General features: G+C 37.3%; 14 protein-coding genes, 1 non-coding gene and 1 pseudogene across 34 annotated transcripts; 6 read left to right on the top strand and 10 right to left on the bottom strand.

Moving 5' to 3' along the window:
* Positions 1–1040: 1040 nt before the first annotated feature.
* On the bottom strand, positions 1041–7761 carry LOC117627096 (DEAD-box ATP-dependent RNA helicase 42). 5 transcript variants are annotated; one of them, XR_004585717.1, is made up of 4 exons: positions 7569–7761; positions 3542–7027; positions 2656–2796; positions 1041–2275 (listed from the first exon to the last, which is right to left on the bottom strand). XR_004585717.1 is itself a non-coding variant. In XM_034359008.1 (3 exons), the coding sequence occupies exon 2, from the start codon at positions 7015–7017 to the stop codon at positions 3544–3546; it is 3474 nt and encodes a 1157-aa protein (XP_034214899.1). In that variant the 5' UTR covers positions 7018–7027; positions 7569–7761; the 3' UTR covers positions 1041–2275; positions 3542–3543. The 5 variants fall into 5 exon arrangements, 2 of the variants coding, with proteins under 2 accessions (XP_034214899.1, XP_034214898.1); XR_004585716.1 differs by having other exon boundaries at positions 2742–2796; XR_004585718.1 differs by lacking the exons at positions 3542–7027; positions 7569–7761 and adding an exon at positions 2960–3078 and having other exon boundaries at positions 2742–2796.
* A 21865-nt stretch (positions 7762–29626) lies between these two features.
* LOC117628807 (cyclin-dependent kinase B2-2-like) lies at positions 29627–31707 on the bottom strand. Of its 2 annotated transcripts, none has more exons than XM_034361331.1 (8): positions 31402–31707; positions 31066–31207; positions 30915–30976; positions 30683–30794; positions 30489–30582; positions 30323–30392; positions 30081–30219; positions 29627–29990 (listed from the first exon to the last, which is right to left on the bottom strand). In XM_034361331.1, the coding sequence occupies exons 1-8, from the start codon at positions 31635–31637 to the stop codon at positions 29898–29900; spliced, it is 948 nt and encodes a 315-aa protein (XP_034217222.1). In that variant the 5' UTR covers positions 31638–31707; the 3' UTR covers positions 29627–29897. The 2 variants fall into 2 exon arrangements, with proteins under 2 accessions (XP_034217222.1, XP_034217223.1); XM_034361332.1 differs by lacking the exon at positions 31402–31707 and adding an exon at positions 31293–31374 and having other exon boundaries at positions 31066–31256.
* Positions 31708–32360: 653 nt separating this feature from the next.
* Positions 32361–35496, bottom strand: LOC117627663 (protein FAR1-RELATED SEQUENCE 5-like). Its single transcript, XM_034359842.1, has 2 exons — positions 33320–35496; positions 32361–32868 (listed from the first exon to the last, which is right to left on the bottom strand). The coding sequence occupies exons 1-2, from the start codon at positions 35444–35446 to the stop codon at positions 32704–32706; spliced, it is 2292 nt and encodes a 763-aa protein (XP_034215733.1). The 5' UTR covers positions 35447–35496; the 3' UTR covers positions 32361–32703.
* Positions 35497–35516: 20 nt separating this feature from the next.
* Positions 35517–69001, bottom strand: LOC117627664 (pyrophosphate--fructose 6-phosphate 1-phosphotransferase subunit alpha). Of its 7 annotated transcripts, none has more exons than XR_004585819.1 (22): positions 68982–69001; positions 50239–50365; positions 49416–49588; positions 48951–49063; positions 48692–48766; positions 48487–48600; positions 48332–48399; positions 48085–48168; positions 47640–47693; positions 47376–47456; positions 47178–47271; positions 47026–47099; positions 46710–46820; positions 46583–46627; positions 46445–46501; positions 46093–46197; positions 45891–46007; positions 45650–45753; positions 45391–45556; positions 43023–43256; positions 42148–42895; positions 41840–42079 (listed from the first exon to the last, which is right to left on the bottom strand). XR_004585819.1 is itself a non-coding variant. In XM_034359844.1 (20 exons), exons 2-20 carry the CDS (start codon positions 50326–50328, stop codon positions 35545–35547), a joined length of 1905 nt encoding a protein of 634 aa, XP_034215735.1. In that variant the 5' UTR covers positions 50329–50365; positions 68984–69001; the 3' UTR covers positions 35519–35544. The 7 variants fall into 7 exon arrangements, 4 of the variants coding, with proteins under 4 accessions (XP_034215737.1, XP_034215735.1, XP_034215734.1 ...); XR_004585821.1 differs by lacking the exon at positions 43023–43256 and having other exon boundaries at positions 42148–42834; positions 42865–42895; XR_004585820.1 differs by lacking the exon at positions 43023–43256.
* On the top strand, positions 58616–61263 carry LOC117627665. 4 transcript variants are annotated; one of them, XM_034359850.1, is made up of 3 exons: positions 58624–58769; positions 59817–59925; positions 60487–61263. In XM_034359850.1, exon 3 carries the CDS (start codon positions 60504–60506, stop codon positions 61074–61076), a length of 573 nt encoding a protein of 190 aa, XP_034215741.1. In that variant the 5' UTR covers positions 58624–58769; positions 59817–59925; positions 60487–60503; the 3' UTR covers positions 61077–61263. The 4 variants fall into 4 exon arrangements, with proteins under 4 accessions (XP_034215739.1, XP_034215741.1, XP_034215740.1 ...); XM_034359849.1 differs by lacking the exon at positions 59817–59925 and adding an exon at positions 59457–59541; XM_034359848.1 differs by lacking the exon at positions 59817–59925 and having other exon boundaries at positions 58616–58746.
* Positions 61531–63367, bottom strand: LOC117627667 (NHP2-like protein 1). The gene is made up of 5 exons (XM_034359851.1): positions 63215–63367; positions 62986–63106; positions 62783–62886; positions 61922–62053; positions 61531–61847 (listed from the first exon to the last, which is right to left on the bottom strand). Exons 1-5 carry the CDS (start codon positions 63215–63217, stop codon positions 61821–61823), a joined length of 387 nt encoding a protein of 128 aa, XP_034215742.1. The 5' UTR covers positions 63218–63367; the 3' UTR covers positions 61531–61820.
* LOC117627489 lies at positions 64660–65411 on the bottom strand. Its single transcript, XM_034359605.1, has 2 exons — positions 65067–65411; positions 64660–64980 (listed from the first exon to the last, which is right to left on the bottom strand). Exons 1-2 carry the CDS (start codon positions 65409–65411, stop codon positions 64660–64662), a joined length of 666 nt encoding a protein of 221 aa, XP_034215496.1.
* On the top strand, positions 66071–66152 carry TRNAS-AGA. The gene has a single exon. It is a non-coding gene; the product is annotated as a tRNA-Ser (tRNA).
* Positions 69002–71928: 2927 nt separating the features above from the next.
* LOC117627465 lies at positions 71929–74683 on the bottom strand (annotated as a pseudogene). Its single transcript, XR_004585773.1, has one exon. The product of XR_004585773.1 is annotated as a pentatricopeptide repeat-containing protein At4g32430, mitochondrial-like (transcript).
* Positions 74684–75156: 473 nt separating this feature from the next.
* On the bottom strand, positions 75157–76932 carry LOC117627466 (bZIP transcription factor 60). Its single transcript, XM_034359585.1, has 2 exons — positions 76251–76932; positions 75157–75936 (listed from the first exon to the last, which is right to left on the bottom strand). The coding sequence occupies exons 1-2, from the start codon at positions 76712–76714 to the stop codon at positions 75396–75398; spliced, it is 1005 nt and encodes a 334-aa protein (XP_034215476.1). The 5' UTR covers positions 76715–76932; the 3' UTR covers positions 75157–75395.
* Positions 76933–81626: 4694 nt separating this feature from the next.
* On the bottom strand, positions 81627–85394 carry LOC117627902 (mitotic spindle checkpoint protein BUBR1). Of its 2 annotated transcripts, none has more exons than XM_034360207.1 (12): positions 85103–85394; positions 84632–84868; positions 84481–84540; positions 84148–84292; positions 83857–84014; positions 83695–83776; positions 83539–83605; positions 83418–83472; positions 82534–82714; positions 82356–82441; positions 82033–82122; positions 81627–81937 (listed from the first exon to the last, which is right to left on the bottom strand). In XM_034360207.1, exons 2-12 carry the CDS (start codon positions 84844–84846, stop codon positions 81874–81876), a joined length of 1203 nt encoding a protein of 400 aa, XP_034216098.1. In that variant the 5' UTR covers positions 84847–84868; positions 85103–85394; the 3' UTR covers positions 81627–81873. The 2 variants fall into 2 exon arrangements, with proteins under 2 accessions (XP_034216098.1, XP_034216099.1); XM_034360208.1 differs by having other exon boundaries at positions 82033–82110.
* A 13376-nt stretch (positions 85395–98770) lies between these two features.
* Positions 98771–99514, top strand: LOC117627732 (calvin cycle protein CP12-3, chloroplastic). Its single transcript, XM_034359958.1, has one exon. The coding sequence runs from the start codon at positions 98854–98856 to the stop codon at positions 99274–99276; it is 423 nt and encodes a 140-aa protein (XP_034215849.1). The 5' UTR covers positions 98771–98853; the 3' UTR covers positions 99277–99514.
* A 290-nt stretch (positions 99515–99804) lies between these two features.
* LOC117627731 (chlorophyll a-b binding protein 7, chloroplastic) lies at positions 99805–103866 on the top strand. Its single transcript, XM_034359957.1, has 6 exons — positions 99805–100294; positions 100384–100550; positions 101138–101284; positions 101686–101818; positions 102708–102800; positions 103433–103866. The coding sequence occupies exons 1-6, from the start codon at positions 100154–100156 to the stop codon at positions 103733–103735; spliced, it is 984 nt and encodes a 327-aa protein (XP_034215848.1). The 5' UTR covers positions 99805–100153; the 3' UTR covers positions 103736–103866.
* An 8768-nt stretch (positions 103867–112634) lies between these two features.
* On the top strand, positions 112635–118357 carry LOC117627283 (calponin homology domain-containing protein DDB_G0272472). 4 transcript variants are annotated; one of them, XM_034359286.1, is made up of 9 exons: positions 112635–112958; positions 113118–114896; positions 115143–115579; positions 115672–115830; positions 115953–116132; positions 116391–116585; positions 116866–116964; positions 117077–117661; positions 117802–118357. In XM_034359286.1, the coding sequence occupies exons 2-9, from the start codon at positions 113162–113164 to the stop codon at positions 118159–118161; spliced, it is 3750 nt and encodes a 1249-aa protein (XP_034215177.1). In that variant the 5' UTR covers positions 112635–112958; positions 113118–113161; the 3' UTR covers positions 118162–118357. The 4 variants fall into 4 exon arrangements, with proteins under 4 accessions (XP_034215177.1, XP_034215175.1, XP_034215174.1 ...); XM_034359284.1 differs by having other exon boundaries at positions 113118–115084; positions 115331–115579; XM_034359283.1 differs by having other exon boundaries at positions 113172–115579.
* A 5363-nt stretch (positions 118358–123720) lies between these two features.
* Positions 123721–130208, top strand: LOC117627116 (squamosa promoter-binding-like protein 14). Its single transcript, XM_034359041.1, has 11 exons — positions 123721–124391; positions 124702–125310; positions 125569–125762; positions 125862–126700; positions 126829–126903; positions 127019–127126; positions 127211–127328; positions 127720–127855; positions 127938–128082; positions 128189–128782; positions 128973–130208. The coding sequence occupies exons 2-11, from the start codon at positions 124736–124738 to the stop codon at positions 129399–129401; spliced, it is 3213 nt and encodes a 1070-aa protein (XP_034214932.1). The 5' UTR covers positions 123721–124391; positions 124702–124735; the 3' UTR covers positions 129402–130208.
* Positions 130209–133306: 3098 nt separating this feature from the next.
* On the bottom strand, positions 133307–134760 carry LOC117628528 (diacylglycerol kinase theta). Its single transcript, XM_034361005.1, has 2 exons — positions 134320–134760; positions 133307–133982 (listed from the first exon to the last, which is right to left on the bottom strand). Exons 1-2 carry the CDS (start codon positions 134687–134689, stop codon positions 133483–133485), a joined length of 870 nt encoding a protein of 289 aa, XP_034216896.1. The 5' UTR covers positions 134690–134760; the 3' UTR covers positions 133307–133482.
* Between the last annotated feature and the right edge of the window lie 5897 nt (positions 134761–140657).

The following is a 140657-nucleotide window of genomic DNA, read 5'->3' as shown; positions in this document are numbered from 1 at the left end:
AGCATGCATCGTCATATCAAAGAGAAACTTCTTCACATCAACCTTGAGCCCTATCCCCTATGCTTCAGTATTCTCCTCCGCATAAAACCTGGATTTTATAACTCTCAAAGCTTTTCTTAGTGAGGAGTAGAGATTGAACGAGTTGAGAGAGAAGAAGCATGAGACCACCATCCCTCATTAGTGGAGGCGAGAAAAAAGAAGGAAAATAAATAGTAAAATAAAATGAAAGAAAGGATGGGGGAATTTGAAGAAAGCGAATGGAAGAGAAAAGGAGAAAAACTCTCCTTCATTTATGGCCACCAATTAGTTAGGAATGTTGACTATAAAACAATTTGCCTTCTTTCAGTTTGAATGTATCCCTTAGAAAACCAAAAAGCTTAGAGAGTTTTCAAAGATAAGAAAACCTCATTTGTGTGACAGAAAATCCTCTTGAGAGAAAAATCAAGAGAGAGTTTAGCCACCAGTGTTTGGTGAGATTATTATTGCATTCCCATTATTTTCGTAGTGGAAAATATTGAGTGTTATTTTTGCCCATTATTTACACAAAGGTGGAAAAGTCAGATCTTGGGACTACCAAATTTACTAGCTCTTTTATTTTTCGCCATCTTTACTAACAAAAGTGCCACATATGATTTGACATCTTTCTTGGAGTGACATAAATAGATTATCATAGTTTTTTTTTTGTTATTATTTATTTTAAGAATAAGCGATAGTTATTATTCATGAACAAATAAAAGTACAAAGTAACCATGTACCAAATATGTATACATATTCTGTAATGACCAAACACAATAACATGTTGAATTGATGTGGAGAGAATCAAGTTCAAGCTAAAAAATGTCTAAAATCTATGATTCAGCAACAAGAAGCACATAAAAAAGACATAATTCTAAACATATTATCTTATATTACCTCTCTTGTATCAAAAAATACAATTCTGTTTAAATATTCATTGGAAAAAATTACTACTTAATAATGTAGTTTAATTGAGTAAGAAGCACTTAAAAGATAAAATTATAGAGGAAAAAGGAAACTCTGACTTGTCAACTTTTAAGATTGGGTGCAATAGCAATCCGGTGTAATAACAATTGAGTTTAAGAAATGAAATTAAAAGGACCGAAAAACAATATTTCACGGCCCCGCCAAACAGTAAAGTGATTAAAAGAAGAGACGCACTATATTCGCTTTCTAGTCTAATTTGTCCGTTTCATGAGCGAGAAAGGAGAGAACTACAAGACAAAAAAGGAAGACGAAGAAAATCACAAAACGTCCTCTTGCACCTCCAGGCTCCACCCATTCCTCGCTCAGTCATCCGCCGTCCGCATTTTTTTATTACCATTCATTTGTCCCATTAGCTATTTTTATATCAGCTAAGCAATCCAGATCCAACAACTCAGAAACAAAGATTCGGTACGAGAGAAACCAATGATTCTTCAAACACTAACAAAAACCAGCAAAGTTTGGATCAAATTTGAGAGGAAGGGAGTGAGTATTTATCGAAGACCATTGTAGACTTGCAGTACATGATGCAAACTTCTAAGTATTAGAGAGAAGAGGAACCAATGAGAGGTTAGTTGGATTGGCCTATGTTTTTTATGCGCTCCCAAGCGGTCTTAGGTTCGAATTTTCCCCCTTCCTTTTCTCAGTCGGCCAAAAACAATGAGAGAAGATGAAGAGAAATCCCCATTACGCAACCATATACATCTTTTCCTTTGGGTGGTGAATGGCCACGAAATTCATTAGAGCTCGAGCTAGAGAAAGTAATGGTTGACAGAGTAGGGCATAAATTTCTTATGGCCGTCTGTGAGAAAAGAAAAGGACAGGTGAGACTAAAGAGGAAGGTGAAACAACACATGACAAGAATAACAACAGAATAATTTCATTTAAGACAGATTATCAGACAAAAAGCTCTGGGTTACGAGCCGAGTGAGGCCACATACAATTCCGGTAGTATCTTAACCATTTCAGACATTAGTACGCATGGTAATCACAATTGCTAAAACCAACCACTCGGGATACGAAAAGAAAAAACCATGTAAAATCACCCTACTGTTTCTGCTACCGTATGAAGCAAGCGAGCGCCAATTTCTTCTAGGCCTTTTCTAAACCTAACCACCTGTCCCGTCATCATCAAACCCAGCAGCTGATAGGGTAGGGACCACTCTCCACACCGATATCTGCTTACCAGTGGTGGACTCAATTGAAAGCATTCATGTCAAGTATTTGATGGATGAGGTGGTCATTTCCTTTAACCTTTCTTCTTTGATAGCTCAAGCTGAAACAAACAAACAACACATCAGCAAAGCTTCACTGTTGCTCATCTACTTCCTAAATTAAGATCTCCAATAGAAAGGCGGCCAATTAAACTACTAAAAACAAACAAAACCAATATTTTTAATAGAAAGCAAAAGCACAGCCTCAACTTTAGATCATTAAAGCATTCCCATAAACTACAATGAACACAGAAATCAAAAAGGTAAAGAACAAAGTCAAAAGCAGCCTCCACAACAAAGGTGTAGCAACCCCATACAGCAACAAAGCAGAGGGCACAGGACTGGTGATCTCTGCGAGGAGCTCAGTCACCCGTTATAGCAAACAATGCCCCAAAAGCTAATCCATTTTGAGACCAGCTGATTGAACGGAAGTAAAGGTCACCTTTTAACAGTACAGAAAGGATGCAGAACAAGAAATAATGGACCTCCTACTAAAAGCCTCTCTTCAGATGTAATCCAGTGCTCTACCTTAAGGAAGTATGTATATGTAGCTGCATTGGCTCCAGAAATTTCAAGACAATACCTGGAAACAATCACCAAAAAGGAAACTAGAGCAATCAAATACATAAATAGTAATCACAAATCTCACCACTCATGGAACACAAACAAAACAGAAAATGGACCAGAAGATTCTAAGCACATCCGTTCAAAATGAAGAACAGTAACATGAGGAGAAAGTGTCGCACCACGGTCGCATCTCTTGGACAGCTTTGTAATGGGCAGAGACAATATTGAACATGCGAGCATATGCATATAACATCCCTCGCACCATGGAAACGATAAACAAAAAAAAAGAAAAGAAAATCAAAAGCTCCAATCTCTGGAAAGTAAACTTTTCTTAATATCTCAAATCTCAACTCTATAATGAATTACATAGACTGGGTATTTATAATAATCTAACCCTAGAGTGAAAAGAAAAATTAAACTTATTCTAGGAAAGAAATCCTAATCCAAATAAAATAGGAAATTTAGAAATCCTACTGAAATTTGGAAAAACTAAAAATCCTAATGAAATCTGGAAAACTTAGAGAACCTAGGAACTAACAAATAAATTAGGAAACTAATTAATAGTTCCCTCTTCCATCTCTTTCGTTTGTAAACCCTAATGGGTTTGACAAAGATGTCCTCATCAAATCAGTTAACCAGAACCATTCAATATGGAATTCATTAGGGGACTGAGAAACAATTGACCAGGAACTGAGAAGCAAATTAAGTTCAGCATAAGCCGATAACAGTATGCCTAAAGTAAGTTGGAGTTAAGATCTCACACTTATAGAACTTGATATCTGCCTTGCTGTGCTCCACCAGGAAGTGATAATGCCTGATTTGAGATATCTTCCAAAACACGTTTTAATTCTGCTTTGGCTCTCTTGACAGACTGTTCAGTAGGGCCCTCAATAAACAAGTAGAGTTTGCGATCTCCCGGTCCTGCAACCTTCCCTGGTGGGAAATACTGACCCCTCGTAGTAATGGCAGCTCCAGTCCACTCTGATATAGGTCCCAAAGTTTCCTTGTGGGTAACCTTCCATCGAGCATTCTGTGGAAAATCATTTATCTCCAACTCTGCTTCATAGTGTTCAGGCATTGCATCAGCTTGGATCTTTGCCAGATTATGCTGCAAGTTCATTGCAGCTGCAATTGCTGCAGCCCGAGCTGCCCCATCATTGCCAACAACAGGCAAACCAGTCCCAGCCACAGCTGCTGCTGTTCCTGGTAATGTTAGCCCAAGGACACCTGGAAGAGAAACAGGCAGTCCACTGTTGGGAAGCAGTTGGGCAGCAGGCACAGGGGTCTGAATTGAAGCTGTACTACCTTTAGAGGCGGCAGCAATGGCTGCTATCTGAGCAAGGGCAGCCTGCTGTGAAATGTCACCCCCTGCCTTTCGGATACCTTCATCTTCATCTTCTGAATCTGACTTGTCATCCTCAAAACCATATTCTTTGGCTTGTGCTTTCTTTGCTGCTCTCCTCACTTCATCTTCCTCTTCATTAAATTTAAAACCACTTCCTCCGTAACCAGTTCCATGGGCTTGCTCGAGTCCCTGATTTACTTTTGCGGTGAAACTATCCGCAAGAGATTTCAGGTCATCTGGAACAACTTGCTCAGAGAGTTCCAATGCTTTGACAAGATCTGGAGCATATCTAGCATCTTCCTCAGAGACAAACGTTATAGCACAGCCTTTCCGACCAGCTCGCCCTGTACGGCCAACACGGTGAACATAGTCTTCATAGTGATTTGGACTATCAAAGTTGATCACCAGTTCAAGCTCCTTGACATCTAACCCTCTCGCAGCAACACTAGTTGCAATCAACAAATTACAAACATTGCTTTTAAAATCAGTTATGGTGGACTCACGATCTGTTTGATCTTTGCCCCCGTGAAGTGAGAGACAAGGATATCCATGCCTAAGCAGATCCCTAAATAAAGCATCACATTTATTCTGTGACTCGACAAATATCAAAATTTTTCCTTTCTCATACCACTCCCCAAGTAACTCTAACAATCTCAAGAACCTTTCATTTTCCAGCCTCACTTCAACCAATTGTGCTATGTCCTTATTCACAACACTCCTACCACCAACTTGTATTTCCACAGGTTTGTTCAAGACTTTGCGTGCCAAGACTTCAACCTGGCGAGGGAAGGTGGCAGAAAACAATACAGTTTGACGATCTGGCCGAATATTTTGAACAATTCGAGTGATTTGAGGTTCAAAACCCATGTCAAACATTCGATCAGCTTCATCCACTACCAAATACGTTACTCTACGCAGATTTGTTATTCTCCCTCCACTTGTACAAAGTATGTCAATCATCCTACCGGGTGTACAGACAACAATTTCAGCTCCCCTCTTCAATTCACTAATTTGTTGGGCAACACCAGAACCTCCATACACAGGCACACACCTGAGACCCAGTACCTTGGTAAACTTTTTAATATCACTGTGAATCTGCTGAACAAGCTCCCTAGTTGGTGCCATTATAAGCCCAATAGGTCCATCTCCTGCTACCACAGGGGGCTGGTCCTTGATATGCCTCAGCATTGGCAGCACGAATGCAACAGTTTTGCCTGACCCAGTTTTTGCGATGCCAATACAATCTCGACCACTCATGATTACAGGCACTGCCTGAGCCTGAATTGGCATTGGCTTTTCATAGTTTAGCTTCTTTATTGTTTCCAAGATTTTACTTGTAAGCCCAGTTTGGTGCCATGTCTTGATCGGCTTTGGCACATCCTTACCATGTATCTTCAATTCCAATTCTTTCCGATATGCACCCACCTGTTCTGGAGTCATTCTAGAGATCTCCTTCACCTCAATATAGAAATTTTTGCGGAATGGATCATAATCTATCTTAGAGTGATCAACTACAGAGAGCTTCTCAGCTTTTGTCTTTTTCACCCTTTTTATGAACTCATCATCACCTTCATCTTCTAAGGGGTCATCATCATTCTCAAGGTCCCCATAATCCGAGTCAGAATCCTCCCCAGGAATTATTCTGCCCATAGATTTATTTGAACCTCTCCTTGGCTGTTCACCATTACTTAGATCATCCTTTTTATCCTTGTTCTTCTCATCAACAATTGATGGTTCCACAGCATTGTTCAGCTTCTCAACTTCAGGCAACACCATAGAATTCATAAAAGCATCTAATGGATCAACTTCTTCATCACCAACAGCATCATCAGCCCCATTCTGCAAAGTAGGTGCATCTGTTTCATTCTCAGAATCTACCACCATAGCATCTCCGCCAGCTTCTCTGTCAGTAAGATTGTCTTCTCCATCAACATCCATATCCCTCTCTGATTTCCCTAATGAGGGTACTTCTTCATCATCAGATTCTCCTTCAAGAGTCCAGGCCTTGCCGGACTTAGGTTCATCAACATCCCCTTCCCCACGTTTCTCTCTCTCAGATTCTTCCTTCTTCCTTTTTAACTCTTGCCACTCCTGAACTCTCCTTCTCCGCTTTTCCATTTCCTCATCCAATTTCCGCTGTTCATCCTCTAACTCCTCCTCACGAGTTGGCTGCTTCTCTTTCTTAACTGAATCATCTTCATCACTCTTCTTTCTTGGGCTCCCATCTCCATCATCCCTATGTCTGTTTGACCTGCTGCTACTCCTTTCCCTCTCTTTCTCCTTGTACTCATTTTCATCTTTCCTATGCCGCTTCCTACCACGCTCCCTAACATCATCATCAGTATCATCAGTATCAATGTCCCTGCGCCTCTCCCTCTCCCGTATCCTCCTCTCTCGATCTCTGTCCTTTTCCCTCTCCCTCTCTCGCTCCCTCTTTTCCCTCTCTCTATCTTCTCCCTCTCTTTCTCGTTCCCTTCTCTCCCTCTCTCTTTCTCGTTCCTTTTCTTTTTCTTTTTCTCTTTCTTTCTCTCTATCTCTTTCTTTTTCTCTTTCTCTTTCTCTTTCCCTCTCCCTCTCCTTTTCCTTCTCTCTAGCCCTCTCTCTCTCCTTCTCCTTCTCTTTATCTATTTCTCTCTTCCTGTCTCTCGTTCTCTCTCTTTCATCATCCCGGCTTCGTGTCCTATCAGTGTCCCTGTCTCGATGCTTCTCTCTATCATACCTATCCTCAGAATCAGAACTCTTTTCTCTCTCAGAGCGCCGACTATCACGATCTCTCTTATCTTTATCTTTATCCCTGTGTCTCTCTCCATTCCTCTGTTTTTCACGTTGCCGATCTCGATGACTCCTCTTGGATTCCCCCTCCTTCCTGGATTTATGCTTGCCCTCTTCCATTTCTTTCTTCCTATGCCACTCATAAACACAAAAATCAGTTCGCATTCCAAGTATGGACAAGAAAACACAAACAGAAAACCCTAACACCACTCTACTTGCATAATCCAACATGAATTCTAATTCCTTCCAATGTCTTCTCAAATTAAAGCAACTAAAATTACCAAAGCTTGAATTTACATTTACATTAACATTAACAATAACAGAACAAAGCGAGCACACAAGAACACGTAAATTATAAATCAAAGGAAACAGACAGCTTTATCCCAAGAAGAACAAACAGAACAATATATGTACAGTGAAACTAAGGTGGTCTTTTTTTATCTTAAATCTTAATAGACCTTTATTGAACTTAAATCTTGATAGACCGATTTAATACATATCTTTCTTTGGTTTTTAAATCTTAAAACAAGGGTTAAGTTTGTCTGATCATAGTTGCCTAATTCGCTCACACCCCTACGAATTTCGATCTGGATCGAGCGTACCCAATCGCGGTACGGTATCGATCTGGAACGAAAGATTTAACGACTCAGTTCCAGAGGAGAGAACAGTACCTGATAGACGACGTCGCTGCTACACCACAGTACCTGACCGCCGACAGCAGACGAGCAATCGAGGGCACATGAGGGAGAGTGCTATAGCTGATTAGCTCACGTTTGATTCTTGGTCTCTTGATCTCTTGGCATAAGGGTAGGGAAGATCTTGGGTTCGGCGAGGATTTTTTTGGACGAATAGATTCGAAGAGGTGGGATGGGTGATAGGGCTGGGTGATAAATGGATAGGCGTAAGAGCAGTTCCAGCGGACAGCCCAGCCCACCTGGTCTCCCGAAATCAGCTCCAGCACGGGCAGGGCAAGGCCCAAGGCAAGATAGGCGCTGACGTCAGCAAAGAAAACAAAATTTAAAAAAAATCTGAAATATTACTAAAAAATTTTATACATACCTAGCAAATTTTTTTTTTCTTAATCTCATATATGTAAATAAAATTAATCTCATGTGAATAGTAATTGTCTTTGAGTTGTCATGGCAATGAGTGGAAAAACACACAAAATTGCTATGGCATATTCTATTCAAGTGAACAGTAACTGCCCTTACTTGCTCTTGGGTGAAAGTGCTCTAAGAGGGAACGTATTAGAGGTTGGGTGGGTGGGTGTGTCAATATAATAAAAGTACTGCTTCTAGTTTCAAGAATTCAATCATGTTCTCCTGGATCCTGTGGTCCAAGGAAGTTGTGGTTACCTACCATTGGATATAATCTAAGGGTTGAGAAAAAACTTGTTTAAATATCAATATGTCATCTTTTATTTTACTTTTACTGTAATAAAATACTATTTTAGTTATTAATTTTATTTTTTTTATAAAGAAGAGTTTAAAATCAGAGATGAACAACATGAACAAAAAACTCATCCGCATCTAAGATAGTCGTCTCCGACGCTAGTCATCTTATGCCTAGTGAGAAAACATGAACCTTTCATGAAAATACAATATAATTGCAAAAACCTGAGTTTGGGTTCATCAACTTTAAAAAAAAAAAAAAAAAACCCAAAATTTGTTTGTAAAAAATTGAAGTTTTCCCAAACTTTGTTCATGAATCATTCAAATCTAACATTTATAAATATAAAATTGATCACAAAAGTAGAGAATAACAGGAAAGTGACTTGGTTGTGGGTCCTTGAAATTCAATCACGTTAAAGTGTGAAGGGATGGCTTGATGGCTCTGGATTTGGCTCAATAAATTTTCTTTTGTTTCTGAAAAAATTGAATATTTGAATCTAAATCAAGAGATGAAATAGATAACCAATCAGCTGGTGAATTACCTAGTGCCTCAATGGCAGGGGTTCGAAACCCATCGGAAGCATTTTGTGGCCAGGGGCAAGCCGAACCCCAAGAGGGGATTAATCCCATCCTTCGGGTGTAGGGACACATCGTGGTATTTACTATTAAAAAAAATAGATAACCAATAAGAATTAGAGTGAATCTTAAACAGCACGTGTTCTTGATTTTCGTCAGCAACGCCGGAGTTGAAGGTAGTTGTGAATGACAATGGAGGAAGAACATGTTCTTAGTTTTCTGAGAGAGTGTGTGTTTTGGTTGGAGTGATTTTTTCTATTTTTAAGTTTTTGCTTTTGTTTAAGTTAAATTAATATTTTGTACACTAAAAGTAATAAAAATAATGACATATTGATATTTAAATCTGTTTTTTCCTCAACCCTTAGATTTTTGTCAACCACTTATTCGTAAAATAAATAAGTTCATAATTAAAATTTGCACGCAGAAACATAAATTAAAATTTATTGTTGAAACTTCAAACCAAACAAAATGGAAATTGAAATACTTGAAATTAAAAATAGCAACTTTAGCTAACTAGTCATTTCCGTTCGCTTTTGCACTAGTCTTTATGCTTGAGCTCCTTCTAAGAGAAAAGTGACTTGACATAAAGGACGGTGAGGATGGTGCTTGGTTGTGAACACCTGCATAATCGCCCTTCAACCCTTTCAATCTCATTTCATCCAATTTCTTAGCAGAGTCATCTAAAAAAGAGGATTCTTGATCAATATCTCATTTGTTGAAACGTCCATCTTTGTAGCTCTCACTAAAATGTGATTGGGGGCTAATATTGCAATGGAATTGATCAAGTATAGCAAAATTTAGCTAGTTTCTCTTAACATTATGAATGTAAGAATATGTGCTCCGAATTCTTTCCACCAACGAACTTGATATTGGTTGAGCCAACACCTTTATCATTTGTAAAATATATATTATTTAAGATAAAAATAATAATAATGAAAAAATATTGAAATTAAAATTTATACATTTTTAGAGACCTTTACTACTTCTGAAGTTTCTACACCATATGTTGACCACATATCAATGAGATCCATAACCACAACATCTATTTGAGCCTTTAGTGAACCATAAAAACCTTTTCTTTGATGGAAGCGAGCGAATTGTTCTCGTAGCAAACGAGCCTCAGCTTTAGTTCCTGATATCCTATAAAAGGCTTTTACAACATTTTTCATCACTTATATGTCTTCATTAGGGATTTTTCTAGCCACACCCCTGGTGCTATTCGACTTAAATAAACTCTGTCATAAAACCTCGGTGTTAAGGCAAATGCAAGACAATGCATGGGAATGTTCATCTTTTCCCACCTACGAAGCACAATTTCTTCAACCTCATAAAAATGTTAGGCATACATTCCACTTGGCATAATATCTTTTATTTCGCCAAGCATATTATCCATCCTTTCATAATTTTCACCCATCTTGGCAATCACCATTAGCAAAATTTACCACCAGATAAATTAGCTTTGTGAAATCTAATAATACCTCAATATATTCCCAAAAATTATCATCTTGCATAGTATTTTGAACTAGAGTAGCTAAATTCCTTTGGACTTCATCTAAATTTTTCAACAAATCTTTCCATGCTCTTTGAATAACAGTAGTTTGTAGTGTTTCTCTACAATCAACTAGTCTCTTTAACAAGATATAATGTGACGCAAATATTGTTTTAGCTACTTTCAATAACTCCAAATGTGACACACTCTTAAAAATTGCCAAACCATGTGTGTGGTTTATAAAAAAATTTGACAATTGACTTTCCAGATTTATAAATATTTGTAATGTAATAACCCAAAACAAAATATCTAAAAAGAAATAAAATATCTAAAAAGTAGGATTAATATCTTCTAGCAAAAAGACGATTTTGCCCTCGCATATTTTAATAGGGGAATATTTGACTTTTTGATCGGAAAAGAATTTGGCAATTCAGCTTACGCCGTTCCGTAGAGCACGGTGAAACGAGTCCGTAGACATGGAGTAGACCCGAATCGGAGTTGTAACGAAGAAAATACGATCAAAATACCGCGAATGGCAAAATGGTAATTTAGTCAAAAAGTCAGATTTTTATCTCTTCTCTCTCCTCTCCCCCGTCAGTTTCTCTCTCCTCTCCTCTCTCTCCTCCCGCGCGCGATCTCCCCCGACCTCCGCTTGCTTTCGAAGTCGTCCCGGCCGCCACACTTGGAGCCGATCTCAGTCGTTGGTACCAAACGAACCACCACTCGACCGCCGTCATTTCTTGACCAGCCGCGGCCCTTGCCGTGGCCGGACCTCGCCGAAAAACGCCATTTCTACCGGATTTTCAGTTCAAACTTCCAGCTCGTTTTTCTCCTTCAATTCCCCACCAAATCGATCGAGTAAGGTATGGTTTCTCAGCTATTTTTCGTGTTCTAGCTGATGGATGTATGAGTTTCGATCAATTTTAGCTCTAAAACGACCAATTTTCGACTTCAAAATTTGGCCAAAACTTCGGCCACCATGATCTACTGTTTCTGGTCACTTTTTGGGGTATGTCCAAGAATAAAAGTGACTCCAAATGGGGTGTGTTACCTAGGATAGGAGTTTGGAGTCTTGGTTCCGAGATTTTTCGACCACCCGAAATCGCTTAGGACACCCAAATCTGCCCGCGCGTGAGGCAGCGCGTGGGCGAGGGTGGTGAAGTAATTCTGTGCGGTTTTGTGATCCTCGTGTCTTCACGAGCGCGTAGGATTTCGATTCGGAGTCCGTTTGAGTCCCGAACGGATTTTCCATATCGCGCGATCCTTGGGTGCAGTGTCGTCTAATCGTCGGATCGCACTGAATTTTGGATATGTCGTACTACATGATTCCAGGATCGTGTAGGATTCGACGGATTGCGAATCGGAGTCCCAGATACTCCGAAATCCCGAACCCTGGAGCTAGGGTTTGGATTTTAAGCGATAACGCGATTTTGGCCAATCCGACCGTCCGTTTTGGAACAAATTCGCGGGACATGGTTGCTTCTCTGTGAGGAACCTTCATAGAAGCCCAGATTGGCCATCGGAGACCGTGGACCCACGGGGTCCCGGATCGGCCAGTCTGGTGGTTTATCGCTTAGTTAAGCATCGGGTCTTCCAAAACTGATCTAAGTGTCTGAAAGGCTAAGTTTTTTATAAATAAGTTTTTATATAGATGATTATATAAATGAGTTTACATAAATGGTTTTGTATTGATTTTATATAAATAAGTTTTTATATAAGCGAATTTCATTATTTGATATTGAATAAGTATTCTTGCAAGTCTTGAGCATGTTTTATACTGTTAAATACTTTGAGTTACATATATTATTGAGGTTATATTAGCAGCAGACCTTGAGCTTTATACAACAAAATAGCAGCAGCATTGAGACTACAGTTAATTTATCAGATTTCAGAGAATTATCAGATTTTCTAGTTAGACCACCATGTACCCATTTATTTATGGTGATTACCCACAGTCGGACCGATGTCTACGGACATCTAGTCTGATTTCAGTTTACGTCAGTGCACTTGACTTCGCCTCACGAGTTTCGGGGACGCTCGGACCGTGAGTGCCAGGATTTGCGGCTCGGCAGACTTGGTGTCCCGAGACTTGCCAGGATTTGCGGCTCGGCTGACTCTGTGTCCCCGAGACCTGCCAGGATTGCGGATCAGGCTGACTGCGGTCCCCTGTATCTTGCCAGAGCGGCTCGAGTCGGCTTGGTGTCATCGGGACCTGCCGGCGGATCAGGCTGACCATAGTCCCCTGATTTAGCCAGTTTGCGGCTCGGGTAGACTGCGTGACGCCCGAGACCTGCCAGGGGAATTGACGGATATGACAGGGGTACAATTAGGTGGTAGTTTCAAAGGATTTTAAGCTCTTTTATTCAGTTATGATTTTCAGCTATTTCAAACCAGTTTCTTGATAAGCTCTTTATATAATTGCTCAGTTTTACGAATCTATATACATACGATTAAATATATATATATATTCAGATGAAAACCTTATACTAAACACAGGTGAACTTTAGCTTTACTTATCAAGTTATTTTTACTATGGGGGTTATTATGATTTTAAACTGTTTTCAAGAATCTTATGTTTGGTCCACTCACATTTTCAACCTGTTTTCCGCCCCCAGGGCGTAAAAGTGCGCAGGATCCACCACCGGGCCATTCATTACTTCCGCGCCACCAAGTAAGGTAGAGTTTTGTGGAAAAATTCTTGGAACTCTATGAACTTTAGAAAATGCTCTGATATCTAGTTTTAGTGAAAAACTGAAGCTGGTAAATACTTGGTTATTCTATTCTGGCAATTGGTGTAGTTTTATTTGATTGTTTGACAGGTGGAAAAATTTGGGTTTGGTCAAAATACAAGGGAGATTCTGCCGAATTTTGGCAGAAGTCTAAGGGAAATTTTAAACAGCTTTTGAAATGAGAAGGGTAAAAAGGTCATTTGTGCCCGACATTCGCCAGGTGTCGGACACGCACAGGACTTGGCTCGAATTCCAAAGAGGAAATTGGGTCGGGTCCTGTCATGTAAGCCACTCAAAATTTGGTGCAAAATCTTTTAAAATGACATTTAAGATATGAAAAACACATGGAGACTAAAAAATATGCTCTTATACCTTTCCAATCTCTCTCCTAGCTGAAACACAATTACTTGCATTGTCAGTTATTAATTGGAGAACATTATAGGGCTCCAGTTCTTCAATTACTTCAAGTAAGAGGCTTTCGATCTCTTTACCAGTCTTTTCAATCTCTAACATATCATGTGTCACGTCCCAAATTTTCGACAACAAATAACCCTTGAATTATTACAAACAAAAAGATCCAGGACGTGAAGCTCGGAAACTTCAACAAATGTAGTAGGAATTTTGTTTTCTTTTTCCTTATTACAGTACAACTCGTTCCGAACCCACAATGTAAATACATACTCAACTCTTTTGAGTCAAATATTATATCACACCAATTATATAATAAATTGAAACTTCAACTTATTACATAATCTACTCCTCAAAGTTTATTACACCACCAAAACAACTTTATAAATTGCGCACACATTATTTAACCTCGTATGATTTTTCAGAATATTAATAACAACAAAATCCAAAATTTGAGGCTATTACATTATACCCTCCTTAAAAGAATTTCGTCCTGAAATTCAACCGCACTCGGCATCAACAAATATCCAAAATTCACCCAGAATTAGCTTCAACAAGTATGATGATACTTCCTCTTTGATTCCAATTTCAGTTTTAAATCTAGTCAAAACTCACAATTATAATCATCTACTTTTAATGTTATAATCATCACCAACCAAACATCAACCAACATTCTTATGGCAAACAATTCCACAAAACATATTTCATTTCATTTCCAAACAAGTACAACCAACAATATTTGAAAATAAAAAAACAACTTAAAAGTGCAATCCTTTAAAAGTACACCACTAAAAAAACAACTCTCACAACACTCAACTTAAATATTTTTGTCTCATTTCAAGAGATTAATACTCAATAGAGTTTCAACTCCCTTTGCTTTATCATCTACTTCGGAAAGATTTCGAACTTTCAGCCTTCACCTCAAACATTATTGGCCTTGAACTCTGCAAGTCAGCAGTCACCTCCATAGGTCTTGAACTCTAGCCTTCTGCCATAGGTTCGACAATAGTTACACCACGGGCTTTCTTTCTTGGTGGGTCCCCAAACAGTTTTCTGAAAAATACCCATTTAGCACCTTCATCCACTTTGTCTTGGACCTCTCAGACCCTCTTATTTGTAACTTCTACCTCGTCCAACTTTTGCCTCATTTCTCTAGGGTACATGTCTACCATCCTTGATAGCTCATTGTTATCCTTCAGCAGCCTACGAGTCATTGCAGCATGCAAAAAATGGTCACCTTTCTTCTTATCCTTCAAGTGCTTGATTACAGAGTGACACTCATCCAACACAGCCTTCAACCTAAGGACTTCCTCAGCATTCCTTTCACGCTCTATGCTTAACTCATCTTATAGTTTTGAGTCTTCAGAGTAGCATGATCATGCTTATTCTTCAATTCATTATGATCCTTGATCAACGTGTGACACTCTCGAAGCGCAATCCTCAGATTCCTTGATTGAAGTGTCAATTCTTACACTTCTTGGTTTTTTGCCAACAGTCATTGCCCCAAGTTCGCAACAAATGTAGCACATTACACGCTTAGAGCCATAGCGTCGTCTCCCGTAATAGACTCATTGTAACACCACGTCTAAGAAAAATGAGTGTTCAATTAATTATTTATTATGGAATTACAATTTTGCCCTTAGGTGAAGGGGCACTTTAGTCACTTTTTGTTCAGGAATGATTTTGGGGAATTGAGTGGCACCGTTGTGTAGAGCTCGATGATATGAGCTCGTAGACATGCGACACGCCCAAATCTAAGTTGTAACGAATGAGGAAAGGTCTAGAAACGAAAATGACATAATGAAAAATTTTAAATTGTTACTGTAGCAAACAATACCAGTTGTTACAGTAATTGGGCCTCTCCTATTTCTTCTCCTTCTTCCCCGTGACTTCCTCTCTTCCTCTATACATTCGCAATAGTCACTGTAGCAAACATTGACTGTTCGACTTCCCGGCCACCCATCGACATCGACGTGCAACAGTTGACCGCGCCACCATTATGAAAGATGTTCCTCGCGTCCTCCTCTACCTATTCTACGGATTAATCGACATCAACCATCAAGGATTTCTCTGATTTTAATGAAAGATAGCTTCGGCAGCTTCCTCTTTTTTCGAACGATTTTTGGGTGTGCTCCGGGGATTTCAATGGCCAAATCCTTCGAGCGAGGTATGAAAATCCATCCCCTCATCATGATCTACCTGTTTATATAGTTAGTTTGGGTCAGTTTTGGAGATTGATTTAAATACCCATAATGGGCCGACGATTTTGGCCCTATTTCACCCATTTTCGGCCACTTTTTGGCCCGGGTTCGGGACAAAAAGTTGCTCTTCTTGTTAGTCTAAACGCGTTGGTATAGGTATTGGCAGCGGTTTGGACATTTTCTATTGCTGAAAAATCTCTCAAGGCCCCCACCGCTGCCGATGGCAGGTGGTGGCTCGTGGGCCACTTGGTGGCGATTCATAGAGTTCCAAAATACTCTTCATGTCGTCCTGAGCATTACAGTATGCTAGGATTAGCAATTGGATACCGTCTGACTATCAAACGATTATTATGCCTATTAGGCGATATCTGGGTTCGATAGGTTCGGACCTTTCGATCGGTCCTATTTTCTAATATGTCATTCCTCGTATCTCTAGGATCGTTTAGGAACTAGTTGATCGAGAATCAGAGTACCGGATACTTTGAGTCAATGATTTTAGGGTCAAGTAATAAGTCGACATCTGATTGTGCGATCGTGAGTGATCCGACCGCTCGATCAAGATCAAACTCTTGAGACGTGTTACGTAGACTTTGTTGGACTTATAGAAACGTTCGAACAGGTAATTGGAGATTGTGGGCGGGCCCTTTTGGTCAAGTTTCGCCATCGTGGTCAAACCGACCGTTGGATCGTGATGCAACTTCTAGGATGGGTTTAACTCATGGTTATGGACCCTACGAGCCTAGTTGATATAACAAATAAACGTTGTGGGCCCTACGAGCCTAGTTGATTTAGATAGTGGGTTTTGTCGGCTCGGTTGAGGCCATTTAGTAGTTGTAATTGTAATTGGAGGTTTGTTTTAAAATGGTATTATACTGTGAGAAATTTAGTAAATGTTTATGAATTACTATAATCGCTTTTACTATCCAAGCATGTTATATTATGTTTAATTGTGTGGAGTTGGGAATGACTTGGTTAACCGAGTTTTGGCATGAATATGGAATTAATTAAATGCCTAATTATATGTCTATATTTAAATATATGCTCGGTGGCTTGAAATCAATGAAAGAGATACTAGTTTTCTCAATAGTATGTGGTACATATTTGAATGTAGTTTGAGAACAGTTTTGAAAGATTATGCATGATCAAATCCAAGTTAAGGAATGTTGGGATTGATCTCGTTTTAAAAAATGGATTTTTGGGTTATCTATTTAAGAATTGATTGTTAGAAAGTTGAGAAAGGGTTTGGAAAATGGATTTGTGATAGTGGATTTATCGGAAAAAAAGGAATTTTATGGTAAATTTCGGAAAATGATTTTCAAACCCACCGCAAGCGTACCCCCTCCCCCCCCAACCCAGTTGCCTTCGAAATAGTCTAGTCATTTATGACAATACCCCACGACTCTCGAGGACGCCTGAATCGTGTGGTGCGAGGATTTGCGTTCTCATGTTGATTATATCTTCTTGAGTTCTATGAGGGGATTTGACAAATATGCGTTTCGGGCTGATCACTCGATTCTACAAGGATATGCGTTCTTGGGATGACTACATGTCCCTCGAGTTCTGCGAGGATATGCGTTCTCGGGCTAACTACATGTCCCTCGAGTTCTGCAAGGATATGCGTTCTCGAGCTGACCATGTGTCCCCGAGTTCTGCGATGATGTAACATATATGGTACTTTGAATTGACGGATTTTGATGGGGGGTACGCCTAGGTGGAGAGTATTTGAGTTTTGAGATATTTTAAACTAAAAATGATGATTTTATCTTAGTACTTATTGGTGAAAGCTTGAATACATTTTTTCAGATTTATGAGACAAGGATTGAGAGTTTTATAAGTTTTAAAGATTTATACTATTCACAACTATTTTCTTATGTGATGAGTTTGTTTTTACATATGAAAGGTTGAAGCATGTTTTATTCAAATCGTTGATATTGATATTAAGGGTTCACGTGGCCAATGCAATTTTAATAATTTTCTCGTTTTCCTACTTATCTTTAATGAGCTATTATGCATACGTATTTGTATCTGCACAAAAATGATGAGTGGAAGATTGTTCTGAAATCAAAATCTTTTGCTTAAGTTTCAGCGGATTGATTAGAGTTTGAAGCTTTTGGTTTTAGGAAAATGTGAAGGAATATTTAATTCATGTGCTTACATATAGGGTGAGCCTTATTTTCTTGTATATAGAACTAAGTGTGGCTTGATCCTTCAGTAACGATACATAGGCAAACCCTAAAGCAGTTTTTTGACTAGGGCAAGAAGGGTATTTTGGACGTTTGTGCCCTACACCTGCCAGGTGTTGGACACACACAGAGTTTGACACGTATTCCACAGTGAAATTTGGGTCAGGTCCTGTTACTCATCCTTCTTTCCCAATGTCCTCAGATCTCTTGGAGTTAGCAAACATCTTCCCACTCCAACAACTACATTATTATCCCGCATCACAGAATCCATGTTTATGACCAAACCTCTTGAAGAAACAATATTGGGATGCCACACCGTTGCATCCACCTTGTATTTGCTCACTTCCTTATTGAGAAATAGCAAGGTTCAAATCCAAATCAAGTCTAGAAGAAGGAGCCATTTATGTGTTCTGTTTATATGAAAATGGTAGAAAGAATAGCTTGAGTATGAGACTTGTATACTCAACTATTACACTTCTCATATTGATGAAATGTGCCCTACCAATGACATCTTAAATATGTACAACAAATCCAATCATCAATTTTCCAATCGCGAACCTTTCAATTCGAAAACCTTTCTCGAGTTCCACACTTTCTCGAGCTTCATTAATTTCTAATCAATTTAACTTTCCTTCCAATCAAGAAAAATTGTTGTGAACGGGTATGTCACACATATCAGGACCAACAAGAAAATTAAAAGCTATCTCTTCTAATTATTGTACACCACGTACAACTAGCACAACTTGTTGGCATAACTACAACACAATTAATCTTATCCATTAATATCCAACATCTTATGGATACTGTTCCTTAGTATCACAAACCAACATTCATTTCCAATTATTCATCCTGAAGGACAATCAACCTCCAAAATACTTACTAACTTAGCCACTTTGGCTCTTTTCCTTTCTCCTTCAACCTCAATCAGCACAAAGTTAAACTTAACTACTTTCTGAGTTTACTGAATCAAGAAATTGCAATTGCCTTCACTAGATGATGCACAAGTATAACATCTCACTCCTTACTAAGGTATGTTAACTTTTTTTATTCCGTTTCATATTCATCTCCTTTTAAAAGAACACATACTTCAAACTCTCAAGATGTCAAAAAGAATTCAAACTTCTAACCAACTCTATGATGCCTCCAAGTTTCAGACAAAGAAAACTGCAACTAGCTCCAATCATGAGTGGAATCTTTTCACACATGAACCTTCAATCTTTCTGAAGCATAAGCCTTAATGCATCAACATACATTCCAAATCTTGATGGGAATCATCACCACCATCAATCCACATACACTTGAGGAATGGTCATCAGCAAAATAGCAACTAAACTCGTCTTCAAAATACTGTAAGTTTTCTCTCAGTCTTCAAACACCATTACAAGATCCACACACACACTAGTGCAATGAATCAATTATTATAGATGCATTACCTTTTAACACACCTATAACATCCAACCATAACATTCAAGTAGTGGTTAATAGTATGAAATGACACTTCTACTCCATAACCATCAATCCAAACCTTGAGTTATCTCAACTCAATAGCCAAATCAATAACCAACTTAACTACCCTCCTTAGGGGTAAAACCATATCACTTTCAATACTTTGAATTTCCAAATTCGGTACAACCCTTAGTATACCTCAACCATATGGTAAAACTATACCACTATTCCAGCCTCGGTCTCTATATCTGATTAGGTCCACTTCCTCACAGAAGACAAGACAAACAACAACAATCAGAGGACCCATTCATTTGAATCAAGGCTTTCACTAACCCATCAACATCTAGTCCAGAGAATCCATTACTCTGCAACCTTGAACTTTTTCTGAGCCAACTCCCAAATCAACTGAACAAATCAAAAGCTCAATCCAAAACGACCAAGCATCTTCCTCAGAGTCAACAAAAGAATATCAGAGCGTTTCTTTGCTTTGCAACAACTATCTGAGCTCACCATAAACTCAGTTAACAACCCTCAGAGTTGACCATAAGATTCGTCACTTCGTCAGAGCAGACCATACAACAAATAACCCTTGAGTTATTACAAACAAACCTATCATGGATGTGAAGTTCGGAACCTTCAACAAATGCACCATGAATTTTTTTTCTTTTCCTTAATATAATACAACCCATTCCGAACCCACAATATAAATACATACTTAACTCTTCTTAGTCAAATATTACATCACACAAATTATATAATAAATTGAAACTTCAACCTATTACATAATCTGCTCCTCAGAGTTTATTATACACATCGGAAATCTTCATACCAAAACAACTTCATAAATTTCCCACACATTTAATTAACCTTGTATGATTTTTCAGAATATTAATAACAACAAAATCTCAAATTGAGGTTATTACATCATGGGCATACAAAAAGATAACACATCTGCTATTGGTAGTAATAACATTGATCAGTGGCTTATGTTTCACATTTGTCCACCCGTCTATTACAATGGGCACTCCATGACCATACCATATATCTTTTATTGGAGCTAATTCTCTTTCAACATTATTTTTTGTTGCATCCAACAATGAAGTTCTAATTTTTTCACATGAAAGAGCCTTATACCCCTTGGGACCGTTGTTAATGGCTGTACCATCTCATGAAATTAAGGGTTCCTTAGTACATTGAATGATATGGAATTAGTGCATAGTCCCTTCATAACTCTGATATCCACCATGTCTCTATCCATAGTTTTTAACGCATCTTGGATTGGTCCCATCATTGATGAAGTTTGTTGCCACATCAACATAGAAGTTTTGAGGGAAGAAGAACCAATACCTTAAAAATTAATAAGCGATTAAAAAAAAAATATAATTAAAAATATATATCATGACAAAGGAAATAGTTCGACAAAACAAAATAATAACAAAGGAAAAAAAATCACTATTTTTAATATTTTTCTAGTGATTGATTAAGCTAGTACATATTTATAAGAGTGACCCTCAATCATATGGTACATGTATTATAATTAAAATATACATTTGTAGAATGATTGTAGGATAATTCATCTAATCATTGTCAATCGATCTGACAGTCCAAACCTATCAAACCTTATTAACACATAATAGGGTAACCATAACAATTTTGTACATTCTGAGATTCGGGCCTCCGATTCCCGACTCATAAGTTCTTATACGACCATAGAGTCCAAGGAACGATATTCTAAAACGAGACCCATCCGACAGTCCGATCATAATAATCGAAAAAATCACATAATAGGCAAAATTTCAGTTCACCGATCAAATAGTGGAATTTGGTGCATTCGAGCATACCGTTGTGCTCGGGACAACATGTGGGTCATTTTTTGACAAAAATGGGTCACATACACCTTGGTCATGCTCCGCCGACAGCGTATTGGTATCTTGAATAATTTTCTAGAAACAAAAAATCAGAAAAACACTTGCGATACCTATGTCAATGGATCAAGCACATCTAGGGGAGTATTTTTAGCTCTTGGACCCTGGCCAAAAATGTGGTTGGAAATAGAAAAATCACCGCCAATTTTGGGATTTTAATTCGAACTCTCAAACTACAAAATTAAGCTAAACCACCTATACCAACAAAAAGAGCATGTGGAGGGGACGAAAAAACCATACCTTACTAGATGGAAATGCGAGAATCCCTCAAAAACAACCAAGAATTGCCGAAGCTATATTTCCTAAAATCAGAGAAATCCTTGGTAGTTGGCGCTGATTAACCATTGGGCTAGGTAGGGAAGGAAGAGAGGAGCAACTTTCATGAAGGTTGTACTAGCAACTGAGGTCGAACGGCACCGAAAAAGCCACTTAAGATGGTGGAGTTACTGTTCATGCAGAAAATAAGCAGGAAGAAGAAGTTGAGGGGAAAGAGAAAGAAAGAAGAAAAGGAAAGAAGAAAAATAAAAAGGGCTGGCCCATACTATAGCGAAACTGTAGTGCGTTGGAAACAATGTTTAAAATTTCCAGTACGTCCTTTTAATTTTCAGATCTTTTCTCAATCGTTACAAATTGAACATGTCGTCTGTCTACAAACTCGTATCAATGAGCTCTACATAATGGTGCCACTCAATTCCCCAAATTCCTTTCCAAACAAAAAATGACTAAAGTACCCTACACTAGAGGACAAAAATGTCAAATTTATAAAAAGTAATTAAATAAATAATTATTTGGTACAGGGTGTTACAACAACACTTACTACATATGCAATATCATGTCTAGTATGAGACAAATAAATCAAATGACCAACCAACCTTTGATATCATCCCTTATCAGTTGAAACTTGATCTGGATCTTCTTCCAAACTATGCTTTTGTTCTATACGAGTACCAATCAGTTCACACCCAAGCATACATGTTTCCTTTAGCAAATCAAGAATATATTTTTTTGTGACAAGAAAATTTGTTGTTCAGAACGAGTTACTTCACTGCCCAAAAAATATTTCAATCCACGAAGATCCTTCATATCAAAATCAGAAGCTAAATAGCCTTTTAGTTTTCCAATTTCATCAAGATCATCACAAGTCACGATCATATCATCGATATAAATAATGAGAGTTGTTAACTTACCATTATGCATTTTCAGAAATAAAGTATTATCAACATTGCTCTACTCATAACCATACTTTTTCTTGGCAAGATAGAATCGACCAAACCAAGCTCTCGGAGATTGCTTCAATCCATACATCGCCTTATTCAATTTACACACAACAGGAGCATCATTAGGACCACTATAACTTGGCGGCAATTACATGTAGACTTCCTCCTATAAGTCTCCATGAAAATTAGGCATGTTTCATATCATATTGCTGCAATGGCCATTCAAAGTTTTGTAGCTAGAGATAATAAAACCCGAATAGTATTGATCTTAGTCACTGATGCAAATGTCTCATGATAATCAATACCATAAGTCTGGGTAAAACCTGGGGCCACAAGTCTAGCTTTATACTTGTCAATAGAACCATATGGTTTATGTTTAATGGTATAAACCCATTTGCAACCACCTGGTTTCTTCCCTTCTGGCAATTGCACCAATTCTCATGTCTGATTGTTCTCAAGAGCTTGCATCTTTTTAGTCATAGCACTAGCCCATTTTGAATCAAATAACGCATCCTGCACTTTACTAGGAATAGCCACCATAGACATTTAATTTACAAATGCCTGACAAGCTTCAGATAATCTGTGAGTAGACGTATAATGAACAATAGGATACTTCATTTTTGTCGCAGGCTGTGGTGAATATCTATCTAGTGGCTTTTCACGATTACTCCTTGGTGGTAACTGATACACTCTACTCCCAACAATGTCATAATTATTGCTAATATTAATCAAATACTCTATACTTACCTAAAAAATGTCAGCATGAGGAGAATTGGGACCAGGTACTAGAGAGGTAGTTAACAGAGGGGCGACGCTGATTGGTTCAGTTGCAGGTGCGACACTAACCAGTTCTGTATAGGCCAGTTATGTGCTAGCTAACAAGTCACGCATTACTAGCCAATTAACCTCAATGTTATCCTGAAATATCTCTATCCGCTTCAACTATTCAACACTACTCTCCCCCAGAAGAGAAGAATGGGATACTAGGTGACCAAAATACACATCATGCTCAGAAAACGTAACATCTATAGTAACATAAAAATGCCAAGTAGGCGGATGAAAGCATCGATAACCCTTCTAATGAGGATGATCATCAATAAAAACACACTTCACAATACAAGGATCCAATTTCGTGCATTGGTGTTTTTGCAAGTGCACAAAAGCAATAAACCTAAAAACACGAGGTAGGAGAATGAGATGAGAAAGGATAGAAACATAAGCCTCCAATTTATCCAAGGATGTCTTAAAATGTAGGAGACGATTACAAAGATAAACTGCATATGTGATCGCCTCTTCCCAGGACCATGGTGGCATGTGAGCACCAATAAGACTAGCACGAGTAATTTCAAGAATTTGTCTATTGTTCCATTCAACCATACCCTTTTGTTGAGATGTGTAAGGGCAAGTAGTCTTATGAAGAATTCCATTTTCCTAAAAATAACTTTGTAAGACCTAATTCACATATTCAGCCCCATTATCAGAATGAATCACCTTTAAAGTAGCAGAAACCTGAATTTTAATCATCTTGTGAAAAATCCAAAAGCACTCAAAAACATCACTCTTACTTTTCATCAAATACAACCATTTCATGCGATTGCAATCATGCACAAAAATAAGAAACCAATAGAAACCAGAAGTAGTAGTAACTGGAGCAGGACTAAAGACAATAGAATATACCAAATCAAAAAGGCACAAATCTTTTATTAGAACTAATAGGATAAGTTGCACGGTAACTTTTTGCCAAAATGCATGTGGCACACTTAAAATCTGAAGGTTATAACCAGAAAATAAAGAAGGAAACTGATGCTCTAAATAGCCATATGAAACATGACCCAAATGAAGATGCCATAACCACAATTGATCCTCAAAGCATGATTTGAACCATTGACAGATAGAGATTGTCTGCACACACATCATCTACATAGTACAAAAAATAGGATGAATTAATACTAAACAATTTAATTATTTTTTTATTTGCGAAATATATAACAAATTATTAGATAGCGCAGGAACCAATAAAGTATGTTACAATGACAGAGAGAGATTTAAATCAACACTTACATCACTAGTAACTGAAGAAGGCACACCATTAGCATTAGCAACAGTAGAACAAGTAGGAGAACGATGATGGTGAAAGAGAGACGCATCAAAGGTCATATGATCAGTAGCTCCATAATCAAGAATCCAACCATGATCCTTTTTAGAATAAGTAGCAAGGAGAGCTATGCCAATATTACCTAATTGTTGGAGAAGGGAAGTATCTACCACTGAATGAGAAAGGGTGACGAACACCATGGGAGATGCGGCGAAAGCAAGAGGTGCCAGTTCAGCAGTACAAACAGCAGCTTTGCCTCTTTTCTAGCTGGTGCTGTTGTCACAACCCTCACTAGCCCTTCTCTCTTTATAGCTATCCCACCACTCGAGAAATCTGTTCTTCTGAAAACACTTCTCCACAAGATGGCAAGTACTGCCACAATAAGTACACTTCCCATCACTAGAACCATGAGATGGGTGTTAAGTCAATGACTAATTCCCATGTTTCCTGATAGCCATAGCCTTGCTGGAAGTAGTGTCCAGATTAAGCATGGTAAGTCGGCATTGCTCCTCACGCTCATAATGGCAAATGTTGTGGTCGGGTTAGCGAATGATTCTATACGAAGAATTTCTCCTTGAATAGGATCATAAATATCATCAAGACCAGTTAGAAACAGATAGACATGTTCCTTATCAATCTCCGTCTAGCAAACCTTAATCACGTCAGCATGGGTAAAAGTAATTGTCTTGCAGTGATCAAGCTCCTTCCAGATAGCTTTCAAATCAGAAAAATAGGAGGCAACGAGTCTCCCTGCCTGATTAGTCTCCATAGCTTTGCAAGACAAATCATAGCTAATTGATCTATCAGCACCTTCATAACATGCCTGCGATGCGGCCTCCCAAAAATTTTTGGCAGTGGGAAGATGAATAAACAAATTCATCACACTCGGTTCCATGGCACCGATAAGCTAACCTTTCACAATAGCATTCTCCATCACCCACTTGTCATAGGTGGCCACATCATGAGTGGGTTCTAGAATAGTACCAGTAAGATATCTCATCTTCCCTCGTCCCACCAAGCCAATAATACATTTTTCATATGTCAATCACCTACCAAGCTCACATGAACCCAAGTCAAGTGGTTTACACGGCTTGCAAGAGGAGTTGTGGTGTGGAAGGTTACCGAGGTCCACAAGGCCCATGGAAGCTCTTGGATAATGAAGACTTTGAGCTAGCTACTTGGGAGCACCAAAGTCCAAGCCCATTACTTAGGGTTCTCCAATGTGGGTGAGCAAATGATATATTCTTCAAGCACTCCCTATTACCTGCTGGAAACAAGCCAATTCCAACACTTTCTTTTACCCATAGGAAATAGTCGTTTTCCAATGCCTAACTTTACGTGTTGGAAATAATAATGTCCCAATGCTCCCCTTTACCCATTAGAAATAGGATGGTTCCAACACTTCCTTTTACCTATTGGAAACCAAATAGCGCCTTCACCTTCTATAAATTGGTAGGCATTACAGCAAGCCTTTCAGCAACCAAGAGAACCCACTTCTCTGAGTGGCTGCAAGCAACCCAACAACCATTAGAGCACCTTCCTTTAGTTACGGCAAACATTCCAGCAGCTATCATAGTTATTCCTCAGCCATCAACCTTCATCCGTTAGCTGCTGCAAGCATCCCAGAGACCATCGACCCATTCTTTTGGCTATTGCAAGCATCCCAGCAACCATCACAACCATTTCTCTTACTTCCTTAGCCTTGAAATCCTTCATCTTTCCTATAAATCCTCAACAAGCATAACTCCAAGCTATTCACACCATAGCCTTCAAGTCTCAAGCTTTTCCTTCCATTCTCCTTCTCTGGAAACTCTAAAATCGCCATAGCCATAGCTTCAAACAATAAATTCTCAACACCCAAAATCAAGCACTCCCACACTCCAAGCTCTCATGCCAAGCTAATATAATCTTAGTTTGACATCAACAAATCATCTTCACCCATTTTCAGAGCTGTCAAGAACATCAACACAAAACACATAGCTGCTGGAAGAACAACAGAATACTCCCCTAGGACTTGCTTCTCCTTCGGGATGTTTTGGGCCTAGTTCTGGCTAATTCAGAAAAAGGGGCAACGAAGGCCTAATTCACCACTCTATGGCAGTCCAAGAATGAACAAGTTCGGACAAGCCTTCCGACGGAAAAAGACCCCAATAAGTACAATAAGGAAAGAAAAAAAAACAATCTCGGTAAAAACAATATTCCTATAATTACAAATCAATTAAAATAAAAGAAATAGATTCCCGCCAACCTAAAAGGACATATTTCTATGGATACGTCTATTTGTTTGGGAAATTTTTCAAAGGGTTACATAGGCTGTATTTTGGTTTGTATGGATTAAAGATCCCTAGAGATCTTCTTTGTGATTTTTTTACAAATAATTTAAAATAAAAAACCTTTAGATCAAATTTAAATAAATAATACATAAAATCCTATACAAAGCTAAGTACAATCTCCTTGGCCATAATTTCTTTAAATCTTGTTTGACCTTTCAGAGAAAGATAAAATGGCAACATTTTTTTTTTAAATACAAATAAATATTCTATTTTAATCTAATATAAACTACGAGGTGAGGTTTCAAAATCAGGTACAGAGTAGGGATCACATTCGCTTTAGGCAACTTAGCTAAGCCCATGAATGCCCTCCCACTTAACATGCTAGAGCTTCTTGTGGCTTCCATTAATTTGCTACTAAATTTCTTAACATGCTTCTTTGAAGTACTTGCAAATAAATAAAACATAAAAAAAATATACATAATAGTAACTCCGATGCACTACTTAAAAAATTGAGATTTACAGCACAAATTCTAGGCTCTAGATGTACACTTATTACTTATTTGGTACAAATTTAATTGTTGTGGCTGCCTCTTTAAATTCAATTCAACAATTTGCTTAAAGAAAACAGTTAAAAGATTAAACCAAACATCAAAATCAAATAAACTTTACATTACACCTAAATAGATCTCGAAAATTTTATGTGGAACTTAGAGCATCTACAATGGAAGTGTAAAGTTGACAAAAACTACTTATGCCGAAACTTTTTCTTGGAGTCAAATTGTGAATTTCGAGGACATAGAATGAAAGTGTATGTTGCAAAGAGTTGTAGCATTTTTCATTAAATTTTCAGAGTTAAAATGAATTTTTGGTGAATTTGTGTATGGAGATCTCCAAGTTCGGATTGAGTCCGTAACCGAATGCAAGATTAGATTGGCCAGGTCCAATTTTACAAAACATGGTCAACATATGGTTTTTATATTTTGCCTCAAGGGATGAATGAGTGTGTGATTAGTGCATAATTGTATTTCATTTTGTACCCTTCTAGCTTATGATTTGGTTATGTTTTGAGTTAAACTTCTGCTTTTAACCTCTTTTGTGTTTTTCATTCAGTTAATTGAACTTTAGGTATCAATGGTGGCTTTACAGAGACATATTCAATGTCTTAGCTTCACTCTCCAATTGGCCTTGTACAAAAATTCCACCCAAAAGTCGTATTTCCATTGTAAACTGATTGAGTGCTCCAGTCAGTCTTCATATTGCACGTTTTTATATCTTTTTCTCTCCAAAGCCACCATTGATACCTAAAGTTCAATGAACTGAATGAAAAACGCAAAAGATGTTAAAAGCACAAGTTCAACTAAAAAACATAACCGAATCATAAGCTAGAAGGGTACAAAATGAAATACAATTATGTACTGATCAGTGTGTTCATTGTAGAATACTTACATAAAATGTTTGTATCTATTGTTTACTCAGCATCAACTAAAATATTGATCTTAGACTGCACCTGTGGTTTCTCATACCTATTTTTCAGTTTTGACTAAGTTCACATCGTTCTTTTAGGTTTGAGAGGGTGAGGAGGGATGCATAAATCTCTAGTTGTTGGCATCTTAATTGTTCGTTATATTGCCCCTGCCTTCTTATAGGCCATTGCACGGACACGGATACGCGACATAGGGACACGGGGAAACAATAAATCTCACAAAACTAGGACAAGTGGACACGGCAATTAAAAAATAATAATTTATAATAATACTTATATATATTTGGGGAATGCTAGCAACCTTCTTCTTTAGACCTTCTCCTTTTTTTGCTTGACATGTGTCATTCTCCTTATACTTAAAACAATGTCATTAATATATTATACAAGCTAACATTTGCTTTTCAAGCTAACTTGTCAAGCAAAAAAGGGAGAAAGTCCAAAGGAGAAGGTTAAAAAGAAGGTTGCTAGCATTTCTCTATATTTTTTAAAAACATGATATTGATGTTCATACTCAAATTTCACAGTACTATATAGTGAAATTCAAGCTTTCACGGACACGGATACGCGACATAGGGACACGGGGAAACAATAAATCTCACAAAACTAGGACAAGTGGACACGGCAATTAAAAAATAATAATTTATAATAATACTTATATATATTTGGGGAATGCTAGCAACCTTCTTCTTTAGACCTTCTCCTTTTTTTGCTTGACATGTGTCATTCTCCTTATACTTAAAACAATGTCATTAATATATTATACAAGCTAACATTTGCTTTTCAAGCTAACTTGTCAAGCAAAAAAGGGAGAAAGTCCAAAGGAGAAGGTTAAAAAGAAGGTTGCTAGCATTTCTCTATATTTTTTAAAAACATGATATTGATGTTCATACTCAAATTTCACAGTACTATATAGTGAAATTCAAGCTTTCTAAGTGTTTCAAATGTAGTTTATTAATTTTATTAATGAGTTGACCCATATCCGGAAAGTCTTGATCATGTATGGGGAGTGTCTTAACCGTGGACACGGATGTCTGCAAAGGAGTGTCCGACACTCTGACACTTGGGCTTAGTGGAGTGTCCATGCAACATAGCTCACATGCATCTTGGTTGTTTAAGGGGCACTAAAATTTGGCTTGGTGCACTCTGATCCAATGAATCTGTTTATTCTTCTGCTTCAGATTGCACTGCCACCTGCGATGACATTAGGTATGCCCTTCATAACATGGCAACTCAGTTATCATTTGTGGACTTACGTTTGGTCCTTCATGTGGCTTGTGGCCCAAGTGTAAAACAGCTACAAAACATCCATCCCCCATTGAAGCAAAATTTTACATCAACCTTCTAATTGAATAGAATATTACGACCGTAGGCAATTTGTCAAATTGTAAGCAATACACAGACAATTTCCAGTCTCCTAATCAGATTTCTGAATTAAGTGCAAAGTTGAGCAATCCACTTTTGCTGATCGATCCTAAGATTTAACACAACTGCAGATATGCTTGAGGAAAGCAAATAAAATCCACTACTACAGAATATCTAGCCAAGAGGATCCAAATAAAGCCATCCCGATCCACATTTGCTTCATCAAAGAGAAGCCTTGTTCAGATCATCAAAGTAAGGGTGTTCCATAGCTTTCTTTGCTGAAATGCGTTTTGCAGGCTCATATTGCAACATTTGCTGCAAGCATAAAATTTACCGCAGGTATTACTTACAATGCAGAATATAAAAAAAAGTTCCAACCATTTTGAGTACAGCAAACTGACATACCAATAACAAATCCAACCCCATCGCATCCAAATTGGGAACAGCCTTGGACAAACTTTGAGGGTTCCACTGGGGGTATTCATGCCAGTTCATGAGTTTGCTTACACCTGGCCACACTTCTTCATTTGGAGTACCTAACAACCTACAGGAAAAATTCATAAAGACCAATTAGTCCAAATGATAAGGAAGAAAGTAGATGGCACATCTTTTTTTATAAGAAAGAACTGGAAGCCATATTGGTGAACCTGAATATATGTAGGAGCTGCTGCAGTTCAGAATCCCCCGGGAAGAGTGCTTGCTTCGTGACAAGTTCAGCTATAAATCAGATAGAATATAATGTTAAACCAATGACACAATTGTAGAATTCAATTATATTGAAGTTCAAACACTCTGTAGGAAACTGATCAGTACCAAATATACAGCCAACAGACCAGATATCCACTGCAGTTGAGTAATGTGTAGCTCCCAGAAGGACTTCAGGAGCCCTATACCACAGGGTCAATATCTGCAACAGAAATTCCTCAAATTCATTGGCTACTGGCAAAGCATCAAGATAACTTGTAACAAAATACTGCTCACACGGAAAATGAGAAAGCATCCAGTACCTCATGAGTATACTTCCTGAGTGGTACAGTAAAGGCTCGAGCTAGTCCAAGATCAGCTATTTTAAGCATCATTGTCTTGCGGTCCATGAGGAGATTGTGAGGCTTAAGATCCCTGCATAATATGCAGTAAAATAAAATGACCCAATTAAAAAGGAAATTCAATAAGAACTTAACAAATAAAAAGAGAAAGAAATAGCATGTAAATTTATGAATAAATTTAACAAAAGGTTACCTGTGTAAGATTCCATGACCATGGCAAAAGGCAACACCTTTGCAAAGTTGGTACATCAGGCTCTGCATCATCAGAAATCACAATTCTATTTACATTTGTGATTAAGTTGATAAGGAACAAATAATTGGGGGAAGCAGAATTCGAAACCAACCTTAACGATGGGGGAAGGTATGTATTCTCCAGATTGACGGAAGGTGCGGATGTACTTCTTAAGATCAGTGTCCATGTACTCAAACACCAAGTAAAGCACAGTCTTGCCTTCCTTGTTCTGCCCTTGTTTCACATCCATCAACCTATGCCATTGGCATAGTGGGTTTTAGGGTTTCGTTAATTGACAGACAGTTGATTAACAAACGCAATAAAATTATAGACAAGAAGAACAAAAGATTGAAAAACTCATCTCCATCAGATTAATTGAAATTCCTAAAAAAGAAATCAAACTCTAGTTGTAGAATTAAAGGAAGAAAGGAAAGGACAAGCAAGCAACCTGACGATGTGGGGGTCTCTGGAGAGCATGCGCAAAATGGAGACCTCACGAAGAGTGGTGGGAGGGACGCCTTCCTCGTCCTCATGGAGACGAGTCTTCTTGAGGGCCACGATCTTCCCAGTCGCCTTCTCCCTCGCTCTGTAAACCTTCCCGTACGTTCCTTCTCCCACCTTCTCAAGCTTCTCGAACGCATCCATCGCCGACACTGTTGTTGTATTCGCAGCCTTCGACTCCATTTCTCTCAATTTCTCTCTCTCTCTCTCTCCTCTCTCTCTGATTTCAATTTTCAAGTGACAACGTGCTTAAGAGCGTGAGCGTCCGATTTATATAACCGTTAAGGGTAGTTAGGGGAATTTCTGATCTTTGCCGCAACGGCAACTCTTTTTGAAATTCAAATTCTCCAAGCCACCGTTTGCCCCCCTTTTATTTTTTACCTTTTCCATAAAACCCCGCGCCTCGTTTCTATATCTGGACCAATTCTTGCTCAGCTAAATAATTTAGGCCTAAACAGTCGAATGAAAAACCAAAATGAAATATTTGGGCCTACCATCCCCATAAGGCCCAATTTGACAGCCTATAATAGAAACAAAAGAATATCTCCAACTCTGCTCTGCACTTCTGCATGCTTGATTTCAGGTTTTCAGTTTTACATTCTAAAATGTCCCATTCAATGTTGCAGGGAGGCTATAATGAGGGGGTCCTTAATAGCCCAATTTAGTGCATAATTATTATTGGGCTGTTGGATTGAACCCCCTTGTCGTCCCTCAACATAGCCTCTCATATAGAAGCTCCCTCAATGTAGAGAGATTATAGAATACTAAGGTAATACGATCACGTGATACATCTAGTACAGCCATATCGTCCACCCACATTTTAACACGTGTACAAGATGTATCACATAGCCATACTACCGTAGTATTCTATAATTTCTCCTCTATGTTGGCAAAAGGAAGAAAAACTAATTGCTAAAAGCTCCATTAAGAAAAAAGAGAGAGAACAGAACATCAAAGTTATTCATACAAAACCTTTATATACAATGGGGAAACATCAAAAGTTATTTGATTTCTCCATTCACTACATGAACACTATTATACTAGTGTTACATCTAACTACAACTCTAAATAATTTACATTACAACCGGCCTACACTATGGGGAGGAAAGACAAAAACCAAAAATCCCTTTTCTAACATCCCCTACCAGTCTACCACTACCCATATGCGTGTGACGATGAAAGAAAGCCAACCCAGCCAACTCCCTCTTCCACTTGTTTTGGTGGTACACATGAAAAGGGTGGGCAGGTTCTAACTTCTTAGATTTAGCCTTACATTCCGAACGTTCACTGATATCTTTAACTTCTGTTCTTCCATATCCTTCAAAATGGCAAGTAGCTTGGCTCGATATGCTTCACACTGCTGACTTGCAATGTCCAACTCAGCTGCCAATTCCTTAATTTTCTTATCCTGATCCTACAAAAATGAAATGAAGGAACAGTAATTAGTTATAACAGACATCCAGGTGCGAAGCTGGAAGAAAGCAACTAACAGAATCAAAGGCATGAAAGAACAAGAGGAAACTCTGAACAAGAATTCTGGAGTTGGGACAATTTTCAAGTCCTTTCAGCCTTCTTTCCCCAAATTCCTCTCAAAATATCATCTAGTATCACTAATCCATAGATTGAGTATATTTTTCTAAAATCTAAAACAAAAACCAAAGCCAAAATCTATACAAGAAATCCAAATAGCGGAATCTATACTTTAGAAACTGAAAATCTGATTTCCTAGCACATTTTAATTTGATATGAATTAAAACCCTATCTGATCTCTAGAACATCTTTTCAGATTTTGTGGCAGAAGTACACAATTATGTATTGGAAACATACAACAAAATGTTACAATTTCAGAGGCCAAACAAGCTCACCACAGTACAAGAGTGAAGCTGCTGGCTGCAATTAATTGAAGTACTCTGTACAACCCCAAGACCATGCTTCTTTGCAGCAGTAACCTCGCTAGCAGCCTCATGAAGAGCGTCCATTGCCACATTATAAACACGCACAGATTCTGCTCCTTCTTCTACATATTTGATAGCTTCCCTGCGTAGATTGTCATACCGAGCAGCAGAGGAGTCTTGAGAATCATTTGGCAACCCAAGAGTGTGCTCATCCCATACAACTCCACTTTTGGCATTTTTGGTCCAACGTTTCAATATATAGTGATTTGGAAGTGTAAGAACATTAGTTACTCTGAAAACAGCTAATATGTGCCTACATATAATACCTGAAAACTCAAACATTTGGCAGCTACAACTAGATTTCTTCTCAAAAACATTGAACCTAACAAAGTACACTTTGTGATCTTCCCCGAATTTTGCTACCCGATACACAGTTTCTGATCCTGTATCATCAACCATAGTTGCAGGATAAGCAAGTGTCTCGACTAATTCCTCTTGGAATTTCATGAAAACTACCCTTGTATAAAGTTTTGCAGCTTGTTTTTCCATTGGAGATGGAGTCCTTAGAATTGGAGAGATGTTCATTGTATCATAATCTGCCTTTACTTCCTTTTCATGGCGAGTGGCAATAGCTTTTTCATACTGCTTTATTAGCACCTGAATATTAGTTGATGCATTTATATAGCCATCAAAGTATGAGTTTATATTATCACTTCCTTGGGTTACAGACATCTCTCCAAAAAATGTATCCCGAAGGAAAACTGGTACCCATTGCTGGCGAGCATCATACATGGACTGAAGCCACTCATTATCCCCAATATCATACCTTTGAAGAAGGGACTCCCAACATGACTCAAATTCATCAATTGTCTCTGTCATATTGATGCACCTCTGAAACTCGGCTTCAAATGTGGGGTGTGAGTGATATACATCGGACAATTTCTCCTGAGCTTCCCTCAACACATTCCATTTACAAAATCGGTGGCGAGTTCCAGGGAATACTTGCCCAACAGCTGCCCGAATGATTCTATCCTGGTCTGTTGTGATTGAGACAGGATGGCGGGTAGACATTGCAGCTAACCAAGTCTGAAATAGCCAAACAAATGAAGACTCTGACTCATTAAGGAGTAATGAACATCCAAATAAAACAGGTTGCCCGTGATGATTCCACCCAGTAAATGGGGCAAATGGGACCCGGTACCGGTTTGTCCTATATGTTGTGTCAAATGTAACAGTGTCTCCAAAGTAGTCATAATTCATTCTTGAATTTGAATCAGCCCAGAAAATGTTTCCTGTTAAGTTCTCAAAATCACCCTGGACGGCAAAAAAGAAGCCAGGATCTTCAGCCTGCATTCGCTTCAAATAGTCAAAAACAAACTGACCCCCACTCCCGAGAGTTCTCTGCCTGCTGCTACTCATATAATTCTGGCAATCGACTTTTGTGAAACCAACATTATTAATTCCACCTGATTCTTTGATCAGCACAGACATCACACCACTAGGACCCATACCAGCCGCTTGAAGGGTATCAATCAGGCTTCGAGCAGGACCAGAGACATGCCTATGTGAACGGAGACAATGCACCTTATCTGGAGGCACAAGCTCATGATTATGTTCCTTAACTAGTTTCGAAACAGCCCATCTTCCTGAACTCTGTTTCTTCACAGTCATCTGTGCTTTGCAACCAACTCTAGTGACTGTACGCTGCCGCTTGGACCTATTTTCACCTCCGCCACGGCGAAACCCTTCACGGGAACACACTACTTGGCGGCATATGATGGAGCCATCTCGACGAGACCGCTGGTACACGCTGACCCGGGTGCTGAAACCAATTCGCCGTGCATATGAATTATAGAAAATGCGTGAGGCCTGTTCGGAATCGAATTCCATGCCCTCATAGGGTTCAAGATTGGGGTCTCCACAAGCCAAATCATCACGAGACCTAGTAGAATTATTGGATTGGACTAAATCATCATCGAAAATATCATAGCTATCATCTGGGTGTTCTAAGTCAAGGGCAGTGGCGTCATCATCGCCCGAACCACCCATGTCAAACTCCACCGCTTCGTTCTCAATATTCAGAGGCTCAAAGTCCATGACTGATTATAATTTATATGAAAATCATGATTATATATGTAGTCTCTAACTTCTCCATTGATTGGCACGTCCATAAGGATTAAGCATTAAGGTGGGGTTTATGGCTGCACTGCACTATACACCAAAATTAAAACCCAGTTTACTACCACTACTCTACTGGGGTAGTGGCACTGGCAGAAATTAAGAGAGAGAGAACTGACCGTAGTGAGAGAGAGAGAGAGAGAGAGAGAGAGAGAGAGAGAGAGAGAGAGCTTAACTAAGCAACAGGGTATGGAAATTTGCAGTTGCAGGCGAGCTTCGGAGGACCAAAACGACGCAGTTGAAGTTCAACTTCCTGCTTTAGGGTTTTCCATTTTTGAAGGCAATGTGAGAGAAAAGAAAGTAAAGAACTTCGCAGTTTTGGTTGAGTTCAGTTGACCGTTTTGAGAGTTGAGAGCGATGGGATGGGAGGGAATTTTGGGGGTTTGAGGGTTTTCAGTTTGGTTTTTGGGGAAAACACTTTTGGGTATCACAGAGGAAGATGGAACTCTCTTCTCCTTATGGAGTGGCAGTGATCTGATGTTGCGCGACGTTCCTTAGAAGTCTCTTATGGCCACAGAGCAGTAAGAGCTTATTCGGGAGATGAAATCCATTTTACTTTTTACATTCCGACCCAAATGTCACAGCTGACATGGATTTGGCGTAATCTTTTCCTTTTCTTTTCTCTTTTTTTTTTTTTTCGAAACAGTAGAGATTCAATTGATAACAGGGCAAAAACCTAGATACACTAGTAAGAACACAGCCCTAGAAGGAGGTTCTTGCAATACATAAATTGAAAAAAAAAAAAAAAAACATAATCAAATAAACACAAGTATTACAAGACAGTTAGAAGAAATATACATCTTGAAACCCAGCTAATAAGGAGTTACAGATGAGGAGGACCCAAATTCTTGCAACAACTAGTGATTCAAGAAGATCAAGGCAGAAAACAGTCTCAAACATCATGGGACAGGAAACACTCCAAGAGTGGAGGGCATAACCGTTCAACTTCCACCAAGACATTTAAAAGAATATCACAGCATCTCATAATCCTCACTTGATCCCCAAGCACAATAGATTGTAGATCCACAAAATTCAGTAGCTCCACCTTCAGTACAGAGAGGTCAACACGAGATCTACCACAAAAGCAGCAGATCTAACAAGATGGTGTAATGTTGTTTGCCGTCAATTTTGATGTATTTCACTTCTAGCATGAATTTGTTTGTTTGATTATTTTGTTCGTGAGCCTCATATTTCATCTTGCCTCCTTCCATCTAAGGAGATACTCTTCCTTCTTGCGAATCATATTTTGACACATATGCAAAAATAATTTACCATAAACACAAAGAGAAAAAATTTTGCACACATGTCACACTGATATTGACAGAAATGTAGGAGCTCCATCTTACATAGTAAGGAATGAAGTATTTTCCTTTCACCTATTTATATATATACAATTCCTTTCTATAAAGAGACTTTAGGACACCCTATGAATTTTTTTCCAACGATCCAAGTCATCTATTTTTTAAGTCTACATTCATAGATCATCCTCGAAAAAAATTAGGCAAATCGGAAACCGTTTCGACATCCAATTGTATTATACAAAATCAATGAATACTGTGCTGCAAAAAAGTACTAAAATTTCAATAACAAAATTGAGTGGTAAAATGATATCGGATTCAAGTGATTTTTTATTGAGATTATCTTTGAATAATTATATAAAACATAGAAGGTTTGGATTTGTGAAATACAATGCGGAGTGGGCCCTATAAAGGTATCCCTCAAATAAGCTAATTTGAGGGATCCCTCAATATATATACAATGAGCTTCAGTTGAAGGATCCCTCAAATAACTTATTTGAGGGACACTCTTGCAGGGTTCACTCTGTATTGTATTTCACTAAAAAATCACATGAATCCGATATCATTTTACCACTTAATTGAATTATTGAAATTTTAGTACTTTATTAAAGCACTGTGTTCATTGATTTTGCATGACACAATTGGATATTGAAACGGTTTCCGATATGTCTAATTTTTTGCAAGGATGGTCTATGAATGTAGACTTAAAAAATTGATGGTTTGGATCATTGAAAAAAAAATTTCGTAAGGGACCTTAAAGGGTGTCCCTCAAATAAAATTATTTGAGGGATCCTTCAGTAGGAAAGGGATGTATATATATACAGAGAGCTTCCGTTGAGGGACACCCTTGTAGGACCCACTCCGCCTTGTATTTCACTAATTTAAATGACAATTTTGTAGATATTCATTCAAAGATCATCTCTACCAAAAAAAAAAAAAAAACACTTGAATCCAATATCATTTGACTACACAATTAAATTATTGAAACTTAAGTATTTTCTTTAAGCACCATATTCATTGGTCACAATTAGATATCTTAATGATTTTCAATTTGTCTGATTTTTTGCAAAGATGATCTAAGAATGAAGACTTGAAAAATAGACGGTTTGGATCATTGAAAAAAAAATTATTAAAGCATATCCTAAAGACTGTCCCTCAAATAAATTAATTTGAGGGAATTGAACCTTATATATAAGGTTCAATTCTAGTTTGTTACCATGTGATTTCACTCGTAAGGCATGTTTACTCATGTCCTCTCAATTTTAACAATGAAGTACCCCAACATTGAAAATTTGCTACAATGTGGCTTAAAAGTCAAATATTCAAAAACCCTTAAAACACACTTGCTTAACAAAAATGTTGGAACACCACAATTTAATAAATGAGGACAAAATAGTAAAATTTTAATTTTCTAAATTATACAAATTAAAAACAAACAAACAAACAAATTTCACTTAAGTAATTATATGGAAGCAGTTACTACCCACTCCAAGCACATCCCTTTGTTTTCCATGTAGGTAGACTTGTCAATGGATCGAATTTTGATCAAAATCAGATGTAATTATTAGTAGATGAATTAGACTTCCTAATTCGATAATCTGATTACAATTCGAATCCAGTAATCTGATTGTAAATGGAAACTTGCTCTGAAATTTAATTTAATTTTTCTATGCTAAAAAGTAGATAAATACAATATATAAAAATGAGGCTACTAATGAAATTTTAATTTTTTTTGTACATCTTAAAATAAATTCAATAATAAACTAATTTGATACGAATTTGATGCGTAACGGATATGGATTGATAGGTGCAATCCGATAATCCGCATATGATCCAAATCCAATAATTCGATTATAAATGGATTCAGATTTGAATTGAGGTATATCCGATCCAAATCCAATCCGTTTACAAGTCTAGTAGGTCATCAATTTAGAATTTACAAGCAAGATTGGGGAAGGAGATTTTTTTACACACGTTGTCAAGGTGCCATGGATATTCGAATTTAAGACCACTAATCTACAAATTAAGGTTCTTTTGTGTTAGGCTAGACCTCATTGGCTTTGACATCTTTATTAGAAATGCTCTTGGTTTGTCATTTTATGTTGGAGCTGATTTTGCTAATATAACTCACCAAATCAAGCACCCAAAAGCATTTAAAGAGGTTGGAGATGTCTAGGTCGACACTCGTTGAGCCAATGAGCGTATGATGCCATGATTAAGGGTGGACACAGTTCGGGTTGGACCGGTTTTTGTCTCAAATTAGAACCGATCCGGTACTATTATCCGGTTTGGTTTTAATAAAAAAAATTTCAAAAACAGTCCGGTTTGAATGCCCACCCCTAGCCATGATGGTGGTGGTTGAGAAGTGGAGACTGAAATATGTGTGTGTGTGTGTGTGTGTGTGTGTGTGTGTGTGTGTGTGTGTGTGAGAGAGAGAGAGAGAAAAGAATGAGAGAGTGTAGATTTAGGGTTTCAATATTTGGGCACTAAAGAGGGGAAATTAAATTGTGAATAAAGAAGAGTTCACAACTGAAATATGATTTCGAGTAGCTAAATGGAGATCACAACTGCAACAAACTACAAACAAAGTCCAATTCTACACAACTACTTAGAGCACTTCCAGTGCAGCCCCCCAACCTAGGCAAAAGGCCTCCTGGGCCTCAAAATCAGATTTGAGGGCCCAATTCTTATTAGAGCAAGACATGGGCTCTACTAACCCGGGCAAGGTCCAAGGCAAGATGAGTCCTAAGCTCTTCTCTGCGGGCTGTGACATCATTTACGCCAGGCTGTCGTTTTACTGTTGGCGCATAACGTACACGCAAGGACCACGAGCGTCATGCATGCCAATGGTAAAAAAAAAATTGTATTTTTTTCGTTGACGCCAGGCTGGCATCAGCCCTACTTTCCTCAAACGACTAGAAGATACATGGCGCTACCTGGGGTGTCCTATCAATTTTTCCACTACCATCCAACGGCCATTAAAAAAATGAATAAAATTTGAATAAAATTGGAAAAAATACCACAAATTTCTAAATAAAAAAATTTCTATAAATACCTACTAATATTATTCACTTTCCACACCAAATCTTCATACGAATTTTTCTCCTATCTTTGTGTAAATTTTTCTCCTAACAATATTATTCACTTTCCACACCAAATTTTCTACTAGTAAATTCCATTTGCATAAAAATACAAATGGCATCTTCCAGCGAAGTCAGGCTTGTGGACAATCATTGAAGATGTTTTGTTGTGTGACTGTTGGGTCCAAGTTGGTCATTGCCTAATCACTGGTGTTTATACCATAGATGACCCTACCACTGACTTCACGACACGTGGAAAGAGTGAGTTAAGGAAACATTCTGGCTCACTGACAGACTAGTCAAAGGTATAAATCGGCATATGGGACCGATTCATCACAAAGCATAGTCGTCATCCGCTGATCGGCTTATGCTCCCAGAATCTCCTAAGACGTAAGATCAGCACTCCATGCCGATTACACGAAAGGATCTCGAAAACTCCCCAATGATATTTTGCGAACTCGTGTTGACCTCAGAGGGCACTTCCACGAGTCCCACATCGAAACTAAGTACTAAGAGCATCTCAAATGCTCTCAATAAATAAGACCCCTTGGCCTAGACAAAAGGTAAGATCTCTCAGCTTGATTTACGGTATAAATACTTGCTAAAACAGAGAATTCTCCTAAACTAACTTTGCCATCTAAGGGTCTTGGGCTGGTACCACACTGGTACTCTTGATCTCATCCATTATTTCTTTTCTTAGCTCGCAACGAAGCATAATACCTCAAGGTACCGAATGCTCACATCAAGGGTCCACCAGGTAGAATCATCACACCACCTGTAAGTTGTCTCTTTCTATATCTGTTTAGTTTTTGGGAAATAGATTGGCTTCGTCTGTGGGAAGCGACTGACAATCAGCCCATATCTCCCTTTCTCAAACCTATAAACCCACCTTTGTCCCTCGCGACAGATGGTCTTATCCTCGGCCTCGCCAGTGGAGCGAGCCCCGCTCCCTTGCTTGGCACGCCCCGAACGAAAACGCTCGTTCGGCAAAACACCTGGAGGTTAGGACGGAAGCCCTACAACAGAAAAACAACAAATATGCCTAATCTACAAAGCGGATGGATCGGCAACAGCAGTATTGGCAGCAGGAACGGCATCATCCTCCTTGCTACTCGAATCGATAGGAATCGGCATCGACGTCTTCACCCTTATACACCTCTACCATCTCTTCTATGACACATTCGGGCAACGGAGGAGGATCCCGTAAGAAGTTCAGGTTCAGCTTCTTGCTGACATTGTAGCGCTTGAACCGGTAGACAATGTCGTCACACTGGTCCATGACTTCCTTGTCCAACAGCACCGTGAACTCATTCAAAAATCAGTACTCGGCCACGGCTTCCTTCTTGGCCGCCTCCACCTCCACAGCACGAGACCAAATGGCCGCATCCTTCGCCACCTCTGCAGCAGCTAGGGGTAGGCATTCAAATCGGCAAATTGGAAATCCGAGCCGAACCGCACCAAACCAAACCGGAAAAAAAATCAAGTTGACAAAAAAGTCAACAGCCTATCAAAAACCGAATCGGACCGGTTTGGATTGGTTTTGGATCCTTTTACATGTCTTCAAAAATTGAACCGGGCCGAACCGAACCGATCAAATTAAATTAAAATTATAATTATAATATATATTTATATTTAATGCTATATTTTTAATTTCACAAAAAAATAAATAAACTAATATTTATCCAAGTTCAATTTCAAAATCTCTCTCTTTTCTAACTTTAATATTTATTTTTATATGAAATTGAATAATTTGTTAATTTTCAAGTAAAAAATATATATTTCAGTTAAGAATTGTATTAAAAAATAATTTTTTTAATCCAGTTCAACTCGAACTGGACAGTTTTTGAAATTTTTTTATTAAAATCGAACCAAACCAAACAAGATGAATAGTACTAGATCAGTTCTAATTTGAGACAAAAATCGGTCCAACCCGAACCGTGCCCACCCCTAGCAGCAGCCCTAGCCTCCTTGGCACTCACCAACGCTTTCTCAGCTTCGGCCAACCTGGACGAGAGCTCTGCAATCTTCACCGTCTTCTCCTCGGCGTGTTGATCCGCATCTCTAATGACCTTGCCTGCCTCGGCATTTTTCGCTCGGTTGTCCTCGAACCTCTCCCTATACAGATGAGCAGCATTCAAGGCTCGCTTCATGCACAGCCACATCTCCATATCAGCCTGCCACACACACATTCTGTCAGTACTGATCTTACAAACACTATGAAATGACAGCACCCAACACTCACCGCAGCTTGAAGACAGAAAGCTAGGTCGGCCTGCTCGCACACCGTCTTCACCAGCAGCTGCTCCAGCTTCGGGAGCTCCATCTATGCATTGCCGATGATGCAGTTGATTAACGGCACCACCTTCCGGGGGCATGCCACATTCACCAGCTCGGCCTCTCCTTCCGCCTCTTCGCCAGGAATAAGGATGGCTGCATCCTCATTCGACCTCTTTGGCCTCTTCGACAGAGGCGTCACATCCAGTGCACCTTCGATCTGCCTCTTTCTAGTCACCTGGAGATAGGCCTCCCGAACGGTCTCGGCCTCGATCGCTCATTTCTACTTACGACGATCGGCCATAGTCACCTCCTCAGTCGAAGCCCCCTCGGCCTAACGCTGAAGCTTCGTCCTCAGCTTTGAGGGACCATTTTTCTTCTCCTACTGAGGCACCTGAGACTCCAGCCTCCTCCTTGTCGCGTCCGTCATCGCCCTACCCCCAGCCACTGCACACAAAGTCAACAAAAATGAAGTCAAAGCAGGAACGGCGTGCAGACACAAATAAAAAATCAATAAATGCCGATCGGCATCACTTATTGTTCCTCTTTCTCCTTTTGCCTTCGGGAGTGCTTAAGCTCGCTGATCAGACTCGCCTTGAACAGATTGCCCAAGTCTAACAGGGTCTTAAAGAAACGATCTTCTTCGGCAATCTTCGACCGAGCGCGCTCGGTCGTCTCAATGTTCTGCTTAGATGCGGTCGGCCATTTCAAAGACACTGAAATAAGATAATGTACAACCCAGGTTAGCTTCGCAAAAACAAAAACAAAAACAAAAAACAAAAAAACCACTACTGAATGGCATTCTATGGCCTATCGATTGTTTGAAATGTCATGGAGATGGACCTCTCGACAATCACCCTTGGTGCCGATTCCCAAGCTCTTGACACCAGCACCCGACGTTGAAGCCACGTCTTCTGCAAGCTCGGCACCCCTACCATGAAATGTCCACACAGACCCGCAGATAGACAGTTCGACTGAACCCACCCCCATTGGTCAACCCTTTTTTGATATTAATCGTGGCTTCGTCTTGCAGCTCCTGGCCCTTAACCCCAATTTCGCGTAGAGGTTGAAGAAGCTCTGCACAAATAACTATGTTTTTTGAGGATTTTGCTCAAGCCATGATGGAGGAGGGTGAAAAGGTGGGGGAGGGCTGGTGACTAGTGTAATGTTGCTAAGGAGGTGGGGCTGCTTCTGGAAGGGGGGAGAGAGGGTTTTTGTTTTTGTTTTTTTATTTTGTTAAAATGTTATTGGGTTATTCGTAGCAATGATCCCTCAATTATACTCGAAGTTACACTTTGGTCACTCAACTCAAATATTAGTTGCAGAGGTCACTCAATTAGGTGTTGTGTTGTACCATTAGTCCCTACCGTCAAGTCTCTCTAACAGTAGGGACTAATGGTGCAACACAACACCTAATTGAGTGACCTCTCTAACTATTTTTTAGAGTTGAGTGACCAAAATGTAACTCTAAGTATAGTTGAGGGATCATTTCTACAAATAATCCTAATTGAAGTCACATTTGCCCATCAATAATTTAAGAGACGTTTGTCACGTCATCATTTTAAACATAAAAAGTCACAGACTTGATCGTAGGGACTAATGGTGCAGCACAACACCCAATTAAGTGACCTTTGCAACTAATATTTGAGTTGAGTGACCAAAGTGTAACTTCAAGTATAGTTGAGGGATCATTACTACGAATAACCCAAATGTTATTTTGCTATTAGTTTACTTTAATAATTTAATGGTGTTCTAGGAATAATGGTGTGTGAAAAGATAGGATTTTTTTTTTTTTTTTTTAAAGTTTATATGGTGGGTGAGAAAGAAAAGGTAAGTGGAAAAATAGGATAATAAGTGGAAATACTAGCACTCATTTATAATAAATATGAACACGTGACAACCGAAAATCTTATTCGAATATTTTATCCAAAATTTGATAAATGAGTTTTATAGTAAATATGAACACGTGGCAACTGAAAATCTTATCCAAATTAATATTATAAGTACAAAAAATAAAATTAATTTGTTATGAATAATAATTGCCTTTTACCATGGCGATAGGTAGAAAAACAACAAAAATGGATAAGGCAATCGCTATTCACGTGAATAGTAACAACCCTTGCCACCCCTTGCTTTTTGCCATGACAAATAATGAAAGTGCTCTTAACCTAGACATTATACCTACCTACCAAGAAGGTGTCTCATAATTGAACCCTGCCTAACCAGAAACCTACGGTCAAGAAGTTACAAAAGCAAATCACAGTTTAATACATACGCAAAAACAATGTATCAAAAACATAAAAACATATATCCCTACACACATGTCAAATTGTGATTGGCAGAAAAATAAGAGCTCCTTCCAGAGGAGGGAGGTATTTTCCAAAGGGGATTGATCTTTATTTTTTTTGTTAAATTGAGATGTTGAACACTATGATCACCCAAAAAAAAACATTTGCTCATATGGCAGAGGAATGAAACTCTATAACAGTGTCACATGTCTTGATCATACAGATGTAAAGAACCAAAAGTTAAACCCGGCACCTTACTAATTCACAAACATCATTTTATCCTTCCCAAAATTTGAAATACAATCCTCATAATTATTTTGCACAAAAAAGTTGCATCGAAAGGGAAAACAAACTCTGATTATTCCCATAATTTGACACTTCCAAACCTACATTTCCGCATGCTAACCAAGAAAAAAGGACATGAAGATGCCAAAGAATTTTAAAATTCAGTGTACAAAAGGCATCAACACCAGTGAAGTTCGATTGAAGAAGAGAAATTAAGTTTACTATTAAAGGGACGATTGGCCATTGATAGGAGATGAGGACATAACGGAAAGGACTTCTGTCACAGAGGCCATCACACTCAAAGCTGCTTTCAGAACCTCTTGTGAGCACCCAGGCTTTACAATAGTCCGAATCTAAAGAGAAAAGAGCGAATGGGAGATATCCATGAGAACTAAAGCCATGAATGCAATAGAATCCAGACCAACAAATTAAAAAGGTATTCCATGCTTATAATGCAACTGAGCTGCAGAAATATTATATTTTCTATCCTCATATTCAGATTTTCAACTATATGGGACTAGCATAATTCATTGTAATTACCTAATGTGTATGTGTCAAAAAAAACAAAAACAAAACAAAAAAGGAGAGAGAGGGAGGAGGAAAAGGGGCACAGAGAGAGAGAGTAGCATTTTGAGTACCTTGTCAAGATACTCCTGCAGTTTCTTGATACGCCCCATGTAATCCTGGTCTTCAACACATAGCGTTACAGCCTTAGAATCGGCACCAGGACCATCAAACTGAAGAGGGCCTGGATTTCTGTAGATATCATCGAGCAGGAATTTTGTAGCATTTTGTCTCAACAGCCTGCGACCAAAAAAGCAGTGTGAAATCAGGGGTGACTATTCTCAGATTCCCATGCTCGGGTTTCATGTAAACAAGGCCCATCTGGTGACTTACTCATATGCTTTGCCTTTCAAATCTACAGTAGCTGGATGAATAGCAGGTTTTCCAATTGAAGCAGTCCCAGGATTTTGAGACCAACGCCTAACAGTCATCATTGCCTAACAGTGTCAACCAAATGCAGTCAAAGGAGTCAGTATCCTAAATCAATAAAAAAACCATAAGGAACTGAAAAGACAAGTAAGAAAATATAATATATATATATATATATATATATATATACAAAAGAAATTCGTACTGTAATTGGAGCAGCACCACATCGCCACTTATTCACAGGATTCCTCAAGTTAGTTACAGTTGCCATGTAACCATTCAAACCAGCTGCAAGAATATGGTAGCCGATGTGCCCTAGAACCTGCAAGGGCAGTTATCATATTAAAAAGAACCATAGTAATAGCACAAAGACTTAGGAGATAAAGTGGCCCTAGACAGAAACATACATATGCATAGTCACAGTCGAATTTTGATGGTAAAGACCCCCGAGCCTGATAACCGAAAAAGTGGCAGATTGCATTGAATTTCTTCCCCTTGTATGTGCCTTCTTTCTGGTCAAATAACCAAACGCATCAGCACTAAAAGTTAGAGAATAACCTATAGCAAATCAAGACTCACACTTACTCTAATTGAATAAATTTCTGCCTATGTAGAGAACAAAGATGGAAAATACAAATGAAAAATCACTTAAATTTGGACATGCAGATACAAAAATATCATCAGGAATAAAAATAAATGAAATGCAGGTCCAGTTGGTTCTCTCTGTGAGAGAGAGAGAGAGAGAGAGAGAGATCATACCACACGTTTATTCATCTCCACCTCTACAAGATGCGCCACGAGTTTCTCTGTCTCAATCTGTGCAAGAGAGAAAAAAGATGAAGATTCTATAGATGAGTAATTCCGTTCACAAAAATAGACATATCTCCGGCCAATTACCTGGGATAACTGCGCAGAGTCATCTGATTCAGGCAAAAGGAGCACCTGTAACCCAAAATGGACCCTATTATTCATGAAGAACAACCACATGGCAGATAGTCATAGAAGTATTAATGCAAATTGGAACCTGTTTCTTGATAAAGGGTGGCAAGAATTCAAACAACGCAGATGCCCAAGGAGAAAGTTGAGAAGAAATTTTATCAGCAGAAACTCCTTGCCTATGCAAACCATGTATTTCCTGTAACGAATAAGGCTCCAGTATTAACATATAAATAAAGATAGACCAGAAATATTAAGAATAAGCAAAAATAAATAAAAACTGGTTTCCCAAGGAAAGAAAGTCCATCACATCGCCTAATGCTTCTTGATTAAAGCAAAAACAAATGGGAACACTTGGGGGCGTGGGAGAGATGCAGAAAAAAAGCTATATCTGCATGAGTTACCTTCAAGAGGGCATACACTTCAGGAATGCTTTCAATAAGTCCTTCTGGTAATAGGATGACACCATGATTCTTGTCTGAACCATATGAAATTAATTAGGATCCAGAAACATGAACCTCAACAATGACAAGAAAGCAACTGAAATTATTTGAACCTTGTGCTGCACGGGCTTCGACTGCATCGCAAATTTGCGTTGTAATGTCAAAAAGAGTTAGCTTTGATGCAGCCACCTCCTCACCAAGAATTACCTGCAAAAAGCATATTATTTGATATTGTGAAAAAGAAATCAAGAAAACTACCGGAGGTAAAACAAAATTTTAGATTAGATCAATCCCAGACAAAGAATGCTAACCAAGTTTGGGTGGGATTGGAGGGTGCACTCCAACGCAACATGTGACGCCTTCCGGCCCATGAGTCGAATAAAATAATAATACTGGAAAAACAGAGAGTTACAGAAGTTATGTTATTTATACTTTATGGGATAACGTGATCACCATAAAGAAAGGTTGTGGTGTGCAAAGATCAACATGGCATACCACCACTTGAAAGAACATAACAGAGACTGAAATGACGAGTTCACTTAGGAGAAGCAGATTATGTCAAATGAGTACATTACCTTCTCTGCAGAAAGAGCATCAGTGCAGACATTGCTGATTAGCTGGGAATTGACCTGTGTAAAGAAAAAAGAAGAAAATTCATTTCAAGATTATTCTTGTAAATGTGCACCACATAAACTAATTTTATCAAAATCCAAACAAGAATAGATGCTTAGTCTGTGACTAGTGCCAATCAATCAACCAGTCTTTCTTTTTAATAGGAAAGGAATCACCAGTGTTATGCAAATATATGCCCTGACATACTCTCATGCTTTGAATCATACTGAGCAAACAAACATAGAGTATGATGCCAAACAAAGGACATTCACTTTTGAAGGAACTTGAGAAAACCCGCCAAAAAGAGAAAAGAAAGATGATAATAAAAGGAAGTTGATAAAGCTTCCTGATTTCTCAAGAGAGTGCCTTCCTCTTACAGATCAAATGTCAGAATCATTTGACTCATACCTTACAGATTGTATCAAAACCAACATTAGCTTCCACAAACTGGTTTTTAAGATCTCCATTCAAAGTGACAGGAACCCCAACCACCTGCACAAAAAATTGAAAGATGCGATCAAAATTCTGGCCACACATACATATAGCCAGTGAAGTTACACAAGGTGCAAGATAGAAAACTACATTAAAAGCCTAAAACTTAAACCATATTGCACATATTAAATGTAATTTAGTAAACAATAAGAATGCAAAGTACCTTTGTCTGGCATTTTGCTTCAGCAAATGTCTCTGCAAGCTGGGCAGCATCGGTATTTGATGTCACACCTTCATGAAAAGAAAACGTAAGAATTTAATTTATGTGATTTAAAAGTATATACACCAACTACCAAAATATTAAAGTATCAACCTTACCTCCAATAATGACAAGACCATCCAATTTCAAATCCTTGCATGCGGTTAGCGTAGCATTGACTTGCTCAACTGTTCTAATTTGATCTTTTGTCCTTCCCAGCAAATCATAACCACCTGGTCAAGCGCAATCATATCACAGCTCATAAGTTTTAACACTAAAAAATGAAACCCTCACACAGGAAATTATCTTCGTATCACTACATACCTTGATTTTTGTAGGTTGCAAGAATTTCATCTGTTATCTCAAGAGTTTTTTGTGCAAATAAACCTTCAGAACCACCTGTTAACAAATAAAATTGTCGTCATAAGTAATGTCAACTTCCCTGATGAGTGATATATACATGAACCCATAAAACTCCACATCAACCAATGAAATCATTTTACACATATACACAAGACAAAAAACCAATGCAAACAACAAAAGAATATAAATACAAAGACCCAAAGAAAAGAACAGAGCGTACCCAAAAACCCAAGTAAGGTGCTTTTGGGGTTGTGAACTTTAAGAGCGTTGTGGAGACCCCATATGACATTGTGTCCTCCGGGAGATTGTCTCCCACAAAAGACAACTCCGACCCTGTTCAAAAGAAAGAATTTAAATACTTAAAATGTTTAGATCCATTCAAGCCAAAGATATAACTAAAACACCACAATGCACCAGACAACCAATACTAATACATTATGGAATATAATAGGCAGATAACTCAGGAAGCAAAAAAAGAAAAAGAGAGAGAGAGATATATATAGAGAGAGATATGCATGCAGACACTAAATTCACACAACAAAAAGTAAAGATGGAAATTGCTGGAAATCATGGATAAGATTTAGAATTGGCAGTACAACAGCAAACAAATTATTTAACTGGTGCCATTACAATTCAAGAAAATAGTATATTATACAACTAGTTAAAATGCAACATATGCACATACCTAAAAGGCGGATGCTCAGTAATAACCTGAGCACCAGGGACTTTTGCAGTTGCCCTGAGAAAGTGAGCCAGAGGCTGACCATAAGTGTGTGGAAAGTAGCGGCCAATGGTGTGGGCATCTGTGGGATCTAGAGATGTGGTTGTATCACCAAATTCAACCCTTACAGTAGCTCCCTGCGAAATGACAATGTATAAACATGAACTCAGTAAAAATTTCAACCGCCGGGAGTAAAAGATTCACCCCATTTAAATATAGTTGATAAATCCTAAAAATCAAAACAATTATGTTGAGAAAACGAAAAACTCCTCTAGTCAATCAGAGATTGCATAGCAAATATACTTAAATGTCTGTTCTTATTGATTGCACAGCAATCAGACACCAAGTCAAACATATATCTCTCGTTCCCGAGTTTAGACTTGACTAGAATGATAAAAGCCATAAACCCGTCCCCTTTCATGTTTAGTTCGTACTTCATATCTAAGACTATCTGTTTGATATAAACTATAAGATCATATCACTATAAATTCAAACCTTCAAATAGCAAATCTGCAACAGTTAACGACTAGGCAAAGCAACAAGCAGACCACTTCAGTAACAAAATAAATATTCAATTCAATTCAATTCAATCAAAGGGAGTTCCATCCACCAAACTTCTACTTCTGTGTACTAATACTCAGTTAGATCTAATCATAACTGGATCTGCAACTAGACAAGTAAAAACGCGAAAAAGAATTTAAGTACTGAGAAACAACTCAAACGACGGAACCAATAAATAAATAAATAAAAGGAGAAAAAAGAAGAAGCAAAGAGTAAAGAGAGGGACCTGCAGACAAGGAGGAAGCTCTGGTTGATATTGGGATCGGAATTTCTGAACATCAGAGAGCTCTCTGGGAATGCCGTAGTCTGAATCCATGGAGATGAATTGAGTGAGAGAGAAGAGAGAAGAGAGAGAGAGAATTTGGTGGGTATTGAGTTTGGTGTAAAGTAGAAAAGCGCTGCTGCGTCTGGTGTCTGGTGACGGGTCTTTAAATGACGGGTTTTATAGAGTGCAGACGGGCCCGGCCATTGGCGATACTACCAACCAAAACCAAAACCTCCTGCTCCCTCAGCTCTTTCTTCTCTTATTTCCAAGTGCCCCTTCTTTTCCCATTTTATTACGACATACCCACATCCCCTATATTTTTTTCATTCACTGATTTGCCCCAACTATTTTCATTCACTGATTTCCCCTAATGCCATTCAATGCTAACCCTAACCCTTATGTTCCTCGTAATAAATGTTTTAAAAATTCTAAATTGATTATATGAATTAGCGGAATCTCACTATTCTTACAACAATATGTGGAAATATTCTGTAAAGAAAAAAAAGCAATATGTGGAAATATTGAGAGTAAAAGTGTTTTTTAAAGGAATACTACCTTCTAGAATCGTAGAATAAAAACATGATTATTGTTTTGATTTTAAGATCCATCGATGATCTTCTTTGTAAGTTCTTTTGTATTATTGTTTGTTTAGTCTTTGACCAATGTAATATATTGGTAAATATTTAGTGATATTTTTTTTAAAATCGGAATAAGTTTTAGGTTCAAAATTTAGCTTTGAGTCTCCATTGAAGTTACAAAATTCCACCATAGGAGATTGAACTATTTCCTTATGTTTTAGGATTCCTATTGACCTTTCAGTATGTGCATTGGTCACATTTTGTGTACATATTTTCTCATTTTTTTTCTTTTATAATATAGTTGTCATTTTCTAGCACGACATTAAGTTTATACCCCCGTACCTTCTTTTTTTTTATTGGTCCCTCATCTTCTTTCCTAATACAAAAAGTTACACATAGTTTTAATAGATGAAGAAAAAGATGGACATATAGAAAGTAATACTAGATGTTTTTATATAGCATAAAAAATTAAATTTAACATAGGAGATACAAGATAATAAGAAGAAGACCCTAAACATTTTTATCCATCATACTAACCTTATAATGCTAATTTAGTATTAAGTATACTAATTTAAATTTATAAAAAGCCAAAGGCAAAAACAAGAAAGAAAGAAAAGAAAAAAAAAAGTCAAAGAAGTTTAGGCTAGGGGAAAACGGTCTCTCCTGTATCGCTTGTATTGAAAAAAACAAAAGAAAAGAACATTTTAAGAAGATATTTTGGGCCAATATAAGAAAGTGAGAAAAGGGAGCGAAATTTTGATGAATGCTAGATCCTCGCGGGACGGAAAATTGACTGGAAGATGGACGGGCAAGCATCTTTTGACGCACATTCGATTTGAATATGCTTGTAAGGGTATTATTGTAAATTTTGGACAGCACCTTGTCTTACCAAACCAACTGCGTAACTGAAATAAAACAAGGACAATGGTGGACACTGGATCTGGAAAATACCTCACCTAACACTCAGCTTTGCATCTTCAATTCCTCACACACCACCTGTTTTTCTTTTAATTCTTTTCTTTTCCAGCAAATCTGCTGCATCATGTTTCTAGAGAGTTTCTATTGCTTATTTTCAAAAAAAATTATCGTGCGTGAAAAAGTAAGGAGAATGAGATGTTAAGTCAAATCTGTCGTTAAACAATAACATTTCCCTGTGCTGGTTGTTGCACAAGAATTCTAACAAGAGATTTGGCAAATCTTTATACAAGTTTACACAGGATTACAAATCATGCGCCTTAGAGTCCAAGACAAGTTTACATAGGATCACAAATAATACATAAGATTTATTTTCCTGAATTTACTTCTTTTTTATTTTTGTCACATAATAATACAAGTAAAGTAAACATTGATATGAGATAACTGAATTGTTTCAGATTATGCTTGAGAGATATTAACCACATAATCAAAAAAGAACAAAGAAAAAAGGAAAGGACAAAACTGGATAAGGACATTATCAAAATCGAATCAGTAACTATCCTTATCTGTATTTGGTTGGTGTAAGAATTGAAAACAAATTTTTTTTTTAATTTTCTAATTATATCCCTAAATTATAAATATAAAAAAGTACATAATTAATGCTTGCCTTGCTTACAAAAATTTGATGTTCATATATTATTTTTGGTGTCAATATCGCGTGTGTTATTCGGTAAAGCTTTTAACAAATACAATGAAAATTTCGGCCATTAGATAATAGTTTAATTTATATTATACTAGCCCTTGGCGCCAATTGTTTTTTTTTCTTTTTTATTTTATTTTAGAATTAAGAAAAGATAATATAGGTAGTTTTGTTCTATAAAAATAGGACTTCTGATCTGATTTTGTTTTTATTTTTTTTTAATATGAAAAAATGTGAATTTACCATATTATCCTCATTTAATTAATAATTTCAATTCTTAGAGTTTGAATTAACTGGTATTTTGAATGTTTCACCATTCTCTACCTTTTGCTTTATATATATATATATATTTATTTATTTATTTATTCAATAACATGTAAATAAATATGTGTGTAATAAATACGTGAATTTTGTCCGTATTATTGACATTTTTGTAAAAAGTATGTATATTAAACGTGAAGAATATGTATACACGTGTATTGTATGTTTGATTTATTTTTTTAAATGTATTTTACGAAGTCTTTGAGACGTGTACAAAAAATACTTATGAACATATGTGTATAATACAAAATTGCTAACTATGCTAAAAAAAATAAAGATGCATATATATATATATATATTTTGGGTCAAACCGCTTGAAAGACTAAGGCCCCATTTGAGATTGCTTTTTTTGGCTAAAACCCTACTTTACTTTAAAGTTAAGTAGTTTAAGGTGTTTAGTAAAAATAAAAGAGTGTTACTAAACGAATCCTAAAATTAACTGAGTACAACCCTACTACGAAAGTATTTATTGAACTACTAATTTAACCATTATATAAAATGACCAAAAAAATATATATTGAGTTGTTAAACAAATATAATTTTAATTAGTACACCTTTCTCACCATATTCAACCCTAATGACAAGCCTAAATAGGAAAAATGTTTCTCTAGTTCCAACTATTATGAGACTTGTTAGTATTCAATAGAGTTTAGGGTACTGAGGAAGTGAAAGAACCATGTTGGAAAACCTAATGAATGACGTTATGCTAGAAGACGGGAATAGCAAAAATCTGATTAGATGGCTATTGAGGAAGGGAAAGAACCATTTTGGGAAGCCTGTGGAGAATGAATAGGTTTGTGACCCCAGAAAAAGCAAGAGCAAACCCAAGGAAGTTTGGGTGAATGAGGGGTTTTCAATAGGGCTCTTCTAGGCGGGATGATTGTGAGCTTCCTACCAATTGTAACTCTACTAGTACATCCTTTTTTTAAATTCAAATTATCATGGAAATTTACTAAAAGATGAATAAGATCGTTTACATCACTAGCCAAATATCGTGGTGTGAAAGAAAACACCACTTGGCTAAACTGTCGAACTAAAACATGAATATCAAATAGGGTGTTGTGTGATAGAGTGTATTATGTACCAAGGGTATTTTGGTAGTAAAATAGGCGAGTTGTACTTAGTTAATTTTATATTTTGATTAAAATAATATGATGTACTTAGATCATTAGAATGTACTTACATAGGCTACTACCTCATGTGCAGCTCTATTGCAGTATCGTGGTGTACTTAATTAATTTTAGGGTTCATTTAGCAGCACTAAAATAAAATATCTCGATTATTTTAAAAGCAGTGGCATTTTCACAACAGCTTTTAAAAGGTTTTTCAAAGCTACTTTCTAAAGGAGCATAGATGAGTCCTTAATGAATTTTTTAAATTTCCAAAATACCATCATTAATTTTTTAAAATGACACTGCCTCCAGCTCCACCACCTCCACCACCACTGCCACAAACACCATATCCTCATTCTCTTCCTCCACCACCACCACTACTACAACCCCCACCTCCTCCTCCACCTCCACTACCAACACCACCACTACCACCACGCTGCCACCACCACTACCACCATTGCATCCTCCTCCACCACCATCACCACCACAACCACCACCTTCTCCTCTATCTACCTTCTCCTCTATCTGCACCATCTCTACCTCCACCATCACCACTCCACCACCTCATCTTCAACCTCCACCACCACCATCATCTCCACCAACGCAACCACCATCAGGCCGCCCCCGCAACCACCACCTCCCCCACCAGCTCCACAACCGCCATCCCCACCACCACCATTGCCACAACCACAACCTCCACCTTCATCGTCACCACCACCACCACCACCTTCATCGTCACCACCACCACCACCACCTCTTTCACCATCACCTTCACCTTCACCTCCATATCTTTCACCACCACATGATTAGCACATAACACTCTCAACATCATGTCTAGTTGAGTCATTATTCACAGTTACAATAGTTTTATATTAAAATTTACCAAACAGTTTTGACACTGCTTTTTGTCATATAGCACTTTGAAAATATTGTTTACCAAACATTGAGCTGCTTTACTTTACAGCTATTTATTTTCAAAGCACAGCATAAGCAACTTTTTTTAAAAGTGACAGCAATCTCAAACTGGCCTTAAAGGCTCATTTGAGAGTGATAATGAATAACCCAATAATCACTTCTATGGTGAATCACTTATTTAAGGAGAAGCACAAGGAGGTGTTTTTCCCCATAAGCGATTAAAATCACTTAAAGTGAGAAACAAGTGGAATGTGCTTCTTCCCATAAGTGATTATGGAACCAAAAATCACTTCCAAACAAGCCATAAAGAAGCGTAGCAGCCACGGCCTTCAACCCCTTGTCATCAGAAAAACAGAAAAAGAAAAAGAAAAAAGATGCGTGGTGAGGTGGACCCAAATGAGTTGTTGGGCCTTGCCTTCAAGCCCCACTATACAAAAAACCCAAAAAATAGAAAAAAATTTCTTGTTACAGTGTGTTTGGATGAGGAAATTTAAAAGTACAAGGGAATTCATAAATAAAGGAATTTAACTTGATGGAAATTAATGTTCTAGAATTTGTAAAGTTTCTTGTATGGGTGACAGATTTAAATTACATAATTTAACCTTTATTTGTAAAGTTATCCTTTTTAAAAACTCAATCTCCCTCATCCAGACCCACTCGGCGAAATTATCGTTTTTTAGGGGCTGTGATATTTTAGTATGTTTCCATTTATTTATCGTCAATTTATCGATAATTTCCTCGATATTTTCGGTACCGATATTTTCGTTCAAATGGCAGCTGCAAATGGTCAACATATCGCGATATTATCGATAATATCGCGATATGCACTTTCAAAAATGAAATAATTCGCTTGAACGTCGCACATAGGGGTTCGAACCCCTCCCCGCTTCCAACTTCTAAGCCTCTTAGCCACCACACTAGCCATCACTTTGTGATTAGTATCTATCGAATCTGGTTTTTATAACTCTTCCAAGTTGTTTCTCAAAATATAAAATAATTACTTATTGTTCTATATTGTTGATCAAATATTTAATTACTTAATATAATTTATTTCTTTCCTATTTAATCCATTTAATGTTATTGCTTATTTTATTATTCATTATAAGTACTTACATTACTAAATTCTCCTTCAAATTGTTGCTTAATTACTTAAATCTCTATAATCATTTTCTTTATTTCCTATTTAATTCTTCTTTGGATAACTTTATTTATGTTCTTAGTTAATTTTCAATCTTCACTATTATTTTGTAAGCATGATAAAGTACTTAATTTTCATGACAAATCAAGTTGGTTTACATCTTTAATTATTTTTCAATTTTTGATAAATTATAAATATAAGAACGTGTACCATGTCATGATGTCCAGTGAATAACGTGAAATAAAGTTATTCGTGCATCTTACCATGCAACTGATAAAGTGTAAAATATTGTAGTAAAAATGATAAATAAATTACTAGAGGGTGTTTAATTTTCTTTCATTAATTACCCTAGATTTTCTAAGTCATAGAGTTTGTTAGCTCGCAATATAATCAACTTAAATCACTCAAACATGCTATGCTATGCATTTCCTTCCCATCTTTTGTGTTAAAATAATAGATGATTGACTAAATAAACTTTTTAAAAAGTTTCATTAAAAATTTTCATGTATTTATCACAATTTCCGTGGTTTTTATCCAATTTTTATCGATATCGATATTTTTCCGATATTTCCATCGATATTTCCATGTTTTTGAACCACCGATATTTCCGAAACCCTCGATATTTAAGACCTAGATCCAAACCATAATCTAAAATATCGATAATATCAACAAAATATTTAGGATATTATCGTTTCTTCAGGTCACATATATTTCGGAATGTATCCATACACATATCGTATAAATATCAATAATATCGGAAAATATTGATGTCGATAATTTCGCTCACACTTCAGCAATATTTTGTTGAAATATCTTTATAATATCGCAAAATATTGATGTAATGAAAAAAAAAAAGTGGAAAAAAAAAAAAACACAAAGCACACACCCAAATGGCATTCAAACCCCTGCCAATTCACTCCTCCAACGCCTTAACCACCATGTTGCTTATGTTTTTTGTGATAATACGCAAAGGGGAACTATATGTGTTACTAAGTCACTTATGTATCTTACCGTGCAATGTATAAAGTGTAAAATATTGTAGTGAATCATTATATATAAATGATTATATATAGTGTGTTTAATCTTCTTTCATTAATTACTACATATTTTCTAAACTCACAGTGTTTGTCAACTCGCTATATAACCAACTTAAATCAGTTTAACATATCATTGCAATGCTTTACCTTTCAATTTTTTGTGATAATCCAATAGCTAATTGACTAAATAAACATCCTATAAAGTTTCAATAAAAATTTCCAAATTTTTCTTACAATTTAAGTGGTTTGTTTTTCAATTTTTATCGATATCGATAATATCCCGATATTTCCATCAAAATTTCCGTGTTTTTTGACTGACATTTCCGATACCATCGATATTTTAGACCTTGATGCAAACGCACAAGGGACTCTGCTAAATATGAAACTTAATATGAGAATATTTGTTTGTGGGAATTTTCTGTGTATTCTTCTCTTCGTAAGAGGTCATATTTATAATACAACGGAATTTTAATGGGCAAGTAAATAATAAATTACGGTAGGAAATCAAGAACTAAGGGCATGTTTATGTATCAGTAATGGAGAAAGTAAGAAATCAGAGAATTTAGGAATCGAGGAACTACTGAATCGGTATGGGAAGAATCATTCTCATTAAGCTGTTTACTAAACATATAGACTTAGCAAAGGAATAGGGTTGATTCCCATTGTTATTGTTTACTAATTTGCATGAATCAGAATCCAAATTAATTTGATTACTAAAATGTCCAAAATGTTGTCCAAACTAATTTGATTAATTTGATTATTGTTCACCACATCACATATATAATTCTCAAATTGGCTAACAAGACCAAACTAATCCTGCAGCAAACCAGTAAGGCGGTGTAAACACGAGGAATCAATATGCTGAACTAGATGAACAACAAGAGCTCAATTCAATGATAATGTTAATAACACCTTTGTCGAGAGCCAATTTCAAACGAAAAAATAAACTCCAATAAAGATATATCTTTCACCTACGTAACTAGTAAACAATCAAATAATAATAACCTGCATAATCTTCATAAGATTAAATACATAATCTTCATACTACCAAAAAATGGATATATAATCTCCACGAAAGTCTTTAGCCATGACCGTACTTTGTTTTGTGATAAATGTGAAGACAGAAGATAGAAGAAGAAGAAGAGGAAGATAGATAGATAGATAGAATGACTTTCATAGCACAAGGCGTTACTGCTGCTTCTGGGAGGATGTGTCTACAATGCTAACATGAAAAAGAAGTTGGAGCGTCTTGGAACTTCTTGGCGTGAGTTTTTATTTTTTATTTTTAAGGGTTTGGGGTGTTTTGGAATTATGGTAAAGTGGTAAGGATATTTTTGGAAGTTAATAAGAGAAAACAGGAATAGGAATCGTATCAACTACTCCCCCTTAGTTGATCTAATACCTAGTTTTGGGGATGTGATTACGGATTTTGAGGTGGGGCCCACTTATTTTTTCATTCATGATTGCAAGTAAACGCAGGGAAAGTCAAGAATGAAAATCATTCACTTTCCTTCCATACCCATTTGTGATACGTAAATATGCCCTAAAGTAAATCAATTACAATTACAATAGCAATTCTTAGGGTGAAAGAAAAATAACAAGTCACGCCAACACTCTCCACCCTTAAAACCCCTTGCTCTTTCATCTTCGGTCTCTCTCTAATTATCGAACCCAAGACCGCGTTTCCTTACCTGCCGTACCGTGCTGCCGAAGTCAGCCGTCACGAAGAGCTCACTGCCCCAAACCCCACCGGGTAAAAGAGCTTCCTGCTTTTAGGTACTCTTCTCTTTTCTTCTCTGTTCTCTTTGTCACTGAAATTGAATTAAAATTCGTTTTTGGTTCATTGATCGCTGTTTAATGTTGTTTTTGTTTTCTTTGGGATGATTTTGTTTTTTCGTATGTCTGCAATTGAATTGACATTGACATTGATTTTTGCTGTGCTGGAAGAAGCTACCGTGTTCTCGTACCCATCACATTCATGTGAATTTCCCCGCCAAGTAATTGCAGTCAGTCATTTAAGATATTTAAGAAAAAAAGTGAAGAAAAAAAAAAAAAAAGACACTTCGTTTTATTTTTCTAAGTCTAAGAAGTAGAAAGTTCTATGATGCCAAGGGAAGTAATCATATAAAGGTGTGATGCAATTTAAATAACAGTAAAGAATATCTGTGAATCTCACAACCTATATCATATTTATTCTGTCCTGAACAATTACAGAAAGGTATGATAGATTGAGTTCTACTTTCAGTCATTTGCATTCTGTTTTCAGATTAAAAAAACACATATCTTATGTTTATTTTAGATATTACATCTCTTTTCGTTGCTGTTTGTGTCTGTACTGTATTTGCGTTTGAAAAGGTTGTGCCCCTCTATAAGTGCTAATTTTGTGACAGATGCTTTATTTTCATTTTATTTTTCTTTATTACTTAAAAAGGATTTCTTACTTATTTCATGCCTTGCTAAAAGATGAGAAAAGAACAACAGAACGTGTGCATTTAGCAAGGAGGAGAAAAGAACAATAGAACGTGCGCGTATACTCAAGGCTCTATAGGTTTCTGATCAATCCATCTGAACATTTATTTCAATGTCTATATTTGTTCTTGTTCTTTGAGTAGTCCCGTGCGTTGTTGTCCTAAATGGTGTTAGTCCGGGGTGCATCTTTGCTTCCGTATTGTGGTTTATCATTTTGTAGTTGCATATATGTGTGTATCTAGTATCTTTTTACTTGCATGCCTCATCTGAAATGAGATTTGCCATACATGATTGTGTGAATCATTCTTTCTATCATGCTATTGTCAATGGTGACTCCCTACTTTTTTTGTAAAGGAGCAACTCAAGAATTATTCTGAATTTCAACAATTTATTATAGTTGTTGTCACTTGGTCTGTGTGGATCCTCAAAAGAGAGGCATACTTGTACAATAAGCCTGAAAAGGGTAATCATTTACTGTTATTACAAAGAAAATAATATTTGTACTGCTGGCTTTATTGTTTAGTGGAGTTTGGCCAAGAGCATTGAGCAGTAAAATACATGGGAAGGGATTTTGTACACGAGAAAACTTACAATATAATATGTATTGGACAATCGGGTTTCTAATGTTCTGTTTGCGTCAGTACTTGTCCCTTTGTTTCTTTTCACTCTTTTAAATTCCTTTGAAATTATTCTTGTTCTAATTTGGTTTCTTCTGTTCAAATGAATATAGATGAGCAAAATATTGAATGAACAATAGACTGAAAAATTCTTTGGTAATCTTTCAAATTTGATTTGATTTGATTTTTTTTTTTAAATTGCTGTAATGTTGCATGTGGTTTGACTACGTGTCTCATCTTAATCACCACTATGTTTTTTTAAAACAAATGCAATTTAATTAGTTTTAGACTTGGGGTATTTTCATAATTGTAGTTTGCTGTGGTGCTAAATATGCAATTCTGTATTTAGTAACGGAGGTAATATAATGGACATTAAATTTTGATCATGTTGCTGAATTTACATGCAGGGGGTTTTTTAGCAGCCATGGGGGCTATTTGGTCCTCCGATACAAGTCCTGACTCGCTATCATCTGACTCAACGATTCCCACTGATTCTCATAAGGCAGACTCACCACCAGATTCATCAAATCCCAACTTGTCCAATTCAGATTCTAAAACCCCAGAAGACCAAACTCCAAAACATACTGTAGATCACCAATTGGATACCAAAACTCTAGAAGAAGAGAAGCATCAGGAAGATGAAGGCGCATTGGAAAAAGAAGAAGAGCAAGAGGAGGGAGAATGTGGCTTTTGCTTGTTCATGAAAGCTGGTGGGTGCAGGGAGAGTTTCATAGCTTGGGAAAAGTGCGCAGCGGAGTCTCAGATGAACGAGGAGGATGTTGCTGAAAAGTGCTTTGAGGTCACCGCGGCCTTGAAGAAGTGTATGCAGGCTCATCCAGATCACTATGCGCCCATATCGAGGCTTGAGAAAGCAGCTCAGGAGGAGACAGTTAAAGACAGTTCGGAAGAAGAAAAGGCTTCAAAGAGCTCGGAGCAAAATGCCACTTTGATCCATTCGAACCAGCATGGGAATTCTAGTGAAAAGCGAGACAGTTAAAGACACTTTGAGATTTGCCCTGTCAATTTATTTATTTATTGATAGGAGCCTTGTCAATTGAAATACTACTACGATCTGTACATTTTCTCATCTATTTCCTAGCATGGGCGGTAAATGAGATTTCTTAAACTCCACATTTTGGAACTGCTTTTCGTTGCTGATATGAGACTGTGGTTAGAGCCATTGAGATGCATGACTAGTCAACATGTTTTTGCTAAGAGAGAAAATTACAATATGAATCCCGAGCACAACCCAACCCTAAGTAGTCATGTTATGAAGTTACGTCTTTGAATTTTCGGCCATGGTTTCATTTCAGGGTAAAATCTTGTAACTGGTAAGGCGTGAAGGTGCTAAAGCTTAACTAGTGTGAGAGATGACAGGTTTACAAGGTTGCTTCAGGTCATAGTTATTTATTTTGATCAACTCTATTTAATGACAATGCGACATCAACATGTTGCAAATGGTTATCCTCTCATGAGAATATCCATAATTTGATTTTCCGATCAGGGTTTAAAGCCAACAACGAAAAGGCAACAGAAAATAGGACAATCACAATCCGCAAGTTGTTACATAAGCTTATACTTAATAGCAACACTAATCACGATCCATGCAAATATACTTCAAAGTGAAGTTCAGAAAAACAGAAAAATTAATACAAATGCATTTCCTAGTCAACGCCTCCGAAGGCTCCCACTATTACAGTCCGAAGAGGCCCATCACACCGAATATGCATTCCAAGATAGATTAGATAAGGAGTTTCTCAATGGCATCCTGCAATTTACACATAAAATGTTCAGTATGTAGAACCAAATCCAAGCATTAAGGAAACCTAAAACGAAGAGTACCTTGAGCTGTTGTATTTGCGACTTCAATTGACTTCCCTCATTGGAAGTCACAGAACACGCAATGACAGGTCTTGTGACACCACAGGCTCGGCCAAGTGCTTGCTTTGAAGGGACAAAAACGTAGGGAACATTCTGCCAAATTCCAATAGAACACTTGTAAAGTGCTTTAAATTGATTTAAATCACTAGGAGAATCATCCAACTAAAAAGTAAGGATTTTGAAGCTTCAATATAATAAACTAAAAAATCATGAAGAAATAAACATAAAATACTATCTTGCGCATGGTCTTTCATGTCTGCAATAAGCCTTGCTTACTGAAATGCTTGCACCAAATGGGATGCACAAGGGCTAACCTTCAAATAGGCGATTAGGTGCATCTATGTCCAGCCATAGACCACAATCCTACCAACTAGGGTAAATACCTAACTGGTCTGCTTTGGGTCAAATACAACACGACCAGTGCCACGATATATAACACAAAACAAGTATGCAATCAAACACAACCAAAGCGGTGATACTTCTCTCTCACTTCATTTTAGCGTGTAAAACATCAAACACTTGGAAACTACAGTAAGTAGCTCTTAACAGACGAGAACGAATCATAATAGGACAAACAATAAGCCTAAAAGGAAACATTTAATCCACAAAAGGTGAGCAAATAAAAATAGAACTTCAGAATGTCTTTGTGAAAAGCAGCAATAGTTGAATTTATTGAACTATCCTCATATGAGAAAACGAACACAACACTCTCCCATCATCCAATAGAAAGAAAAAACACCCATGTTGCAATCAAAGAATCAACGCCATTTATGACACTAAAATTTCAGTGGCATAGATATGTTCAGGAATGATGAATAGTACCTTATCTTCAGCCAACAGGGGAAGGTGAAGAAGAATCTCAATCGGCTCAGTGTCACACGCCATCACTACGAACTCAGAAATACCCCTGTTCAGGGTCTTAGTCGCTGAAAAACAAAACCCAGAAAACAAATGTTAAAATCTATATAAACAGATAAAAACAGAAGCAGGCAGCCATGGCATTGAAATCTGAGCATTTAACGTACCTTCATTGGCACCCTTTTTAAGCTGCTTGTAGTTAGCTGCCTGTTGAACCAGGTCGAGTATTGTGATCGTCAGCTGCGCATCGGCCAAAGGGTACGCTTTTGCGTTCACTGCCTCTCCTGTCTGCAATTACATTCATACACAAACAAATTAATAAACAAACAAATGACAAACACAATCAATCAACCATGCTCTCTAAGCTGAAAACAAAGATGAAGAGCAAGATACTACCATTGTGTGGTCGATTTCGTGGGAGTAGAGAGGCTAGGGTTTTTTATGAGACGTAGGAGAGAGAGCGAGAGTCAGAGACGGAGTCGAGAAAGAGAGAGGGAGAGGGAACGGCGTTTGGATTGGATTTGATGAAGAAGAAGAAGAAAAGAGGAATTAGGGTTATAACTTATAACCCGAATATTTCATGTGTATTTTTCGGGTTGGGCTTATATCACCTAAGGGCATGAGATTAAGAGATATTGGGCTTATACCTTACCTAAGGGTCATATATAAGACCGTTCGCATTGATTGAAAGATAATGATAATTTATTTTTTGGGTATCTAAGGGTTATATATAAGGCCTTTATTATAGAATGACTTCGGATTGATTGATAGACAATGATAATTCATTTTCTGAGTATTTAATAGCATCTTCAACTGATATGTCAAAAGTGTCACATAGACATTTAACGATTAGAAATAACATCTCACATCACTCCAACCGATGTGTCAAAAATGATATAAAATGAAGGCTGAATGTTGAGATGTTATTTTTGACATCCCAAAAGCAAGATGTCAAATGAATATTTTATTTTATTTTTTCTTTTCTTTTCTTTTTAATAAAAAATAAATCAACACTAAAATGTAATAAAATAATAATTTAATTTGACATATCGGGTGGAATGTAAAACTATGTAAGATGTCAAATTGCCACATCAACCATCAAATTTAAATTTAATGTTTGATATTTGACATCCCCATTGTAGATGCTCTAAGGGCTCGTTTGGTACGTCGGACTGTACTGACTATTTTCTGTCACATAGTATTAATCTGTTACGGAGAGTACTAACTATTTATCCATAATATTATAAGGCGTTTGGTGTTGTTCCGGATAAATAGTCTGACTAAGTTGTACTGTGTTTGGTAATGTTCTGGATAACATCAGATCATACTATTTTTAAAATAAAAAAAATTCTTTGATAATTTTAATGGAAATTGAGATTCAAATGACATGAATTTTTTTTGGTAAGATTCATATGACAAGATTTGTTTTCCAATTGTTTTTGCCAAGATTTTTTTTTTCATATAACCCATTATCATAATTGTAGTATCTCATAAAAATTCCAACATACTCATATACGTTAATAAAAACAGTATCAAATAATGTATAATTCAAAGTGATCACATACTAAGGTGATAAGAGCAAAATGGAAAGTTGTTCATAAACCAAACTACATCAAAGAGTGAATCACAGCTCCCTCGCCCCAAGTAAAAGAAGAACAAATGCTTTTCTCATAGCACCATCCAATGTCAGGAATGTTCTCTCATCACTTGCTTTCTCCAAAATTAGTAGTAGTGCCTTAATTTGGTCATTAATAGACAAGTCCATCTTTGCCAATTCAGCAGCAATGTCAGGTCTTGGTTCTGATCCTTTCACCAAACTATTAGTTATAGTTTTCAATTGGTCAATAGACTTCAGAAATCATCTCACCAAATGCTTTAGCCATTTCCTTTTGAATATCAGTATCTGCATTTCGTTTTCGATGTCGACTACTTGAGCTAGCTGAGTTTTGTTGATTTGATCTTGGCAAAGAGGTAGAATGATCTGGTTCAACCTTAACTTCCTCATCATCATTATTGACATCAATGTGATGCACAGGCTCATTCATCATTTCAGTGGGAGTTGCAAACCCTCTACCAGTTGCTCGGTCCTTCCCAAATACATTCTTCAACCTATCATATATTAGACATTGTTTCCCCCTCCAACCATCAGCATCCTTGTTATGCTGCATCAAAATGAAAAAAAATTAGAAATAAAAATATAAGTATAAAAAAATATAAGAATTACATATTACTTAACAAGTGTACTAACCTGCACATAAGTGTTCCATGCTTCATCGCTGTCAACCTCAATGCATTTCAAAGAATCATTCCAAGCAAAACCACTTTTGTTAATCATGTCAAATATTATCCCATACAATTTTTTCCAAAATCTCATCTTGGACTCAATATGTGGGACTACCCTTAAATCAGTATTGGAAAATTTCTCAGCCAATGATTTTTCAATTTGGATCATTGTTCCAGATTTAAAGGAACCATTATCACATCGTAAACCTCGGTTGACTACATCCTCAAGTATGGTCAACAATGCTTCTTCCTCATGTGCTTTCCACACCCTTCTACTTCCTTTTGATTGACTAGACTGTCCACTCTCCATTCCTATAGCCAATATAGACAATATAATTTGCATACATATAATTAAGAAAAAAAGTTGGAAGATCAAATAAAATAAATACTAATTATCAAAACAAATAGTCTATTACAAGCACATCCAAATAGTATACTACAAGAAAATATAAATAAATTATATGAACTACAACTTAATGTTTGTTCCTATTCCACTCATCATACATTTGCATAGCCAGATTATTCCTCCATGCAGTCCATTGATCTGAAGGTTCAATAGTACCAAGTACATCACAAAAATATATGTGGTTTAACTATTAGAATTGTACTATGAATATTGATATGCATATGTCTGTACTAGACATCAAAGTTTCCCTGTACACTAAGAAGGAGAAACGAGCCCTTAATTAATACAAGTTGACACCAAACACTTGATAGAGACTATTTGCTCATATTCAGAGTCTAATACGGTGTACCAAACGAGCCCTCATATATAAGGCCCTCACTATAGAATGACTCGGATTGATTGATAGACAATGATAATTCATTTTCTGTGTATCTAGGCCCATGTTGTTGCTTTCATTCGATCAGCCCACAAATAGGGCCATAAAGCCCAATAACTCTGATGGGTCCAAATTATAGGGTCTCAGAGGGAATATATAAGAGAAGTTGTAGAATAACAAGCATCAAGTGGTCGTGCCGGAGTGGTTATCGGGCATGACTAGAAATCATGTGGGCTTTGCCCGCGCAGGTTCGAATCCTGCCGACCACGTTTTGATATTATTTTAAGAATTTGGAAGAGGAGAGATATTGTGACTTGCATTTTGCTCTGTTTTGCTTCCTCGTCTTCTTCACTCATACACAATACAGTACTCTTTTTGTTTAAATTATAAACGTGTTAGGTGCGTGAAACAAGATTAGGTAGCAGTAGCTAGTAGGAGGTGGTGATAATAGAGAGCATTTTATTGTTACTCATGGCAAAGGGTTAACATTCAGTTTGTTTCTCTCAAGCACTTTCTCAGTAGAATTCTTTGATGGGTTCCTTTTGTTTGGGGCCCGGGCCTGCAGAAGCAAGACCATCAATTCATCTTTCATATGGGAAGAGGGAGGGATCGATAAAGTTATGCATGCTGATGCTGGTGCTGCTTCAAACAAATTGCAGAAAAAATAAACCAAAAAACTGCATCAAGGCTATCAAACAAATTGACTAGCTAGCCGTAAGAAAGCGTTTGTTTTGTTGCATGCCACAGTAAAACAGAAATTATGAACCTTGCTATTAACAAACAAGATACATCAATATTCAGAAAACAGAGCATTGCTTTGCTGCCATGTTCATCTTACCAGTTACCAGAGTTAAGTTGAATGATCTTTTCGATGGCATTGCAGCAAACTGATAATATAAAAAATAAAAAAAAATTATAAAAATAAGAATTGCTGTTTCATTTGAAAAGGAATTAATCTGTATCAAGGTACTATTAGGAAGAGAATAATAATTGGAAAAAGAAAAAAAAAATGGCATTGCAACACTTTACTTCATGTGATGCTACCCCTAATGGCCGGTGGGTATATTTGATCAAGTTCACAAACTTAGTGCTGTCTGTTGATGGTGCTGCAGTGAAGATGCATTGCATATAATATTTGTCAAAACTGAGACTTGTGTTAGAAAAGAAAGAAGAAGAAGAAGAAGAAATCATCATTATAATATATATTGTGATCAATAAAATGCCTAACATAGACAATAATAAACAATATATAGGTGGAGGGGAGGGTTTGCTTGTGGGGCAGCAAAAGCACAGAATTACAAAGGCCTAGCTAGGTCTAGGTGCATATTGTTGACGTGGCTCACAAATCTTCACAACAAAAAACCAAATATAGCCCCCCGATTGTACTATTTTAAAAATAAAAAATAAAAAAAATACTAACTTGGATAGATGACAATGTGATTCCAAATTGTATATTTTCTGGTTCTTCAATATATAGAGGTCTTATGCCTCTTCATCCAACAGTTAATGAAAAGAAATATTAATTAAATCAATAGAGTTCAAGAGCCCCAAGGTCCAAGGACCATCTATTGACAATTATATATATATACACACACACACACTAGCCCCATAAATGACACGTCGTCACTTAACAGATCTTCTAACGGTAGAACCACATTGCAACAAATTTTAAATACGGAGGTACATCATTGTTAATATATATGCCCCATAAATGACACGTCGTCACTTAACAGATCTTCTAACGGTAGAACCACATTGCAACAAATTTTAAATACGGAGGTACCTCATTGTTAAAATTGAAAACATGCCTTAATAGTTCAACTTCACGGTACCAAATTAAAATTAATCATAAATATTTTATTAAACAAAAATTAATTAAAAAAATTAATTACTACTTATCAAGTAATTAATTCTTTTACAAAAATTTCAATAAAGCACACAAAATTTACGTATTATATTCATATTCTCACATATTATTGAATAAAAATAATATATATATATATGTATATATTTGAAACGTATAGCCACACGGCTATCCTTAGTTTTCCCTTAATTGTTTATTAAAAAAATAGTACAGCCAACCGGCTCTACTCTTTTGCCACGTGGTGCCTATGTAATGGGCTGATCCTTTTTTGCATTATAAATAGTATAGTCGTGCGGCTATACTCTTTAAAATAAAATTTTAATCCTGGATTTTAAAATTTTTCAGAATTTAAAATTAGTTTCCTTTACTTTTGATCCATTGCCCAACTTCTTTAATTTATTATATGTAATTAAGTAATATCGTATCCTTTTTGAATTACTTTAATTAGTAATTATATTTTAATTACTATTGAATACAAAAAAAATTAAAGAAAAAGTGCACAAAATAATTAAATTCTATTTATTAAGTGTTTTGTGAAATCGTTTGGGTGTCTTAATTAAATTTTTCCATGGCCCAAGAGCCCTATCTTTAAATAGAATAGTTTTAGAGTATAGCCACTCGGCTATACTATTTTTGGACGGAAAACAGAAAAACGCACGGCTATACCATTTGAAACCCAAAAAAAAAGGCCCCGCAGAGGGCGCCACGCGTCCAAAAACGTATGGCCATGCGGCTATACCGTTTTTTTTATAGCCGTGCGGCGGTACTATTTTTTGAAAAAAATTTCAAAAAACCAAGTATAACCGACCAGCTATACTATTTTTGGACAAAAAACCGGGTATAGCCGAACGGCTATACTATTTTAACCCGCCTCCATGTCCAAACTAGTATGGCCATTCGGCTATACCCTTTTTTTTTTATAGCCGTGCGGCCGTACTAGTTTTTTTTATAAGAAAAAATATTTCATAAACCAATTATAGCCACCCGGATGTACTATTTTTTAAAAAAATAGAAAAATAAGGCTATACCATTTTTAAAATTACAGAATACTGACTTTAATAGATGACAATGTTATTCTATATTGTATATTTTCTGGAATTGTCAATATATAGAGGTCTGATACCTCTTCATCCAACAGTTAATAAAAAGAAATATTAATTAAATCAACATAGCCCAAGAGCCCCAAGGTCCAAGGACGGTCAATTTTGGGCTAAATCTGGGCCACTTGAGAGAGAGAGAGAGAGAGAGAGAGAGAGGTGTTTTATTTTTAATTTTTCAATTTTTCAATTAATATGTTATTACATGTAAGCAAAAATATGGACCCCATAAATGACACGTCGTCACTTAACAGAACTTCTAACGGTAGAACCACATTGCAACAAATTTTAAATACGGAGGTACCTCATTGTTAAAATTGAAAACATGCCTTAATAGTTCAACTTCACGGTACCAAATTGAAATTAATCATAAATATTTTATTAAACAAAAATTAATTAAAAATTAATTACTACTTATCAAGTAATATAACTTATGAAGTTAACTAAAATATTTAATACTAATTATTCACTAAAGAAATAATAAATATAATATAATTACTAATGAAAGTAATTAAATAACCCTAAGATATTATTTAATTACTAACAACAAAATTTAATTGACTTAAAGATACCAAGTTTAAATTTATTTTTTTTGAAAACCTATCTCGACGAAATTCCGTCGGCAAATATCTATCTTGACGAAAATTCGTCAGCATATTTAAATTTTGTCGGGAGATGTCTAATCCTGCAAATATTTGCCGGCATAGACCTTTGCCGGCGAACTTTCTTCGGGACAAGTTTTCTTACTTTTTTAAATATATCAAAATAGTTTCTTTTCTATACAGAAGTACAGCCGCACGGCTATACCCTATAAAAAGAAATTTTTAACAGTAGCTGTGCGGCTATACTCTTTAAATAGAATAGTTTTAGAGTATAGCATAGCCATCCGGCTATACGATTTTTGGACGGAAAACAGAAAAACGCACGGCTATACCATTTTAAACCCAAGCGCCATGCGTCCAAAAACGTATGGCCATGAGCTATACCTTTTTTTCCTTCAAAATCTGTAGTCTAGCCGTGCGGCTGTACTATTTTTTAAAAAACATTTCAAAAACCAAGTATAGCAGCCCGGTATAGCCTTTCAGCTATACTATTTTAAACAAAAACAAGGACCCGTCAACGTGTCCAAACCAGTATGGCCGTGCGGCTATACCCTTTTTTTTTATAAAAAAAAACTGTAGTATAGCCGTGCGGCGGTACTAGTTTTTTTATAAGAAAAAATATTTCAAAAACCAAGTGTAGCCACCCGGATGTACTATTTTTTTTAAATAGAAAAAATAACGCTATACCATTTTTAAAGTTACAGAATACTGACTTCGATAGATGACAATGCTACACCATTCTTAGGATCTTGCTTAATGAGCATCAGCAATTTCTCTCTTCAGGCGCTTGTTTAATAAACTATCAAGTCCAATAGCACGGTTGTTTTGATGATATGAATATAGGCATTATTAACATTAACCTTTAAGTTTAGCCAACTGTAAGATCTCACCTTTTCAACTTGGGTAAAATGCTTTTCCTTGTTACCTGAAATCCAAATTATCCAATAATTCCTGATAAGTTGTTTACCAGAAAACATACCTGAGTTTGGGTTGGGAACTGGAACTGGTGGTCAGGACTACAGCAGTTCTACTTGAGTTTAGGAACTTTTGCTTTGTGTTTAGCTGCTATATTTACATATAGTGCTTTGTTAATTTTGTAATGCCGGGAACAGGCTTTTCATGAACTTATTATGGGACTTTACTGGTCTGACCTATTTTTGAATTTTAAACAAATTTTTAGGCAGTTCTGTTTTAGAGAATTTTACACCAGCAGCACTATTACAAATCTGACCCATTTTGACAATTCAAAAAAAAAAAAACTTACTTAAAAGGTAAAAGGAAAGAAACACTGCCATTTTTTACTGTGTAAAATCCTTTGAGGAAGTAACATATGTGCAAATTCTTTCACAACCCAATTTTTAGTGTATATATGAGTTTGTTTTTATTTGAAGTTTGTTGAAGCTATTGTATTTTCTTCTATGATATCGATGTCTTGGTTTGTCATACTGTCTTCTGTTGATTTCTTTTTTCGGGTGCTCTTTCGCTTGGACAGCGAGCATACACTTTCGAGGCTGAACTTGCTTTACTACTTAGAATAACTCACAAATATGGGAAATATGGAGCTCAGGTTATCTTTTCGATGGATGCTTTGGAGCATATCACTTCATGCAGGGCAGTCAACTTTCTCGTAAGTGCTGCTTTCTGTCCTTGAGATGGGTTGGCACTAAGCGTCAAAGAGATGTTCCTGTGGATATCAAGAAGCAAAGGATGGTTATAACTCCTATTCTTAGATTAGTGTTTTCTCTGTTGTCATTGGTTATAAAGGAAGCTTTTGAAATTTCTGGTAATTTTGTCCTAGAATGTTGGTCTTATCATGGCATGCTTCATCTACTAGACACAATTTTACCTGCTGAAATCCATTCAAAATACCTTGCAATTGTGATGTTGGAATCAAAGAAATAACAACGTAGTAGCGAAATTGTTTTTATTTCTTGAGAAGGCTTGAAACAAATAATAACTATTTCTAATGCTGTATTTTTAAGTTGCAGGTCCTGTCAAATACTTGTCAAAGTGTGTGTTGTATCAGCTATATTTTATAGGTGAAGAATAAAATTGTTCGAGAAGTCGTAGATTTTGTCAAAGGGCATAGATCACTTTTTGATCATCTTCTTCGGGAAGACATTTCTCAAGCTGATGAATTGGTGATGGAGCAGATAAATCTGGTTGTTGGGATACTTAGCAAGGTAACTGTTCTTTATAATCTATTTTGGATTGCATGAATTGTGTTAAAGAAGCTGTGGTCAACTTCTCCTGCTTAAAGCTAGCTTCGTTAATGTGCCTCCAAAAATGGTTTTTGAACAGTTTAGGCCTGTAACATGGTTGAGTAGGATATGATCGTATGCGTTATTGAACAGATTTATTCATTATTTATCAGCAAATAGAGCAGTCTTAAGAACTCTTATAGGCGGTTATAAATGATAGGAAAATAAAAACATCACCTTTTATTCTCGTTCACATCAAAACTTCATTTGTATGTTACATGAAGATGAATTTCCTTCGCTTTCATTTTTTTTTGAGGTTGAAATTTGGCTACAGAACTTCGTAACAATCATTAGTTACTTTTGAAGTTTTACATGTACAGATTCGGCCTTCAAAGTGAGGGCCTTGAGAAGGAGTCCATTTTCAGTGATTCTGTCTCCCACATGTTCTCTCTCAAAATTTTCATCTCTAATCCTAGACATTTTGTCATTCTACATATCTCCCCCGACTGTGGGTGGGATGTATCACCTGATGAAAACGCATGCAGATACAAGGAACCATCAGAATCACCAGTATCCACCCAACTATATCCCACTTCCTTTCTCACTCCTTTATCTCTCATCCCTTTCCTCACTTTTGCCACCATTTCCCAGTCCCCTTTCTCAGCATACAAGTTGGACATCAACAGAAAAGAACCCAATTCCGTAGGTTCCAATCTCATCAATGTATCGGCCACTTTCTCCGCCATCTCCACATTCCCATGGATCCTGCAAGCCCCAAGCAGGCTTTGCAACAATGAAAACCCTGGCTGTCCCGGGATGCGACTCATCAATTCCTTTGCTTCCTCCAATTTCCCTGCCCGTCCCAACATGTCCACCATACTTGAATAATGTTGAGGAGATGGTTCAATATGATAGTCTTTCACCATTGAGTGAAAGAGGTGACGGCCCATCTCCACCATTCCCTTTCTGCTGCATGCCGTTAGTATAGAAAGAAATGTGACTGAATCAGGTCTTACCCCTTCTTTCTCCATCTCCTTGAACAATTCTATCACTGAGTCATAGTCTCCATGCCCAGCATATGCAGATATTATTGCAGTCCAAGCAAACTGACTTTTATGAGGCGTCTCACTGAAAACTCTTTTGGACTCACAAATGCTTCCTCGCTTTGCATACATATCAAGAAGAGCACCTGCGATAATTGGGTCAGTCACTAATCCAAGTTTGATCAAGGAAGAGTGGCATCGTTGGCCAAATTTCAGAGAAATATCCTGAGCATCACCAATTGCACTCAAGACACTACCAAATGTGTAATTGTTTGGCTTCGACTCCATAGTTGCTACCAAGAATGTTTTTAGTGCATCTTGACACAACCTGTTCTGAGCAAACCCTGAAATCAAAGCATTCCACGATATGATTTCTCTGCTGTTTAACTCCTCAAAAACTTTGATGGAGTCATGCATGGACTCAAACTTAGCATACATGGTGATCAAGCTGTTGCAAACATTATGCTTTGATAAAAAGCCAGTCTTTATGCAAAACCCATGAATCATTTTGCCTTCCTCCACCAACTTCCTAATTGATATAGCATGGATTAGTCCAACAAATGTAACATCATTTGGATATACTCCATCCAATCTCATCTCATTAAATAGAGAGATGGCATCTTCTTCGTCTATAGAAATCATAGTCGTCCAAGACACTACGTTGCGACCATTCATGCAATGAAATACTAATTTTGCATCTTCAGTAACCTCACACTTTGAATATGTCGAGATCAATACATTACAAACTGAAACATGACTTCCATATCCTGATTTAATTGTCAAGCCATGTATCTGTTTCCCAAGTTCTAAATTCATTTCATGACCGCAAGCTGAAACTGCACTAGTAAATGAGACATGATCTAACCCCACCCCTTCTCTCACCATCTCAATAAAGACAAAAATCGCTTCAAGCCCATGATTTCCCTCTTGAGAGTAACCTGATAGTATTGCATTCCATGAAACCAGATCCTTATTCGCCATTTCATCAAACACACTCCTAGCTTCTATTAACCACCTCCACCTCGAATACATACTTATAAGTGCATTTCCAACAAAAACTTCACCATCTAAACCAGATCTAAATATAAGAGAATGCAGTTGTAATCCAAATAGAAAATCTTCATGATCCGCACAAAAAGCAAGAACCGTAGTACAAGTCACTGGATAAAAAATAACTCCATTAAAATTCATCCTAAGAGCAAAATTCAATGCACCCTCACCTGTTCGAAAACCCGAAAGAATAGTATTCCAAGAAACTATATCAGTATAACAGTCTCAGAGATAAGTAAGGCACAATCAAACTGTCCAGCTTCAGTGTACATACTCATCATAGAATTTGAAACCGTAGTATACGAAGCAAACCCAGAAGAAACTGTGAACCTGTGAATTTGGCATCCGGGTTTGGGGTCGCCTTGACAGCAAGGGTAACGGTAACTTCATCGATGTTATGAGAGAAATGTAGTTGAAGTTGCTTACTGAACATGTCAATGGCTCTAAGTGGAAGGTTTCTGTGCAAGTAGTTGAGCATAGAGGGGTTAGTTGAGGCTGCATTTGTTTGGGGATTTTGGTCCAACGGTTGGTGCTCATGTCTGAATGAATGGTAATAACAGCAGCTAGCATACCGTTGGTTGGAGGGTTTTGAAATTCAGTTGGCAGATAACCATGAGAAACAAACAAACCCCCGATTCAGTCGTTGATGGGTAGTGTCGGATCGAGACAGCGAGCTTTAGTTAGGAATTTTAGGGCACGGGTTCGAACCCCAGCTTCCAAAGCTTCTTTCCCAATTTTGAAGCATTTCAAGGCATCGTCTCTGTTTCCGTCCATCTCAAAAACTTTGGCTTTTTGGGCCTTGCTGAACTTATACATGTTGGTTATATTATTTTGAGGTTTTTTGCAGGTATAAAGAATCGTAAAAGAGATAAGGTTGCATACGATGAGCTAAGTCAGTTCATAAGGTTGCATACGGTGAGCCAAGTCAGTTCATGTTGTAATGGCAAATGGCAAACAACACGAGGGGTTGGAAGACCCCTTGGAATGACGGAATATTGGTTGTGGACTCCACAGGCGAGCCCTTGGGTGCACGCCAAGTGCTCGACAGAAGTCCTTCCTCCTTTGGCCGTCACTGTGCAACACTCTACTGCTGCGCGCAAGGGCTTATTTTTTTAAAAAAGCTTTCGGTACACAGACACAAAAACGAGAAGAACCCAAAAACAGGCGAGCAACCTAGAAAGCTGAAGCCTCAAGGAGTTAAGGCTCTACTCTACCAGATACAACATGGAAAATTATCAAAACAAAAAAAAGTAGTAGTAAAATGCATACGGAGATAATAAGGCAAGTACAAATGCTGCTTGATTGCATGAACTTTTGGGTCAAAAGAATTATATCTTAATATGCCGCCAATACAATCCAGCTAAATATTGGTTATCCCTACTCCATCTTGCATAGAAAAAATATAACAAGGAAAAATAGATAAAGAAATCAGTTACAAACCCCCACCAAATAGTTGTCTGATGATTCCTATGGGCATTTGCATCTGAATTTGCATAACATGTAAAGCAACAACTTGTAGATAATGAGCACATTGTAAATCAATCAAGAAGAAATACAAAAAACATAGTTGGAGGATTTCCATATCATAGTGTAAAACCATTATTCATAGACAAAAGGGAAAACAAAAAATAGATAAGTAATCCAACCTACCAACCTTAAGTTGCTAACATTAGAAGCGGGAGAGCAAAGCTCACATAAGAACCCAATAAACAAGGAAATCGACTATGTTTCATCTTTGTCCTCGACGCTTTGCATCTCCTACTTTTAGAAAAACATAGGAGCACCGAATGTTGAAACATCTTACTTGCTGCCCCTCTTGGCCTTAGATCCACATTTTCTAGATCTTTGTTTGCCGCCACGTTGTTCAGTGGATTTCTTAGTCCGGCCATCAGAATTAGAGGCAGAGCAACGAGGCACATGATGTCCAGGCACCGAAGCAGGGAACCCAACAGCAGGAGTTCCAACAAGAGCACAGCAGACTCCTGCTTGGTGGCCAAAACACCATGTCCATGCCCATAAGCATTTTTCATCTGCAAACCGAGGCGCAAAGTGTGATTCTCAGCGTAGCAGCACTGGAGCAAACGCCCCAGTCTCCTGCATTCGCCTTCCAAGTACTTGCTCTTCATCTCCAGATCCCTCACATACATTTTTTTCCTCTCCCTTGATCTCACCGCTGCATCCTTGTTTCTCAGCTGCCTGGAATAATCCAAACCACATTCACTAGTATCATATCACATCGTAATTATTATTATTTCCCCAATAATTTATTTATCTATTTTTGGCCCTTTGCCTAAAACATATTTCACTTCATCTCTCATTAAAGGATTCAATAAACCAGACTTGTTATGCAAATAGTAACCATCCTCTCATAGAATTATTTACACAACCACAGTAATTAAAATATAAATAAATTAACAATAAGCATACTTTGATTTTAATTTTAATAAATGTTCAAAACCCTAAAACGAAGATTTACAATTAATAAATAATAAATAACAAATTAATGGTACCTTCTCCTTTTCTTGGAGATAGGATCGCCGGCGTCGGCAGCGTCATCGTCATCGTCATCGTTGAGCGGGGATCGGTCGAGTTTCTCCTTCTCGGAGTCGGCGGAGGCGTTGGAACCGGCATCGGTGGAAGGCGAGTAGACGAGTATATCCGCCAAAAACTTCTCATAATATTCAGCATTAGTGGGCTCCACCGAATCCGGAACAACCAGGTTGCCGTTGACATCGTCGTCTTTCATCAGAATGGTCTCGATCTCGCCGATCCAATCCGGGGATGAGTTGGAGGGAGCATCCTCCACCGTTGATGATGGTGATGGTGATGATGAACCAGTCGCCGTGACGACTGGATTTTCCAACTCCAACACATCCTCCAAGGTATTTGAGCCGTCGAACAAAAAATCCCAATCGATTTCTCCGATTATGTCATTCTCACTGTCCAGAAATCCAACATCTCCTTCCAATTCCATAAGCAAAAGAAATATCTACAAAAATCTAATTCGAAGTCGAATTCTAACCTAGAGGATACGAGGACCCTGGAGGAGGGCTATATTAAATAATGGCATAGACGACCATCTAGATATTTAGGTGGTGTTTACTTTTCCTGGAAACGCGTCGTCTGCTCTGCGCCAATCAGACTCAGACTCTTGGTGAGCAAGGAAACGCAAGAAGGACACGTGAGATGATGATCTTGAGCCACATAGGATTTGCCGTGGTGAAATCATCGGACCAATAGTATCTAGCCAGCTAGGCAATCAGAGAGCTCTTTCGATTACACGAGGGATCCTTTCGCCATGTCAGATGTCACTCACCTTATAAATTTTGAAATATATAGCCCCGGTCCTAGATGGAAAGACTCATTTTGAGCGCAAAAAAGAAGAATGAGTAATCTTAAGACTCGTGTAGGGTTTACTGAGTCATCTTCTAGTTAGTCATTCTCGTGTTAAATTGTGATTTGTTCATAAGAGTTTAAAAGTCCATGTCTATTCAATCAGAATTATAAGAAGTTTAAAAGTCTTTAGTGGACTTTTTATTTTTTTTAAGTGTATAAAAATTATATTCGTGTTAAATTGTGAGAGTAGTATTACTAACATTATAGTCGTAAATACAACGAGGTACTAGAAATTACCTTCCCAATTTGACTATAAGTATACAAAGAAGTACTTTTTTGATTTCATATATTTTCATAAATCACTTTTTATAAGTAACACAAAAGCCATATGATCATAATCTCTATGCGTATTGTTAGAAACAATGGCGGATCCATGAATTTTTTATAGGGGTAGGCTAAATTTATATATATATATTATAAGCTTTTTTTCTCTTGAAACAAAAATGTAAATAAAATTTTATAAATCAAACAAAGTCACATTACAAGCAAATATAACACAAAGAAGTACAAAATATAAATAAATATCAAATCAACCACATCGTCCAACTTCAAAAATACATGTTCGTTTGCAATTTTTTTTTAAAGAGCTTGCCATTCGAATCTCATCACGTTGATTGATTGGATGTTCACAAATTGGAATGCACCTTAGGATCCTGTTCTAAAGAAGCAATATCAAACTCTTTAGGTTCAACTACTTGATATTCGAGTTCAGAAAGTTTCTCAGGAACTGAAGTATCAACATTAGATGCAGAAGGTGTATCTTTGTTATTGTTACCACTTTTTTTGAAGAATGAATAAATAGCTTTTCCTCTTTTTGTCGGTCTATTATCATCATATGACATGATATCATAACAAGAAATACTACACACCAAAAATCATATATGCTTTAGAAATGAGCTATTATTTACTTTACGTAGATTGGGCTATTATTAATTTATTATATTTATTTGGTGTAGTGGGCTAATATTTATGGAGTAGAAATAAACTTATAAAATTTAAACCATATTTAATATTAGAAATCTTCCCCTAGGCTGGAGCCCACCCCAGCCTAGGCATAAATCCGCCCTTGGTTAGAAATTCAAACCATGTCTAATGAGTTCCTTAGATGAAAGCTCAATTGATAAGGGTCTATTTGGTATCCTACTTGGATCTAATTTTATAAACTCATGAATAGATTTTAAGTTCAAAGCCACAAAACCCCGCTTAGTAGGCCCATTTTTAAAAACTCAAAAAACCCTCATTATTAAAAACAAAACAAAAAAGAAATTTTATAGTTTTTTTTTTTTTTAGATTAACTATCGATACCCCCTGAACTTGTATGCTATTTTCAATTTGCCAATTCCCCCTACCATGTTTTCTTCTCCTCCCATTCCCCATGACCACCACCCACCGCAAGCCACCCTCCACAACCACCAATCCTCACCCACAGACCCCTCCCCCATTCTATTTTTTTCACCCCCAGACCATGCACCCCACCCCACCACCACCACCCTCCCCCCCTTCCCCCCTTTTTATGACAACAACCCCCACTCCTAAGATGTTCCCAAGCCATCGCAGCCCAACCTACGTCTACCGACCTCCACCTTGATTCTCTCTCTCTTTCTCCTCATTGATCTAGCCCCCAAATCGAATTGAGATATTGAGTCAGATACGGCTTGTAGATGCGTCGTTCCAAAAGATCTGACTTGCAGATGGGAATCATGGGTTTTTACTTATAGAAGTTTTCGGGTTTGAATAGCCCTTGTAGCAATGTGACTAGGAAAATTTTTGCCATGTGGGCAATGGTTTTTTCATTCAATGACTAGGCTGTAGCAATGTGACCAGGAAAACCTTAGGCAGCCGTCAGCAGCGGACAAACCTCACCTTCATCGTCGACGAGGAGGAGCAATTCTCTGTTGAATGGTGTTGAGGCCCAAAAAGTCACGAGAAACCCAAAGACATTTAAAGCCCTATATAACATATAATGTTGGTCATGCATTAATCTAAGCAGTATTTTGGGAATTAATTCATTAAATAAATATAGAAATAGTATGCATGCCATGCCAAGCCAATAATACATTTTTCATATGTCAATCACCTACCAAGCTCACATGAACCTAAGTCATATGGTTTACAAGGCTTGCACGAGGGATTGTGGTGTGAAAGGTTACGGAGGTCCACAAGGCCCACAAAAGCTCTTGGATAATGAAGACTTTGGGCTAACTACTTGGGAGCACTAAAGTCCAAGCCCATTGTTTAGAGTTCGCCAATGTGGGTGAGCAAATGAGATATCCTTCAAGCACTCCCTATTACCCTCTGGAAACAAGCCAATTCTGACACCTCACTTTACCCATAGGAATATTCATTTTTCAATGCCTAGCTTTGCTTGTTGGAAATAATAATGTCCCAATGCTTCTTTTTACATGTTGGAAATAGAATGGTTTCATCACCTCCTTTTATCCATTAGAAATAAAGGAAAGCCCTTCCCTTCTATAAATTAGAAGCCATGACAGAAGTAGAAAACAACATCTATTGGTTGCTTAAACACCCCAGCAACCATCAGACCACCTTTCCTTCCTCCCTTCGGCTGCTGTAAGCATTCCAGCAGTCATCCTAGCCATTCCTTAGCTATCACAACCATTCTTCTACTTTCTTAGCCTTGAAATCCTTCATCTTCCCTATAAAACCTCACCAAGCATAACTTAAAGCTTTTCCTTTCTCCTCATACCCTTCCAAGCTATAAACAACATAACCTTCAAGCCTCAAGCTTTTCCTTCCATCATCCTTCTCTTGAAACTCTTAAATCACCATAGCCATAGCCATAGCTACAAACAACAAGTTCTCAACACCCAAACTCAAGCCTATCCACACCAAACCAAGCACATGCATTCTCATTTGCTAAAGTTGCAAGTCTTTAGCTCCTACACTCCAAGCTCTCACGCCAAGCTCGCACAATCTCTATTCAACATCATCAAGTCATCTTCAACCATGCAAAAGCACGACCAAGCATTCGTCAAGCTGCTGGAAATCTACTCAAGCCACCCATCCTTTATCTTCATCTCTCTCTCTCTCTCTCTCTCTCTCTCTCTCTCTCTCTCCATAGTCAATACCTTTTTGGTAAGAAAACACAGACATCACAAGCTCTTCGTCTAGCTGCCGAAAACACCCAAAATCTCAAGCCTTAATCCTTTCTTTATGCTCATTTTCTCTTAGCTCCCACACCATAAGCCTCTCATGTCAAGCCTAGTAGTATCTTGATTCACCAAAGCAAACTCTCATGCCCAGCCTGTGCAACATCAATGCACCATCTCCAACTCTCCCTCTAGCTACGGGACAACACAGAACACGCAGCCGCTAGTAGAAGAACAAAATACTCCCCTAGGATTTGCTTCTCCCTTAGGATGCTTTGGGCCTAGTTCTCGTTAACTCATAAAAAGGCAACAAAGGCTTGATTCATCACTCTATGGCGGTCCAAGAATCAACAAGCCCGGACGGGCCTTCCAATGGAAAAAGACCCCAACAAATGGTTGGCGTGACGCATCTGGATTCATTTTCCTCACCCAACCCATATGAGTGTGTGAGAGAGAGAAAAGTTGTGTCCATCACAAACCCCCTAACGAACCCAGAACCCAGCTAGGCCAGCCCCCCGGTGGGTGTTTTCTTCTCCCTTATTCCCCCATGACAACCATTCCTTCTCTCTCTCCTCCCCCCAACCCCCCAAAAAAAAAAACTCTCTTTCCCATTCGAGCTCAGGGAAGGCCAAGGTGAAGTTGGTAGGCCCCTCTATTTATTAAAATGATTTATTTATTTATTTTAGATTTCATATTATTTTATTTTATAGTATGTAATTATTTTAACATATATATGACTAATTTGCTCTCATATTTAACCGCAAATTAGATAGATGGTAAGGGGAATTGGCACTAAAAATTAGTTCGTGTACTTCGTTTTCCAAACAAAACAAAAAAATGTTGAGGGTGTAAATTGAAAGTAGCATACAAGTTCAGGGGGTAAATCGACAGTTAACCCCTTTTTTTCTTCTCTCTCCTCCCTCTGTTCACGCTCTCTCTCTCTCTTCCCCCCCCCCCCCTCCCCGGGTTAATTTCAATTTGTGAATCTAGGGTTTCTAATTTTCTAATTTTAATTTCAATTTTTTTAGATCTTAATATTAGGTTGGAATTCAATACCAAACAAGTTTTTAGATCTCAAAATCACTATTTGAAAACTCATATTTTTAAAAAGAACGATAGTTTTTTAATTTACTTTTTTGAATAGAATACTGAACATGCCCTAAATTTTTCTTTCTTTCGAACTCTTCAAATAAAACATTCTTCAGTGAAAGAAAAAGCATGTGTGCATGAAAACAGATAAAATAATTTAATCTTTAGTTCGAGGTTTCTTTATCAAGCATTGAGCTACATTTTTACAAACTATATACGAAGTGAGAATTTATTTGTCAACGGTGAAAGGAAAGGTTGTATTTTTGGCAGACTGAAATAAGAAATTCTAAAGCAGATTAAAAGGTGTTCTCTTTGCATACACAAACAGTATCATAAACGTAAAAACTCTGTCAAACAAACATATATCACAGGCCATAAGTCTGTTTGCCGAAGACTTTCTCAACCTTGAAAAGTAAACACAATCTTAACGTATCCAACTTGAAATTGAAATTCCTAAGCATGTGTAACGCTTTAGAGATAAAGCGTTGATTAAAGAATGTATCACGCAACACTGCTACAAGCAAAATGTTTTTTGCTGTCATCTAGGAAGGCTGTTGGAAGGGAAATTGCGTAAGGGGTCCTCCCGCAACAAATCCGTTTCCCTGCCACAAAGCAACAAAAGCAAATGCTTCTTAGCAATTGAAACGAACAGCTTATCAGATTCAAACCAAATGTCTCAACAAACTAGTTCGCTTACCTTTTGAGAGCTCGCTCTTCCTCCTGTCGAAGCTGCAAGGCTGAAGATTTGGCACTCTCAACATTCTTTCTATGTGTCCTGGTAACGAAACTGTAAGAAGTCAATAAAGTGATAACAGACCATAAAAGATTGACTTGCAACCTCCACGTTTGAAAGAGCTTTTAATCAAGAGTTTCGGAACTAAAATGCAGTACCACAGAACAGAAGCTGCTCTAGATTGTTGCAACAACTTAACATGACTTTCGGTTTTTTAAAAGAGTACCCAAAATGGGATTTAAAAAAAACTAATTGTTGAACTTATAGAAGTCTGTCACATTACTCACTCTTCACATCCTTCATCAACAAAAACCTCAATACAGGCACTACTAGCACCTGCTCCTCCAGTTCTAGATCCAGGTCGCTGTGGAATCTGAAAGAATTAAACCAAGTTTGCGGTTGGATAACTCACTGTGAGGATATCAAAGTATCAACTATATATTGGAGCAGGGGAGAGGAGGAAACCTTGTATGATCTCCACTTGGTAGGGATTGCATTATTTTCTTTGTTTCTCTCTGCCCTAGGTCCAAGGCTGTGCCAAGAATTCACGTCTGGCTTTGACACATCTGGATGGTGATGAGAGCCAATATCAGCAGAATTTGAATCCTTATAAATGTTAATGTTAATCGGAGCCAGAACACGATCCCTATAAAACCAGGGCAACATAAGATCTCATGCACAAGTTTGCTAACAGATCATCAACGCAATAGCATGTCCGCAGGCAAAACAAAGTATGTGCATATATTCACTATAATCCACTGAAGGGAAGAAGATTGATAAAAAGAAGAACAAGAAAGAGAGATGACTATGGAATGTACGGAGTCATGAATAATACAAAGCACAACAAAGCATAAGGAAGTTTATATGTCCAGAGATAAAAATTGTGAAATAAGTTATGAAAATGGAAAATTTAAATAACCAGAAAAGCTAAATAGATACTTAATTGATCTGCCACATAGTTGTACAAAGTTATCTATTGCAGAAATATAAATCATGTTATGATTAATTAATGGCATGAAGATGTGTTCAAAATCACTTTCGTTGTACATTACAGAAACCAAACAAAGAAAGCTGAGTTTCTATGCTATGCTATGCGCATTACTATCAATTTCCATTTTTAAGAAAAAGAAACTGATCAAAACTAAAAACCCATTAACCACCTTCTTTTCAAATCTAATTGCTTGTGCAAAAATTGGCATATTGAACTGATAATGAACATACAGCTTATTTGGGTTTACAGGATACATTAACAAGTTCTTGAGGTTCATTACAGGTCAGTCAAATACTTTTACTCAGAATACTCCAACCAACCTAGAGAATAAAGCATTTAAAAAACTATATATGCTCACCCTTTTGGCTTTGAATCCTTCTTAGAAAGATCAGAGCTGTCCAAAGTCTGCATTCCTGCAACATGGCGAGGCATAAATAATGCACTAATATAATAATCCAAAAAATAGCAAGGAAACTTACTATTTTCTCCCCTGGAAAGGACAGTTCCAAAGCTTCGGATGGGTAAGCGTTTCTCCGTTGAATCCTCCTACAAGTTCAATAAGATTGAACAGTAAATGGCTTGCAGAAAACAAAACTATAATATGTCCTGCATTAACAGTAAATGGGTTTGCACACCTCTGAAGCTTTTGGTCTGCTCATTGAGCGAGCAATAAATTTCCTATATGCATCCTTCAATTTTTCTATGGGGCGAGCATTCCTGTAAAGTGGAATAGTTAATGCAGGTCTACAATGTGTAAGAAACATGAGAAGGAGATACCAAAATCAACATAAGGTAACCTGGAAATTCCAAGATTAAATATTTCATTGGCAGCTTTCATCTTGTTCTTGGATTCCATGACCAAAGCATATGATATGTAGAACACAGAATGTGTCTTCCCAATTTCATTTGCATCGAGAAAACTGTATATGACTTGAGCATCCGCACAATTTTCAGCCTGCAGAACCAATTTCAATCGCAACGTTACTTATTAGACAATTGAGGATCTGAAACTTGCACCTACAAGTGGATTGCTAGAACTAAAAACAAACTAATCTTAGATATGAATATGGGAAAGAAAAAGAACTCACATATTCCAACCAGACTTTGAGATAGCGGAGATCATCCTTGTAGCGGTCTGAATGCCAAAATGTACGCACACATTGCTCGTACATCACAACCAACCCTGAGCAATCTCCACCAGGTGGAAATGCTTCCTGAACCCACTTGATACACCTTTAAGAGAGAGACGGAGAAATTTAAGGAAAATATAAAGGACTGTCTCAAACAAGAACAAAAAATCCTACATCTTTTTTTTCTTTTTTCTGCAACAAGAACCCATTTACGAAATCGAAAATATGGAAATGAAATTATTCATAAAATTGAAAATTGAAAGTAGAGAGTAGTCAGTCAGTAGTACTCACTCAAGCCATGGGTGGAGAGGGTCTTCTCCTTTATACTCGTCAATCGCTTGAATCAATCGCCTAATGAGGATTAAATTTTAAAAAAAATTTAAGGTAAACAGGCACACGCATAGAAAAGCATATAAAGATTTGAACTTTGAAGAAGGAAGACCTTCGTTGGTCAAAGAGGGACTTCTTGATGTCATTGTCGTTGTGAGCTTTGAGAGCGTCGTTTAAGATGGCGATTTTGCGGCCTCTCTTCAGGGGCCTTACATTTTCCTTAAACAGCTCCCACTCGTTCCCCGTCTCTCGCTTCGATGCCAGAAACTCCGTCTCTGGATCCAACATCTCTACGTTCTCTATCTCTGTTCCAATATCCGCCATCATCACTCACCCAGTCGCTGAGTCACTGCATAATTTTAAAAGTTAATTTAGATAAATAAATAAAACTTCAAAATCCATTCCCTAAAGAAGGATTTAATCTTGAGGGAAATAAAAAATAATAAATAAATAATAAATAAAAACCGCTCCTTTTTCTTACCGGGACATAATCAAAATTATTTCAGTAATAATTTCATGCTTGGTTTCACAAATTTCAACAGTCACGGAAAATGGAGAAATTTTAGTGAAACGTGAAGCTTACCTGCGGACAGGCCAAAAAGGAATCCAACCAAAACTCAGGAGTGAAAGATCTGAGAAAAGAGAGAAGAGTGAAGTATCGGACTTTCCGGGAGTGGATGACGACTTGAAACCTCTCGATGGCGGAAGAAAGGATGAGCTTAGATTAGAGATTGATAGGGGTGGTGGGCTGGAAGCCTGAAGAATGTGTGTATGTGTGTGTTTTATTTTTTATTTGTTAATTTGAACTTTGAATAATTTTATGACCGTTTAAATTGAAAGTTCAAATCCTATACCTCTATCCCGCTCCAACGCTTGATGCTTTTTCTTATGTCTACGGGAGGTCCGTTTTGGTAAACTGCCCTTGGTTAGGTCAAATGTCAAAACATAATGTTCTCGTTTGGTTTGGTTGGGGGGGAAGCTTTCCTCCAAACCAAACTTTAGGTCCCGTTTGGTTTATGGAATGAATTTGAGGGAAAATTATTTTCCATGTCATTCCCCAAGAAATAGGAATGGAAAATTTATTTTCCACATTTAGTAATGCTGGGAAAGTAACCAGGAAATATCACTTTATTTCTTTTCCCATGTTTGTTTTGAGTAGGAATGGAAAACAAAGTTTGTATAAATTTTCAATTATACCCATATTAAATCAAATAAAAAAAGAATGCATTTAATGATATATTGTAATTCTAAATTGTTAATGGGGATAAAATGGTCATAAAAAAAATATGTATTTAATATTAGCTCATTTTTCCAAATTTTCCCATGATGAGGGAAAACAAAATCCAAGTTGGAAGGATAGCTTCACTTTTCCCCTTACTTTCCCATGAGCCAGGCAACGATTTCCCATACTTAGACTTACCAAACATGGGAAAGCAATTGATTTCCTATTCCCAAGTCTCCTTTCCCATAAACCAAACTGGCTTGGATCTTCCCAAGGGATGGAAAATGTCATTTTCCATGTTTAGTAATGCTAGGAAAGTAATTAGGAAACACCACTTTATTTCATTTTCCATGTTTCGTTTGCATAGGAATGTAAAACAAAGTTTGTAATTTTTCAATCATACCCATATGAAATCAAATATAAAAAGAATACATTTAATGTTATATTGTAATTCTAAATTGTTAATGGGGACAAAATGGTAATAAAAATGTGCATTTAATGCTAGCCCATTTTCCCAAAATTTCCCATGGGAATGGAAAATGAAACCCAATGGGGGAGGAGTGTTATATTTTCCCCCTTATATTCTCATGTGTTAGGCAACTATTTCACATGTTTAGACTTACCAAACATTACCAAACATGGGAAAGCAATTAATTTCTCATCCCTAAGCCTCATTTCCCATTAATCAAACACAACCAATGAGTGAATAGCTGTTTTACTCGTCAACTATCACGCTAATATGACGTTACCTCTCGATTATCTTATACCAATTTAATACTCAAACTTATAAGAAAGAAAAATTCTGCCCCTATCAAGTTTTTCGAATTCCAACCAATTTTCTATCAAAAAGCCCCACACTTCTCACATGCGCTGTAGTTTTTAAAATTACAAATTACAAATTAAATAACAAATAAAAAAGCATAAGCCCACCCACGACCTTAACCAGTCCCGACATCCCCCTCCCAAGCACACACACCCCTTCCCCCTAACCCTTATACCTGTCGTCACCCTTCCCAGCCTCGATATCCCACCAACCTTCCTATCATCAATATCCCAGGAACCTTCCCAACCAGATATCCCACCAACCTTGAAGAAGTAGAAGAAAGAGTTGTGAGGACAGGAATGATTTCACTAGTCCCACACACATGGACAGAAGGAATATAATACAATCTTTGAAGGATGTTAATCAATAGGAGAAGATAACCACACACAAAAGTAGTTGCAATTCCTATTTCATCCCCTCTGCTCTAATCGTTAACACTTTTCTTACAATAGGTTCCCAGTCCCCAACCCGCCACCGCCACAATAATATTAACTTTCAAATCGGATGAGTAATTCTAGAGCAAGAAAAAAAAAAATATATATATATATATATATATATATAAATGATGAAATGAATCTCGTGTCTTTTCTTGGACTTTTCTATTGGATTTTTTGCATAACCCTTCCACACACTTATCCTCAAAGCCCTGCTCCCGCACCCTACATGATCCCTAGAAAGTGATGGGTTTCCCTCGTTAGTGGAGGAGAAAAAAAGAAGGAAAAATAAATAGTAAAATAAAATGAAAGAAAGGACGGGAGAATTTGAAGAAAATGAATGGAAGAGAAAATTAGAAAAACTCTCCTTCATGCAAGGCCACCAATTAGTTAGGAATGTTGGCTATAAAAGGAGTTGCCTTCTTTCAGTTCAATGTATCCCTTAGAAAACCAAAACTTAGAGAGTTTTGAGAGATAAGAAAACCTCACTTGTGTGAGAAAGAAAATCCTCTTAAGAGAAAAACCAAGAGAGTTTAGCCACCAGTGTTTGGTGAGATTATTATTGTATTCCCATTAATTTCATAATGGAACATATTGAGTGTTATTTTTGCCCATTTTATTTACACAAGGCTGGGAAAAGTCAGATATTGCGACTGCCAAATTTATTTATTGTCTCTTTTATTTTTCACCATCTTTCCCAACAAGTGGTATCAGAGCTTCGGCTTAAAAATTATATTCTTCTGTAATTTAAGATGGAGGAGTCGTGGTCATCATCGTCAGCAACAATGTTAAAATTGACTGCATTCAATTACTCCATTTGGAAGCCAAGAATTGAGGACATCCTTTACTGCAAGGATTTGTATGAGCCCCTTCAATTGCTGGGACAAAAATCAGAAGGGAAGTCAGACGATATATGGAGCATTCTGAATAGAAAAGCTGTCAGACAAATCCGACAATAGGTGGATCAAAATGTGTTCCACCATGTGGCATAAGAGATGGATGCATATAAATTACGGACAAAATTGTCGTCCATGTAAAAGCGGAAGACCACTCAAAATAAAGCCTCAGTTATCCGACGGTTGGTAAACCTCAAGTACAAAGATGGTCGAAGTGTTACCGAGCATCTTAGTAACTTCCAAGGTTTGATCAACCAATTGACGAATATGCAAATGGTGCTTGATGATGGGTTACAAGCACTAGTGTTACTCAGCTCTTTGCCTAATAGCTGGGATACACTAGTAGTGTCCTTAAGCAATTCAGCTCCTCAAGGCGTTCTTACATTGAACATAGTTAAAGATAGCATGTTTAATGAAGAAGCAATGAGGAAAGAACAAGGTGTAATAGTCGAGTCAGAAGCCCTCGTCTCAGAGTATCGTGGAATAACTAGCAATAGAAAATTCCACAGGGGAGACAAGTTAAAGTGCAGGTCAAGAGATGGCTCCATAGGGAGGTCCAAGACAAGAAGGGACCTAGAATGTTACCATTGTGGCCAGATAAATCACATGAAAAGAGAGTGCAGGCTGTTTAAACGAGAGCAAGATAGAGGTAATGAAAATAGCAATGCCAAGCACACGACCGCAACTACCTCTGGTGGAAATGAGGTAATTATTCTATGTGGTGATGGCTTTATTAATTTTTCCTCTCAAGATGCATGCTAGATAGTGGATTTTGGTGCATCATTACATGTCACCTCACGAAAAGACTTCTTTACATCTTACACCAATGGAGATTTTATTAATGTGAGGATGAGAAATGACAAATTGTCCAAGATCGCGGGAAGAAGAGATGTTTCCTTTAAAACCAACACAAGTTGTCACTTGGTTCTCAAGGATGTAAAATATGTTCCAGACATGCGTCTCAATCTAATCTCCACCGGATTACATGATGATGAAGGATACATCAATGTCTTTGCCAGTGGCTGACCTACAGAGGCTCAAGGAGACGCAGGTGCACCTCCCCTCACCTGAAAATACCATAGCAGTAATTCATCTTAAGCTCTTGGGCGGCTAGGTAGCTAGGCAAGAATGCCCACAACCTGTTAGTGGAAAAGCTGGAGTGAAGAGCAACAGCAACAAGCACGATCTGTTTTTCTTTTTAATGATCTGGCCAAAACGGATCGCTTTGGACCATATCAATTAATATGTTTTAGAATCTCTGTGTGCATTACACGTGCTTAATTTTTGTTTTATTCAAGACCACATCATGCTGCAGCTTTAGTTTAAGGGTAGAGTAGTCATTAGAGTTTGATGGCTTAACCTAGAAACACTTTGATATATATATATATATACATACTGAACATTAAAATGCGGTTGAATTATTAATGAAATTATTTGTTAATTTAATCTTCAACACAAGGAAATAAATTGCAAGTTCTTCTTCTTCTTTTTTTTCTTTTCCCTGAATATATAAATTGCACATTTATGACCAGCGAATTTTGTTAGTTCATATATACATTACAATATTGTTAATCCAAGTAATCAATATATTCAAATCATGAATGTGCATCATGCAAGTTTTTTAAAATAAAAAACAAAAAATTTATCAGTGAATTTTTTTTATTAATAAGAAAATGTTATTTCTTTCATGAATTATGAATAATAATAGTATCAATTCAATTATAATTGTTATTTTTATCTAAACAACTGACAATTTCCAAAGTAAATTTTTTTTTTTTTGGGTGTGGAACAGTTAGCCTTTGAAATGTTGCACCTCCTCTTAAAAATTCCTAGATCCGCCAGTGGTCTTTGCTGAAGGGAAATAGAAACTCAGCAAGAACTCTTTTGTCCCAGCACGAGGGAAGAAGGAGAACACCCTATACATAACACATGCAAAAGTCAATAATGGGTATGTAAATGCTCTCACAGAAGACTCGATCAAGCTATGACATAAATGGCTTGGTCACATGAGCGAGAAAGGATTGCAAATTCTAGCTAAAAGAGAGGCACTGACTAGGATGAAGAAAGGCATACCTCTAAAATCATGCATGCATTGCTTGGCTAGAAAGCAGCATAGGGCTTTGTTTCAACATGGACCTGCACAAAGAAAATCCAATCTATCGGATGTTATGTACTCTGATGTTTTAGTACTCTTGGTGGTGCAAGATATTTTGTTACCTTCATTGACGATCATTCTAGGAAGGTATAGGCTTATGCACTTAAAACAAAAGATCAAGTATATGAAGTTTTCAAACTGTATAATGCTAGCGTTGAACGAGATACTGGTAGAAGCTTGAAATGGATTCGCACCAATAACGGAGAAGAATATATGGGGGCGTTCTAAAACTATTGTAGAAGTAATGGAATCAGGCATGAACGATCTGTTTCGAAGACTCCTCAACATAATGGCATAGCTGAGAGAATGAACAGAACAATTGTTGAAAGAATAAGAATAATGTTATCTCATGCCAAGCTGCCCAAAAGCTTTTTGGGTAAAGCCCTAATGACTGCGGTTGATCTATTCAACCTTTCTCCTTCAACTCTTTTTGAATGATGATGTCCCGAACTAGTTCTAATCAGGAAAAGACATTTTCTACAATCATTTGAAAGTGTTTAGTTGTAGAGTTTGTCGAAAGAATATATCTTCGTCGGATATGGGAATGAAGAATTCGGTTACAGTTTATGGGATCCTGTAGCTAGAAAGATTATTATAAGTAGAGACATTGTCTTCGTTAAAGGTCAAAACACTAAAGACATTCAAAGAGGTGATAAACCTGATAATCCCAGAGAATATCCAGCTAACTTGGTTCCAGTTCCTCCTCCATTGGAGCACAATGACAAGCAAGATGAATCTAATGATACTGATGATCTAGCTAATGATCTTATTATTAATTAACCAGTTAATGATGATGTGAGTGATGATCATACAACTGATGGTATAGTAGATGATGTAGCTGATGATGGGCTAGAAGCACAAGCCTATGAAGAGCTAACAGCCGAATTCCAACTAAGAAGATCGACCAGGATTTGGAGACCTTCAAGTAGGTATCTCTAGATGATCACATTATCCTAATCGACGGGGGAGAACCAGAATGCTATGGAGAAGTATTAATTCATGATCAACAAGATAAATGGTTGAAAGCCATGCATGAAAAGATGCAATCTCTACATGTGAACCACACATATGATCTGGTGAACCTACCAAAAGGTAAAAGAGCACTCAAGAATAAATAGGTGTATCGACTAAAGACTGAAGAAAATAACTCCAAGCCCAGGTTTAAGGCAAGGTTAGTTGTGAAAAGTTTCAGTCTTAAGAAAGGAATTGACTTTGAAGAGATTTTCTCACCCGTAGTGAAGATGTCATCCATACGGGTTGTACTCGGTTTGACTGCAAGCCTAAATCTCGAGAACGAACAGCTATATGTGAAGACAGCTTTTCTCCACGGATATCTTGAAGAAGAAATCTACATGGAGCAGCCAGAAGGATTCAAAGTCAATGACAAAGAAGATTTGTTATGTCGTCTGAATAAGAGCTTATATGGACTCAAGCAGGCACTTCGACAATGGTACAAGAAGTTTGATTCCTTCATGATTAAACACAGATGTCGGAGGACTACTTCAAACCATTGTGTATTTGGAAAATATTTGATGATGGTGAATTCATCATACTTCTTCTCTATGTTGATGACATGTTGATCGTAGGACAAAACAATGACAAGATCAGCAAGTTAAAGAAAGAGATGAGCAAGTCTTTTGCTATGAAAGACTTAGGACTCGTAAAACGAATCCTCTGTATAAGTATATCCCGTGATTGAAAAAATCGAAAGTTGAGGTGTTATATCAAGAAGGTACTAAAGCGGTTTAACATGGATAAAGCAAAACTAGTTTCTACTCCATTTCCTAGTCACTTCAAGCTTAGTTCGAAGCAGAGCCCTACAAGTGAGAAAGAAAAAGAAAACATGCTATGGTACCATATTCCTCAACTGTTGGTAGTCTGATGTATGCATTGATTTGCATGAGACCAGACATAACGCACGCAGTTGGCGTTGTAAACAGATTCATATCTAAACCATGCAGAGAGCATTGGAATATTGTGAAGTGGATTCTCAGATATCTCAGGGGTACTTCCAAAATGAGTTTGTACTTCAAGATACCTGATTACATTTTCAGGGGGAGCAGTTTCGTGGCAATCAAAGTTACAAAAATATGTTGCTCTATCAACTACAGAGGCAGAGTTTATTGCAGCCACTGAAGCGTGCAAAGAAATGCTCTGGATAAAGCGATTCCTATAAGAATTAGGGCAAGAGCAGCATAAATACATTTTGCATTGTGATAGTCAGAGCGCAATCCACTTAAACAAGAATCCAAGTTTTCACTAAAGGTCGAAGCACATTGATGTGCAATATCACTGGATACGTGATGTGTTAGAGTCCAAGAAACTACAACTTAAGAAGATCCAAACTGATGACAATAGTTCAGATATGATGACCAAGTCCTTACCTAAGGACAAGTACGAATTTTGCAGAAGAACAATTGGACTGTTGGAGCCTTACACCTAAGTCAGGAGGGGAAGATTAATGGGTTTCCCTCATTAGTAGAGGAGAGAAAAAGAAGGAAAAATAAATAGTAAAATAAAATGAAAAAAAGGATAGGAGAATTTGAAGAAAACGAATGAAAGAGAAAATGTGAAAAACTCTCCTTCATGCATGGCCACCAATTATTTAGGAATGTTGGCTATAAAAGCAGTTGCCTTCTTTCAATTCAATGTATCCCTTAGAAAACCAAAACTTATAGAGTTTTGAGAGATAAGAAAACCTCACTTGTGTGAGAGAGAAAAACCAAGAGAGAGTTTAGCCACAGGTGTTTGGTGAGATTATTATTGTATTCCCATTATTTTCATAGTGGAAAATATTAAGTGTTATTTTTGCCCATTTTATTTATACAAAGTTGGGAAAAGTCAGTTCCTGGGACTGCCAAATTTATTTATTGGCTCTTTTATTTTTCACCATCTTTCCCAACAAAAGGCCCCCCAAATCCTCTTTGTATCAACAACTTTTAGGACTCCAAAATCTTCTGTCTATGCCCCCAATTCAACCATAGAGCGAACCAAAACAGACCCAAGACTAGAATGACAGTTAGGATGAGAATGGCAAAGAAGACGACGATCTACAACCACTTGTTTATGAGAAGACTAAACCAGGTTTATAACTTTAACGAAAAACAAAACTGGGTTCATCATCCACTCAACCTCTTTTTTGGTTTTTCAATTTTTTTTTAATTTTCCACATTTTCTATGTTTTATTTTCAATTTTCCTCGATATTTTACCTTGTATGATGAAAAAGTTTCCCTTAGGCCATCTCCAACCTAAATAGGGCTAAACTCATATTTCTCCCCTAAAAAATAAAACTATTCATGTATTGCCTGGACTAGAATTGTTTTTTTCCTCCAACCATGCATACTCATAATTTGAGCCCGCAACTTTATTAAATTATTTTAAAATGGTTAAACCCTCATTTTTATTTTTATTTTGTTAATTTTTCTTTACATTATTTTTGTTTCAACATTCGTGATTTAATTTTCTGAAGATTTTAACCTAAAAAAAATCCAAAATTCAAAACATAAATAATTTCACTTAAAAATCAAAATATATTAAGATAAACTACAATTACAATTAAGATAAATGATAATCACAAAATTATTTTGGGTTGACTCTGATTTAAATTAAGAAAAATTAGGTTTTAGACATAATTAACTTTATTAATTAGTTTGTAAGATATTGGATATTTTGGTTTTAGTTTTAATACCTAGGAAAAAACTACTATTTTGGATTAGCCCAAAGAGAGGCCCAGATTCGTTGGGCCAGGTAAAAAATAACAACTGATAAGACAATTCTACCCTTAAATAAATCTGTATTTGACATTAAGCACAATGGCACATGTAGTAATTTTAGGGTTGTTGGATGTCCTTTTGGTAAAATTAGGTGGCTTTGGTTTTATATTAATTAAGCAAAATTAATTATCTTTCTTCCAAATTAGTTAAGTTTTTTATGGGTTAAAACTAAAGAGCCCTTTAAATTAATTGTAAAAATTAATTTTGCTGTTGGATTTAAATTTTAGCCATTGAATGTGAATTTTTCCCATTGAGATTGCTTTAAAATATCCTAGCCATTGATTATATGCATAATGAAAAATAAAAATTGACACAGCAACTTAACCCAGACGTTGGATTGAAACAAAAGTTGTTCTGGGATGGACAAGTGACGCAAGCAGCATGGGTAAGTTGGCGACAGGTGGTCCATGTAGATGTGGACTTCACATGGTTCCTTGGTTTGATGCAAATTGGGGCCCACAACAATTCCACCTGGACTAGAAAGCTAGGCCAAATATAGCCCAAGATTTCAGTTTGCCCAAAATTCTCCCCCTCCCTATACATGCGTTGGAGATGAAATTGGGCCAAATTTTAGGATTTTTTTGGATTTAGCCCCATGGTTGGAGAAGGCCTTATAGTTGAAAGCAAATTGGATGACATTTGATAAATTTTTCGGTAAGGATGAAATTGGCTATTTTTAATAAGTAAATGCTGTTTTGCCCCAAACTATTGTCAATTTCCCCCAAAACAATGTTTTCAATAAATTATGGATTTCAACTATATGAAATGGGCCAATTCAGGACTGCCAATCAATTTTTTTTATGTCCATCTAAATTTTAGTCACGCGACTTGCACATGGTCAGTTTTTTAGGAAACAAATTACAAATGTAAGAAAAATGAGAAGAAAAATTATTAAATAAAAGTTAAAAGAAAAAAGGCAAAAAGTCACATGGTAAAAGTCATTGGGTTGGGACTTTGACCTTATCTCCTAAGAGCAACTCCACCCCTAAGGGCAAAGTCTAAGGCAAGGGCAAGCTAGGGCAAGCAAGGGCTGATACTATTCACGTGAATAGTGTCAGCCTTGCCATTTGTGGTTCCACTCACAAGGGCAAAGTCTAGGGCAAGTCTAGGGCAATTACTATTCATTGTACTTTATTTCCTATTTTTTTATATTTTAAATCATTAATTTTGATAATCTTTTGTAATTAAATTTTCGGATAAGATTTTCGGATGTGAATCTCGGTTGCCACGTGTCTTATTCCAGATAAAATTTGTGCTTGTATGATTTATTCAAAATAAATAATTGGAAGTGCATTCAAAAAATATACAATGCAAGAAATTATAAACTATTTTCAAATGCAAGAATAAAATTGATTGTGTAAATAAATATAGACAAATTGAAAATGCAAAAACAAAAATAAAGATTATGCATGAAATTATAAACTATTTTGAAATGCAAGAATAAAATTGATTATGTAAATAAATAAAGCCAATTAGGAAATGCAAAAATAAAATAAACATTGTGCAACAAAAAGAAATAGAATATGCAAAAAAAAAGTTACATTAAATTGATTAAAATGGCAATTAAAAATATTTTGGTGTGGAAAATGAATTATGTGAGTGGAGAGTAGAAAATATTGTATGGAGAAGAAATTGTATGAAGATTTGGTGTTGAAAGTAGATAAAATGGTTAGGTATTTATAGGGAAAAAATACATAAATTTTTGGTATTTTTTAAAAAAAAAATTCAGAATTTTTTCGGATTTTTTAAAAATTTTTTTGGCCAAAAAAAGAGAACCGTAGGATTGCTGAAAAAAATCCAATCGGAGCCACCCGGTGACGACACGTGGCAGTCAACAGTAAAAAAAAATTGATTTTAGTGCGCTGACGTCAGCGAACTCGGGCTCAAGCCCAGGCGACTTTTGCCCTTGGGCCTGCCCGGTTTCGTGGGGCCCGCCTGTTGCCCGGGCTGGATTCTTGGCGCTGGAGCTGGACTCGGGCTCATCTCTGCCTTTTGCCTGGGCCAGCCTCTAGCGCTGGAGTTGCTCTAATAAGACGTGGTTTGCACAAAAGAACATAACTTGTCTACACGAGGAATCGAAGGTGACAGGAATAGTGGTTTTGAAGGACGATGTACTGTCCTCATTCAAGATGGGTCTTGTCATCGACGTGGACTTTTTATGGCCAACGGTGATGGCATGAACTCTTGGCTCAGACGCCGAGCAGAGAGATTTGTGTGTGTCGATAGATAAGATCGAGTCGACCACCGAGCCAAAATAAAGATAATAGACAAGAGGTCTGCTTTGGTGTGGTCGGTGGTATATCCCTACTGGTCGGTAAGTGCCACTTATTAAGCCATTATTGGGTATACTGGGCTTGGGTACTACCTTGCGTCAACAAAGAGGAAAAATGAGAGTCCCAACAACAAGTCCCATTGTTTTCCATGGCCTCCAGTCTTTTCTTCCTCTTCCTTCTCCTTTATCTCTCTCTTATCCCCAAAATTTTATTTAATCTTTCCGCTACAAATGAAATAGGCTTACTTTTGGTTCATTTGTTCATTTTCTTTGAATTGCAATGATGAAAGAGGGGAGAATTAGAGAAAGAGAAAGGAATAAAAAGAGAAGGAAGAGCGGCGGACCATTGGTCATGGCAGACACGTTGGGGTTAGTGGTTAGGTTGGGAGGGTGTGGTTGTTGGTAGGGGTGTGTTCGGACCGAGAGGCACAAACTGACTACCTAACCGATAGTGGTCGGAATGCTAAAAAGATGACCGCCACTGATGAGGGCGAATTGCCAATTGTCGGTTGAACCGTTGGTTTTGGTGTGAGCGGTTCGACTGTGGAAAAAACCAAGAGGCAGAAGAGATGGAGAGAGAAAGAGAGGCGGAGATAGCGGTGGCACTGTAGATCTGGAGCCTTGGCGTCGGCGTGGTGGAGCTACATATCTGGAGTTACCTTGGAAAGAAAGGAAGTCGAGATCAAACCAGACGGTCCGGTTTGATCGGTTTCCTGATTCATATCGGGTTTTTGGTCAAAAATTCCAACCCTAGTTGCTGGAACTCTTATCTTTTTATTTTTATATTTATATTTTATTTTTCTAATTTTAATTTAAATGATAAATATGAAGTGTCAAATCCAACTATAAAAAAGAAACAAGTGACAATATTTGAGTGGGATTATCACACACTAACATAGTATATTCGTACTATTATATAATTTCTCCTAAGTTTGAGTCCCCACGACATTTAAAAATATAAAATAAAATAAAAAACCAACCTTGAAATGAAAATTAATGTTAGCATTTAAGTAACGTTGTACTCAAAACTTAGAGCATGTTAAATCCGTTGTGGCACTTTTAACAGGTAGGGGAAAAAAAAGCTTAGACTCACTCCAACCAAAATGTTAAATCGTACATGGATTAACATTTCTCTTTCTTGTTGTTATTTTTGGTTGTTTGACCTTGTGATGTTATTTTATTATTATTTTTGAATTAATGTACATTTATTGTAGTAAACCAATAAAAATATGTAATAAAATAATATTTTATTTGACATATCGGGTGAAATGTAAAACTCTATTATATGTCAAATTTTCACACAAGCCATCAAATTAAAATTTAATGTTTGAAGGTTTTTAACTCAAATAGTCCCCAAATTTATACACAATTTACATTTTTGTCCCTCAACTAAATTATTCGTTCAAATGGTCCACATACTCTTTATTATTCGATCATTTGGTCCCACCATAATTTTTTGTCAAATTTAATCAGCACATGCAAAAAAATTTGGTAAATAGGAATTTAATTAACCCCAAAAGAAAACCCATCCCACCCCCAACCCAATCTCATTCTCCCCAACTCCCTAACCCCATCCCCTGGCACATGCAAAATGGATTCAGCTCCAAACCCTTAGATTTATCAACCATAACTTGAAGTACCATGAACCCAGCTATAACTAAGCAAATTAGACCAAGTCTAGCCATTGACTTGAGTATTGGGAATTTGGGATAGTATTGCTTTTGCTTTTGAATATGACGCTATTGCTAAACGACTTAAAGATTGTTTCTTTGGTTGGGTTTGAGGAAGATTGGAATGAGGTTGGTTTGTCGGGGCGGGGGGAGAGAGGTTTATATAGAGAGGAATGGGTGGCTTAGATTGACGTGGAAGGATGGTCATCTCTCCCCGCCCCCTTCTGTTTCTGAACCTCTAGATTATTGGTTGGGTTTGATTGATTTTTTAAGTTTGGGAAGATGATGACCTTGTTAGCTGGGGAAGATGATGGCTGGCTAGGAATGAGGATGGATGTTGATGAGGATGTGGGGTTTTACCTTACATTTGAAGGCAACATTGGTGGGACCAAGTGCCCGAATAATAAAAAGTATGTAGATTATTTGAACAGATAATTTAGTTAAGGGACTAAAATGCAAATTGTGTATAAATTTAAGGACCATTTGAGTTAAAAATCCTAATGCTTGATTTTTAATGTTTGTTTTTTAATTATTTTTTATTGGGAAATCTAATGTTTGATATTTGAGTTCTTAGAAAACAAATAAATAGAAGGGGGCATCCAAAAACCGTGGGCTTTTTTTTGTTTTTTGATTTTTGGTCTATAAAAACCGTGGGCTTTTGTGGGCGCCTGGTTATTAAATGTAATAACAGGAGCACAAGAAAAAAGAAAAGGGGACTTTTTTGTGTTGTGTGATTGGAAGATTTCATCTTGGACTTTATATGAGCAGCTAGAGTTTGTTGTTGTAGATAAGGATATTGCTTGCTTGGTGTCTTGTGACAAATAATGGAATGAACAACCTTATCCCATACCTACCATAGGACGTACCAATGATACCCTACCGGAAACAGAGAAAGATAAAAGGAAAGATGTATTTTATTGGGGTATTTAGGTAAATCCGTCAAGGGCCCACTTATTTGAGTAGGGAGCAGGGCACTAAGGTTTAATTAATAGGCCCATGGACGTTGTTTGTTTGTTTGTTTGGTTGGTTGCTGTAGGTAGGAGGACGCATAGAAGAAGTGAAGATTGAAGGATCAATCAGATCAGCAGATGGCTTCTTGTTTATCAGGAGGATCGGGTGTGATGTGTTTGTCTGAAACTTATTTGAAGAAGAAGATTAATGATTTATCATCGCCTTCTTCTTCCTCTTTCTGCCTGAGATCGGACAATAATAATAAGAATAGGATGATAAAATGTGGGACGAAAAGTGGTGGGGTGCAGGGGAAGTTCAAAGGGACGCAGATGAGGGAGAAGCAACTGACGGAGATGATAGAGAAGAAAGTGATGGAAGCAAAGCAAGTGTGCGAGGGAGATCCCATCGCCGACGAGTGCAAGGTCGCCTGGGACGAGGTGGAGGAGGTCAGCCAAGCCAAGGCCGATCTCAGGCTCAAATTGGAGACCAACAAAGATCCTCTCGAGTCCTTCTGTCAAGACAACCCTGAAACCGACGAGTGCCGGATCTACGAAGATTAAAATTGTTTAATTAAGTAGCATGTTGAATTCCCGATCATCATCCACCTTTGTATTGTATTAATTTCTATGCCGTCTAGCTAGTATGTGTTTATGTAAGCGTTTTCCTTTGTATGCGTAATGCCCAAATATCCTAATTAGAAATCTGTATTCTATGTTTGGTTGGTGTCCTTGTTTATGATGCCCATCATTGTACATGGATGAATTGGTGTTACATTACAGTTTACTAACAATTACTGCCCATCCTTTGTTTTACTCATTAATTTAATCTACGAAGAAAGGTGAAAGGTGGCGGATCCAGGAATATTTCTTGATGGGGTGAAATCAAATACTGATTAAGCTTTCAACTATTTTTGACAAAAGCTGCTGATACTAAAACTAAAAGCACTATGCTAAAGCTAGATGCAGTATCTCATTCATAATTTTATTAGCCTTGATAAAAGCTTTTATACAACCAAATTGCATAACGCAACATGTTAATAGTGGAACATGTGGTGTGGGCAGCAATCTGCCAAGACTTGAATATTGGGGATGTAATCTGTTAGGTTTGCCCTTGTCTCAGCCTCCTCCTTTGAGACATTTAGTCAAACACCTTACAGGCTTTTTTCCATTCTACAAGAAAATAGAAGGGACTTAAATTTGAATGTAAGGACGGACATGCTGTCTTGTTCAACTAACTTCGCTACGTCTGTAAAATTTGATGAATTTAAATAGGCATATATGAGGGAGGGGTTGAAATCTGTCCAAGTCAAGTCTTGCAAAATCAAACAAAACCGAACAAAAATGCTCTTCCATTTCCACCACCCGCATAACGTAACTTATATTTTGATTAAAAAAACAAAACTTAACTTATAAACTTAACTCCGACTAGAATGACAGCATGGCGCTGCTTCAGCCACGAGCTTCGCCTTGTTCAGTTTCCTCTTTCATTCATCATCCTCACTCTCTGGCTCTAAAATCCCCCACCAACCTCACATTTACTAAGCCTCGTTCTTCTGTTTGCAAAGCTTCATGGCAAGAGGTCCCTCCGCTCTCCCTTTCTGTTATCAGTACCAATTTTTGTTATAATTCTTTTTCTTAATTACGTTGCATATATTTATTGGTGTGAAGCTTGTGGGCGTTGTGGTGTTCTCGGCGATTCCATTCACGGCTGTGAAAGCCATAGCCAACAGCGCAGTCGGAGAGTCGCTGCAGAGGCGATTGGAGGAAAGGAAGAAAGTTGCAGTTGAGAATTCTTCCAGGTTTAGGGGCTTGGCCGAAGAGGCTCGAAAACAGAGGTAATTTTCGGGTAAGCCATTCTCTATTTCTCTACGGAGATAAAATTATCATCACCAGAGACAGTTGTTGGATCCCAATTATCACTTGCAATAGTAGGACATGCCCATCCATCCATCCATCTGTGTAGTGTAGTGTAGCTGTAGCCAGCCAATGCCATATAAAAGGGTGTTTGCACTCTGATGGAAAAATGAAATCATGTTTTCTCTCTAGTAGTAGTGACAAACCCATCGATGATTTATGGAAGCATAGTATCAGTAGCTATTGAGCCTATTTTTGGTGCACATTTCTATCTAAGAATTGGCCTAATCATTTTCTGTATGTCATTTGCTCAGGTCTCATAAAAATATGTCATCATATGGAAAACTAACCATTTGCTGTTTTCATTGAGTACCTTGTTTTGGGGACTAACAACTATGCTAACTACTAACTGTATATTGACCAAAACAGAAACATTGTGGTTTTAGAAATTTAAAAAAAAAAAAATTTAATATTATTCGCGAGCTTATGTCAAATTAGAAGATCAGTATAGAATTTGTAACTTACCGTAAACACTGATTCACTATATGGTATATTTTCTGTTTCACAGCTTGTGGTATGGAGAAGAGCGACCCCGCTGGCTTGGTCCAATTCCTTATGATTATCCTGCATATCTGACTGGAGAACTACCTGGGGATTATGGTTTTGATGTTGTAGGTCTGAGCAGGGATCCTGTGGCTTTCCAAAAATATTTTAAGTAAGTCAGAGTTACTTGGGTCCCTTTATGACACAGGGAATCATCTTGAATATAATCTTCTCACTGAATATCTGTTTCAATTTTACTCCAGAATCCCATATGATTTTAACTGTTATGCTAATTTTCACAATTTTAAACTTTGGAATATAATTAGGGTGACAAACTCTTGTACGTTGATTTAGGCTTTGGTAACCATAGTGTTATAAGATATATCCCTTCAACTTTCCCGAATCACAATATTGTATAGATCTTGTCTAAGTGCTTTCGTATTACTCTGGAGGGTTAAGTGTCCAGTTCTGCAATGATTCATCTAAAGGAAGACTGTTTTCAAAGTGTTTTACTATGCTAACTACGTCATTGGTTGTAAATGGCTTTAAATAAATATGTAATTTACCCTGCAGCTTCGAAATACTCCATGCTCGTTGGGCCATGCTAGCAGCCCTTGGTGCCTTGATTCCTGAAATTTTGGACCTCTTAGGGGCCTTTCACTTTGTTGAACCTGTATGGTGGCGAGTTGGCTACTCAAAACTTAAGGTTAGTATTTTCTGCGTTGGACTAACCTTTTTATTGATCAATTTTCTTGGTAAGTATTATTTGGGCTGGCTGTATCATCCCTTTTCTTGTATAATCTAATCATTGGCCACGGCATAGGTTTGCTCAAGAAAATGGAGGGCAGCTTGAGCCTACCGAACCTTGATTTTTCTAGGGATGATGACTATATCTACGGAAATGATAGGTGTATAAAATATAAATAAAATAAAAAAACTTATGCCAATTTGGTCCAAATTCATGGATAATCAAATAGAGAGTCATTTATGGTGGAGATAGTTTCCAAATGATTTTCAACTGCTAATACATTGGTAGCTTAGTCACAATATGTTTTAGGTTATCAGTTTTCCGGTTTCTGTTTCATCCTACCATGGCGTAGACATAATGTCACAAGTTTGTTAGGTTTGTAAGTCCCTACCTTTTGCAGAGATTTATGGTTTAAATAGTGTTTCCTTTGTCTCCAAGCCATGATTTTGTCTTTTGCAAACTGTTTGTAACTTATTTGTCAGTGTAAGATCCTTACAACATATGGTCAAATGTTTGTGGTAAGGCTCACATGCAGGTATTGTTAAAAGTTGGCATAGAAATGATAGGGTAGGTCCTTACCAGGCTTGTGATATATCTTGGCATAATTTGCAAGTAGATTGCGGTGGGTTCAGTTTCTCCCTGAAGTGAATAACAGCTGAAAATTCTCAACTATTTCCGATCCATTATTGCTAGGGGATAATTGTTCCTGTATAGTGTATACCCCTGATTTGACTGTCATCTGTCTTATGAGTTTAAATAGACCTCTTATTTAATTTGGTATGAACATATGCGAGGTGAACTGTTTTTATTAACTTTATTTTCCTTTTGGCTTATCAATGTTCACCAGGGAGATACACTGGACTACCTAGGCATCCCGGGACTGCACGTAGCTGGAAGCCAAGGAGTGATTGTTATAGCCATATGCCAAGCCCTCCTGATGGTAATGAAATTTTAAAGCCCCCATCTTGTCTTACATATTCATGGACTGTACCATATGCCCCTAGAAAGGGATAGATTTTCAGATTCCATCATTTTAACCAGGTGTTTCCAATTATGCTTAGTTCATGTTAGTTTGTCTGGAATGGGGTTCTTGAGGCTCATTCAAGAGCCTGAAAAAACTTATTCTTAAGGATATTGTTCATTCATTTCTGTGATAGAATTTAGCACGCATAATGTTGGAAATGGAAATTGTTTCCTTGCATAGTCCAGAAAAATTCATTGTCCCACAGGGGAGATTGTCTTTACAGCATTGTCCGGAAGAGTTCATTTTCATACTTTGTTGATCACATTTACATGCTTAGATTGTGTGTGCATGCATCTCTGCATTTATGACAACCACACCATTCCAAAGTTGAACCATTCATGGTGTTAAATGGGTAATCTGATAAAAAGGATGAATTATTAACTAGCTTAATTATCTGAGGTTTTAGGTTCTAAAACCTTTTTCTACTGGCCAAAAGATATAGCCCTGCTTTACAGATTTGCTTCTCATATTTCTGATTGAAGCATGTCTTTTGCAACTCGAAATGTGGATGTGTTTTTCATTTATTTCAAACATTTGACGGTGACTAGGTTGGACCAGAATATGCAAGATATTGTGGGATTGAAGCATTAGAGCCTCTGGGAATTTACCTTCCAGGTGATGTTAATTACCCAGGAGGAGAGCTTTTTGATCCCTTGAACCTCTCCCGAGACCCTGTAGCTTTTGAAGAGCTGAAGGTGAAAGAGATCAAAAATGGGCGGCTAGCGATGGTAGCCTGGTTAGGCTTCTACAGTCAAGCAGCATTGACAGGTAAAGGTCCTGTACAAAACCTCCTTGAACACATTTCTGATCCCCTACACAACAACGTGCTTTCAGTACTCAAATTTATGTAATCCTCTTTGGCTTGTATTATTATGTAAATGCTATAAACAACTTTGCAAGTCCAAACGACTGTCGAAAACACAGCAATAGTTTCTGTTGTATAGTCAATAATTAGTAAATTCCTCCCATATCACTGGCATTATTAGATGGTATGAAGTTAATTATCGAAAAGCTTATAGTTTCCCAGCATCCTTATCTTAGAAGAAGATGCAACAGGATTATTACTGGTGGAGTGAGGTTTTGCAGGCCCACCATAATACGTCTTAAGCCAAGGCCCATGGAGTTGTAGACAAGCACTTTGTTCAGATTTTTTATACAAAGCCCGAACCAACTTCTATTGGGCCCAATGTTATGTAGAATTTTAAGATCCAATCTTCCGTACAGCAGGGAAAAACAGCTTAAGCTTGGCCAAGTTGAGGGAAAAGGAAGGTGAGCTTATTGTTTAGGGTTACTTGTAACTCAAGTATTTAAGAGCATTTATCCATGTACTGAGGTTCTAAGTTCGGTTCCTCATTCTCCAATAATAGCGAAGTTGGCCTACCTATTTACAACAAAAACAAAATACTCTATGCAAATCTTTTGTATACACTAGTCATCTTCTTCTGTGTCTTCATAATTTTCAGTTATTAGTAATTACATTACATGTGGTTTCATGTGGGAAGCAAGCTTTGGTAGGTGGGTTGCTTGCTGCTGCTATTTTCCTTCTGAGACCTAATTTTGTTTTTCCAGCTGTTAATTATCATGCAAATGGGTTTGCGTGCCAGCTTCTATATTTTTTGTTTTGTTTTTATATTGGCATTAGTTTAGATATAGAGTAAGTGATAGAGTATTACCTGACTGACGCGGCACGCGGTTACCTATCTTTCACTCTACGATTCTCAATTTCTGTTTCTTATTGTTTGTTGTCCTTCTCTCGCATTTGAAATTGCATGCTACGCATACGCGTTCATTCCCCCATCAATTCTTTTTCTTCTTTTTTGGTTTTATCGAAACATTCTCATCAATTGATTAGCAATTAGCATTGTTAATAGTATCTAGCCCAGTAAAAAAATATCTTAATTTACAGATTTGTGGTCTCAAGTTTAATCTCTATGAAACTGTGTGTTTGAAAAAACCCCTCAACCCAAAACACCTCTACCCTTTCATAATTTTGCCAACCAGAAAAAAGATAGAGAAGAGTCTTTATGCATTAAGCAAGGGATAGAAGGGATTGAGATTTGATTGCAAATACAATTCCCACCTCACCCAAATATTTGATTTTGATGTTGATTTTTATTTTTTTTGGTAGAAGCCGTGAGTTTGTATTTATCTTTTTGGGTTATTCGTTTTATTAGTTCCTGAACTTAGACCCGATTTGCATTTGAGTCCCTCAATTTCCAAAATCGTTCCCCTGATCCTTCAACTTCAGTTTTGATAGGATAAAAAGTCTTACCGTCAATTTTGTTAAATTTTCAGTTAAATGCATGTGTAAAATGGTATTTTTATATTTTTATATTTTTATAATTTAAAATTGATTAAAATATGAATAAAATATTAAAAAACAAAAAAAAAAATTCAAGTTTTTAGGAATAATAACTAATTTTTAATTTTTAGTTTAACTGAGGATAGGAATAAGATTTTTTAATTTTTAATTTTATTTTTTGGGTGAAAGGAATATTCAAAAATTGAAAATTAAAAATAATACAAAAATACCATTTTATCTTTGCATTTAACATAAAAAGTTAACTAAATTGACAGCATCAGTATTTGTCCTTCTTTTTTTCCCAAGAATCAAATACTTTTATTAAAGGCGAACACGAATATTAGCATCTCCAGCTAAGGTATTAAACAACCAATCTAGAGGTACAAAATCCCAATGTTAACTACCACCTACCCTGCACACAAAAGTTGCAATCTCGTGAGCAGCTTTGTTGCAACTGCGAGGTGCAAAAATAAAAATTATTTCTGGAATTCTCGAATCGCAGTCTGGATGTCGAAGAGAATACTATCTGCCTCCATAGCCACCACCCTCTCCCCCTTCACCATATTGATGGAAACTTGGGAATTAGACTCCACCACCACCTGTGAGAAACCCCCATGTTGACAAGCAAACAGAACTGCCCTTATAGCGTCCATCTCTATCATGAGGGCCGACCCATAAAGCATATATGAAACTCGACATATATTGACATTCCAGGATGGTGTGACATCACCTGAAACTTATAAGGTTTTGGGAACCAGCGGTAGCCTTGGATCTTTATGCTTTCTCCATTGCCAACACTCCACCTTACCCTACCTCAACGTTATGACGTCCTTCAATAATTCCTTTCCAGCCCCAACACGCACCACGACCTACTTCTGCCTATCAAAAGTCAAGTCTAAAAAAATATTTTTCAAATCGGTTCAAAATTTAAAGGCTAATAAAAAGAATAATTCAATTTCAGTGAATTAAAAAATTCAAACAAAACCCATTTCCAAAATAGCAAGTTTGTGAATAAAATTTTTGAGAAAGTCTTTTATTTGCCTATCATTATAGACAATACCTTCCATATTATCTATAGAATTCAAACCCTATTTACGATTTTTATTTTTATTTTTTCTATCTCATTGGTCCTTATTCTATTCTTTTAGATAATTAAATAGTTGATTTGTTTGTTTGTAAGGTAATAAATGGGTCAAGATTAAAGTTACGTGCTCAATGAGTCAATGTCAATATTAAAGAAGCTACATCATGACCCCACATATCGTGAACGTGCAGTCGGATCGGCCGATGCCAGATGCCAAAGGCCAAATGCCAATATAAAATATCTTACCAAAAGGCTCCCCAAGCCCCTCCCATGGATTGGAATTTTTAGATGGATCATGGGCGTTGGATATAACGTACAAGGATGGGCACGCTTGCTTAAGAATGGACGATTAAGCAACCCCTTCTTTTAAAAAGAAAAAACGTCTGCCTCATTGTACTATGTCGCATCCATTGGCTTCTTCCTTAACTTGAAATTATACCCTTTTCTTTTTTCTTTTTTCTTTTTTTTTTTAGCAAGGGACTTATAGTTAAATTGATCAAGAATATTAACTCTTGCGACCGATGTTCTAGATTTGATTCCTCCACCTCCAAAATCTCTTTATCAAAAAAAAAGAATACATCAATATTTCTTCCCTTTAAGCTCCTCATGTGTGGAAAGGAAATTAGGTGTAAACACCACGGCATGCAATTTCCCTCCAGAAAAAAACCTCACGTTATAATTGGTCTCCTATCAACAAAGCATGAAGTTGGCCTGACGTATGTGCACAAATAATATAAATGAATGAAATAGTGACAGATGGCAGGGTGTTACACTGACACCTACGTTTTAGGTCAAAAATCAAAAGGTTCATATCCAATCATAATGCTTTTTGAAAAAGTCAGCATCTTAACGTGAGCACTATAACTATAGGACGGACGTTCTTGCGGGTCCACTTTCTGAATCAATCATGCGCTAGCTGTGTGTGCCTGTGCCCATCATCAAACAAATAAGTTTTCAAGCGAAATAAGGATTTTAAGTCATTCCGATGATGACCACAAGGCACAAGTGCTTGCTCATGCTTCAAAAATGACCTTTTCTTTTTTGTTTTTTCGGAGCCTTAGAAAGTGTGTGTTGTTTTCTGTCTCTTAACTTGTGTATTTGAAAATTTCGTTTATGTTTTTTTTCAATACCAAAAAGAAAAAGAAAAATGCCCTTGAGACAAATTGTTGGTCATTTTTTTCTGTCCGTTGTTCCTTTCCGTCGCCCATGGAGATCAGCTCCGCTCTGAGGAACAGAGAGATTTGTTGGATCAACACCAATGCCCCGATCAGAAGTGCTTCTGAAGCACTTGTCATGTACTTCTTCAGGAAGCACTCTCAAGTACTTTTCCATGAAACACTTCCATTTCTTATGAAAATTTCAACATTTTTATAATAAAAGTGTTTTTGCTAGAAGCCCTTTTTAAGCAAAAGTGCTTCCTACATAAGCAATCCCAAACGAGCCCTAACATTAGTATATATCACATCCATACGCTTTCTCCTAAAAAAACGTACTTTCTTCATACATTAAAAAAAAATGTATAAATTTGATTTGTGATTGTTATTACATGCTAATTGATGATGAATTTTAGTTATAAAAAATTGTTTTATGACATTAAGTCATGGCAAATTTTTTTTATTTATTAGTATTTTTATATTAGATTAGGCTTAGGAATGAGTTGTGTCGTGTCGGGATAATAAACGTGTCAAGAATGCTAACCCAACCCATTTAATAAACTTGTCATGTTGGGTTCAGGTCGTCTTAAACAGGTTACCTGGTTAATAACCTATTTACTCATTCGTAGTTTCCAAAAGATTTGTACATTTGCGGGTATTTATAGTTGGATGATAAGTACATTAATTTGTGTCGTTAAAATTAAAAGAATAAAAAATAATTAAAATATTTATTTCACATTTAAAAAAAGAGGAAACAAGGGACTAAATTAATTTTTTTAAACAACAACATGTTGCGCTTCGTGATTCCACAATAGGAGACTTTAGTTTGGCCTTCTGGATCTCCTCTCTCGGGTTTTTAAGCACCACTTCTTGGGGCTCATCACTTGAGCTTCCAAATATCACTTTCTTAGCTTTGACAAAACTTGGATCTCTTCGCACACATTTACCCAGTCGATCCAAGGCCTCCAACTCCTCTTGCATGTCCTTAGAGTAAAAATCTCTAAAATATTTGATAGCTTTTGATTCTCTTCCTGCAATATTTCAAGCTGATGTCGCATCTCCTCCAACGTCTTTGCCCTCTCCCTTTTCAATCACCTTATAACACTCTAACAATCTTCAACCAAATTCCATTCTGTCACCAACTAAGCTTTTGGCATTTGCACCTCAAGAGATTTCACAATGAGGTGATGACCCACACTTGCGACTGAAGCCGCACTTTGCACGCTCAGTGCCATGACATCACTCACCACTTAGTTATCATCCATTGTTCCTAGCATGAGCACATCCCTAAGAGTTACTAAACTCCTCGCAACTCAAATGGCAACATCGTTTGTCAAGGAGTAATGAGTCATTTACAATAACTGGTCCTCATGAGAAAGCAAAGTAAGTCATCCATATTGGTACAGCCCCTTGCCCCCATGTCTGTGTTGGCGAAGCTAGGTTTAGATTGAGAGAAAATGGGAATGAAGAGGCCATTTTATTTCTAAGTTGGAGGAGATAGGTTTAGATCAAGAGAAATGGGAAGGAAGAAAATTGGCAGAGCTAGGTGTTTTGTTTTCTAAGTTGTGATTTTTTTCTCCCCATTGTTTCCTTTTATAGCCATCCATTGTGACACCCGTTTCTGATTTTTTTCTCTACACTTCTATGATTTCCGCGCCGTGATTTCCGATTTGGGATTTGCAGGTGAGGAAACAACTATCATAATTCTTAATTTAATTAATATATAAAAAAGTTAATAATCATAATTTTTAATTTAATTAGTGAGGCAGCTCCGTAAAATAGGAAAAAAAGAAAAAAAAGAAAAAAAAAGAGGAGATAAATTCTGAGGTCAACCAAAACGAATATTCATAGATAAATTAGATGCCTGAATATTCGAAGATGCCTGAACGAGATCAAGCAAAACGCTTGTCGCGCTGTCAAATGTTAGTCCACATATCTACCATATTTTTCCTGTATGTTAGGCTGCCACTGGCAGTCATATTATCAAAATTCATCATCAATCGCAACAATTAGCTGGATGGCAACTTGGCCAGGCCAGGCCGATATGTGTGGCTAAGAGCAAGTATTAGACTAGTTCAACCTTTGCCAAAACTATACTTGGTTTAAGATTCCTCCTAGGGTATATCCACTTGACTTGAGTTCAGATCTTCCCTTTTCTTTTTTTCTTTTTTTCTTTTTTCCTTTCTTTCTGGGTAAATATAAAACCCACTTGATCGATCAACTTGGTCTTCCTGGTCTTCCATCCCTGCTGTCTGTCAAGCCACATGCATCATGCATGTGCATGCCCTAATTCAGACTTAAATATTCAATTGGCAAGACCTGAATTTTAAAAAAAAAACATATAGACTTCTGGAGACATGAATTGGCAAGACCTCAAACTGTCAAAAGATTAACCACGCAGGCGCACACACACAGAACCGCTCCAGCCTCAGCCCCCACGAGGTTTCTCTCTGCTGCATGTATGCTTATAACTGATGATGAAGAGACCTTAGTGGTAAATTATAAAAAGAAACACAGGTCCCTCATCTTTTCCGAAAAACAAAAAAAAAGTTTTATCTTTTTGGGAAAAGAAATATGATCCTTATCTGATGTCAAACCAGAAAAAAAACAGAGAAGCCCCCGGTGCCTCCTCTTTTGACATTTCATATTTGAGTTGGGCCCAGACATTTCCCTCTTTTATGTTTTCACGCGTTTGTTGCATTTGATTCTAGGTCCCACCACATCGCTTGGATTTGGGGTCTCATTAAATTAAAATTAAAAACTTTTTTCAGCTGACTATATAATTATGTGATAGGCGTAGTATTTTCCTACTAACTATTGATGAGATTTGCCCGTATGCTCTTTGTTTCTAGAATCAAGTCTTTCATATACAATGAATGACTGAATGAACGTAAAACAATTGACAACCAACGAAGAAAATCTTATCTTATTCATATACAAAAGACCATTCTCTTCTAACTCTATGTTGGAAAAAAAACAAATTTAACGGCCGAATGATTGCTATTTTGTACTATTTGCCATACCATTGTGCAACTATTCAACCCTACGAAACTCGAATCAAACCTAACCCCCTCGCAAAAATGCATACAACAATTTCAAACCTAACTCCTTCTTTAAAAAAAATCGTATTTTCCTTTTGAGTTGATACTAAATAATAAACAATTACATTCGATTGATTTTTATAAGTATCAATTTCGCAATGAATAAAAGCCCGTACTTTGGATTTTCGAATCTCTTCAATCTACAAACAGAAAGCATAATTTAGGTTGGGATAGAAGAAAGATTTATAACATGTAGGAGTGGAAGGGGTGCAGTGCATTGCATCAAGGAGTTTAACATGTTCCAATGTTATCCAAATATTTGTTTTTCTGAAAATATTAAATAATATATAATATAATACAATTATATTATAATAATAATAATAATTTTGGGCCCCTTTCATAATGGGCCCAGACAGTAGCACTTCCAGCCCCTGCCCAGAATGGCAATACCAGACTTGCACATGGTTTGGAAAACTGCTATTAGGCTCAACCAAAACTCCCTACATAATACGATACTATTTACTTTATATTATACTAGCGACGCATGATCCAATTGGTTTTCTTTTATTTTTTATATTTTATTTTTAGAATTAATAAAATATAATAAAAATAGGACATATTATCTGATTTTCTTTTTAATTTTAATTTTTTAATATATAAAAAATGTAAATTTACCATATTATCTTTATTTAATTAATAATTTTAATTCTTAATATTTGAATTAACCAATGGTATTTTCTGGTATTTTGAATGTTTCACCGTTCTCTACCTTTTGCTTTATATATACTAGCCTCCCTGCACGCGCTTTCGCGCCTGCAAGAGGCTTTTTTTAAAAAAAATTTAAATTTATTTTAGAATTAAAAAAGATAATGGGTAGTTGTGTTCCCTAAAAATAGGATACATTATCTGCTTTTTCTTTTTCTTTTTCTTTTTTTAAATATGAAAAAATGTGAATTTACTGTATTATCCTCATTTAATTAATAATTTGAATTCTTAATGTTTGCATTAACCAAGGGTATTTTCTGGTATTTTGAATGTTTCACCATTCTCTGCCTTTTGCTTTATATATATAGATACACTCTGCCTTTTGCTTTATATATATAGATATATATATATATATATAGGAAATAATTAATTATCTTTATTAAAAATATTAAGGTATCCTACTCAAAAAATTAAACTTAAAAACTTGATTCTTTTTAAAAAAATAAGTTTTCAAATAGTGATTTTAAGATCTAAAAACTTGTTTGATATTGAACTCCAAACTATTTTTTAAATCTAAAAAAATTTGAAATTAAAATAAAAAAACCCTAAATTCTCAAATTGAAATTAACAAAAGAAAAGGAAAAATTTGTGTGGTTTCAATGGAAACCCTAGAAACCTAAAACATGAAAAGATTTTGGGTGGGGTCAGGTCAGACTAAGGAGGTAGTGGATGAAGGAGACCTTGACGGAGTTGCAAATGACGTCAACCCAAAACCACCAACCGACGAGAGAGGGAGGGGAAAGAGAGACATGAGAGAGAGCGAGAGAGAAAAAAAAAAGACTCTAAAATCTCACTTCTTTTTTTTCAATAACGGGGTGTTTTTGAGTTTTTTTTTAGTTTAGGTTTTAAAAAATGAGCCTACCAAATGGGTTTTTTAAGCTTTGAACTTACATGACTCGTTTGTGAGTAACTCTGAATAAACCAGAATAATGAGTTGCATCAATGATTCGATTCTCTTCAATATAACAAAAAAAAAACTTCAAATAGTGTCGAATTGAAGTGAATTGGATGAACTGAATTAGTAGTATACAAATTTCATGAAAAAAGAAATACTAGTTGTATACAGATTTCACGAAAACTAGTCATACATTATGAAGCATGAAATAGTTATTTTTAACGGGTGAAATAATTGAATACATATTGAAAAGGGAAATGGACAGTGAATATTGAATATTGAATATTGATAGGGAGGGACAAACGGTGGGCGATGGATGAGGAAAAAATAAAAACAAAAGCATGTGAGAAAAAAAGGAAAAACGTGTGGACATATCTTTTGATTTTTGAATCCAAATTAATTACTAACACAAGGAGCCGCATAAGGATTAAAGTAGAAGAAAGAAAGGTACAATACAAATGGATTTGCTATTTAGTGAGAGTTTCTACTTTCAATTGACCAAAACTTGTAACACAAACACAAACATAACACACAATCACAAGTTCACAACACAAACTCTCTCTCTCTCTCTCTCTCTCTCTCTCTCTCTCTCTCTCCTGCTCTTCTTCCCTCGCCAGCTGTTTCTCTTGTTCCAAATCCAATCTACAATTTCACATCTCTCTCTTGGCTGTAGCTTATTTTCCCAATTCCCAAACACCCACCTCATACATTATACAATACATACAAAGATTCATCCAGTCTTTAAAATCTACCACATTGATGTCGGTTGGCTGATCTAGCTCTCGATCTGCTCGGCTCGATTGCATTCACACCCGTTGCTTCGATCTGCACCGGTAAGTCCATCTGATCTCCTTACATTAGATCTTGCACTGCTTTGACGCTTTCTTCAATTTTCATTCACTCTAAATTATCAATTCAGTTGCTTTTAACGGAATTATAAATAAATAAATGAAAAATAACTTTGAAATTTTGTAATTTTGTCTGTGAAATAGATACATATCGTTGTGGTTGTGGTTGGATTTTGATTTAGATCACAATGACGGCAGAGGTGGATATGCACCGCGATGCCTGTGAATCTGAGGTGTCTAAAGGTGAGGTTTTGAATGTGAATGTGAATGTGAACGTGAACGAGAACGAGAATGAGAATGGGAATGGTAGTGTTAATGGGAATGGGATTTCCAAGGACGACGCCGACTCCTCATATGTGTTTGTGACCGGAGGCGATGCCATCATACCTGAGGATCCTGTTGAGTCGTCTGATCTCAACGGCAGGGTTCAAAAAAATGGCAGCCTTCACATGGAGGTCAAGGTGGGAGAGAGTGTTTCTTCTCAGGAGGATACTCCCCAACCTCATTCACCAAACAAGGCTGCCGACGGGGAGATGACGATTGAGGTTGCAGAGTCCATTCCACAGAATTCTCTTACAAATTGTGATATTCAAAGTGATGAAGATCCGAAACTGGCCAAGGAGGTGCCCGTGGAAGATGCTTCAAGGGATCTCGGCCCAGAGTCGAAGCATGATTCAATTCCAACTCCGCTTGATAAGCAAGTTGTGAGTGATCCTGTGTCCAAGGTAATTGTGGACGGCTTGCCTGCTTGTCCTGCTCATGATAGTACTCCAGGAAATCCAGCTGAACAAAATGTATCTTCTGAAAATGGCCAAGCCTTGCCTGCCCCGGTCATTTGTGAAAACGCCTCCTTCCAAGTTGAGAGCAAGTTGGCCGCAGAAGTTGGCAATGGCACTGTCCCTGATCAAAGTACTGAAGATGGCTTGCTTATTGTTCATGCTCAAGAGGGCCTTTCAGAGCCCGTAGTTACAGTTGACTTGGTTGATGCACCTGATGAGAACGGGTCATGTGAAAATGCTGAGAGCTGTGAGAAAATGCCTACTGAAAATGGTGAAAGCTTTTCAACTGTTGCTGATAATGATACAACAGGAAATCCAGATGTTGAAAACGAGGTTTCTCTACCTACTGAAGATGTTTCAACTTGCGCTCTTGATGATGGGATGGCAGGGACTGATGCTGTAAACCTAAATGAGAAGAGTAGTGAAAGCCCTAATCCTTGCCTTCTTGAGCATTCAAAATCAGAAATTGAAGCTGAGGGTGGGCCTGGTATAGAGTATACCTTGTCAAGTTTCCCAGTTAATGATGCAATATCAGAACCGAATTCCAAATTAGAAATTGAACCTGAGATTGTGCCCATTGGGGATGTTACTCTGTCAACTTGCCCAGAAAGTCATGCAATCTCCCAACCCAATTTAAAATCAGAAGTTGAACCTGAGACTGCGCCCATTGTGGATGATACTCTGTCAAGTTGCCCAGCTAACACTGCAATATCAGAACCCAAATCAAAATCTGAAGTAGACATTGAGAGTGTGCCAATTGTGGATGATACTCTGTCAAGTTGCCCAGCTAATACTGCAATATCAGAACCCAAATCAAAATGTGAAGTAGACTTTGAGAGTGTGCCAATTGTGGATGAAGCTCTGTCAAGTTGCCCAGCTAATGATGCAATACCAGAACCCAATTCAAAATCAGAAGTTGAATTTGAGAGTGCACCCATTGTGAGTGATACTCTGTCAAGTTGTCCAGCTAATGATGTGATATCAGAACCCAAGACCAGCCAGGATGGTTGTGAAGAAAATATATCAAATGATGCCGTAGATGTAGATTCTGGGTTGTCAAATTTGGAGGTTGAATGTGCTGCTAGCCCCCCTATATCTCTTGCTGAAAACAATTCTAATGAAGCTAGCTTGCCTGCTAAACCAGATGCTGATGACAAACCAGGGTCTGAAGTTCACAGTACATCTGCTCTGAGAAGCAGAGATGTTCCTGAAGATGATGGTACCACATCTGAATCCAGGATTCTGAATGACTCTTCTAAGGAGAGTGGCAGGCCACTAAATTGCAACTTGGATGATGTACAAATTGATAGTGACGTTAAACCGACATGTGAGGTCCCTATATCTCTTGCTGAAAACAATTCTAATGAAGCTAGCTTGCCTGCTAAACCAGATGCTGATGACAAACCAGGGTCTGAAGTTCACAGTACATCTGCTCTGAGAAGCAGAGATGTTCCTGAAGATGATGGTACCACATCTGAATCCAGGATTCTGAATGACTCTTCTAAGGAGAGTGGCAGGCCACTAAATTGCAACTTGGATGATGTACAAATTGATAGTGACGTTAAACCGACATGTGAGGTAGTGGAGTCCACTGACGGAATTCATAGATCTGAAGCCTCGACATCTTCCCAGGAAGTTTCCACTACTGATGCTTTGGAAGGACAGAATAAAGGTGCTGAGGTAGAAAAGAGGCCATTCTACTTCTTGATTAGGGTTCCAAGATATGATGACGAAAATTTGAAAGAACAGATTAAACAAGCTCAGTTACACGTTGAAGAAAAAACTAAAAGCCGGGATACTTTTCGTTCCAAAATCCAAATGGAAAGGGTGAGGAATCTTTTGGAAATGGTTTCAACTGTATTTTGTAGTTAGATTTTAGTATCTTCTCACATTAACTGTTGGGGTTCTTTCATGGCCAGGCCACTTGTAAGGAGTATTTCGACAATTTTGAAGCTGCTAGATCTGAAGAGAGAGCTGCACGAGACCTGTTTAAGGCCAAACGCCAGGAAATGGATACTCTTCAATTAATGATTAACAAAGTGAAGAATGCCATGTCTGTTGAGGATATGGATAGCAAAGTAAGCGATTTGATCGTCTATCCCTCAACACTATTGATTGCTGCCCTAGATTTATATAGCATATTTGAATATGTTTGTAAGTATTGAATGTCTGTATTTTTTGATCTTTGTTTCATGAATAGATACGCAATATGGAACATACTATGCAGCATGAGACCCTGCCTTTGAAGGAAGAAAAGCAATATATTCGCGAAATCAAGCAAATGAAGCAACTTCGTGAACAGCTCTCTTCTAGCCTGGGGAAGCAGGATGAAGTTCAACAAGCGTTAGACCAGAAAGACCATATTGAAGAGCGCTCAAAGGTAGTGTTTTCTAGTTGTTTGTTATTTTCTTTTTCTTATCTAGCCAGTATGGGGGATTGTTGTGTTAAATTGTTCATATGGTGGTCATCATGAGATCTAATTCACTTAGAAACAACTAATCACCTTCGAATTTTAGTATACATTTTCTAGTAACCAAAAATAGAGATAAGACTGTTTGATACTGTAAGAGTTAGACAAAGTCTTGTCAGTGCCGCAGATGAGCTGTTCAGTTATTTATCTGATTTTCCATTATTACAGGTTCTGAGGAAGGAGATGGATCTACTCAGAAACAATCTTCTGAAAGCAGAGACAGTCACCCAAGCTGCTAAAAAGAAATTTAATGAAGAAAACAATATGCTGAATGAATTACTTTCTCAGTTTAGAGCTGCAGATGACATTCGTCAAGAAGCTTACTCACATTTACAGAGTTTGAGGAAACAACAATATGACAAGGTGTTTGTATTCCCTAATTGCTTATTAGGATTATACTTTCTCTCTCTCTCTCTCTCTCTACACATGCACACACACAGAGACTCTGGAACATGTTTTACTGTTCCTTGCATAATGTCACATGTAAGGGGACATGTTTAAAGTTGCTTATACATGTTTATCCAGTTGATAAATCATGTTTTTAATTGTACAATGCCTTTATCTCTTTGTTAACTTCACCCTTGAAATAAATAGATGCAAATTTAGAAAAGAAATACTAACCCCTTATTCCTTGAATCTGCAGAACAAATATTTTTGGAGGTACAAGGATGATGCAAAGGTTGCTAATAATTTAGCATTGAGTGGAGATAGGGAAAAACTGCAACATTTTTGTATCAATCAGGTTAGCTCATGGAGTCCTGTTTTGTGTGCGTGTGTGTGTTTCACCAACCTATTTTGTTGAAGAATCTGGAAAAACAGCTTATATGTGCATTGGCTGAAACTCAATTGTTTAGGTGGAAACGATTATGGAACTCTGGAATAAAAATGATGATTTCCGTAAAGAATATGTCAGATGCAACAACAGGAGTACACTGAGGAGATTGAGAACCTCAGATGGGCGCTCACTTGGTCCTGATGAGGAGCCCCCTATAATACCTGATATTGTTAGAGCAACCAAGGATAATTTGGCAACAGTGCTTTCTACTCCTGAACAAGCAAAACGAGTTGCCCCTGTGGAATCTGAAAAGCCAGATGACAAATCTGCAAAGAAGGTTGGTCAGCCAAAAATTGAGATAGCCAAAACCAAGAAGCCTGTGAAACCTGCTACATCTGAAATTAGCCCAGCAACTGCTTCTGGAAGAAATGAGATTGAAGATGAAAAAGTAGAAGAACCTAAACTAACAAAGGAGGAAGAAGAGTTGGCCAGAAAGGCAGAGGAATTGAGAAAGGAAGAAGCAGCAGCTAGGTTGAGAGAGCAGCGTAGGCTGGAGGAGAAGGCCAAAGCCAAGGAAGCACAAGAGAGGAAGAAAAGAATAGCGGAGAAGGCCCAAGCCAGAGCTGCCATAAGAGCACAGAAGGAAGCTGAGGAGAAAGAGAAGGTAAAATTTCATCCCTTTCTTTTCATCGCTATAAACTTCTCATAGGCAATTGTAGATTTAGACATGTGGATCTCTGTTCCACCTGATGCAATATTCTTGCCTTCTAAGTATTGGCCCTGCACGACATGTATCTTTTGCAGGAAAGGGAGAAGAGGGTGAAGAAGAAGGAAAGAAAGAAGGCAACTACAACAAAGGCCACAAATGGTATTAGTGAAGGAGAATCTGCTCCAGAACCAAGCTCGGAAACCCCAACTGAAACTCCAGAGCAGTCTGAAACTAAAGAGAAACCTATCACCGTAACAAAGAGGTCTCAGAAATCATCGCAGTTCACAAAGCAAACAAAGGTAAAATCCATCCCTCTGCCTCTTCGCAACCGCAGTAAGAGAAGGATGCAGCCTTGGATGTGGGTCCTCCTTACAGTTCTGGTTGTCTTGGCCTTGTTTTTCTTGGGCAATGGCGGCAGCTCACATTTTAAATCTCTGCTTGATAAGTTTTTCTGAATACATGCACGTATTTAAGTAGGTATTTAACAGAGTTTGTTGGGACATTCCCATAATATATAGGCAAATTCTTTTGTGCCCATCTGGGGATTTGTTTTCCTCTTGGTTTGCATTTAAGTGGCTTTTTCTTTCACACACTGATATAGATTGGTTTTCTTTATATATGCGTGAAGAACAAAATGTCAACCAAAAAAAAAAAAAAAAAGGAACATTCAGTATGATAATAAATATTAATTATTTTTAGTTTGTTTCTGTCTGTGTTCTTTCCATGTACGCTGCTCAAATTACATGAATGCTGCGAGTTCTTTTGCCTTCTTTGCATGAATATTGTTTTTATTGGCGTGGAACACAACGATTAAAGAGCAGAGCCCTTGTGAATATCTCATAAAAGAAGACTAAAAAGTTCTAAGTTACTCCCTTTAACTTGCACTTTCTCATGTTATGACCCCAAGAACAAAATTGAGCTTCTATAAAAATTCACTCTCCAAACATTTTTAGTAATACACAAATCCATCAATAATGTATATATGCAATAAGCTTCTATTGGGGAATTTCTCAAATAAGCTTATTTGAAGGGCACTTTGTAGGGTTCACTTTATATTGTATTTTACTAATCCAAACAGTCTATTTTGTAAATTTTCATTCAAAGATTATCTTTACAAAAAATCACTTGAATCCGATATCATATTATATATATATATATAGTCCCCTTCTATTGAAGGATTCCTTAAATAATTTTATTTGAGGGACACCCTTTAGACGAACGAATTTTTTTTCAACGATCGAAACCATCTATTTTTTAAGTCTATATTCATAGATCATCCTTGAAAAAAATTAGACAAATCGGAAACTGTTTCGATATCCAATTGTGTCCTACAAAATCAATGGACACGTTGCTTCAAGAAAGTACTAAAATTTCAATAATTCAATTGAGTGGTCAAATGATATTGGATTCAAGTGATTTTTTGTAGAGATGATCTTTGAATGAATATCTACAAAAGAGACGATTTGGATGAGTGAAATACAATACAGAGTGGGCTCTACAAAGGTATCCCTCAAATAAGCTAATTTGAAGGATCCCTCAATAGAAACTCTTTGTACATATATATATATACAGTCCTGATCTCTTGGACCCCTGTAGTCCAAGAGATTTATGGTCACTCACCGTTGGATGTAAATTCAACGCTTCACTCATTTATGACTTGAATCGGGTAATAATCATTTATGTCATATTGCATTTATATATATCATTTTGAACCATTGGATTAATATCCAACGGTGGGTGACCACAATCTCTTGGACTCCTGTGGTCCAAGAGATCGGGACTGTATATATATATATATATACCATTTAATTGCTTTTGGCATAGCCCAAGTGGTGGGTGGGAAATTAAATTAGAATTAGGCTATGCCAGGAATTTGATTTCCTCCCTTGTAATAAAAAAGAGTATGAATTGATTTTATGGTTTTTAGGTTTGAATTAAAAAATATATATATTTTTTTGAAAATTTCACTCAAATACCACTATTAATGTACCAAAATTCTCAAATAGCATTATTAGTTTAACAAATATTCCTACTATATCGATATGATGTTGATATTATCCCATTATTTTGATAGCAAGCAATCTCATTAGAGTTTCACATTTCCGCTCCATAAAGTTATTCCTAATAATCCTACTAATTCTGGAGGAATTCTAAGATGTGAGCGTAATAATGTCATCTGGAGCTATAAATGAAAATAAAATAAAAAATCAGAAAGATACTTTGTTGATTAAAAATTATAGCAAAATACAATTCACATATGAGTAAAAAAATAAAAACTGAAGTAATATGATAATGACCTCTTTAAAAGTTTGCCCTAAAAAACTCGCAAAGCATCTGTATATTATTAAAATGGAATGTTAATAATATATAGATACAGGCGTTAGATACATTACCGACCAGATGCATAGTAATAGTTAGTGCTGTATGAGTAGAGTAGAGCTGACTGACTTATTCCCATCCCACACGTCGCTGTATGAGTCCGGACCGGACGCTGAGACTTTTCTTTTCTTTTCTTTTCTTTTTTGTTTTCATTTTTATCAAAGAAAAAGGAGAATTGAATCGTTTAATTCTTCAATTCAAAGACGCAATAGGCAATAGGCAATAGGCAATAGGCAATAGGCCAGGCATGCCTTCAGAACCGGAGGAGACAAAACTAAACTTGTCCATCTTTATCATCTTATGACACACATTTCATTCATTCATGGAATCGAGCTAACTAATTTCTTAATTAGTTATTAGATGATTAATTTGTTAGTTAATTAGATGGCTAATGTGTGAATTCAGCCGGATCATTCGGAGCAGGACTTGGGCAGCACTTACGTGCCAACGACACCAAAGGATGCGGATGCGGCTTCTTCTTGTGCTCTCTCTCTATTATATATATACTAGCATTTTTACGCTCTTTTGCACCTGTAATAGGTTTTTTTTATAAAAAAAATTTAAATTTATTAAATAAAAAGATAATGAGTAGTTGTGTTCCATAAAAATAGGATCTATTATCTAATTTTTCTTTTAATTTTAAATTTTTTAATATGAAAAGTGTGAATTTACCACATTATCCTCATTTAATTAATAATTTCAATTCTTAATGTTTGCATTAACTAAGGACATTTTCTGGTATTTCGAATGTTTCACAATTCTTTGCCTTTTGCTTTATATATATATATACTAGCCTCTCTGCACGCGCTTCCGCGCCTGCAAGAGGTTTTTTTTAAAAAAATTAAATTTATTTTAGAATTAAAAAAGATAATGGATAGTTGTGTTCCATAAAAATAGGATCCATTATCTGAATTTTCTTTTTTTTTAAATTTTTTTAATACGAAAAATTTTGAATTTACCATATTATCCTCATTTAATTAATAATTTTAATTTGTAATGTTTGCATTAACCAAGGGCATTTTCTGGTATTTTGAATGTTTCACCATTCTCTGCCTTTTGCTTTATATATATAGATATATATATATATATATCTCTTCTATTGAGGAATTCTTCAAATTAGTTTATTTGATGGACATTTTTGTAGGGCTCATTTCGTATTATATTTTACTAATCCAAATTGTCTATTTTGTAGATAATTATTCAAAGATCATTTGTACAAAAAATAACTTGAATCCGATATCATTTGACAATCCAATTAAGTTATTGAAATTTTAGTACTTTCTTGAAGCACCATGTTCATTGATTTTGTATGATATAATTGAATATCGAAACAGTTTTCGATTTGTCTAATTTTTTGTAAGAATAATATCTAAATATAGATCTAAAAAATAAATAATTTGAATGGTTGAAAATAAATTCGTAATGTACCCTAAAAGCGTCATAAATTTTTCTGCTCCTCGTGCGGTGGATGGATCTTGGATTGGACTCGTGTAGGAAAAATAAATGAATCCAACAATGCATGCCCACACCACATATTCACAGAATGAATTAACACCCGAAGAAACAGTTTGCATTTGGTTTGCACGGAATGGACTGAAATGAATGAATCACTTTCGTATTTTTGTGAAATGACGAATGACCAGTAAGTACTTGTGTATGCATTCCAGCTGGAACGTGGCAGACATACAAGTACAATTACAACACATACATGCATGAAGGATCCCAAGCAACATCCCTATTTTGCATATATATAAATCTATATAAGTAGAGGGCTTTTATTGAGGGATCTTTCAAATAAGCTTATTCTTATATGGCTTACTCTATATCGTATTTCACCAATTCAAACCGTTTATTTTGTAGATACTCATTCAAAGATCATCTCTACAAAAAATCACTTGAATCCGATATCATTTGACCATTCAATTAAGTTATTGAAATTTTAGTATTTTCTTGAAGCACCGTGTTTATTGATTTTGTAGGACACAATTGGATGTTGAAACGGTTTCCAATTTGTTTAATTTTTTTGTAAAGATGATCTATGAATGAAGACCTAAAAAATAGATGGTTTGGATTATTGGAAAAAAAAATTGTAGGGTATCCTAAATGGCGTCCCTCAATAGAAGGGAACTGTATATATAAGATCTTTTTAAGTAATTATCTCTTTATTTATCAAAATCTCGACATTGAAAACCCAAAATGTAAAAATAAAAACAGAAAAAATATCCTTAATAAACAAAATTACTCATCATTTGACTTGAGTCATCGCCCCAACTTGTGTGAGTAGGTGGTACATTTTCTACGATCTAGAAGGCCAAGCCAAGACGTTAACCCCAGAATTCAACTGCACAGCAATTAAGGACAAATGTTCATATTATGTAAGTTATCAAAATTGAAAAACAAAACAACTTTTATTATATCTCTTTGTGGAGGGAAGGTGTGTTTGAATTCATTGGCCCTTCCCATTTAATGCATTTTTATTATCAGAAAAAATATATCTGTTTCGGTTTTATGTGGGAAGAAGAAAAGAAAAGCCAGCAGATTTCGTCATGAAATAAAATGCGGTCTTTGTGTGGGTTCTGATTCATGAGTTAGAAGGAGAGTTGAACCCTTCTTCTCTCTTCACTAGTATTGTTAACTGTGTGTGTCAGTTGTTACAAGAGTCAAGCAGATCTTAATAGACAAAATTCCAGCATCCGACTTCGAGTGTAAACTTATGAGGTTGAATCGGCTGAATTTGTCCTTTACTGGAAAAAAATGTTGAATTTAACTTTTCATATTTGTCAACCAGGTAAGGGACATTAACTTTGTTTTCAACAAAGAAATAAGACATCAAATAAGTAACTAGTTTGGCAATGAAGTTAAGAATATTTATTATTGTCATCACATTCACATTCACATTCACATTCACACAATTTCATTCACATCACGTATACTGTATACAGTAACAGTGGTTAGTAGGGGATTAGGAAAGTGGACTGGGAATGGAATGATCTGGTCTGCCTGCAGCATGCAAACCATGGCCCCCAAGTCGTCCCCTCTACAGTATAAGGCTAGTTTCGTAAATTGTTATTTATTTGGAATTTGTCTGAAGCCCCCTCCTTCCCAATCCTCATCCCAATCCCAATCCCAATCCTCATCTCATCCCTCATCTGATGTTATCTCATTTACGAGAGATATTATAGAAAAGTACGGTAGCACAAACACGCAGTGTTCACATGTTAAAATAAAAATGAATGTCTATTAATATTATTTTGTATCATTTGCTTCAGTTATAACATACGACCGTAATATCATATAATTTTATAATTTTGTTATTATCTATAAAGTCAAAGGGGAAGAAAGAGTAAAAGAGGATGATAAATAATTTTTTCGGTCGAAAGAGAAAGATAAATAAAAATTGGTAGTGTTGTTTTTATTTATGGTTCACCTTACAACACGCAGCGCGAGTGAGCTTGAAAAAATCGTGATTGCTGTTTAGGCCTTTGGACCTTCCTTCCATCCACATAAAAAAATAAAAATGTTGGGAAAAATAATAATAAAAATAAAATAGAAAAATGAAAATAGGTGGTTCATCAGAAGACGATAAAATAATGGTTAATAGTACATTAGTACATTTGAGAAATACTAATAATATAGGTGGTGTGGTGGAAGCAAGCAAGGAAAGGTCTTGGATTCTTCGTTTGGTCCTTGGGACGGCCCTCAAGTCCACCTCAAGATTTCTCGAATTTACGCTTTGCTGCCATTCACCGAAAGAAAAAGTTTGTTGCAAGCAAGGACAGAGAGAAGAAGGAAAAAAAAAAGTTAGGGACTTGGAGTCTGGAGAGAGAAAAGTAGAAGAAAAGTTTGCCCTGGACAGAGAGAGAGAGAGAGAGAGAGAGAGAGATAGAGAAGACAAGAGAAGAAAAGAGAAGAGATTTGAGTTTGTTCTCATCAGCTGGATCTTCAGATTTGCAGCTGTTAACGGTTTCAGATTTGGTTTGTTATCGGACGAAGACGCAGACGCAGAATCAGTCTTTTGATTTCTTCTGTTATTGTTTCTGCGATTTACAAGAGAAGAGGCAGCTAGCTACCTAGCTTTGTTGGTGTTGGTGTTGCTGTTTTTGTGCTGAGATGACCAGTCAAAAGAAGAAGACTCAGAACTTGGATGACATTTAGATCGGACGTCGATCGGAGTTAATCTAAAACGAAGAGGGTTTGGTTTTGATTGTTCACTTCTCAGTGACAGTTTTTCAGTTTATTTCTCTGGAGACGCAAAGTGAAGATTTTTGTGTAAAAAGATGTGGATAGATTGTAGATTTCTGTGAAGGTATGCAACTTATTTCGCTAAATTTTCTCCGATTTGGTATGCAGGAAGCTTTGCTTTTTATTCGCCGACTCACACACCTATTTCTTTGAACTAAGCTGAAAACAGAAAATAAAAATAAAAATAAAATGGTTTCCGTCAGATAAAAAAAAATGTTTAGGAACTACTCAATCTTTGCGTGAAACTTGCGTACATGACTTGAAATGATTTGTTGTGTAGGATGAAGGTTGATAGTTTATGGTTTGTAGCTTTTGAGTTGTGAATGATTTGTTCAAAGCAGTTATTGACTTTGTCCAATTTTTGTGCTGCCTAGAATTTTCTGTGTTTTGGGTTGTCTTGAATCTGGGATGGAAGACGTTGGTGGCCAAGTTGCTGCCCCAATTTTCATTCATCAAACGCTCTCGGGCCGGTTCTGCGATGTGCCGGCCATGGCGAGGAAGCGCGATCTCCCTTACCAGGGCTCCAATTATCAACACCCTCACTCGCAGCAGCCGCGCTTCACAACCGCAGGGAACAACTGGAATCCTAACGTTTGGGACTGGGACAACGTTAGATTCGTTGCCAAGCCACTGGACGCTGAGATGCTGCATCTGGGTAGTTCCAGAACAGAGCAGGGGAAGAAAGAGGAAGCTTCTGGGGCTGTGAAGAACACTGCGGAAGATGAAGATGATGAAAGCCTTCAATTAAATCTCGCCGGGGGCTTGACCTCTGTGGAGGAGCCCGTGCCCCGGCCCAACAAAAGGGTCCGCTCTGGATCTCCAGGGAATGGCAGCTATCCTATGTGCCAAGTTGATAACTGTAAGGAAGATCTGTCGAATGCCAAGGACTACCATCGCCGGCATAAAGTTTGTGAGATTCACAGTAAAGCCACCAAAGCCCCTGTTGCCAAGCAGATGCAGAGGTTCTGCCAGCAGTGCAGCAGGTTAAATATCCAGTCCTTTTGCCCTCAATTTCTTAATGATTGTATTTGTCTCTACTGATTTGATTTCGCCCATACCAAAAGATCCCTCAACTTATAGATCTTTTTAGAAGTTCTCTTTATCTATTATTTTGCAAGAAGTTTGGTTTACATAAATGGCAAATGTTTTTTTTGTTTGTTTTGGTTTCTTTCTATTTCCTTTTCCTTTTTATGGGGTGATTTTGCTTGCTCCAAAGTTGTAATCTTTGTTGGTTGTTGCAGGTTTCACCCCCTTTCAGAGTTTGATGAGGGGAAGAGAAGTTGTAGACGGAGACTTGCTGGGCATAACCGGCGAAGAAGGAAAACCCAACCAGAGGATGTTACTTCACGGCTCACTCTCCCAGGAGACGGGGATAACAAAAGCATTGGAAATTTGGATATCGTCAACTTGCTAGCTGCTATAGCTCGTCCACAAGGTAAAAAGACTATGGTTGAGTACGTTGATACTATGGTTGAGTTCATTGATGTTATCTCTCCAGTGGTCCGATGCTAAATTTATGTACTCAAATTTATAGGGAAAAATGATGTCAGAAATATCAACTGCTCATCAGTACTGGACAGAGAGCAGCTCCTTCAGATTCTTAGTAAGATAAATTCATTACCTTTGCCAGCAGACCTTGCTGCAAAGTTGCCTAATCTCGGAAGTTTAAATAGGAAAGCTGTGGAACTACTTGCTTTAGATCTTCAAAACAAATTGAATGGAAGAACATCTGCATCAACTGTTGACTTGCTTACTGTACTATCAGCTACTCTAGCAGCTTCTTCTCCTGAAGCTCTCGCAATGTTATCTCAAAAGAGCAGCCAGAGCAGTGACAGTGAGAAAACTAAGTTGACCTGCTCTGACCAGGCAGCTGGTCCCAATTTGCACAAGATACCTACACAGGAGTTTAATTCCGCTGGGGGAGAGAGAAGTAGTACTAGTTACCAGTCTCCCATGGAGGATTCAGACTGCCAGGTTCAAGAAACTCGCGTTAATTTACCTTTACAGCTATTTAGCTCTTCACCTGAGAATGATAGTCCGCCAAAACTGGCTTCTTCTAGAAAGTATTTCTCTTCTGACAGTAGTAATCCGACCGAGGATAGGTCTCCTTCATCTTCCCCTCCTGTAGTGCAAACTCTGTTTCCAATGAAGAGTATGGCTGAAACTGTGAAGTCTGAGAAATTGTCAATAAGCAAAGAGATTAATGCAAACCCTGACTCTAGCAGGACTCATGGCTGTAACATGCCTTTTGATCTTTTTAGAGGGTCAAATAGAGGCGCTGATGCTAGCTCCATTCAAAGTTTTCCGCATCAAGCTGGTTATACTTCTTCTGGTTCAGATCATTCACCTTCTAGCTTGAATTCTGATCCTCAGGTACTGATGAATTACAACCTTTTGCTTTATATATGTACTTTGGTTTACTTCAAGTCTGTATGTGAACCTATTGGATGTTGGTCTACCAGTTATTGTGGGATTGAATTGATTGTATTGTCCCTTGACAGGATCGCACTGGAAGAATATTATTTAAACTATTTGATAAGGATCCAAGCCATTTACCAGGGTCATTGCGAGCACAGGTGAAGAGTTTATGGTTCATTTTGATTCACTCTTGTTGTTTCGATTGTCATCATAAACTTGTAAAATTTATTTTTCGGGGAGTATCTTACACTGTTAGTTTCTCTATTCTCTTAGATATACAATTGGCTTTCCAACAGTCCATCTGAAATGGAGAGCTACATAAGGCCTGGTTGTGTGGTTCTATCAGTTTATGTGTCAATGTCGTCTGCTGCCTGGGAGCAAGTGAGTGAATTGTTGTAATGCTGATCAGCAGTTTTTTTGTTAGTTCTTTGGCTGACAACTTGTAGGGCATGTTTATTATTTCAGTTTGAAGGAAACCTGGTTCAGCGTGTCAGTTCTTTGGTTCAAAGTTCAGATTCTGATTTTTGGAGAAGTGGGAGGTTTTTAGTTCATACAGGCAGGCAATTAGCATCACACAAAGATGGTAAGCACTATTCGGTAGTGGTGGTTTCTGATTACTTTGTTTCATGCTGCTTTTGGGATTGTTTTCAACAAGGTGCTTGCACTTTTTGTTTCTAAAGAGCACCTAACTGAGTGATTCTACTTATTTTCAGTAGCTCTTATACAATTGGAGAAAACACTACTTTAATAACTTTTTCTTCAGCAGCTTCTTAAAAGCCATAGCAATCCTAAGATGGAGTCTTATTCTATTCACCTTTAATTGTTGATGTTTTGCAAAGTGGTTTAGGATGATATATACTTCATATGAATTGTAGGAGAGAGTGGTTATATGCAGTCAAATATAAAAGTATGACTTGTGTGTCATTGCCTTGTAATTTTCTCCTGAGTTTTGTTCATGTGGAATCAATTTTCAGGAAAGATTCGTATATGCAAAGCCTGGAGATCATGTAGTTCCCCAGAGTTGATATCTGTGTCCCCTTTGGCTGTTGTGGGTGGGCAAGAAACCTCTCTTGTATTAAGGGGCAGAAATCTGACTAATCTTGGCACCAGGTAAGTACAATTTTCTTTCTGTTTGAGATTCTTATGTTAATTTTTTCTCTGTTTCTGAAAGTGTTAGTTTCCAATCGTGCAGGATTCATTGCACATATCTGGGTGGTTACACATCAAAGGAAGCTACAGGATCAACATATCATGGAACAATGTATGATGAGATAAACTTGGGCAGTTTCCAAGTTCATGATGCATCTCCTGGTGTTCTAGGTCGCTGTTTCATAGAGGTAACACTCTAAAGAACAATTAATTTGTTTGTAATTGTTGTTTTGGAAATCTGAAGTAGAATGCGTAATAAGTTTGTGTTGTACTGACCTTTGCTAATATAAACAGGTGGAAAATGGTTTTAAGGGCAACGGCTTTCCGGTGATAATAGCTGATGCTACAATCTGTAGAGAATTGAGACTCCTTGAGTCGGTGTTTGATGCAGAAGCAAAAGCATGTGATGTAATTTCAGAAGATGAAAATCGTGATTATGGACGGCCCACGTCAAGGGAGGAAGTCCTCCACTTCTTGAATGAGCTTGGGTGGCTCTTTCAACGCAAAAGGATCTGTTCAATGCTTCAAGAGCCCCGTTATTCACTTAGCCGTTTCAAATTCTTACTGACATTCACTGTTGAGAAAGACTGTTGTGTGTTGGTCAAAACTCTTCTAGACATACTGTTTGAAAGAAATTTAGATGGTGATGGGCTGTCGGGAGAGTCATTGGGGATGCTGTCAGACATCCAGCTTTTGAACCGGGCAGTAAAAAGGAGGTGTAGGAAGATGGTTGACTTGCTTGTTAATTATTCTGTAATTAGCAGTGACAAGAGATATATTTTTCCACCCAATCTTGCTGGACCTGGTGGCATGACACCTCTTCATTTGGCTGCTTGTATGTCGAATACGGATGACATGATTGATGCTTTGACAAATGATCCGCAGGAGGTAATAAAAAATAACTGATGGCTCTTTCTGTGGGTTGCTCGTCCAAAGTTGTTTGAACATAATGCCTGATTCCATTTTATAGATTTTGATTGTATGCTTTTCTGATGGATGCTATAAAACTTATTATCAGTTTTACAGAAACGCTGACATAGATTATGATATTTCCTTTTGTTTCACCTTTTCCTTCTAGATCGGATTGAACTGCTGGAATTCCCTTTTGGATGCTAATGGGCAGTCTCCATATGCTTATTCTCTGATGAGGAATAACTACTCGTATAACAAGTTGGTGGCTCGTAAACTTGCTGACACAAGAAATAGTCAGGTTACTGTGACAATTGGAAATGAGATAGAGCAACCTCAGATGACTATGGAGCTGGAGCGTAGGACAAGTACGCGATTCAGACAAGGTAGTGGATCATGTGCCAAGTGTGCAATGGCAGCATCAAAATACAGCAGGAGGGTTCCAGGTGCTCAGGGCTTGCTTCAGCGCCCCTTCATTCATTCTATGCTTGCCATAGCTGCTGTTTGTGTATGTGTCTGCCTGTTCTTGAGAGGCTCCCCAGACATTGGTTTAGTTGCTCCTTTCAAGTGGGAGAATTTGGATTTCGGCACAATTTAATCTTTATAGGATAAGAATTACGGATTAAGAAAAGAGCGGCGAACTTTGGGTTGATGGGCACCTTCCAGATTAGCTTGCATGTCATGATGCAAATCTGGATAAAAGAAAGGATTTGTGCTAAAAACCCATTAAAGAGAGAACCTAGGGGTTGGGCTGGGGCTGGGTCTGTGATGGCAAGTTTGATAAGCAACACAATTCTGGGTCAGCAGAGGTATTTGGTGATTTCGATGCTGCATGTTTATTTCTAACAGATCTGAGATTTGGGCAATCTTGGGTTATGCTCTTCCTTTTGCTCATTTGCGTTGGAAAATAGGTGAATTTCTTTGTCTTTCTCCCCTTTAAACGTAGAAACTCTTCAGCTCTCAGAGACCCCCGCCCATGTGTAATGTATGTATCATGTTGGATGAGATGAAACAATGGAGATAGGGCAGATGGTAAAATTGTTCAAGGGAAGCATGCAAAACGTGGATGAAGGAAAACTACTGGAGACCCGAAGAGAGAAAAAGTGAAGGTGGATAAAAACTAAGCAGTTATACCGTAATTAGAGGTTTGACATGGTAAAAATATATATGGGTTTTCCCTTCTAGATTTCGTTGCTATTTAATTTATGGACATAAGTCTTGAGTTATTTGTGTATTGATTTTGTCACTGTAGAGTTGATCCGTGGAGGATCAATCACAGATAGGACAATTTCATCATATGACAGATTTTTTTTGCATTCTAGATTTTATTTTCATTTTTTGGGTGTAAATTTGAAGAGATTGATATTATTTAACAAGCTGGGAAGGCGTTCTCTTTCTTCTTGGACTTTGCTTTTTTGATGGGGACGATTAGTTGGTTGCAAAATCATATGCTAATTGCTAAATGTAGACCGACTTTTAAGAGGTGAAAAAAACTACAGGATCGGTAGTAGGGATGGGTATCAATCTGGCCGAATTGATTAAATCAACTGCTATAAATCGTAATTACTGGTTTAGTATGGTTTTAACTAAGAAAAAGTTAAACTTCAAAAATCAAATTGGACTGTATATAATTTGATTTGGTTCGGTTCTGAGTTTTGTAAATCAACTTATATTAAAGTGGACCGTACATGTATATTTGTTTATTTATATTTTGTTTTACTAGTGTAGTCTTTTAATTAGATAATAACTAGATACGGATATTGAATTTGAAGTTTGATGAACTTTTGGAGTAATTGATTCATATGGCATAAAATGAAAAAAATATGTTGCAAGTTGTGAATTTTTGGGCTTGTAATTGGCCTAACAATGTTGGAAAATGCAAAAGGAAAAAGAATTAAGCTTAGGCCTAAATTGGCCGAACCAAACCGAATCAAATTGAACCAAACTATCTTAAATTAGTTTAGTTTGGTTTGGTTTCCTCAGTGATTGTGTAAAAAAAAGAAAAGGTTAATTACAATTTTGGTCATTGGGATTTGACTTGAAATCAATTTTCGTCGCAGTAATTTCAATTTTCCCGATATCATCACTGTACTTGCAGTCGTTCACATCTCTTAATTTCGTTCGTACGTGCTAAATGCGTGCAGGGGCAAAATTATATTTTCACCATTTAAACAATTAATAAATAAAATGAAAAAAAAAAAAAAAAAACTACCGAGCCGTTTCTCCCACCCCCACCATCCCTATCCCCAAATCCTTCCTCATTTCTCTTCTCTATGCAACCAACCACCCCACCATCATCCATTACCAAACAAACCCACCCACACCCCCCATCCACCATCCAAATCTGAAGCCATCATGGCACAGCTGGGTAGGTAATGGCTCTCTCTCTCTCTCTCTCTCTCTCTCTCTCTCTCTCATCGCCCCCAAGCCCAAATCTTGGATCTTTAATTGTAGTACTGGCTCCAACGCCTTATTATTTCAAATCCAATCACAGCCACACATCTCTAATGAAGACCCCACAATCCATGTAACGTCTCCAGTTCTTGAAAGCACACCCATCTCCAAACCATAACTCTGTCGCAAAAGAACCACCCAGTTGAAGTCCTAGCCAGGATTCGAGATTAGCCAGATCGAAAAGAACCACAAACAACATTGGTTCTATAGATCAATCCTCAAAAGCAGAGCATTCGTGTCCATGCCGATTTCGGGTACCGAGATTTCACTCTCAACGAGGTTTCCTTATAGGAAGAAGACGATTTGGGGTCGTTTTGCAACAAGTTTGTTCAGTCCAGGATTGACAGTGTGAATTTGGGTGAGAAATGTACAATAATGATGTACGGTCCTGGTTCAAGCAAGAGTCACACCCCTGTTTAGTCGGTGATATACATTCTTGGCGATGGTGGATTTGGGGAGCGGCCGGGCGGGGAGGGGGGCGGGGTTGGTGTGGATAGGTATGTCTGGTGGTGGGTTCGGGTGGTTATGGACGATAGTGGGATGGTTTGTTGCAAAGAGAGGAGAAAGGAAGAAGGATTTGCGAATAGGGATGGTGGATGGGGGTGGGAGAAAGGGCTCGGTTGTTTTGTTTTTTTCCTTCATAATATTTATTAATAGTAACTTTTTCTTTAACTTTATTTATTTTTTGTTTGACATTTGTCATTTTTCTTACATTTAATTAAATTTTTTATTTGATATTTGTCATTTTATACCAGCAAACTTTTGCTTTCCAAGTTTATCTTTATTAAATGCATTCAATTTATCCAAAATTTTTTTTACAACTTTCTTACCATCTTATTAAATTTTTTGCAACGTCAATTATTTTCTTTAAAGAAAATGTTTGCTTTTTAAAAAGGAGGAGTGTTAGTAATCTTTTCTTTTGGACATTCTTCCTTCTTCTTATGACAAGTGTCACTTTCCTTACACTAAAAACAATGTCATTAATGCATCACACAAACTAGTTTTTGTTTTCCAAATTTACCATTGTTAAATATATTAATTTTTTTTAAAAATAACAGGCTAAATTTTTTTTTTTAATAACTTTCTTACCACTTGTTAAAAATTAAATAAGAAAATAAAAACTAAAGTTTTTTTTTTAATTTTTCTAAAGAGAACACATGTTTTATTAAAAACAAAATAAAGATGGTAACAATGTCATGAACAAACTTTATTTTTATTTTTAAAAAATATGACGTTTTTCTTATTTTTTTTATTATTTATTTTTTAACAATGTGCTAAAGAAGTTATAACAAAATTTGAATAAATGGAAGGAAATATAAAAGCCAATACATTTTTAAAGGGTAAACTTGGAAAACAAAAACTAAATTGTGTTATGCATTAATGACATTGTTTAAAGTGTAAGGAAAATGACACTTGTCATAAAGAGAAGGGAGAAGGTACAAAAGAGAAGGTTAGAGAGAAGGTTGCTAGCATTCCTCTTTAAAAAAAGAGGAAATGTCTTTTTTTTTAAATTGTATTTATAATAAAAAAATCTAAACTTGACGTTAAAAAAAAGGGACGCTTCCTCTTTTTTAAAAAACAGACATTTTCTTTTTTAAAAAAAAATTGGTGTTAAAAAAATTTTAAAAAAAAAAGATGGTAAGAAAGTCGTGAATATTTTTTGGATAAATTGAATACATTTAATAAGGGTAAACTTGGAAAGCAAAAGTTAGCTTGTATAATATATTAATGACATTGTTTTAAGTATAAGGAGAATGACACATGTCAAGCTAAAAATAGAGAAGATCCAAAAGAGAAGGTTAGAGAGAAGGTTGCTACCCATGCCTAACTTTTATCTTGAATTCTACTTGGATGTATCCGTCTCTATATCAGATAATGAAATTGCTTATTCTGGTATAGACAAAAAAAATACGTGTGTAGATCTACATAATGAGACAACAAGATTAAATTAATTAAGCATATATATAAATCATCATATGTTACATAAAAAGCAAATATTCTTCACTCTCCCACTTCTTGTCCGATATATATATATATATATATATATATATATATATATATATATCTGAGCCCATCAGCTGTTTACAGTGATATTAATCAATCATAATAAACATATGTGGTAATAATAATTAATTCATTTATATAGACTCCACAGTCCAGGGCTTCATCAATTCCATTATTCATTATAATATTATAGGGTGGTGAACTGAAGCATGTAGTTCCACTCAGTTGTTGTTGGATCTGCCATTGGCTCTTCCTGATCTGGCAATATTGTCAACAAAGACTTCAGCAACTCCTTCCCCAAGCCCCTCAATGAGGCCGCCGATGAATTCAATGACGACTTGGGATGCAAGGCGAGCAGCAGACCCGAACACACTCGGCTTTTCTCGGCCTTTGTGGCCGTTGTCCTGAAGCCCATTGATCATGTCCTTAGCACAAACTGCATGAACATGGTAATTGCAGACGGTGCAGTGGTACACTCTCCCTGACCTCTTCCTTCTGCATTCTCCACAAACAAAACTACTGCTACTATTAGGGTCCCCGTTTGATGATGACGTTGCTGGCAAAAGCCTGAGGGTATGAGGATGGGTTTGCAAGTTGATTTCTGAAGACAGCATAGCACAGCAAGGATGCATCTGGAAGCTACATGTGCTGCATCTGAAAGCATAGCCTTTGGCGGGCTTGTGGCAAATATCACACTTCGATTGTGCAATTCCTCCTTTGACTAATTTCATAATTTCCAAGAAATTAATATTTCAGTCATCGTCAGAGGTATAAATACATATAAAAGAAAATGTATACATATGTTGAAAGTAATGTTCTCTTGCCAGACATTATATGTTGCTTGTGGATATATGAACCTCATATTCAGGTCTAATCAATAGTTCAGATTCACAGTCTACTAATATATATATATATATATATTTAGTAAGAGAACATTTATGCGATGTATGTATAACAAGCTGGATAGCTTGGATTTGTTTCAAAATGAACTTGGAAAGCTAGATGATGAAATAAATTTGATATGCATGCCACATGTAAGTGTGAAAAAGAGAATTCACCTGATTTAGAATACAAAACAAGTTGGTGTTGGAAGTGAAAGGGGTGCCTATTTAGAGCAGGAGGAGCCAAGGCACAAAAATCATGTAGCTGAAAGTCACATTGCTGGCAGACGAACCTCTTGCCTGCACCATACTCTTTGCAGCCAGCACAGGTGAAAAGGTCAGGCAGGTTAACTTGGGACAGAGGATGCTGTGGGTGACCGAAGTGAAGCATCTCCTCCCCAAATATCAGTTGAGGAGAGGTGGGGAATTCGACCACAGGAGACTTTCTAGGGACAAATTCTGTGGGTTGCTGCATTGATTCTGACCTCTTAAGGAGAAAAGTTCTTGTCTTCCTCAACGGTTTATTGCTTATCATGGTTTGTTTCATTTTTCTCCCCACTCTGCTCTAATTCTCTTGTTTGGTGGTGGGAATTGCAAATCAGAAGGAGAATTTATGCTAAAAAAGTTGACACTGTTTGGGGAACAATGTAGAAAGAAGATGCCACTTAGATACATTGAATAAGTTGCATCTGATAATCATTGGATCATTACAGTTTCCATGGACAACCAAAAAAAAAAAAAAAAAAACTGAACAAAAGAAAGAGATGAGGCACCACTTACGTCACACAATATATATGTGTTGTTCATGTGTTATGCTTTAAATTTCGCTCCGTAAAGAGGCGTGTGAGAATGTGAGGAAATTTCTCACATCAGAAAGTTAAGGGACTTAGCATGGGCATATAATTAAGGAGTTGTGCTACTATAATTTAGGTTCTTGTTACATTCTCTTTCACCCAAAACAAATTGGTAATGGAAGTAGTAGCACCAACTCCTTATAAGACAAAGTTTTAAATTTCATGAAGAGAAAGATTAGGCAATAAGTATGGATTAAATAGTGATCATGTGATTAATTATATTCATAATGATAGAGATGTGGTGCTCCTTTCTGAAGGCAGCCTCGATGGCCACGATAGTAAACAAAAGTTGTGCACACTCAAGGACACCAATTAAACAAAAAATAAAAAAACAAAAAGTTGCATACATAGTTAAGGTTCCGTTCAAAGTCACAAACAAAAGGAAAATAAGTTTAGTTTAGGTTTAGGGTCCAAAACACGATATTAAATCAAAGTATTTCTGTAGCAAAAAAGAAGATACCGTCGCCCCAAAGTCAAGGCGTCTCTTTAAACTTTAGTCGTGGGCAATTGCATGTGATAAGTAAGAAACTTTTCCCACAGGTTCTTCGACTTTCTTGTCCCAAACACCTGTATAAATGTGAAATGATCCAAAGAGAGTTGTAATATTCGATATAAAAGTGCAATCGAAGAAAATTTTGCTTCCTAATTTGAATTAAGTTTTCTGAGATTCATCAAGGATGGAGATGGGCACTCAAAATTTTATTTTTCTTTCTTTTAGTCCCATCTCTTATTTTCTTTGTTGAGTTGTAGAGCATCTTACGACAAATATTAAAAAGGATGCCTTTTTCTCAATTTCTTCATGGAGTCAGTCAGTGATGCCTAATTATTAGTTTGTATTTAGCAAGGGATTCGCTTTGATTGTACTTGCTTTCTATCACCTTTACACTAAGAAATACACAAACGAAACTACATATGAAGAAAAACATGATATTCCCTCCACACGTCTCTCTTTAATAAGATGTTTAGCCATATATCTCTACTTTTATTAACACTACTTTTGATATCCAGTATATTACACCATACAGTGACCATTTTAAGAGGTTGCCAATTCTCCAATCAGATCTGAGTTGTTTGATCCTTATCCACGGAAAAAGAACAAAATTATTGAAGCTTAATCAAGATAAAACAGATACTAGAGTTTGGGATAATTTCAATGTGTATTCCTCTCTCTTAGAAGATCAATATATATAGGAATACAAAGTTGACTTAGTAAGCAAGAAATCCTAATAATGACAAGAAATCCTAATTGTACAATAATTACCAAAATTATCTCCTAATCATACTGGGAGAGTTAACTCATGCTAACTGACAAGACCCGCTCCAAATTTTCTTGGAATCCAGGACGAATTCTGTGGTGTTTCGGACATCAAACTGATGCCGGGGCCACTTATTAACATCAAGCTTCTTTTTCCAAATTAAGGCAAAGAGAAACGAGACTTTCTATGCAGAGTCTCCCTTGAAAAATGAACATTTCCCAAAAATTTAAACTGTCAAATGCATTAATAAATCTCATCCAGTATCATGCACAATGTAGTAACACACAATTTACATAATAGGCTTCTGGCCTTACATCCAACCATAACATGGGCGATAACAGAGCATATCTAAAAGAAGACTTTAGTTTACAACCGAATGAAGTTCAACGGAAATTAAACAAATAGAAATGCCCAACCAAAGTAATAGTTTAAGTTGCGGCTGCACGTAAGTGAAACCTCAGGCTACCTACGTACCCCTTAGTGAAGGATCAAGCCACACGTAGTTCTTATATCAACAACCATGATTCAGATACTATTCGATTATTTAAAGTAATGCCAAAGATTTAATTTAGATTCATTACAACATCAAATTCGACAAGGCAACCACTGAACACTTTATGAGTTCCTTTCCTTTTATCAGTTCTTTCCCACAACCATACCCTATCCAAGGCATACGTTGCCGAACAACACTTTGCAAACTATAAATCAGACTTTCATACTTGTGCAGATACTCATGAAGCACCAGTTCAAGAATCACAACCCGAAAACGAATTCACACACACACACACACACACACACACACATATCAATACACACACCTCACACCATCATCATGTACCAAGGGAAGAACAATCCAATCCGGGGATCGTTTGACTAGACTACATGGAAGAATCCTTAACAACCATGTGGCTAGGGATGAGCCGTCCAACCTAGGGACTGGGCTGACCATCACGCACAACAGAATCCTCAATACTCGTGCTCCTGTGATGCACAGACTACCCTACGAAACACCCCATCAAGGGTGCCCGGGTTCTGACCATATCCAAGTATCCACCTCCATGTATCCAAGTATCCATGTGAACTGTTTTCAAGTCTTTGTATCCAAGGGGAGGTACATATGATAGTACATATCATGTACCATGGAAAACAATACAACGCGGGAATCGTTTGGCTGAACCACACCGAGGAATCCTCAACAACCATGTGGCCAGGGACGAGCTGTCCAACCAGGAGACTGGGCTCACCAGCAAGCACAACAGAATCCTCAATACTCGTGCACCTGTGATAAGTCCTACGTGCGCAGACTACCCCGCTAAGGATCTACGGTAACACCTTGTCAAGGGTGCTTGGCTTCCGACATATCCAATCCATAACCACAATTTCCAAGTATCCATCAATTCTAGAATAAGTATCCAAAGGGGGTACATGAGATGGCGTGCCATCGCCAAGATCCGAAATCCACTTTCATAAACTAATATATAATAAAGATAATACTATCAAAATCAAATTTCCAAAATAAATCGTTTCCATATAACAAAAATATATATAATAAATAATACCCATACTTCCTTTTTAAAAACCATAATTAAGAAAAACATCGAGACTATGTAACACCCCGATCCCAAATTTCCCCAAATTTAACCCTTATTTAATTATTTAATTATTTAAGGGTATTTTAGTCACATTTTTAACCGGAGAGAGTTTGGGACCGTGACTTGTATTTTTGGATAGGTCGCGCTGAGACGAGTTCATAGACACGTAGTGGGCTCGAATCGGAGTTGTAACGAGAGAGATATGGTCAAAAGAAACCCAGTGGCACAACCGTAAATATTTTGAAATGGGATTTTTTATAAAAATCAGATTTTTCCCCCTCTCTCTCTCTCTCTCTCCCCCCTGCGCAGAAACAGCCCCCCCCTCGGGTTACTGTTCATAGCGGCGGTTTTTGGGCCGCCGCCGCCGCATCCGGCCACCACTCGGGGTGGCACCGGTCCCCAAAGAACCGTGCCGTCTTCCTCTTCCCATCCCGACCGGTCTCAGCCCCTGCACCGACCGGAGCTCGCCGGAATCAGGCGAAAACCGATCGATTTTCACCCAATTTTCAGACCCTCCGTTCTCCTTCGTTTCTCAGCCAAATCATTCGAGTAAGGTATGGATTCTCACCTATTTTTCGTGCTATAGCTGATGGTTGGATAGGATTTCGTTAATTTTGAGCCTAGGATAGCTGATCTTCGATTTGAAATTCTGCCGATTTTGGGAGCTTGTTTTTGGCCACTTCCGGTCAGTTTTTGGGGTAGGCCCAAGAACAAAAGTGACTCCAAATAGGGTGTTATACCTAGGGTAGAAGTCTTGGCCCGAGATGTTGAGATTTTCCGGCGAAGCTTTATCGCTTTGGACACCCACACGCTGCCCGCGCGTGTGGCAGCGCGTGGGCACTGTAGCAGAGGGGTATTATTGTCCCAATGCGATCTCCTGGTTGTCACGAGTGCGTAGGATTTCGCGGATCTCAATTCGGACGTCGTTTGACTATCGAACGGATATCGCCTGTTACGCGTTATCCGGGTTCGATAGGTTGGGACCGTTGGATGGACCCAAATTTAATATATATTAATCTAGGTATTTCTAGGATTGTAGAGGAATTCACGGATCGTGAATCGGAGCCCCGGATGTTCCGATTCAATAATTTAAAGTTAATATTTTATATTAACCGTTAGATCGTGCGATCGTGAGCGATCCGACCGTCCGATCTGAACCAAACTTGCAGGACGAGTGTCCTAAATGTTATAGAACCCATAGGAACTTCCGGATCGGAATTTGGAGGTCGTAGGTCCCGTGGGCCCGTTTGACCAGGGTTAGGGTAGTTTGACCCTTGGTTGACCGTGAGTCTTCCGGAGTAATCTCACCTTCCTAAGGGGATTATCTGGTGCTAGACTATTGTTGGGGTTTACGCAATATTAGAATATTTGTATATTTATAGAATTAGAATTATATGTTTGTACAAGGGTACAACAGAGTCTAGAATGCCAGTTGGAGTGCTATATGCACTACTTTAAGTACCTTCCCGGATTTTGGATGTACTACGAGTACCACCAAGTGAAAGTTAGGTCCCACGTGGCGTAGGTTATCCGGCGTTGGGACAGGCCCCATACGTGGCGTTGGTTGTACCGGCGTATGGGGAGGTTTGTGATATGATGTTGAGGTCCCGCGTGGCGTAGGTTATCCGGCGTTGGGACAGGCCCCATACGTGGCGTTGGTTGTACCGGCGTATGGGGAGTTATGTGATATGACGTGTAGGTCTCACGTGGCGTAGGTTATCCGGCGTTGAGACAGACCCCATACGTGGCGTTGGTTGTACCGGCGTATGGGGAGATATGTGATAGCATGGCATGGTCGCACGTGGCGTAGGTTATCCGGCGTGTTGACAGACCCCATACGTGGCGTTGGTTGTACCGGCGTATGGGGAGATTATGTGGAATACAGAGAAATGAAATGAGGTATCGCCTAAGAGTGGAATTAGGGTCATATGGAAGAACTACGTGTGGCTTGATCCCTCAAGGAGGGTACGTAGGCAGCCTAAGGTTGTTAGGTGCAGCCGCAGACTAATGTTAGTCATAATTTGTATTTGAATGTTTGGTAGCCTTAGTTGAGAATTTTTGGAAGGCCGAAGGCCATTTATGTAAATTGCATGAAATTATATTGTGCATGCTGCCAGTTGGGAATATAAATTGTGTTTTTATGCAGGTATAAATTTTGGGAAATGTCCAATTTATAGGGGAGACTCTGCCGAAATTTCGGCAGAAAGTCTCGGCCTTTAGTAAGTGGGCCCGGCATCGGGATGATGTCAGGAATTCCAAAGGATTCGTCTCGGGTTTTGGGAAAATTCGGGGCGGGTCTTTTCAGTTGGTATCAGAGCTCTAGGTTCAATTTTCTGTGGACCTTGCACACTATGTGCATCCTTAAGTTGTGGGGATTAAAATGGGTTCCATCTCGGAATGGCACCTTGCGATGTTGAGTCCGCATGGGCAGGAGGATAGGGTGTCGATCAACCTACTTATAGGGATCCTCCATCGCCTGAACATGTTGCTAATTTTCGACTGTGTGCCTAGCGCACGGAGTCGGAGATTCTGAGAGCACAACCTTTCTCTAGGACGAGCAACTCCCCGACATTGGATCAAGGGGTCCAAGGTCTGAGAGGTGGCGTTAGTATAATCGAAATCACAAGTGTGGAAGAGATTATGAGAAAGAGGCTCGTGTGTGGTGGGAATACCGTGGTCAAATCCAAGGGGAAGACCCAAATGGATTGAGTAATCCTACCCATGGAGATGGAGAGTGCTTGGGGGTCTCCTCTCTTGTGAGCACGTCTGAGTAGTGATCTTTCATCAGAATCAGAAATGGATCGTGGTCGAGA

The sequence above is a fragment of the Prunus dulcis genome, chromosome 5 (genome assembly GCF_902201215.1).
Source record: "Prunus dulcis chromosome 5, ALMONDv2, whole genome shotgun sequence".
In the NCBI taxonomy this organism is placed as follows: Eukaryota; Viridiplantae; Streptophyta; class Magnoliopsida; order Rosales; family Rosaceae; genus Prunus; species Prunus dulcis.
This window is presented reverse-complemented; position numbering and strand designations above follow the sequence as displayed.

Coding starts and splice junctions, on each gene's coding strand:
- LOC117627096 (XM_034359008.1), bottom strand. CDS start 7,017: ATGGAAGAGGGCAAGCATAAATCCAGGAAGGAGGGGGAATCCAAGAGG.
- LOC117628807 (XM_034361331.1), bottom strand. CDS start 31,637: ATGGAGTCGAAGGCTGCGAATACAACAACAGTGTCGGCGATGGATGCG. Junction 30,795..30,914: donor GGTCATGGAATCTTACACAG/GTAACCTTTTGT, acceptor CATATTATGCAG/GGATCTTAAGCCTCACAATC. Junction 30,583..30,682: donor TCAGGAAGTATACTCATGAG/GTACTGGATGCT, acceptor TTTCTGTTGCAG/ATATTGACCCTGTGGTATAG.
- LOC117627663 (XM_034359842.1), bottom strand. CDS start 35,446: ATGGACTTTGAGCCTCTGAATATTGAGAACGAAGCGGTGGAGTTTGAC. Junction 32,869..33,319: donor AGCTTCACTCTTGTACTGTG/GTGAGCTTGTTT, acceptor TCATTTTTGTAG/GATCAGGATAAGAAAATTAA.
- LOC117627664 (XM_034359844.1), bottom strand. CDS start 50,328: ATGGATTCAGACTACGGCATTCCCAGAGAGCTCTCTGATGTTCAGAAA. Junction 49,589..50,238: donor AGCTTCCTCCTTGTCTGCAG/GTCCCTCTCTTT, acceptor GTCATTTCGCAG/GGAGCTACTGTAAGGGTTGA. Junction 48,767..48,950: donor CACCTTACTTGGGTTTTTGG/GTACGCTCTGTT, acceptor ATTTGTTAACAG/GTGGTTCTGAAGGTTTATTT.
- LOC117627665 (XM_034359848.1), top strand. CDS start 60,504: ATGGGGGCTATTTGGTCCTCCGATACAAGTCCTGACTCGCTATCATCT.
- LOC117627667 (XM_034359851.1), bottom strand. Junction 62,887..62,985: donor TAAAAAGGGTGCCAATGAAG/GTACGTTAAATG, acceptor TTTGTTTTTCAG/CGACTAAGACCCTGAACAGG. Junction 61,848..61,921: donor CGCAAATACAACAGCTCAAG/GTACTCTTCGTT, acceptor TGTAAATTGCAG/GATGCCATTGAGAAACTCCT.
- LOC117627489 (XM_034359605.1), bottom strand. CDS start 65,411: ATGGAGAGTGGACAGTCTAGTCAATCAAAAGGAAGTAGAAGGGTGTGG. Junction 64,981..65,066: donor CATGGAACACTTATGTGCAG/GTTAGTACACTT, acceptor ATTTTGATGCAG/CATAACAAGGATGCTGATGG.
- LOC117627466 (XM_034359585.1), bottom strand. CDS start 76,714: ATGGAATTGGAAGGAGATGTTGGATTTCTGGACAGTGAGAATGACATA. Junction 75,937..76,250: donor ATCTCCAAGAAAAGGAGAAG/GTACCATTAATT, acceptor GGATTATTCCAG/GCAGCTGAGAAACAAGGATG.
- LOC117627902 (XM_034360207.1), bottom strand. CDS start 84,846: ATGATGGCGGATATTGGAACAGAGATAGAGAACGTAGAGATGTTGGAT. Junction 84,293..84,480: donor CCTCTCCACCCATGGCTTGA/GTGAGTACTACT, acceptor TCTCTCTTAAAG/GTGTATCAAGTGGGTTCAGG. Junction 82,442..82,533: donor CCAAGTGGAGATCATACAAG/GTTTCCTCCTCT, acceptor TAATTCTTTCAG/ATTCCACAGCGACCTGGATC.
- LOC117627732 (XM_034359958.1), top strand. CDS start 98,854: ATGGCTTCTTGTTTATCAGGAGGATCGGGTGTGATGTGTTTGTCTGAA.
- LOC117627731 (XM_034359957.1), top strand. CDS start 100,154: ATGGCGCTGCTTCAGCCACGAGCTTCGCCTTGTTCAGTTTCCTCTTTC. Junction 100,295..100,383: donor GCAAAGCTTCATGGCAAGAG/GTCCCTCCGCTC, acceptor ATTGGTGTGAAG/CTTGTGGGCGTTGTGGTGTT. Junction 101,285..101,685: donor GCTTTCCAAAAATATTTTAA/GTAAGTCAGAGT, acceptor TTTACCCTGCAG/CTTCGAAATACTCCATGCTC.
- LOC117627283 (XM_034359282.1), top strand. CDS start 113,162: ATGACGGCAGAGGTGGATATGCACCGCGATGCCTGTGAATCTGAGGTG. Junction 115,831..115,952: donor TTGAGGATATGGATAGCAAA/GTAAGCGATTTG, acceptor TTTCATGAATAG/ATACGCAATATGGAACATAC. Junction 116,965..117,076: donor AACATTTTTGTATCAATCAG/GTTAGCTCATGG, acceptor TCAATTGTTTAG/GTGGAAACGATTATGGAACT.
- LOC117627116 (XM_034359041.1), top strand. CDS start 124,736: ATGGAAGACGTTGGTGGCCAAGTTGCTGCCCCAATTTTCATTCATCAA. Junction 125,311..125,568: donor TTCTGCCAGCAGTGCAGCAG/GTTAAATATCCA, acceptor TGGTTGTTGCAG/GTTTCACCCCCTTTCAGAGT. Junction 126,701..126,828: donor GCTTGAATTCTGATCCTCAG/GTACTGATGAAT, acceptor GTCCCTTGACAG/GATCGCACTGGAAGAATATT.
- LOC117628528 (XM_034361005.1), bottom strand. CDS start 134,689: ATGAAACAAACCATGATAAGCAATAAACCGTTGAGGAAGACAAGAACT. Junction 133,983..134,319: donor TGTTTTGTATTCTAAATCAG/GTGAATTCTCTT, acceptor TTATGAAATTAG/TCAAAGGAGGAATTGCACAA.